This window comes from Sus scrofa, chromosome 6 (assembly GCF_000003025.6).
Source record: "Sus scrofa isolate TJ Tabasco breed Duroc chromosome 6, Sscrofa11.1, whole genome shotgun sequence".
In the NCBI taxonomy this organism is placed as follows: domain Eukaryota; kingdom Metazoa; phylum Chordata; class Mammalia; order Artiodactyla; family Suidae; genus Sus; species Sus scrofa.
Window position 1 is genome coordinate 107,161,394 of NC_010448.4, and position 115,940 is coordinate 107,277,333.

The following is a 115,940-nucleotide window of genomic DNA, read 5'->3' on the forward strand; positions in this document are numbered from 1 at the left end:
TATGGAAGCAGTGGAAAAACATAAAGAAGAACAGAAAAGGAGAGCAAATATTTGCCTAATGCTATGTGAAGAGATCTTGGGTTTCCGAGGGTCAAGGACACTATAGTTTGGGTCAATGGATCAAGGAAATGTTGGGGTCAGTATGAACATGCAGGATTCCTGTGGGTTCTCCTTTTGGTGTTTGGTGTCTCTAATTTCATTTAAAAAGTTGTAAAATTGTCATAATAGGGTCTACTACCAACTGCTTATCACAGACGTTGTAAAGATAAATAAAATGCTCATTTATATGCGTGTATGGTTCTGAACAAATTCTAGGATTGATGGTGTATAAAAAAAGCAAGGTATTATTCTGGGGGTGGGGACACCTCAGTTAGCCATCTTTTCTTTCTTCCTTTTTTTCTTTTTTCTTTTTTTTTTTTTTTTTGTCTTTTTGCCATTTCTTGGGCCGCTCCATGGCATATGGATTTTCCCAGGCTAGAGGTCCAATCAGAGTTGTAGCTGCCGGCCTATGCCAGAGTCACAGCAACGAGGGATCCAAGCCTCGTCTGAGACCTACGCCATAGCTCACAGCAATGCCGGATCCTTAACCCACTGAGCAAGGCCAGGGATCGAACCTGCAACCTCATGGTTCTTAGTTGGATTAGTTAACCACTGAGACACGATGGGAACTCCAAGCCAGCTTTTCTTTTTCAGCAAACTTAGCTACTTCAGCTATGCTTGAGGACAAAGGAGTCAGCAAAGAAAGGAAGTCCACTAACTCTCAAGGGACTTTCCAAACTGAAGAGCTTCATGGATCCTCACTCGGAGCCTAGGAACTCTTAGTTTAGAAACATTTGTAACTGACTATAAATGTCTGGTAGACCAGGCCAGAGGAGCAGTTAGGAGAGCAGAGTGGTGCACAGCATGAGTCCTGGATTCATCCAGCATAAATTTCCCTCTTGCCTCCAGCTGTGAGAAGAAGGGCAAGGTGATTTTTCTCTAAGCTTCTGTGTCTACATCTGTAAATGGAGGATAACGGTGTACCTGCTTCATACGGGAATAATTTCCTTATTTAATCCTGAGGTGCTTAAGACAGTGTCAGGTATATGGTATCTGCCTAATAAACAGCTATTAATATTAGCATTAATAATTAATATCAATATCAGCAACAAATTAAGGGCTATAAGTTGGAATGCTAAAAGCAATTTTTAAACGTTACAGCTTAGGAATTCCCTGGTGGCTCAGTGGATTAAGAATCTGGTTCAGGTCACTGCTCTAGCGCAGGTTTGATTCTAGGCCCAGGAACTTCTGCATGCTGAGGGCATGGCCAAAAAGGAAAAGTTACCCTCCTCTCTTCTCTTCTCTGCCATCCTATGTGTGGTTGAATTAGTTCCTCGCCATGTCTTCTCACAAGACTTTCAGGATCAAGCAATTCCTGGCCAAGAAGCAAAAGCAGAATCATCCCATTCCCCAGTGGATTTGAATGAAAACCAGTAATAAAATCAGGTACAACTCAAAGAGAAGACATTGGAGAGGAACCAAGCTGGGTCTCAAAGGAGCCTCCCCAAATGAGGTGGTGCACGTATTTGTGCTGTGTGGGGCCACTTGCTTGCATTTCACTACAGCACAGCCGCTGTTGAGTACATCAGGAAATGGGTTCACTTTATGTTGTTGTTTCTCAGTAATAAGTATGTGAAGGTCTTTGCTGGAAAAAAAAAAAAAGTTACAGCCTAACATTGATAGAAAGAGGCAAAAAAAATTATAAAAAGTTAAGCATTAAATTAAAAAATAATAAATGTCAGTGTCAGTGTAAAGGAAACTAGATCAATGCAGTTCTACAGCACTTGGAGGCATCATATTGTATAATTCTTATGTAATTAATAATACCCTGATTCACTCAGGTAATGTTCAGGCAGGGAAGCAGTTGCACACTGTGTTAGAAGGCATATTTTCACTGAAACAAAGTTTGTAAACCAATAATAGCAAATAAATGAAACTTCCTTATTTGAAAATTTCCAGGGATTTACTCCAATGATGACCTGAAAAATTATTTACACACGGACATAATTGTTTTTGGAAAAATGCATTTGAATACATCATAATATCCTTACATATAAGCCAATGAAGTTGTCGCTCTCTCTCTCTCTTTTTTTTTTTTTTTTTTTTTTTTTTTTTAAGGTCTTTCTAGGGCCTCACCTGTGGCATATGGAGGTTCCCAGGTTGGGGATCCAATTGGAGCTGTTGCTGCCGGCCTATGCCACAGCCACAGCAACACCAGATCTGGGCCGCGTCTGTGACCTACATCGCAGCTCACAGCAACGCCAGATCCTTAACCCACTGAGCGAGGCCAGGGATCGAACCCACATCCTCACGGATACTAGTCAGGTTCATAACCCACTGAGCCACAACTGGAACCTCCAAGTCATCTCATGTTTTAAATATGTTGAATACAGAAACCTTAAAACTTTATACAGCTTCCAATGAAATGGGCAGAATGAATGGAAGTGGGTGGTGAATAAATATCTCAGGATGTGTGTAGAGATAGAACCGGTTAGAGGCAATGGGTTTTCAAGTACATTAAAAACACACACACTCATACACACGATCACATGACATTTATCTCAAGAAAACATTTTTATCAAATCACAAATTAGGGTCTATCAGATGAGTACAGACATCTTCAAGGGGGTAATGGGATAGAATATTTACATGATAGAACTTCCTTGTACCACATCCTTGCCTGGTGTGGCTCTTTCCCATTATCTGGGTGAACCGGGCTTCCAAGGGCCAAGCGGTCCCTCCTAATTGGGCTCTTGGGCTTATTTCTTGCTCTCTGGCCAAAAATTCTCTTCTGACCCCCAGGCAGGGCCCCTGTCGGGCTCTGTCAACCAAACAACCACAGCTCAGTTCTTTTGGGGCTGGTGGGGACACATCTCTCTCCTCTTCAAATCCCAGCTCCTGCAAAGAATTCTGTCCTCACAGGCTCTCCATAAACTTTGAATGGGACTGAATCAGCAGGGCTGAGAATTAGCGGCCTTCCCTCCCTTCCTGAGCCACCTGGGTTAGGGCCTCCCAGAGAGCCCTCACCTCGACACTGGCTGGCCCTGCAGACGGCCTTATCCTGTGCCCCGAGGAGAGGGGAACTAGGCTGGCAGCCTGCTTCCCCCTGTGGACGTGGGGCCTGGCACTGGGGAGCATCCAGCCAGGCTCTGTTCGAAGGCCACAGATCCAGCTGAGCACATGTGGATTGCCCTGAAGCAGCGTTTTCCCAAGGCTCAGCTGTGCTAATTATTCCTTCCCCTTCGGGTGCTAAAACCTTGGACTAGAAAATGAAATCAGGGAAGGGGTGTGGAAGGACAGAGGGGAAAGGAGCAGTTACAAGCAGAGCAAGGTCACCCATCTGTGGATGCTGTCCCCACTGCTTATCGGTGACGCCACCAGCCCCAAGGTCCCGTCTCCTCGTTAAAACAGTTGAATCACCTAAATGATAAAATTAACTAAATTCCGGCCTTCAGCCTTAGACACAACAGAGCTCGCCTTGATATTGAGGCGGCCCTATGGCGGGTGGCTCTGCTCCTCCCTGCAGCCTGAGAAGGAGAAGCTGGTGTGACGCCCCAGAACCGGCTGCCTCCTGCACAGCAGTCCGTCTGAGGGGCAGGCGATAAATTATCCCACCTGGACCGTCAGAAGTGAGTCTGCAAGGTTCTGTTTCCTGGGCAGGTGAGAGACAGAGCTGCCGGCTCCTGCTTTCTGACAGGCTTTTGACAATGCCTCGTCATTCCACACCTCTGCAGGGGACAGGGGGAGAGCTGGCCAGGCTCCTGGAAGCCAGGAAGCCAGGAAGCCAGGGTGCCTTGAAGACTGTGATCTGTGTACCCAGAGGAGACACCGAGAAATGCAGGGGCAAACTCTGCCCTTGACAGAGGGGCAGGGCTTGGAAGGGTAAAGTCCCGAAGATTCCAGGAGTCGTGTGATCCTGGGCAAGCCACTGAGTCTTAATTTCTCCAGCGGTGAAAGAGGAAGAGTGACCACTATGTCCTAGGATTTAAAGGTTCTAGCACCTGCTTGGCATATTGTGGTGCTTGATTAATGGTGGTGGTTCAATTATTCCTAAAAAATCCATTAGATAAATATTAATGCAACCACCAAAACCAAACCAAAAAGTTAAAGCAGGGGCAAGGCTGAGGTAGAGAGCTCTTCATATTTTTAGGGGATTCCCTGGTGGCTTAGTGGGTTAAGGATCCCACGCTGTCACTGTTGTGGCTCAGGTTGCTGCTGTAGCGTGGGTTCCATCCCTGGCCTGGGAACTTCGACATGCTGCGAGGAGCATGGCCAAAAAGAAGAAGAAGAAAAAAAAAAAAAAATGCCTTCAAATTTTCAAAAAACACAGAAGCATAATAAGTGCTATTATGTACTTTCCCTTTCCCTCTGCATCTTCGTTGACATGTAACTGACATACAACATTGTATAACTTTGAAGTGTGGAATGTGATGATCTGACAAATGTATATATGGTGAAATGATCACAATAGTTAATTGACATCTCCATCACCTCACATACATCACCTGTGTGTGTATGTGTGTGTGTGAGTATCTGGGTGGTGAGAACATCTAAGATCTACACTCTTAGCAACTCAGAGTATATAACACAGTATTGTTAATTAGAATCACTGTGGGGAGTTTCCGTCGTGGCGCAGTGGTTAATGAATCCGACTAAGAACCATGAGGTTGAGGGTTCAATCCCTGCCCTTGCTCAGTGGGTTAAGGATCCGACATTGCTGTGAGCTGTGGTGTAGGTCTCAGACGTGGCTTGGATCCCGCGTTGCTGTGGTTCTGGCATAGGCTGGCAGCTACAGCTCTGATTCAACCCCTAGCCTGGGAACCTCCATATGCCACAGGAGCGGCCCAAGAAATGGCAAAAAGACAAAAAAAAAAAAAAAAAAAGAATCACTGTGTCATGATTACATCTCCAGAACTCACTCAACTTAGGTACAAAGGGAAGTTTGTACCCTTTGACCAATGCCCCCACCCCCATAACCACCACTCTACTCTGTTTCTATAACCTTTTTATTTTTATTTTTTGTCTTTTAGGGCCAGTTACCAGGCTAGAGGTAGAATTGGAGCTGTAGCTGATCCCAGCTGCATCTGCGACCTACACCACAGCTCACAGCAATGCCAGATCCTTAACACACTGGGCAAGGCCAGGAATGGAACCTGTGTCCTCATGGATATTAGTCGGGTTTGTTACCGCCGAGCCACGATGAGAACTCCCAAACTTGACTTGATTAGATTCTGCACATAATTTATCCTTCTCTGTCTGACTTACTTCACTTAGTATAATGCCTTCAAGGCCCATCCATATTATTGCAGAAGGCAAGATTTATGAAATAAATAAATAAGAAAAAAACATTTTTCAATGTAATGATACACCTTGGAGATCACGTGAAATCAGTACCTGCAGATCGGCCTCGCTTTATTTAATCTTTTTCTTTTTTTCTTAATGGCCACATCTGTTCCCTGGCCAGGGACTGAATCAGAGACACCGCTGTGACCTGAATCACGGGTACAGCAACACTGGATCCTTTAACCTACTGCACTGGGTCAGGGATTAAACCCGTGTCTCCCCAGCCACTGGAGCTGTTACAGTTGGATCCTTAACCCACTGTGCCACAGTGGGAACTCCTGCTCATTCTTTTTAAAAAACGACAGCATGATAGTCTATTACATGAACCTCTATTGAGTGATGGGTGCATGTAATTTTTGCTATGTCTGACCTTGTCGCCATATTTCTTGAGGCACATACATCAGTATACCTGTAGCCTTGTACTTTCCAATGCCTTAATTAGCAACGTGGTTGCAAATATAGAAGGCAGACTCTGCTGAAAGGGAGAAATAGCATAATTAGTGGGCAGAATTCCATGTCTGTCTCCACTAGACTAGCATCTATATAGCCATATATATATGTGATAGCTATCTTTGCTATATTGAGTACCTACTATGTGCTAGATACTGTTGCAGGTATTTAGGATCTATCAGTGTATAAAACCAACCAACGTCCCTGCCTTCATGGAGGCAATGAACCAGCTGGGGAAGATCGATACCAATAAACATGATAAATAAGGAAGTGACACCATATGTTAGAAAGAAATAGTGCTGTGGAAAATGGGGGAAGTGGTAGATCTGGGTAAGGGGGATCTAGAGTCCAGGTGTGACCTTGAGTTTCATGATGTATTTTTATGATTTGAAGCACAGCACTTCATGACCAAAGATACTTCATTTGAATTGCACAGAACTCAAATGAATGGAAAGTTCTCTACTTGGCCAGGTCTACAGACTCTCACTATCCTAGCTACCCTCTGCTGGTAAAATGCCAGGATGCCAGTATTCCACTTAAAATGTGTCACCCACAGGGCGGGACAGGGCAGCTGTAATCTTGCAGATGGTGACATCATACTGTTGTCACAGATGAGAAACTCCTAGGGCAGTTGTTTTTTAGAAATACCTGTTAAGCCAAGTTCTCCTCATTCTGTTCCCCTTAAACTCATAGTCTTCAACTTTAATCTGGGACTTTTCTGAATCTTTTCCCTAATAGTTTCCTATTTTATAGTTTCCTATAGTAGTTTTAGTCCATGTTTCTATTCTGTACAGATGCTGAATCTCAATTCTTGTTTGGTTCTGGAAGCTTATCCCTCCCCACCCTTCGGCGCCCCAAACTGATGAGTCTGGCATTTATTCTAAGAGTTATAAATAGGGATCACTGAAGGGCTTTGAGTAGGGAAGTAGGGGGCAGGTTTGCCTTCCAGAAATATCACCCAAGGAGCAAGGGGGAGGATTGCTTAGAGGGATGCACAGTGCCAGGGAGGAAGGCCAGTTTCACTGTGGAGAGGAGAGTGGGTGAAAGTGGTGAGCGGTGGGGTAGAGAGAAGAGGGTGGGCGAGGCCAGGTAGGGGATGGGAGGAAAGTGCTGGGGCACTGCCTCTCCCCAGGGACTGGATGAAGCCTTTTACCAAAATTAAGACTATGGTGGAAGCACATTTTAGGAAGAGGTGGATAGGCTGGACTTTGGGTATGATGATGGTGAGAAGTCTGGACCAGATCCAAAAGCTGCTTTCTTCTGGGTCGGGGGGATGGGTCTGGCCTGGGGACTTAGATGTGGGAGTTATCAGCTTCTTAGGGGAACCAGGAAGGGTACGTGCATTAAAGCAGCGTTCAAGGGCTGCCATGTGAAAGAGAACGTAGATGCGCCCTGTGCAGTTCCTGAGGCCAAAGCTGACCCTGAGGATGGAAGACATAGGGATGTAGCTCTTAGGTCAACAACAGAAGTTTCTTTTTTCTTTTATTTATTTATTTTTACCACGTCCAGGGCATGCAGAAGTTCCCAGGCCAGAGGTTGAACCTGAGCCACAGCAGCAACCAGAGCCGCTGCAGTGACAATCCTGGGTCCTTGAGGGGCTGAGCCACAAGAGAACTCTGGGAAGAACTTTTTTTTTTTTGTCTTTTGTCTTTTAAGGCTGCACCCTTGTCCTCATCCTCATGGATGCTAGTTGGGTTTATTAACCACTGAGTCATGACGGGAACTCCTGGGAAGAACTTTCTAATCGGACAGTCACCCTCCTATTCCAGGTCATGGCTGACAACCACTTGGCACCAAGGGGGCAATGAGGGCAAGACTGCTTCCTGCTGGCAACGAGCTCATATGCTCCTGGGAGATTCTACAAGCGAGATGACCACTGAACGGACTGTGTGTCCATAAGGTGCTCAGAAGAAGCAAAGGTCAGCGTGAACTGGAAAGGAAAAAATGATGACACTCACTTGGATGGGTGATGAAGAGGTGATCCCCTAAGATCTGTGGAGTGGGCCAGGTGGGCAAAGGCTCTGAGAAGGCCTGGAAGGCAGGGCTGGGGGGACCAGCAGGTGGTCAGCTTACAGCCCAGTTGGGGCAGGCCACTCCTCTGCCTGGACTCCTCTCAAGGCTTCTGGTCTCCAGAGGAGCAAGCTGGGGTCAGGGATTAAGAGGCACAAACTACTATGCATAAAATAAATCAGATACAAGGATATATTGTACAGCCCAGAGAATATAGCCAATATTTTATAATCCGACTAGGAACCATGAGGTTGCGGGTTTGATCTCTGGCCTTGTTCAGTGGGTTAAAGGATCCGGCATTGCGGTGAGCTGTGGTGTAGGTTGCAGACACGGCTTGAATCTGGCGTGCTCCGCATGCCAAGGGTGTGGCCCTAAGAAGCAAAAAAATAAAAATAAAAAAAATCCACCCCCAAAGTCTTTCAACATATACACAGGTGCTTTGCTGGGAGGGCAAGACCTGATGTGGGGGCTCTGCAACTGCCTGTGGGGAAGTGATGGCGTGAGGAGGTGGTGGTGTGAGGGACTCCATCAGAACGTGGATGATAGGGATCCCTTGTGGCACGGTGGATTAAGGATCTATCTGGGTTGTCACTGCAGCAGCAGAGGCTGCTTGGGTGATATGGGTTCAATCCCTGGCCCAGGGACTTCCACATGCCGAGGGCATGGCCAAAAATAAGTAAATAAATAAAATAACATGGAAGAACTTTCCCTGAGATGGAGCAGCCACAGGCCCCATGCCCCCGCCTCGTGACTCTTCGCTTTGCCACCAAGATGAGGTTGGGACAAGGGAAGGTGTCAGGATGCATCTCCCAACCTTCATTCCTGTATCTCTGACCTGTGGGTCTCCCCTATCCTTTCAGAACGGAGGAACGTGTGGGCTTCTCCTCCAGGGAGCTCTGGGACATACCTGCAAAGGGTGCCCGCAGTCTCTGCAGGTCACAGAGCAGGGGCCCATCTGGTGGCCTCGGTTAAAAACCCATGCTGTTGTGATAACCCCCTCCTCTGCCTTGTAATGGTCATATCTGCACAGTGGATTGCAAGTTTTTTTGACGATGGGCACCAGGTCTTAAACTGGGATCTTCTCCCTGGCCTCATCAGAGTTTCAGGCACATGCGAGAAGCCTACTAAATACTTGTTGAAGTGAATTCCCACCTTAGCTGCAAGAACAACAGTTTCTTGTTAACTTAGAGAAACTGAGCTTCCCCCCGCCCCAAAGGAAATGAATATACCCCAAAGGGAGAAAAGGACAGGTTTGCCACGGAAAACAACACGCCTCAGGTGGGGGCGTGCTTCTGCTCTGCCCTTCCAGATGCAGGCAACCTAGGAGGAAATATAGGGTGAAACAGATCTATGACAAGGTGATCTTTTTACATTTTTTTTTTCTTTTGCCCCAACCCTGAGCTGTGCACTTGAACAATCCTGGTTTCCGGAGAGCAGGCTACTGTAATGATAATCCAGGAAGTAAATTGCCCTTTGAAAAGCAAGGAAGAAACCAATCGACTAAGTATTTATTTATATTTAATGCTTCAGGGCTTCTGTTTTCAGCTTTGAAGAGTTCCTGGCAAATGCTCCTTGAAGTCATTAATCCTGGGGGCAAATCTAAATGTCTCCCGGGCTGCTCCCAATCCCCGGAGCCTGGCATCCTCTGTTTATAACCAGTAGGCTTTCCAGAAAGACAGGAACGTGGGGAGGGAGGGGCTCGTGGCAGAGAGGGACAGAAGAGGGAGCAGATCTACTCTGAGTCTGTGCTGGAGTCTTTGGTCGGAATGCCTTCTCCAGGACGGATTGCTATGGTCTTTTCACACGGGGCTGACCTGCCCACAGCCTTCGTTTGCCCTGAAGTGGGCCACTGGCCCTTTGACTCTCTACCCCTGTCTGCCTCTGGCTCCTGTCTGGGGATTTCTGCTGAGTGGCAGCAGCTCTGGCCCAGCTCAGGGTGACTGGCTTCAAGAGCACCCCCTCCCTTCCTTTCTTTCTTTCTTTTCTTTCTTTCTTTCTTTCTTTCTTTCTTTCTTTCTTTCTTTCTTTCTTTCTTTCTTTCTTTCTTTCTTTCTTTCTTTCTTTCTTTTTTTGGAGTGTGTAAGCAATCTTTGCTCATGATAGAAAAATTAAAAACAATGGAGTTCCCATTGTGGCTCAGCAGTAATGATCCTGACTAATACCCATGATGATGTGGGTTTAATCCCTGGCCTCGCTCAGTGGGTTAAGGATCTGGTGTTGCCGTGAGCTGTGGTGTAGGTCACAGACGCGGCTTGGATCCCGTGTTGCTGTGGCTGTGGCATAGACTGGCAGCTGCAGCTCTGATTCAACCCCTAGCCTGGGAACTTTCATATGCCACAGGTGCGGCCTTAAAAAGCAAAAAACAAAAACAAAAAACTTTCAAATGAGCAGAAAGGAAAGAAATCCTAAACATTATTCTCTCAATGATAATCATGCTTCCCACATCTTATTTATTTGTATATACACCTAGACCTATGAGCAAAAATATATTATTTATGCATAATATTTTATAGCCTGTTTCCCTTTAATAATATTTTATTATAGTTCAGTAAATATATACCGAGACCTTTTTTTTTTTTCCTGGAGTGGAACCCTCACCACAGCAGCAACCGGAGCCACTGCAGTGACAATGCCAGCACCTTAACCCACTGAGTCACAAGGGAACTCCCTGAGAGTTGTTTTTAAAGGCTGCATTGCTTATCACTGAATGGCTGTATCAAAATATATTTAACTAGTTCCCCTAGTTGGTGATTTAATGGCTACATTTGTTTGCTGGGGCTACTGTAACAAAGCAGTGGAGACTGGGGACTTTAACAGCAGGGTTTGTGTCCTCATGGTTCTGGAGGCTGGAAGTTCCAAATGAGGGTGTCAGCAGGGTTGTCTTTTACTGAGGCCTCTCCCTATGTCCTCCCACGTTCATCCCTCTGTAACTGACTGTGTCCAAATCTTCTTGTAAGGACACTAGTCCTACTGGATTAGGGCCTACTCTAAGGACCTCACTTTAACTTAACTACTTCTTTAAAAGAAACCCCTCTCCGGAGTTCCCGTCAGTGGCTCAGTTGTTAATGAATCTGACTAGGAACCATGAGGTTGCGGGTTTGATCCCTGGCCTGGCTCAGTGGGTTAGGGATCCGGCGTTGCCATGAGCTGTGGTGTAGGTCGCAGACAACGCTTGGATCCCTCATTGCTGTGGCTGTGGTGTAGGCCGGAGGCTACAGCTCCGATTAGACCCCTAGGCTGGGAACCTCCATAAGCCACAGGAAGGGCTCAAGAAAAGGCAAAAAGACAAAAAAAAAAAAAGAAACAACAAAAAAACCCTCTCCAAATACAGTCGCACTTTGAGATACTGAAGGATACAACTGCAATATATGAATTTTGAGGGACACCCTTTAGCCATTCAATAATAGCTACTACTATTATTATTATTTTTTCTTTTTAGGGCTACGTGTGCGGCCTATGGAGGTTCCCAGGCTAGGGATCAAATAAGCACTGTAGCTGCTGGCCTACGCCACAGTCATAGCAAAACAGGATCTAAGCCAAATCTGTGACCTACACCACAGCTCACAGCAATGCTGAATCCTTAACCCACTTAGCGAGGCCAGGGATTGAACCCACATTCTCATGGATACTAGTTGGGCTGGTTACCACTGAGCCTCAACAGGAATTCCTATTATTATTTTCTAATGGCTACTATTTTTAGAAGACTTACTATGGGCCAAGAGCTGTGCTGATTGCTTTACATGTGTCATCTCAATTAATCCCTTAACAACCCTAAGGTGTAGGTACTCTTGTTACCTCCATTTCGCAGATAATGAAACCGTGGCACAGAGAGGTTCAGTAACTTTCCTGAAGGTCACACAGCTAGTAAGGCATGGAGTCGCATTCAAGTCAGCCAGTTCAGTTGAGTCTGTACTTTTAGACATTGTGATACCCTGATAAATTATCATCTTATAAATTACCCTGATAAATTATCATCTTGTAAATTTACTATTACTTCCTGAACTTTTATTTGATTCCCTAGCATAACATATCAGGATGAATGTGTTGGAGAATTTTCAGCACTTTTAACACAAAATTACCCTCCTCAGATCTTGTCCTATTTACATTTCCAGCAGCAGAGCTCAAGAGGGGCTGCGAAGGCAAATCTTTGTTGTTGGGTTCAGATCACCTGTGAGGGCAGTGGGCTGGGTATGTGCTTGTGTGTGTGCATGCACGTGCTGAGCTACTGAGCCTCCTTATGAACTTTAAAAAAAAAATCATTTGTGCTTGTTTTGTCCTACCTAAGACTTTTTTGCCCAACTCAAGGTCACAAAGATTTTCTCCTGTGTTTCTTTTTTTTCTTTTAGAGCTGCAAGTGGAGCATATGGAAGTTCCCAGGCTAAGAGTTGAATTGGAACTATAGCTGCTGGCTTACACCACAGCCACAGCAATGCCAGATCCTTAACCCACGGAGCAGGGCCAGGGATCAAACCTCATGGATACTAGTCAGATTCGTTTCCACTGAGCCACGACAGGAACCCCCTCTGCTGTGTTTTCTTTTAGAGGTTTCGCAGATTTATCCTTTATGCTTAGGCTCATGATCGTTTTAGAGTTCGTTTTTTTATAAGATGCGAGGTAAGGGTTGAGGGTTTTTTTGGCTATGACTATTCAACTGTTTCAGCTCTTTTGTTGAAACATGGAAGTGTCTTGTGACTCCTGATACTTGATAAATCAATAAAGAATGTGAATTATTTCTGCTGGAGCCAAGAGGGGATGAGACCTGTAGGCAGCTGCTGAGAGGCACCAGCTCCATAGAAGTCCGCTGAGCTCAGCATCCTTCCTCTCGATAAACACTCAGGCATAACCTGAAGGATGCTGAGAGGGAGGACACCCACTTGGAATGTCTTTTGTGGCTTGCTAATGATGGCACCTGAGAGCCAGCAGCATGGGGGATCCAGTGATGGCATCAGCGCTGAGTGAGAGAGCTATATTGGCACCCTGAGTGGCATGTCCGCACCCCACCAGTGCCCTTTCCAAGCTCCCGGAGTCACATGCAAATCTGCCTCTCCCTTGTTCAGATGGAGACTCTGAGGCTGAGAGAGGCCAAGGCACTTGTTCAAGGTCACGCCACAAGTGAGTCCCATGGGCCCTGATTTGGTTTCCTGCTGATTGAACATCCAGCTGCCTCCAGGCCCTCCACCAACAGGATCTCAGCTCCTCGAATTTGCTGTGTCTTCTCCCTCCCGCCCTTCACACCCTCCCTACTTCCAGCTGCTCTTGGTCCTGAGTCACCTCCTTGGTGATGTTTTATTACCAACCACCCCACCACCCAAATAGGAAACCAGGAAGCTGCCTGACATGCCCTCTCCCCACTGCTGCCCCCTTCCTGCACCAGATCAGCACCAAGCTGAACAGCATCCTTCTTCTCGACCCCTCTTAACAGAATGCCTTCCTCTTTGTCCCCTCTTGGAGCTCCCTGGGTTCAGAAAGTCACCCTCTCTCATCTGGAGTTCCCATTGTGGCTCAGTGGTTAACAAATATGACTAGGAACCATGAGGTTGCAGGTTCGATCCCTGGCCTTGCTCAGTGGGTTAAGGATCCGGCGTTGCCGTGAGCTGTGGTGTAGGTTGCAGATGCGGCTCAGATCCCATGTTGCTGTGGCTATGGTGTAGGCTGGCGGCTACAGCTCCAATTGGACCCCTAGCCTGGGAACCTCCATATGCCTTGGGAGCGGCCCAAGAAATGGCAAAAAGACAAATAAATAAATAAATAAATAAAGTCACCCTCTCTCATCTGGACCTTTGAACTGTCCTCTCAGCTGGCCTACCTTCTCCCCAGTTTGAAACTAAACCTATTGCCTGTACCATTGCCAAAGCGATCTTTCCAGAATGTGGACGTGATGAGGTCCCTTCTCAGCTTAGAACTCTCCCATGGCTCCATGTTGCCTCCCTGATAAAGATCAGATGCTCCAGCCTGGCACCCTGGTCCTGGCATCAGCTTGGGCTACACGCCCCCTTGCCCCTTGTACTTTAGCAATAAAGGTCTCTTATTATCCGTCTGCTTCTCCTGTATGACAGCAATCTCACCGTAACAATGTGTTTACACACCTGTCTTCCTCACTGGACTGCGAAGGCCTTGAGGGCAGGGGCCGTATTTGCCTGTTGAAGCACCTCGCACGGGGCCGGCGCTAAAGTCATTACAGTCACTCACTTGATCAACATTTGTTTCATGCCCACCATCCTATGGCGGATTTATAGCAACTATTAGAATGTCTTGTTGTCCTTTTGCCAGAGTTGCCTTTTTTTTGGCCACCCAGAGACATATGGAGTTCCTGGGCCAGGGATCATATTCGAGCCGCAGTTACAACCTATGCCACAGCTGCAGCAAGCCGGATCCTTAACCCACTGTGGTGGGCTGGGGATTGAACCTGCAACCTGGTGCTGCAGAGATGATGCTGATCCTGTTGTGCCACAGCGGGAACCCCTCTCTTAATCATTTTTGAGGCATTCCTGTCGTGGCTCAGTGGAAATGAATCTGACTAGCATCCATGAGGATACAGGTTTGAGCCCTGGCCTCGCTCAGTGGGTTGAAGATCTGATATTGCAGTGGCTGTGGTGTGGGCCTGCAGCTACAGCTCCAATTCAACCCCTAGCCTGGGAACCTCCATATGCCATGTGTGTGGCCCTAAAAATACAATAATAATAATAATAGTAATAATAATAATAATAATAATTTTCAACCACAGATCAGGATGCCCATACTTTAGGAGAGTCCTGAGTCCTGACCACCCTAGGTCTATTTCCACAGTGGAGAAGGGTTGTCAATTAAAATGCCAACATCTGAACCTCTTCAGTGAGAATAATCCTCTTTCATGCTCAACTGATCATTTCACTCTCTGGAAAATGTGGTAGATTGAGTGACCAAGCTCTGGGGAGTCTTTCTGACAAAGCTTGGTTGGGTCTTTCAGGCTGCTGTGGGAGGAGGCTGAAGAGATGGATGATGAACAACTAGCCTGTCCCAAACAGAATTCCTTAATTTCCTACCATCTCTCCACCCCATCCAGGCTGCTCCTGGGTACCTGACGTCAGAAAATGGCATCATGGGGATGGCCAGTCTCCTCCCTGGCTTTCCTCCCTCACACCTGATGTTCCAAGCCTCTTGGAACTTTTTTAGTTCACCCCTAACCTTGTCATAGCTTCCTGCTTTTGCATGTGTCATGCAATGTGCCTGTGGCCTGTAATGAGCTTCCATGTTACTTCTGGCTTGGGCCGCTCTGCATATATCTTTAGGGTGTGTATGTGTTTGTGTGTGCAAGTGTTTTTACCCTCTTTTTAATTAATTAATTTTTTTTTTTAGGTCCGCGCCTGTGGCATATGGAGGTTCCCAGGCTAGGGGTCGAATCGGAGCTACAGCTGCCAGCCTACACCACAGCCACAGCAATGCAGGATCCGAGCCATGTCTGTGACCTACACCACAGCTCACGGCAATGCCAGATCCTTAACCCACCGAGCGAGGCAAGGGGTTGAACCCACATTCTCATGGATACTAGTTGGGTTCATTACTGCTGAGCCATGAAGGGAACCCCCTACATTTTTGTTTTTATTATTTCTTTCTTTCTTTAGGCTGCTCCACAGGCATATGGAATTTCCGGGCCACAGATCAGATCTGAGCCACAGTTGCAAACTAAGCTGTAAACTGGGTCAAAACCAGATCCTTAAACCACTGGACCAGGCTGGAGATCCAACCTGTGTCCCAGCACTCCCAAGAGGCCACTGATCCCATTGCGCCCCAGCAGGAACTCTGTTTTTACCCTCTTGGTCCTGCTCATATGTCTCCTCATCCATGGAATTTTCCCAGCTCCTCCTGGAAGAATCAATCCCTAGTCTCTCTTTTCTGGGACGGCTCCATGGTTGGGATTCTCTGTCTTTACGTTTCTCTGCATAAACTGTGGGTCTCCAAAGCACAGGGATTGTGTTCTTTTTTGTGATAGACAGCCCCTCCCCCCACCTCCCAGCACAGTTAGTGTTAAAGCCACTCCCTCCATCCCTCCGTTTCCTCATTCATTCACTCAATCAGCCACCACTCTGCTGGTATCTGGTTTCCAGACCAACCTCCCAGACCTCCCACCCGTTCAGGGACTTCGAAGACTACACTCCTTCCTGGGGGCTGGCCAAGGCTAAAGTCTGAGCTCCTCCCTTGTTTGCCATCAATGCCCCTGAATTCTTTTCCAAACTCCTCCTTGTCCCATTTCCTTCCTTGAAATGCCATTGTCTCTTCTTTCAGAGAATCTCCCTGATGTGCTCTGAGGGCCAGGCTTTTTTTTTTTTTTTTTTTAAGGGTCTCAGCTATGGCATATGGAGGTTTCCAGGTTAGGGGTCAAATTGGAGCTATAGCTGCCAGCGTACACCACAGCCACAGCAACACGGGATCCGAGCCGCATTTGGGACCTACACCACAATTCACGGCAACGCGGGATTCTTAACCCACTGAGCGAGGCCAGGGATTGAACCTGCATCCTCATGGATGCCAGTCAGATTTGCTTCAGCTGAGCCATGACAGGAGATCCAAGGGCCGGCCTTTTGGAGATGGATCACTGAAATTTTCACAAGTGAACTTCCCCATGGTGTCCAAGGCTGGGGTTTCCCCATCTCATGGGTGTATCTTTTTGTTTGTTTGTTTGTTTTTTCAGCAATGTCTCTCTTCTCAAAAATGGATAGGAGTTCCTGCATGGCTCAGTGGTTAATGAATTCAACTGACATCCATGAGGAGGCAGGTTCGAACCCTGGCCTTGCTCAGTGGGTTAAGGATCTGGCATTGCCATGAGCAATGGTGTAGGTCACAGACACAACTCAGATCTGGCATTGCTGTGGCTGTGGTGGAAGCCTGTGGCTACAGCTCCGATTCATATGCTGCGGGCGAGGCCCTAAAAAGACAAAAGACACACACACACAAAAAAGGATAACTAGTCATCTGAAGAGTGAGAAAGTCTATGTAGAGGTTAAGTCTGGGGTAGAATGAGGCTGATTTGAGAACCAGGAGAAAAGGAGATTCTGAGGCCAGCAGGAGGGGAGGGCAGGAGTAGGGAGAGTCCAGGGGCTGCTCCGAGGGCACAGGGGATTTGTTGCAGCAGGTCGATGCCACCCTTCCCATGTCCCCAATCCTGTTCACCGCCCAGCCCAGACCTCAGGACAAGGTCACCACCATCCCCTCCCCCCCTTGCCGCAATCTTCCACATCTGTCACCCACCTGTCACCATTCTGCCTTTGGTTCTTTGAAATATGTCTAAGATCGGTCCTTTCTTTTTGTTTTCTTCTTCTTCTTCTTTTTTTTTTTTTTTGGTCTTTTTGTCTTTTCTAGGGCCTATCCTGCGGCATATGGAGGTTCCCAGGCTAGGGGTCTAATCAGAGCTGTAGCCGCCGGCCTATGCCAGAGCCACAGCAACGTGGGAACCGAGCCATGTCTGCCACCTGCACCACAGTTCATGGCAATGCCAGATCCTTAACCCACTGAGTGAGGCCAGGGATCGAACCTGCAACCTCATGGTTCCTAGTCGGATTCGTTAACTACTGCGCCATGACGGGAACTCTGATCGGCCCTTTCTTTTCCAGCCTAATATCTTTCCAGCCCCGAGGCTGATCTCTCTCTGATTGGTTCTGCCTCTGGCCGAGTCCAGTCCTCCAAATACACCCCTCCTGGGCTAGAGAAATCTTAGCACCTCTGGGACTTTTGGGGTGTGCTTCCTTCCCACGCCACACACTGGGCACCTACGCCATCCTGGAGGAAGCCCATCACTGCAGCTTCTGGAACTGTCTCAAGCAGCCACCCCCTCAGCTGCTTCCCCTGCTGCCCAAGACCCTGCTCTTCTCCATGCACCTGCATCCTACCTCCCGCCCATGAGCCTCTCCAAGCCACCCTCCTCTCTCCTCCTTCGCTGGCATATGGAACATGCCTGCCATTGCTGTGGATTGTCGACATCCTTCTCTTGGTTAGAACTGTATTGTTTCAGGGAGTTCCTGCTGTGGCCCAGTGGGATTGGTGTCCTCTCTGAAGTGGTGGGACACAGGTTTGATCCCCAGCCCAGCACAGTGGGTTAAGGATCTGGCTTGCTGCAGTTGCGGTGTAGATCACAACTATGGCTGGGGACCTCCATATGCCATGAGGTGGCCAAAAAAGAAAAAAAAAAAAAAAAAAGAGAGAGAGAGAGAGAGAGAGAATTGTATTGTTTCAACCAAAAGCCTTTGCAAAATTCACAGTGCCGTGTGATCTGTAACATCAATTGCAAAGACCCAAATGGAACGATGTTAAAGCAAATTTAGCATGAGGTGGTTTCAGATGATTCTGCGGTGGTTAGTTTTGTGCCCCGACGTGCCTGCAGTGGCTGGAGGGGCATTGAGTCTCCCACAGTGAGACTCAGGGCCGGGCTCAGGGGGGCCACTTGCTGAACACATCTTAATTGATTTATTGATTTATTCATTCTGCCTTCAACAAATATTTATTTACTGCCTGCAGAGAACTCCCAAGTAGACTTAATTCTCTGCCCAAACTGCTCTGAAATTCAACGAAAGCCACCCAGCGCCTGCCTGAAAGGACTCTGACAAATGGCAGCAGCTGGAGAACAGGTTCGGCTGCCTCCAGCTCCCCTGGGCAGCGCCAGGACCTGCGGGCTGTGGGTGCGGAAAGCACACTAGCTGCGTGCTGTTTGCTCAGCCATAACCTTCCTGAAGCACATGTCTGTTGGTGAGAACTCGGCCTGAAAAAGTCAACAGAAGGCTTCTGGCTGCTTCTCAGGCTGCTGATCCCTTAATGCAGATCCAGAACTTCCTGTCCTCGGTGTAGCGATTTCACAGCACAGGGCGTCCTGGCTGGGCCTCCCCCACCCGCAGGCCTGCGGTCACGGCTCGTGCTGGTTGTCTGGCCTTCCTCGAGGGAGGGCTCTTGGAAACATATTTCTAGAAGGTGGCCTCCTCCAGCTCCTGCCCTTCCCCACCTGGCTGCAGCATCCTGGGGCTCAGGCCAGAAGCCACACGTGAGTGAGGAAGCGGGCAAGTGGACTCTGAGGGCCACAGGGGGGCTTCGGAGGCAAAGGAAGGGACGAGTGGGAATGTTTATTGGCAACAGAAATGAGCACGTATCTCTGGTTCACATGGAAAGGCTTGGTCAATGATTACATATTTTTATTATTTCCTTGGTAAAAATTCTCTTAAAAAAAAAAAAAAAGAAAGAAAAAAACAGAGCCAGAGAGACAGGAAGCTTGGTGTTTCCCTGGATTCTAGGCTCTGTTCAGAGTGTTTTTTGCAGCCATGTTCATCCATTTGAACTCTCTGACTTCTGAGCTGGGCTCAGGGCAGGGAAATCCGCTGGGAGGCCTGAGGCTGGCAGACCTTGGCCTGGAAGAGGGTCTGAGCCGAGCCGGAGGGAGGTGGCAGCCCAGCAAGGTAATTCTCCCAGCCTCCAGATGACAAAGGTTGCATTTACACCTGGCCAGGAGGTTTAATTATCTACCATTTCCAAACACAGCAGGCTAACAACCGGCTGGGCTGAAAATCATAAATTAAAAAAAAAAAAAAGTCACCAACAAGAGGCAGTATAAGAGGAAGAAGGGAAGAAGTGGGTCAGTGTCTTTGCTGGAGGGGCCCCTGGGTGGGGGGCCCCCCGGGGTGAGAGGCCCTGGGGGAAGGCTCTGGCTTGGGGGGGCATAGGTGGGGCCAATGGGGTGGGGCATGGGTAGGGGCTGTGGGTGGGGATCCTTGGTGAGGGCCCTGGCAGAGGGGGCATGTGGGGCGTGTGGGAGGGTGTGGGGGGGTGGTTGGGTAGGAGGGCTGAGGATGGGGGCCTTGGCTGGTAGCCCCTGGGTGAGGAGCCATGGGTGGGGGGCCCATGTGAAGGCCCAGGGCCAGAGGCTGAGCCAGTGCTCTGCAGACAAGCACGAGTGGCCAAGAGCCCCAAGGGAGAAGGGCTACCCACCCCACAGGCTTTCTCCCTGTGGCTTGAGATCTTCCTTTGGAGGCTTGCAGAGGGTGCTGGGCCGTGTCGCTGGCTCTCCCATGCCCTTGCCTTCTCATTTGAGGAAGGCCAGCTGTCTTTTGGTCACCAGATCGGGCAGGCTGTCATAAGGTTGCCCACTCCCCACCTAGTGCCAAACCTCAGTTCCACCGCTCACCCATGGCTTTGGGCAGAGAACTTCAGCTCCCCAAACCTCAGTTTCCCCAGCTGTGAAATATGGATGGTAACTGTGCCCGCCTCACAGGGTATTGCCAGGGTGAAATGAAATAATCTGGGTGGTTACTTCTTGGAACCGTGCAGTTCGGGGGACCAGGGGTCAACAGTAGCTGTCGATGGACAGTGGCTGAGCTTAATGTGTGTGAACCAAAACCAAGATGAATTTCCAGGTGGGAGGGACTTAGAGGTGGTGTGCCCGTTGGGTGTGGTGACACGTTTATCTTTCAGGCTTTGCTTCGAGCACTGCACTGAGAGTGAGTCATAGATCCTCACCGATGAATAGGATCTTCATAATAAAGTTTTTATTTCGGATGAAAGATCAACCTTTTCGGTGATCAGCAGTAAATATTACTGAATGTCTGCCCTATCCATGACACTTGGGGCCATGCAGGGGACGTGGCAGAATTGGAACCAGGCCCTCCTCCCTCAATAAATTTACCATCTTGATAGGGGACAAGACATACATGTAAATAGATAACTAACAACTCAAGATAACATATGTCAAATGCCAAAAGAGTTGTCCGGTAGACAAACGTATTTGTGTCTTATCTTCCACTTTACTCCATGAAGACAGAAACCACATCTGTCTTGTTCACCACGACATTCCCTCTGCCCACATGTGCATTATCGCTAAGATGTACTGAACATTTCCTATGGCCCAGACAACTTTCTAAGCTCTTTCTAGGCATTAACTCCACTAGGCTTACAATACAGGCTATAATGGAGATACTAGCAACAGCCCATTTTCAAGATAAATAAAATGAGGGCGTTCTCATTGTGGCTTTGGTGCCTTACGAACCCAACTAGTATTCATGAGGATGCGGGTTCGATCCCTGTCCTCGCTTAGTGGGTTAAGGATCCAGCATTGCTGTGAGCTGTGGTATAGGTCACAGATGCAGCTCTGATCTGGTGTTGCTGTGGCTGTGGCGTAGGTCAGAGCTGATTTTGCCCCTAGCCTGAGAACTTCCCTCTGCCATGGGTACGGCCCTAAAATAAAAAAGATGAAGAAAATGAGGCACAGACAAATGGAAAACTTGCTTTTGCAATGTCAGACGCAGAGGAGACTGCTGCTCTCTCCTTGAGCCTAGCCTGTGCCTGGCACAGGAGATGGGAAAATGCATTTATAGTGGGCCCCCAAACATCCAGACACTGTGCTGGGCTCTCTAGTTGAATTACCTCACTTCATCTTCACAAAACTTCCAGCAGGAGGATCTTGTGCTGTTCACGTGAGGGAGGAAGAGGGTCAGGGAAGCCAAGGTCATGCCCAAGTTAAGGACTGGCAAGAGGCAGTGCCTGAGTTATTCCTGCACCAAGGGACTGCCTTGGACCAGGACAAATGTTTGGAGTTCAGACAACGGGGGTGATGAAGAAAGTCTCCAAGAAGGAGTGTATGGATTCTCCAGAAAGAAGCAGATTCAGATCAGCAGGGAATATGAGAGAGAATGGAAATGGGGTGGCAAGGCTACACAGAGGGCTTGTCGGGGGCTTGAGCCAGCATGGGTCCTCAGGGAATGATATATGCAAGGCCTGGGACCTTGAGAAAGGTAGATCAGGGACAGACTATAAAAGGACTTGAGTGCCAGGCAAAGGAGGGGAGATCCTGAAGGACCAGACTGCAGAAATAAGCTGGCCACATTTTGAGGGCTTAATGTTTCTGGATTTTTAGCCAGGTCCAAACATTTGATAAGCCTGGCATGGTCTTCAATTTCTTCAAGCTATAGTTATATTGAGTTACACAACATCTTTAATCAAGGCCACTGGAAAATTACACAGAACATTTGTTTCATATGGCGTGGGAAAATTTTCAAGCCTGGCAGAAAAATGCCAGTGTCCTCCCTCCCTCCCTCCTCCCCTCTCTGCTTTTTGTACTTTTGTTTGTTTGTTTGTTTTTATTTACTTTTTAGGGCTGCACCTGTGGCATATGGAAATTCCCAAGCTATTGGGACACCAATGCCAGATCCTTAACCCACCTTGTGGGCTGGGGATTGAACTGGTGCCTCTGCCAGATCATTAACCCACTGAGCTACAGTGGGAACTCCTATTTGCTCTGTTTCAAAGTCAGAATCTCACTCAACATCCTGACCCTTCTCCTTGTTAGAGGGAAGCTGGGACTGGGGATGGAGGCAGGGGGAGGAGAGGGCGGTGACAGGAAATAAAGACTCCAAGGAGTTCCCATCATGGCACAGTGGAAACAAATCCAACTAGGAACCATGAAGTTGTGAGTTCGATCCCTGGCCTTGTCCAGTGGGTTCAGGATCTGGCATTGCCATGAGCTGTGGTGTAGGTCGAAGGTACAGCTCAGATCCTACATTGCTGTGGCTGTGGTGTAGGCCGATGGCTACAGCTTCGATTTGACCCCTAGCCTGGGAACCTCCATATGCCGAGGGTGTAGCCCTAAAAAGCAAAAAAAAAAAAAAAAAAAAAAAAAAGACTCCAAGACTGTTTCTTGCTCTTCTGTTGGAGTTTCTTACTTTGTTTGCAACGTTTTCTAGACCTTTGGAAAGTTTAAAAAAATACATGTAACTTTGGTGTCTGGCAGTCTATAATTTGAAGAACTGTAACTAAATTTTGCCAACATCTAGTCAGGAGGCAGAGGAGCTGGTATTTAGCTCTCTAATTTAGTATATAACTCTTTGTATTTTTTTTTTCTATTCATTTTAGGAAAACACTTTTTTTTAAGGAGCAAAGGCAAAAACAGTTCCTTAAATTACACACACACACACAAATTAAGAGGTCCTTTATAGCTATTGCAACATGCTCTCTCGCGGGTCCCAAGCCTCAGAATACTAAAGTCTGAGGTAGACACGATGTTGACTGTGGGTCATGTGAGACTTACAGCGGAGGAGCAGACGCCTCCGAAAATATGTTTGGGATTTTCCTCAAAACTCTACATCTTTTCCAAATGGATATTTGAAAACCTTTGATTGAGCAAGCCAGCCTTCTGGTTTTCCTGTCCTCTGACAGGATTCAAACTAAGTTGGCCACCCACTGATATGAATCTGTAAATAGACTAAATCCTCCCTTTGAACACCCTGGTCCCTCACTCGCTATCTTATGAAAATGTTTGGGGGATGACAACATCAGAGGCTCGGCAGAGACGAGTGTGTCTGCCCTTTGCTAAGGACACCTGGAAGGCGACGGGTCTCTTGGAGAGGCTGGGAGCGCCAGGAAACACAGATCACACACTAGGCCTGCTTGGATCTGGTTCCCTGACCCCTTCCTATCACTGCTCGTGCACAAGTGTGTGTCTGGGTGTGTGGCGGGGGCGGGGGGGGGGGAGGGTAGAGGAAAATGCTGATTCCGGAGAGATCTATATTTCCATGTAGACTTATGACTTGCAGTGGGATAGGAGAAACGTGGAAAATAGAATTTTTAGAAATATTATTTTTAGCAGTTCCCGTCGTGGCGCAGTGGTTAACGAATCCGACTAGGAACCATGAGGTTGTGGGTTTGATCCCTGGCCTTGCTCAGTGGGTTAGGGATCTAGCATTGCTGTGAGCTGCAGTGTAGGTCGCAAAGGCAGCTCGGATCCCGTATTGCTGTGGCTCTGGCGTAGGCCGGTGGCTACAGCTCCGATTCGACCCCTAGCCTGGGAACCTCCATATGCCGTGGGAAGTGGCCCTAGAAAAGGCAAAAAAAAAAAAAAAAAAAAAAGAAATATTATTTTTATTGAGCTGTAATTGACATATTATGTTCGTTTCAGGTGTACAACAAACATAATCATTTGATATTTTGTGTATACTGCGAAATGATCACTACATCCATCACCACACACAGTAACAATTTTTACTGTGCCTGAGGCATGGGAAAATTCCTGGGCCAAGGATCGAACCTGTGCCACAGCAGTGAATTGAACCACTGCAGTGAAAATGTCAAGTTTTTCTTTCTTTTTTTTTTTTTAGGGCTGCACTTGTGGCATATGGAGGCCCCCAGGCTAGCGGTCTAGTCAGAGCTGTAGCTGCTGGCCTACACCACAGCCACAGCAATACGGGATCCGAGCCACGTCTGCAACCCATACCACATCTCATGACAATGCCAGATCTTTAAACCACTGGGCGAGGCCAGGGATCGAACCTGCATCTTTATGGATGCTAGTCAGGTTTGTTTCTGCGGAGCCACGTCGGGAACTCCTCTACTTTTGTTCTGAATCCTGAATTGACCTTGGGATTCTAAAAGCTGCAAATCCAATGGAGGTGGCTGTCTTTCTAGCTTGTGGTGAGCTGTCGTGGAGCAAAAACAGCACAAGGGTGACAAGGAGTTGGTGAGATAGTTGTGTTGGAGCCAATTCAGGCTGACTTGCTTTCTCTTTACCTGATGATTACAATAGGGCTCCCCAGAGTTTATGAATTTGAGGCAAAGATTGAGAAGTAATTTGCAAAAGATGTCATGGCTGCAGAAAAGTGGGGAAATAATCAAGTTGGTGGTATGGGAGTCTGGAGAAAAGAGGCCACCTAAGCTAGGAGCTCTCTGAAAGTTTTCTCCATATTCAATCTTTAGCATTTCTCAAGCCCCCACCAATCGCTATTTCCTATCTGCGTCTACATTTGCGTCCTTGTGCCAGCAAAGTTGGGCTTCAGCACAATACTTAAGGCTCTAGGGTGAGATGAGGTTTGAATTCCAGCAAAATAACCTCTCTAAGGCTCGGTTACCTCAATTGCAAGTAGGTACAATAGGACCCGTTGTTAAAGTAGGTGATCCAAGCAAAACGCTTCGTGCTGTGTTGACACTAATAGGTGTTCAGGGCTGTAATCATTATCATTACCCACTATTGAGGAAGTCCTAAGTCTCAAAGGGAGTTAATGTTCCTCGCTCTTCCAGGGAGAGTCAGAGAAATTCAAACTACACCCCAGCACACAGGGACTGTCCTGCTGCCCAGGCCTGAGCCCCTCATAACTCTGCCCACATCATAGTGAGCCAGGAACTATGAAGGAAGGTGAAAAAAAGTCTTTGACTGTTGAGGTAGACTCTCCCCCCTTTTATCTGTTATCTATTACTGTGTAACATGTCAACCCCAAATGGCCTAAAACAATAACCATTTTTTGGTTTTTATGTTTTTATTTATTTATTTATTTATTTATTTGTCTTTTGCCTTTCCTAGGGCTGCTTCCCGCAGCATATGGAGGTTCCCAGGCTAGGGGTCTAATCGGAGCTACAGCTGCCGGCCTACACCACAGCTCACAGCAGCACTGGATCCTTAACCCACTGAGTAAGGCCAGGGATCGAACCTGCAACCTCATGGTTCCTAGTTGGATTCGTTAACCCCTGCACCACAATGGGAACTCCCATATTTTATGTTTTTATTTTTTGAATTATCTTTTATCAAAAAAATTTTGTTTTGTAAATTTATTTATTTAGTCTTCTTAGGGCTGCACCTGTGGCATAAAGAAGTTCCCAGGCTAGGGGCTGAATTGGAGCTGTAGCTGCCGGCCTATACCACAGCCACAGCAATGCCAAGTCTGAGTCACATCCTCAACCTATGTATGCCCCAGCTTGTGCAAGGCCAGATTGTTAACTCACTGAGCGAGGCCAGGGATCAAACCTGCATCCTCATGGATACTTGTCAGATTCTTAACCCACTGAGCCACAATGGGAACTCCAATAACCATTTTTGTTTACTTATGATTCTGTGGGTTAGCAATTTGGGTTGGGCTCAGCTGGATGGTTCTGCTGGTCTCTCCTGGGTCTGTTGGTGGGTCGGTGGGGTGAGGGGTCTCTTCATGGGGTCTGTCCATCCTCGAGAAGGCAAACCTGGGCTCTTCACAAGAGAGCAGTCTTCCAAGGAGGCAAGAGCAGAAGCTGCAAGCCCTTTTGGAGCCTCCAGTTGTACATGGTGCTTCTGCCGCCATCTATCGAAGGCCTCTTCCGATTCTGATTGTGGGTAAATAGGCTCTCTTATTGGGGAAACACAGTCAAGTCCTCTTACAAAGCGATGTACATATAGGGGTGGGAGAAATTTTCATGCCCATTTTTGCAAATCATATACCGAAGTCCACCTCTGACCGTAATCAGTCACATCCTTCTTCCACAAAAAACACGTCTCCCTACAGGAGTCATTCCGATATGGCATTAGGTTTGACATTCAGGATCTAGTCATTAAAATTAAGTCCAGGAATTTCCGTTGTCATGCCTCAGGGGTAGCAAACCTGACAAGTATCCATGAAGACATGGGTTCGATCCCTGGCCTCACTCAGTGGGTTAAGGCTCTGGCCTTGCCTCAAGCTGTGGAGAGGGTCACAGACACAGCTCAGATTCCATGTTGCTATGGCTGTGGTATAGGCCGACAGCTGCAGCTCCAATTTGACCCCTAGTCTGGGAACTTCCATATGCCATGGATGCGGCCCTAAAAAGACAAAAAAGAAAAATTAGGCCCAGATCTGAATGAGCCTCTTCTGGTGCCTCCTAAAACACATCACAGTATGTGTATGGGGCAGAACAATGCAGAGAACTTGTATTTGTTTTTTCTTTATTTGGTCACACCCACATGTGTGGACGTTCCTAGGCCAGGGGTTGAACCTGTGCTGCAGCTGCAACCTGGACTACAGTGCAGCAACACTGGATCCTTAACTCACTATGCCACAGTGGGAACGCTGGAAACTTGTATTTTTAGTTTATAGGAATCTGGACCATTCTGTCCCTAAACATAAAATGATGAGAGAGAAACCAGACCACCACTGCAGGCACTTCCATTCAGAAAAGGAAAGAACTGGAGACACATAGCCATCACTGGTACAGGACAATGCTAAAACCCAGCTGGGTAAGTGTTTTCAGGTCCCTCTACTCTAAGGCAGGGAATTTTCCTGATTAGAACCCAGTTCTGGGAGTTCCCGTCGTGGCGCAGTGGTTAACGAATCTGACTAGGAACCATGAGGTTGCGGGTTCGGTCCCTGCGCTTGCTCAGTGGGTTAACCATCCGGCATTGCCGTGAGCTGTAGTGTAGGATGCAGACGAGGCTCGTATCCCGAGTTGCTGTGGCTCTGGTGTAGGCCGGTGGCTACAGCTCCGATTCGACCCCTAGCCTGGGAACCTCCATATGCCGCGGGAGCGGCCCAAGAAATAGCAAAAAAAAAAAAAAAAAAAAAAAAAAAAAGAACCCAGTTCTGCTCCTTGGAAGTGGTTCCCTAGTCCATTGTGGTCTTTGACTCATGGTTCTGCCCTCTGGGCTCTTGGCTCCCCACCTCCAAGACGTTATTTCTTTTTCCTTAAAAATGGCCCAGGTTTGGGGTTCCTGTCATGGTGCAGTGGAAACAAATCCCACTAGGAACCACGAGGTTGTGGATTCGATCCCTGGCCTCGCTCAGTGGGTTAAGTATCTGGCGTTGCCGTGAGCTGTGGTGTAGGGTTGCAGATTCGGCTTGGATCTGGTGTTGCTGTGGCTCTGGTGTAGGCCAGCAGCGACAGCTCCAATTGGACCCCTAGCCTGGGAATCTCCATATGCCACAGGTGTGGCCCTAAAAGAACAAAAAGACCAAAAAAAAAAAAAAAAATTGCCCAGGTTTTCACCTGAAAAAACTTCTCTGCCGGCTTCCTGCCCATAGAAAGTTGGGGATGCAGAAGCCTATTTTCATTTTGAAGACTTTGTCCCTTTTCGTCTAACATTGTATGATTCCTTTAAAATCTGTGGATTTCCGCTATGTCAGATTGCAGTCCACTCCAATAGATAAGATCTCTCTTACTTTAGGCAGCAAGTCAAGAAGCTCTAGGAAAATACCTTTAAGATGTGCAGAGCTCTTTTGTCCAAATGAGAGGGTCTCCTAGGTTTTCGGAGGTATCGACAGAAGGTTTTTAAGCCACAGCTTTTGTTTTATCTTTTCTGGAAGCCATTGCTTACTCTGAGAAACTTTTGCAACTGAAGAGATGTGGGGATGAAAAATTATTTTCTTTTTCAATCAAGTACAGAGTAGGCCTTCCACATGCATTCCCTCTAAGTTCTACTTGCAGACTGAGTACTCCTTTAGCTTCTCTCTCTGTCTCTAAGACAGAATCTCTTTACTCAGATCCATAGTTCATTAGGCATATTTTCTATCTTCCATGTTACGGCAGGCAACATGTGGCCAATTGTTCCCTTGCTACAAAACACAGATTACCTTTTCCCAGCCTCCTACAACAGTTTTTCCCTTTTTTTTTTTTTTTTTTTTTTTTTTTTTTTTTTAGGGCTGCCCCTGCAGCATAAGGAAGTTCCTGGGCTAGCAGGTGAATCAGAGTTACAGCTGCCGGCCTATTCCACAGCCACAGCAATGCCAGATCCCAGCTGCATCTGCAACCTACACCACAGCTCATGGCAATGACAGATCCTTAACCCACTGAGCAAGGCCCAGGATTGATTGAACCTGTAACCTCATGGATACTAGTCGAGTTCCTAACCTGCTGAGCTACAATGAGAACTCCCTACAGAAGTTTTCTCCCTGCTTTTCTAGTGCAGTTAGTCCACTAGCAGTTTCTTTATGACTTTTCCAGTCTCTACACTCCATCTGGTCCTAAAGCAAATACCACATATTTTAGGTTAATTATGGCAGCACCCCCATTTCTTTCTTTCTTTTTTTTTTTTTTGTCTTTTTGCCATTTCTTGGACCGCTCCTGCGGCATATGGAGGTTCCCAGGCTAGGGGTTGAATTGGAGCTGTAGCCACCAGCCGACATCAGAGCCACAGCAACGCCAGATCCGAGCTGCATCTGCGACCCACACCCCAGCTCACGGCAACATCGGATCCTTAACCCAATGAGCAAGGCCAGGGATCGAACCCACAACCTCATGGTTCCTAGTTGGATTCGCTAACCACTGAGCCACGATGGGAACTCCACACATATACATTCTTTTTCTTCTATTACCTTCCATCATGTTCCATCACAAGTGATTGGATATAGTTCCCTGTGCTGAACAGCAGGACTTCATTGCTTATCCACTCCAGATGCAATAGTTTGCATCTAATAACCCCAAACCCCAGTCCATTCCACTCCCTCCCCCTTACCAGCACCCCACTTCTAATACCAAGTTCTCTATCACTCTATCAGTTGTTTATGAATACATAACATGCCTGCCCCAAATGTAGTCACTTTAAACGATAACCATTTATTTGCTCACGATACTGTAGGCCAGTAATTTGGGCTCAGCTGGGAGGTTCTTCTGTGGGTGTCACCTGAGGTCACTCAGGACAGCAGCCAGATGGCAGGTGGGCTGGGATTGGCTGCTCTGTGACCTCATTCACATGCCTAGAACCGGTGTTGGCTCCAGCCGGGCCTCTCTCTCCCCATGGTCTTTCCTCCTCAAAGAGACTGGCCTGAATTTCTTCCAAGGGCAGAATCAAAGAGGCCCAGAGAAGAAGCTGCAAGGCATCTTGAGGCCCAGGACCAGAAGTCATATATGTCGCTTCTACTATATTCTATTGGTCAAAGCAGGTCACAAGGCTGGCCCAGATTCAAGGGCTGGGGAAAGGCACCTCACTTCTCAGTGGGAGAAGTGGCAAAGGCACATTACAAAGGGGGTAAAACAGGAATGGAGGAATCATCTCAGCCTTTTTTTTTTTGGTTTTTAGGGCTGTATCCACGCTGTAAGGACGTTCCCAGGCTAGGGGTAGAATTGGAGCTGCAGTTGCTGGCCTGTCACAGCCACAGCAACGTGGGATCTGAGCTGTGTCTGTGACCTACACCACAGCTCATGGCAACACCAGATCCTTAACCCACTGAGTGAGGCCAGGGATTGAACGTGCATCCTCATGGATCCTAGGTGGGTTGGCTAACTGCTAGCTGTGATTGGACCCCTCACCTGGGAACTTCTATATACTGCAAGGGCTGCCCTAAAAAGAAAAGAAAATGAAATAATATTCACCTTTCCCTCACAATTCTACGTATCACATAAAACATAATTCCTCCTCATATTTATTAACCTGCACACCAAGCTCTGAGCTTCTTCCACTGTTTGGTTCCCCACCCGCTGCCTCAGCTAAAATGTTCAGGCTTGTACTCATAGTCAAAACCTCTCTGTGTGGCTCCCTACTCCACACCTTTCTCATGAAAAGCCAATAAAAAGGTGAAGCCTGCCTCTAGTAAATTCTCTCTCAGGTGTTCCTGTCTATTTTTCATAAGAGTTCTACACACACAAGTCACTGTTTAACTCCCCAGGTATTTTACTGTCTGCTGTCTTAGTCACTTCCAGCATCCTGGGAATAAAGTTGGGGGTAGGTAAGAATGACATCCCTCCCATTCTGCCCAGTGTCTGGCTCAGTTTGAAAGAAAACCAGCCATTTCTGATTCCACATCGGCTCTCCTATTGGAGTTAGAATGTGGATAAAATATTATATTCAAATGCTACTTCAAAGTTTCATAGATACTCTGATCATCATAAAGTTTTTCAGTCTACCAACTGTTGGTAAGGCCAGCTTACACGGTGAAGCTATTTTCTTAAGGGGTAAAAATAAATTAGCTGTGATGATTAAAACTATTTATAAGAGTTTTTGCCTGGCTCAGGAGCTTAAGTACCCAGCATTGTCACTGCAGTGGCTTGGGCTGCTTCCGTGGCATGGTTTTCATCTTTGGCCTGGGAACTTCTACACCTTGGGGGTGTGGCCAAAAAAATATGTATATATTTATAAGAAAATCCTCTTCCATAAAACTTAAGTGACTTCAAACCTTTAAAAGTGACCAGAGGGAGTTCCTGTTGTGGCGCAGTGGAAACAAATCCAGCTGTTATCCATGAGGATGCTGGTTTGATCCCTGGCCTTGCTTAGTAGGTTAAGGGTTGGGTGTTGCTGTGAGCTGTGGTGTAGGTTGCAGACGCAGCTCAGATCCTGCATTGCTATGGCTGTGGTGTAGGCTGGCAGCTGTAGCTCCAATTCAACCCCTTGCCTGGGAACATCTATATGCCATGGGTGCGGCCCTAAAAACCAAAAGAAAAAAAAAAAAAAACCCCACAAAGAACCAGTGACCAGAAATCAAGTGGGAAATTTGAAACAGTATAAGGGAACAAGGGAAAAAGCCCGTTTGACTGTATATTAGCTATTTTGCAATGTTTCTCCAAAAAAGGAAGAAAACCCCTGAGCACTTTCTATCCCAAACAGCCTCAACGATGCTGTTTTTCTATGCATCCTGACTGTCCTTGGTCCCCATTCCCAGCTGCTTTTGGTGACCCAAATATCTGTTTACTTCCAGAAGAAACATGTAAAAGGAAACACTCAAGGGCACCCCTTTCAACATTGACCTTCACAAACATTGAGGCTCATGCAACTCCGCTTCTCTCTGCTAAGAACAGACCAGACGCCCAAACTCTGTAAGGGGCCACAGAGGAGGCAACCGGAGTGAGAATGATTTGAAAGTAACCCTTGTGCCCTGTTACACCTCTACACAGCTCTACACAGCTCTAAAAAGCAAAGAATTTGATTCCCTGTAGGTTTGAATTCGTTTCTAACATTTCCCAGGCAGCTGTACTGTGTGGATGAGGTGATAAGGGACAGTCTGGAATCAGAAGCCTGGCTACCTGGCTTAGAATCCGGGGTCACAGGACTTCCCATCATGGCTCAGTGGTTAATGAATCTGACTAGGAACGATGAGGTTGCAGGTTCGATCCCTGGCCTTGCTCAGTGGGTTGAGGATCCGGCGTTGCCGGGAGCTGTGGTGTGAGTCGCAGACTTGGCTCAGATCGCACGTTGCTGTGGCTCTGGTGTAGGCCAGCAGCTACAGCTCTCATTAGACCCCTAGCATGGGAATCTCCATGCTGTAGGAGCAGCCCTAGAAAAAGGCAAAAAGACCAAAAACAAAACAAAACAAAACAAAACAAAACCACCCTTTGATGGATCTGCGCCTGCAAAGGGAACATTACTGTGTTAAAATATCCAGTCAACTTTAAGGAGTGTTATGGAGAGAGGTTTTGTTTCCAGTAAGTGTCCTTGCTGAGAAAAACTCCCATTTCCTGGGGTATAAGATGAGACTGTATCATCATTAGAATAACCATAAAATGGTGTGTATAATATGTAATACTTTAGGGCCCTCCTTGAGGAAAGAGCCCACATGACTCCATTTTCTTAGGCCTCCACCCGCCCACACACACCTATTCTTCTATGAGCGATTGTTATTGCTTATGTGCAAGGGCTTTCGAGTGAGATACAAGTTTGTCATCACTCAAGCTCTGTGACTTTTAGCTGGTCTCAGTTTCCTATCTTTTTTTTTTTAGGGACACACCTGCAGCATATGGAAGTTCCCAGGCTAGGGGTTGAATCGGAGTTGTAGCTGCTGGCCTACACCACCGCCACAGTAGTGCGAGATCTGAACTGTTTCTGTGAACTACACTGCAGTTTGCAGCAATGCTGGATTCTTAATCCACTGAGTGGGTTCAGAGATCGAACCCACATCCTCATGGATACCAGACCAGCTCTTAAACCACTGAGCCTCAGCAAGGAAACTCCCTCAGTTTCCTCATCTGTAAAATGGGTATGGAGTTGAATGTGCGCATGATAAGAGACAAGTAAAATGCTTAAGAGTTGGCTCAATAAAATTTATTATTATTATTATTATAAATGTTTCTCCTAATCTCAGATCATATTTTCCGGACTGAAGCTCTGTGAAAGTGGGAACTTATCTCCCTCCTACAAAGGTCTTTTATGATAATCAGTAAGTGGCCGTTGATAATATAATGATGACAGATGCTAGAAATTCTGGAATTTTTTTCGGAAGGCAGAACAAGAAAAATCCTGGCCTGGAATGGCCCAGAAGATCCATTCTGAGGCCAAAAGGGAAGTGGAGATGTGGAGGAAGCCTGTGTTTTCCATTTCCAAAAAAAAATCCCTTTGTCAAGAGCCCCATTCTTGATCAAAGGGAGCGGTTTATTACCTGATTCCTGTTACTGTTGAAATTCAGCTCTATGATATCATATTTAAATTTAATTTTTTTCAAGATCCCATTTTCTATGTGGTCAATAATTAATGTTAATAAATGAGCTCATTAAAAAAAAAAAAAAAGAAAAGAGGAGTTCCCCTAGTAGCTCAGAGATTAACGAACCCAACTAGCATCCATGAGGATGTGGGTTCGATCCCTGGCCTCCCTCAGTGGCTTAAGGATCCGATGTTGCCGTGAGCTGTGGTATAGGTCACAGATGTGGCTCAGATCCTGCGTTGCTGTGGCTGTGGTGTAGGCCAGAGGCTGCAGCTCTGATTAGACCCCTAGCCTGGGAACCTCCCATGCTGCGGATGAGGCCCTAAAAAGAAAAAGAAAAGAAAAGAGCCCCATTCTTGGCTTTGCCCCCAAGTTGCTGGGAAAACCATCTGCCTTCTTCCTGGGTCCTGGTTTCCTCGTTTAAAGATTGTGAGGTTCTTGTGAAGGTCTTTCCTTCTGAAATGCCTGCGGAAGGTCCCAGATGGAGCTGGTTGCAGCCAGGTCATCCACTAGGCAATACTGGAAAGGAAACCAAATAGCCCAGATGAGGAATTTCCTTTCAACAAATATCTTGTAATTATGCTGATTTTTAAGCCACATAATCAGTCTAAAAGCAAATCCCATCTCAATGGAATTTATAAAAGGATTAGGAAATGGAGAATAGAGGGGCATGTTAGCAAGCCCATTTGGTTTAATTTCCCTTCCTCCTTGACTATTTTTTAGCTGAATGGGGTGGAGAGCACAACCCATTCGCTGGCTTCCACGCCTGTATTTAATTTTCTCTATTCCTGGCTGGCGAGGATCTGACCTACTTTTAAGAGGCTCATCCCTTCGGTCATGATTCTGAAGGAATATGACTAAAGAATGTCTTAGAAGTGGTTTATGCTGATCTCTGAACAACAAGAAAGACGTAGGTGACAGAAAGGCTAGGACTCTTAGACTCAATCCAGAAAAAGGTTGTTCCTCCCGCTGACTCATGTTCTAGCTGTGGGCTTGGAATTGAAACCCATTTACTGCTTTGCTCTCTTATTTTTGTAGACGACTGGACATTCCAAAGAATCGAAGCGGTGCCAGATGAAATCCTGCTCAATCTGAGCAGCACTGAGACAAATTCATACTTTTGTCATAGTGGGTTGTGGAGATAATTAAATGTATAAACCAGCGCTGCTGTCGATTTAGTCAATGTCGGCCACATCCAAACCCCCTCCCTGAGATTTGATCAAACTCTGGGTCATGTTGTCCTATACAAAAATAAGACAGTTTAAAGGGGACAATATCCAGCTTCTCAACTTTGACCTTTGGCTTTAACCTTGCAAAAGTGAGAAGATCAGAGGTCAATTAATTTTAAAATGGTGCAGACATTTGTGTAGCTTTTCAAGGTGTTTCAGCACCTTCACAGATGAGAAATAAATGTATTCTGATGGCCCTTCTCCGAGATAGGGCCTCTTGGCATACTGCTTTTTCATGTAACTTTTTCGTGTACGCTTTATAATGTTCAAACTGCAACTTAAATTATCTCAGTAAATTATAACTTTGATGTTGTCTTCACAATTTTTTTTTCTTTTCGTTTAAGGCATATGGAGGTTCCCAGGCTAGGCGTAGAATTGGAGCTGCAGCTGCCAGCCAACACCACAGCCACAGTAATGCCAGATCTGAGCCACGTCTGCAACCTACACCACAGCTCAGAGCAAAGCCAGATCCTTAACCCACTGAGTGAGGCCAGGGATTGAACCCACATCCTCATGGATTCTAGTCGGATTCTGAACCCCCTAAGCCACAAGAGGAACTCCTCACTTTATAATATCTTAATTGCTGGCCTTCCAGTCTCTACTCTGTTGGTGAGTTTAGGGCAGGAAATGTCTCTGTCTTTGTTTCTCTGATGGCCTGGAATTGGTGCCTGACATATATGGAAACTTGATAAATGTCTGTCATTTATCAGGAAACAAATAAGCATTGGATTGATCTCATTAGGCAGATCCCAAAACTTACAAAATATTTTATAGATACCGCAATTTTTGCTTTTCAATATTTTGGTGTAGATTAGAATTTTGACTACTCCTGATAAGGAGAATTAAGAGATTGTGTATATCAAACCATTCAGTTCTCCTTAGACAATTGTTGTCAATTCACTCTGATCTGAGTCTTGGAATCTTATCAATCAACAAATATTTGAGTATCTATCATGTACCAGACACTGTGCTAGGCACTGTAGGGGGATCAAAGAAATACAAGAGCCCAGCCCTTCTTGCAAGGAATTTATAACTTTGTGGGAGGATTGGCTTCTCTTTGTCTACTCAAAGGTCTTTCCATGGAGTTTATACAGATAATAGTCATCAGGGTGGGAAGGATCATGGCTTTTTTTTTTTTTTTTTTCAGAAAGTTGTCCAATTGTCCATTGAGGGTCTTATATATCAAGGCCCTCAGCTATGGCTGGTTAGGAAGATGAGCATATCCTTTAGAAGTTAATTCTCCAGATAAATAAGAGGGATACTGCAGAAGCCTACATCCCACAAAATGCAGGAGATGGGCAAGTGTGAAGAATAGTAACCCTTTCATCTTCAAGGCAGGAAAAAATATTGCATGGGTCCAGGACAAACAAGCCATAAATTTCAGGCTTGAGCCCCACCAGAGCCCCCTCCTAAATACGGCCTGAATCAAGGCTGTTAGGACTGAGTCACTCTGGAGTCACAGGACATGAAAGAGAAGCTCTCTCCACAGCCAGTGTCAGCCTTCAAGCTCCCTGGCGGCTGGCGCTGTCTCTTCTGAATCCAGCTTAGACCCTAAGGGGTCCAGCATGGGAAAGTGACAAAGAAGCTGAAAAACCAATAGTGACCCCCAGTAACATCTCATACACTGGGGGGACCAGCGGCCCCCTGGAGCCAGAACTTGCTAGCTGTAAACCCCTCAGGGCCAGATCGAGAGAAAGGAGCTGATTTCTTTGGGGTTCTGTTGTTTATGGCTAAGTGTTTGGTCTTTTGGTCTTAGGTCTATGGGCCTGTAAAGCTCTGGCCCTTAGAGATTACAAAGAGAATTCCTTTGGTGTGGCCAGACGCATCCTCTGTTTCTCTTTATTTTCTTTTCAACGTCTTAGCTTTTCTATGCTGACGGTGTCAGAAGTTATGTAAATGGTTTTGTAGGTTCTGAACCTGTATGTATTTTAAACAATGACAGCCAACATTTATTAAGTGCTTGGCAGGAGTACTGCCAAGCACTGTTGTAAATGTGACAGCCTGAGTGGTAGATACGATTGTTATTGCTATGCCCATTTTACAGAGGAGAAAAAAATGAGACACAGAAATTGAGTCTGGCTGGTAAATTGTAAAATTGGAATTTGAACCTAGGTTGTATGTCTCCAGTATCTGCCCACAAAACTAATAGTTGTAATGCTTTTTATTTTTATTTTAAAACATTTTTTAAAAATTATAGTTGATTTATAGTGTTGGTGCTTTTTAAGAGTATATTGGCCAGGTTTATATGCAGAAGAAAGGAAAAAAGGAGTTCCCGTCATGGCGCAGCAGAAACAAATCCGACTAGGAACCATAAGGTTGTGGGTTCAATCCCAGGTCTCGCTCAGTGGGTTAAGGATCTGGCATTGCCATGAGTTCAGGTGTAGGTCGAAGACCTGGCTCGGATCCGATGTTGCTATGGCTGTGATGTAGGCTTGCAGTTGTAGCTCTGATGGACCCCTGGGCTGGGACCCTCCACATGCCTCGGGTGTGGCCCTAGAAAGCAAAATAAATAATAAAGAAAGAAAGAAAAGAAAAGAAAAAAATTAAAAAAAGAAAGAAAGAAAGGGGAAAAAATCAAAATGGTTTGAAACTTCTTTCTGAAGGTATCCTTGGAGACTCAAATTCTGAATGTACAAATCCCAAAGGGTCTGATAGGTCACTTCTTATGTTCCTGTCCTTATGTCCCAGCCTCATATCCCCAGATGCAACCCAGTAGACATGCTCACAGAAACATAGAGCCCACCTCCACTGAGACTGAAAGTGCATTGGTGTGTGTGTGTGTGTGTGTGTGTGTGTGTGGTGGCGGGGAAGCAAATGAGATGTCACACACTAGGGGACAGGATAAGTCAACGTTGGTGGATGTAAACAATGACATTCTGTCTTTTTTAGATTAAGGAATTTGATATAGACACACCAGCATGTATTTAAAAAGCATACTGTTGGTTAAAAGAGTAAGATATAGAACAAAGTCTCCAATCCTTCCATCATTAAAATAAATTAAAAATAGGAGTTCCCGTCGTAGCTCAGTGGTTAACGAATCCGACTAGGAACCATGAGGTTGCGGGTTCGGTCCCTGCTCTTGCTCAGTGTGTTAAGCATCCGGCGTTGCCGTGAGCTGTGGTGTAGGTTGCAGATGCGGCTCGGATCCCGCGTTGCTGTGGCTCTGGTGTAGGCCGGCGGCTACAGCTCCAATTCGACCCCTAGCCTGGGAACCTCCATACGCCGCGGGAGCGGCCCAAGAAATGGCAAAAAAAGACAAAAAAAAAAAAAAGTACAAAAAAAAAAAATATATATATATATACACAGGGGAGTTTCCATCGTGGTGCAGCAGAAACAAATCCGACTAGGAACCATGCGGTTCCAGGTTGGATCCCTGGCCTTGCTCAGTGGGTTAAGGATCCAGCATTGCCCTGAGCTGTGGTGTAGGTCAAAGACGTGGCTTGGATCCCGTGTTGCTGTGGCTGTGGCGTAGGCCGGTGGCTACAGCTCCAATTAGACCCCTAGCCTGGGAACCTCCATGTGCCGCCGGTGTGGCCCTAAAAGAAAAAAAAAGTACACTGGGAGTCTGTGTGGTGTGGCGGGTTAAGGATCTGGCGTTGTCACTCTAGCGGCTGGGGATCGCTGCTGTGGTTTGGGCTTGGCTCCCTGGCTCAGGAACTTTCACAGGCCATGATGTGTTCTCCCCCCACCCCCACCCCCACCCCCGCCCCGGACGTATCCTGGGGGCTCACTACTAGGACTTTAGAGATGTTAAGATATTGAATAATTGGAGTTCCCTAATGGCTCAGCAGGTTAAGGATCCGGCATAGTCGCTGCTGTGGCTCCGGTTGAATCCTTGCCTGGAACTTCCGCATGCCTCAGACACTGCCAAAAAAAAAAAAAAAAAAAAAAAAAAAAAGAGAGAGAGAGAGAGAGAGATTGAGTAATTTAGCAGTCAAATTGAGAATATTCATGAACACCTCCGTCACAGTGTCCTGGCCTGGGAGTGATGACACCAGGAGGCGAGGGAACGTGGAGGGCGGCTGGGCCGGCCCACACGGTGTTCAGAGGAGGGTAGAGGCCTCGGAGGCCGGTGGGCTAGTAGGAGGGGTGGAGGGCTGGAAGAATGAGAACGCAGGGTGTGAGCAGAGACTGGGCATAGACCCCATGGCCAGAGAAAGTGGCTTGTTCAATGGCAGCCCTTTTCGGATAAACAGAGAACGCGCACACTTGCCCCCCGCCCCCGCTGCCCCCTCTCCCCCCAATACCCCCCACTCCTAAGACACACATTCACTTCTCTAAAGTGGGTGGGCTCTTAGTTATCTTACTTGGATCTCCATTAGCTAAGATTTTATCAAGCTTTTCTTTCTGTAGTTATTATTGGGACAGCAATAGGCATTTGCTTCCATTCCCCCCCACCCCACCCCTATATAAAATTATCATACAAACTATGCTTTTCAAGTTTCATCCACCCCTCCTCGGAAGTTCAGAAACTGCCTCCAGCTGCAGCCATCTACCCCAGACCATTGATTGCAAAATAAGTGGTGTGGGTGGGGGAGAGATAAGCTCTCCTGGAAAGCAGGTTAGAGCCAGATAAGAGGGCCTTAAATGTTGCTAATGTACCTGCTACTGTAACTACCCCCACCCGAGGCACAAATTCTTCTTAAAAGAGGTGGGCAGAGAGGGCCATTTAAGGGCACACGGGAGTCCGGAGCCCACCTCTGTGGGCCCCCTTTAGCTCTTGGTCCTTGTTGGATGGGGAGGAGGGATCCAGATATATAAAAGAATTTGGTTTGGTCAACCTTGAGCCTGAAGAGTTGGGAAGCTGGTTTTCTTGCCTCTGCCCACTGGATTTTCTTATTCTGGAAAGCCAGAAGCAAAGAATTCTTCCCATTCTGCAAGCTCCGGAATCCCTTTCCTTAAAGAGGAGCAAAACTTAATGTCTTTGGTTCTAAATTGGGTCTCTAAGTTGTACCTCTAAGTAGGATAGTGGAGAGAGAGGGAGTTCTCCTAGTCACTTTAATATTGCAAATGGCAGAATATAAAAATATACAATTACTAAAATTTTGCTTTACAAAATTTGCCTAAAAATTAATGCATTGAGCCGGGATAAGATACATACGACTAAGAAGCTCAAGTCTTTTTTGCTTTGTGCTAGAATTGTAACTACCCAATGTAGTGACATTGGTCACTGATGCTGATTGCAAAGAAGTATTTTTTCTTTCTTTCTTTCTCTCTCTCTTTTTTTTTTTTTTTTTTTTTTTTTTTTGCTTTTTAGGGCTGCACCCTTGGCAAATGGAAGTTTCCAGGCTAGGAGTCTAATTGCAGCTGCAGCTGCTGGCCTACACCACAGCCACAGCAACACGGGATCTGAGCTGTGTCTGTGATATAACACATATCACAGCAACGCCAGATCCTTAATCCACTGAGCAAGGCCAGGGATCGAACCCGCATCCTCATGGATACTAGTTGGGTTCATAACCTGCTGACGCACAATGGAAACACTAAGAAGCATTTAAAAAAATTTTTTTTTTTTTTACTTTTCTTGGTCCTTTCTGTTTCTATATGCATTTTATTTTATTTTATTTTATTTTTTTTAGGGCTGCACTAGAGGCATATGGAGGTTCCCAGGCTAGGGGCTGAATCAGAGCTATAGCTGCTGGCCTACGCCAGAGCAATGCCAGATCCGAGCCACTTCTGCGCCCTACACCACAGCTCACGGCAATGCCGGATCCTTAACGCACTTGGTGAGGACAGGGATTGAACCTGCATCCTCATGATGCTAGTCAGATTCATTTCTGCTGAGCCATGATGGGAACTCCTAAGAGGTATTTCTTAATAAATGCAGTTTGTTTGGTAGACAGGATCTTTAGTACATGGAATCCATGGAATAACAACAACAATAGTAATAATAGTACAAAGTAGTGGATGAGCAAAGATTAGGATCCCTTATTTTTAAAAGTTTGAGTAATTAAAAGGAGAATCAAATTTTGCCAAGCAAGAGGGAATAAGAATATAGGAGAGTGGCAAAAGCCCGGCAGAGTGCCTTCTATCCAAAAAAGAGCTGTAGTCAAGACCACATCAACTGGGAGAAAGGAAGGCAAGGCAGAGGTGTTCTGCCACTCATTTCTGATTCTCTTTGAGTGAAGGTCAGCTTTTGCAGCCATCCTTAGGAAGAGTTCTGAGTCTCCATTAGGCTTCCTATCCAAATTTGCTGTTAGTTGGTACCTGCCCATTGATGCACATGTTTCCAAGATCAAGCTAAGCAGCTGAAACCTCCCTCCCCATTCCTGCCCCCACTCTACCCTCAGCCCAGAGAAGCCGAATTCAGGTTGGCTCTGTCCAAAGTTTGATATTTATTCTCACTCAAAAAAAATTTTTTCCCCTTTGATCTTTTGCCTTTTTAGGGCCGCACCCAGTGGCATATGGAGGTTCCCAGGCTAGGGGTCGAAATGGAGCTATTGTTGCCGGCCTATGCCAGAGCCACAGCAATGCCAGATCCGAGCTGCATCTGTGACCTACACCACAGCTCACGGCTACACCGGATCCTTAACCCACTGAGCGAGGCCAGGGATCGAACGCACAACCTCATGGTTCCTAGTTAGATTCATTTCTGCTGCGCCACAACGGGAACTCCTCAATTTTTTTTTTCTTTTTCCTTTTTTTTTTTACTTTTTGCACTGCACCTGAAGCTTATGGAAGTTTCTGGCCAGGGATCAAATCTGAGACACATCTGCGACCTATCCCACAGCTGTGGCAACACCAGATCCTGAACCCAGGGCACCAGGCCAGGGATCAAACCTGAAGCTCTGCAGTGATCCAAGCCAAGTATAGAGGTTCCCAGGCCTGGAGATCCCATCGTGGCTCAGTGGTTAATGAACCCCACTAGGATCCTTGAGGATGCGTGTTCGATTCCTGGCCTCCCTCGGTGGGTTAAGGATCCAGTGTTGCCATGGGCTGTGGTACAGCTCAGATCCCTCGTTGCTGTGGCTGTTGTGTAGGCTGGCAGCTGTAGCTCTGATTCAAACCCTAGCCTGGGAGTTCCCTTCATGGCTCAGTGGTTAACGAATCCGACTAGGAACCATGAGGTTGCAGGTTCGATCCCTGGCCTTGCTCAGTGAGTTAAGGATCCGGCGTTGCCGTGAGCTGTGGTGTAGGTTGCAGATGCGGCTCGATCCCACGTTGCTATGGCTGTGGTGTCGGCTGGCAGCTACAGCTCCAATTCGACCCCTAGTCTGGGAACCTCCATATGCCGCGGGTGAGGCCCCAAAAGGCGAAAAAAAAAAAAAGCAGCAGCAGCAGTCTGGACAGGGTCACCCTGAAACAATGGTCTCTCCCAAAGGTGCACCTCCTCACAGCTTTTGCTCACACCCTTGGATATGGGCTCCTCCCCTCCTACTCCAGGAAGCATCCTAGTGGGTAGTACTCAGGAGACCAGAGATCCAAGGGTCCTTTGACATCTTGCCTTTGTCCCCTTAAGTCCCCACAGTCTAGATAACTGAGCTCCTGACAGGAGTCACCTGCCAAGAGAGCAATTGCCTGTGCTGCTGGGAGGCTCAGAGCGGGCTTCCTGGTGTCAGCTAATCCCAGTGCTTCCCAGAAGGCAGTGAGTGAACGTCGATGCACTTGACCGAGAACAAATCCCCGTCAGCTCTCAGCCATAGCCAATGGGCCGGCCCGCCCGGAGGCTGGAAGAAACGTGCTGCTCAAGGGTGAGGAGGAAGGAAAACAGGGGCCCCATTGAGGACAGACCTAGCTAGCTCCCCCTTTGGCACCTAAAATGGTCAATTTTAGCTGATCAGCTTCATTTCGCAACTTGGTTATGTGATTCCCCAGCATTACCTCTTATCTCTAAACCGAGGTGTGAAAACAGAACCGGCTTGGCAGAGTCGGGCTGCCTAAAGGAGGGTCTTTGTGTGAGGCTCAAGGCTTGTGGGGTGGAAAAGGACAACCCCCATCTCCCCTGCCTCCACTCTTCTATTTGTGCTTCCTTTCATTCAAGGGGGACCAGAGGCATGTCCACCTGCATAAAAAAAGGAGCCCCTGTCCAGAGGAGAGAGAACCCGCGTGCCACAGGGCGAGGGCTTTGGCCTCTGCCTGGGTGAACCTCCAGCCCCAAGTGAATTACTCAAATAGCTCGTGGAGGTTTCCAAATGTGCAGTAAGGCTTGGGCACAAGTACGCAGCCCGCGCTGGTCACCACCTCTTGGGAGGGAGAAGCAGGGTGGCGCCATGCCAGCAGGCTCACAAAGCAGTGTTGTTAATGCTCCCTCCGATGCTCCTGTGTGGCTTCATCCGAGCAGAGGAGGATCTGTTTACGCCGACTGGCTCCTATTGATTCTTCTGGGGGAGGGGAATTACAATGCTGGCCTCTGTTAGTCTCTGGAGTGTGATGGGAGCCCTTGGCCAAGGCTTGAGGGTGTCCTGTGATTCTGCTTGGTTGGGGTGATACTGAATTACACCCCTGGAGGGTGAGCTCATGCCTGGGCCTCAGAAAACAAGTTTCTGACTAGATTTGGGGCTGAGGAGAAACTTCAGGCATTGGATTCCTTGAGAAGCCCACTGTCTCCTTGTGATGACTTGAGGGCGGCGTTTCTCTAAGTTGAGTCCCTGGAAAACTGGGGGTCCGAGAGTTTATCAAAAATATCCATGACGGGGAGACCAAAACACCTTTCTCCCAAATCGCTTTAATCGTAGCCATGGTCTGTTGTGCTGACAAACTCCTCCAGTTGTTCTGCTAAAGTTTGGTTTTAGCCCCCGCCCCCCCACCTCCATCTCACCCCCGAAATGCCCGTGAGCATTTCAGCTCTTTGTCCTGTTAAAGGGATTACAAACTGAGAAGCTAGGTCAGGAAGTAGGGCCGCAGGTCAGAGAGGACCCCAGGCCAGCCTACCCAGGCCTTCTGGAATCTCCACCCACTTTCTGGCAGGGGCTGTCCTCCGCCTGGGGCCCTGCCCTAAGTTGTACTCCTTCTCACATTCTCAAAGGACTTTCTTCCAGCAGACTGAGGGGTCTGGTACAGCTAGTCCTGATTGTCCTCCATCAAGGGCAATTCACAAGCTTAGTAAAGTCAGTATCTCCCCCTGTGACCTAAAATGAACCCTTTCCAGAAACTCACGTCTCTCTCCCTTGGCCCCTTCCTCACAGCCCAGTAAGGTCCAGCACCACATTTCTGTCTTGCAAGTTCTCCAGTTTGGCCAGAGGGTCCCTCGATGAGTCCCTGTAGGCAGAGCTGTGGGACCTCTCAGCTTGCCTTCCCAGCCGAAAAGTTTTTAAATAGTTTCTGGGAGTTCCCATCGTGGCGCAGTGGTTAACGAATCCGACTAGGAACCATGAGGTTTCGGGTTCGGTCCCTGGCCTTGTTTAGTGGGTTAAACAATCCGGCGTTGCCATGAGCTGTGGTGTAGGTTGCAGACGCGGCTCGGATCCCGCGTTGCTGTGGCTCTGGCGTAGGCTGGTGGCTACAGCTCCGATTAGACCCCTAGCCTGGGAACCTCCATGTGCCTCGGGAGTGGCCCAAGAAATAGCAAAAAAAAAAAAATAAATAAATAAAATAAATAAATAAATAAATAAAATAAATAATAGTTTCTGATCGTTTTTGAGAAAAGCCCTTTCATGCCCTTCAGAGTCTTAAGGGTCTGGCACCCACTTCTCTCCTTCTCTCCTTGTCCCATGGAGCTCACAGGCTGAATTTCTCCAGGTAATTTCTGCTCCAAGTCTCTGGCTGTCTTATGCAATCCTGCAGCCCTGCATGACTGTTCTCCTGAGACCAGATCTGCCTTTTCTTCCAGTCTGAGTCCATAAGGATGGGCATGACGCCTTATTTGTCTTTCTATCCCAGCACCTTACAAAGGAGGCAAAATACTGGTGACCAGGACTTGTTTGCTCAGTCATTTTATTTTGTTTTATCAAAAAAGTATTTTTGGAGTTCCCGTCGTGGTGCAGTGGTTAACGAATCCGACTGGGAACAATGAGGTTGCGGTTCGATCCCTGGCCTCGCTCAGTGGGTTAAGGATCTGGCGTTGCTGTGAGCTGTGGTGTAGGTTGCAGACTCGGCTTGTACCCTGAGTTGCTGTGGCTCTGGCGTAGGCTGGTGGCTACAGCTCCGATTAGACTCCTAGCCTGGGAACTTCCATATGCCTCGGGAGCAGCTCAAGAAATGGCAAAAAATAAAAAAGACAAAAAGACAAAAAAAAAAAATTTTTTTTTTTTGAGGAGTTCCCATTATGGCTCAGTGCTTAATGAATCTGACGAGGAACCATGAGGTTGCAGGTTCGATCCCTGGCCTTGCTCAGTGGGTTAAGGATCTGACGTTGCTGTGAGCTGTGGTGTAGGTCGCGGACAGCTGGGATCCTACGTTGCTGTGGCTCTGGCGTAGGCCAGCAGCTACAGCTCCAATTCGACCCCTAGCCTGGGAACCTCCATATGCCACGGGAGCAGGCCTAGAAAAGGCAAAAAGACCAAAAAAAGAAAAAAAACTGATAACGTTCTGTCAGTGTCTGCTGTACAGCAAAGTGACCCAGTCATACAGATATCTATATTCTTTTTCTCATATTATCTTCCATCATGTTTCATCACAAGTGATTAGATATAGTTCCCTAGTCATTGTAAATAGAAATCTTCCCCATATGCATTAGATAGACCTTTTTTTTTTTCTCTTTTTTCTTTTTAAGGCCTCACCTCCAGCATATGGATGTTCCCAGGCTGGGGGTTGAGTTGGAGCTACAGCTGCCGGCCTACACCACAGCCACAGCAACACAGGATCCAAACCACATCTGTGACCTACACCGCAGCTTGCAGCAACACCGAATACTTAACTCACTGAGCAAGGGATCAAACCCACATCCTGACAGACACTAATGGCAGGTTCTAAACCTCCTGAGCCACAATGAGAACTCCCTAGATGGAGCTTCTTTAACAAAGCATTCTTAGCAACATGTAACCGGTTTTGGTTGGCTCCACTGTTTTTCTGACACCTTGGTTGAAAGTGCAAAGTCTGGAGTCCTTGTGCTCCAGACTTGGAAAGAAAAGCATTTTCGGAGGGCATTCTTGTGTTAACTAACAGCTTTTTAAAATGAATTTGATCGGAGTTCCCGTTGTGGCGCATCGGAAATGAATCTGACTAGGAACGATGAGGTTGGGGCTCGATCCCTGGCTTTGCTCAGTGGGTTAAGGATCTGGCGTTGCCGTGAGCTGTGGTGTAGGTCACAGATGTGGCTTGGATCTGGCGTTGCTGTGGCTGTGGTATAGGCAGGCAGCAACAGCTCCGATTAGACCCCTAGCCTGGGAAACTCCATATGCCAAGGGTGAGGCCCTAAAAAGACAAAAGACAAAAGACAAAAAAAAAAAAAAAAAGAATTTGATCAAAAAATTCTATTTCTAGGATTCTATCCCAAGTGTAGTTCTTGAGAACAACATATTGGGAGTTATGGTCAAAGGACCCAGGGAAATTTATGTCACAGAAAACGACGTAAATTTTCATAAGAATGTGGACTTGTATTTCTGATGTGGCAGGATATCCATGGCATTAGATGAGAAAGTGAGTTGGAGAAAAATTTAATCATCCTCTAATATCTGCATGTAATCTTTGTGTCTATAGGAAGGGGTCAGGAAGGATACACATCCAATGGAAGACTGTTCATACCTGGGAATGGGATACAGAAAGGGTGGAAGGAATTGTCATTTTTCTATGCTATTTCTTGGAGTGGCTTGAGTGCTGAATTACCCCAGCCCAGCGGGGGCGGTGTGGAGTAATGGAGCTTAAAGCGATATAATGTGATTAGCACTTCTACTACTGATTTTTCTCTACCTCCTGTCTACTTTGTCAGAGGTCACTGACCTGCCTGCACTGCATTTATTTTTATTTTATTTTATTTTTGTCTTTTTGCCGTTTCGTGGGCCGCTCTGGCGGCATATGGAGGTTCCCAGGCTAGGGGTCGAATTGGAGCTGTAGCTGCCGGCCTATGCCAGAGCCAAAGCAACGTGGGATCTGAGCCACATCTGCCATCTACACCACAGCTCATGGCAACGCCGGATCCTTAACCCACTGAGCGAGGCCAGGGATCGAACCCGCAACCTCATGGTTCCTAGTTGGATTCGTTAACCACTGAGCCACGACAGGAACTATCCTGCACTGCATTTAAAGAGGGTTTTTTTTTAAATGGAGGTTTCCTAAGAAGTAAAGTCATAGCCCACCCATGGGCAAAGTGATGGTGAATTCCCTGCCATGACCCAGGAGTGGCCGGGGTGGGTCTGAAGCTGAACAGCTTGTGTTTGAGGTGTGGTGGGCTCTGCAGCAGCACACTGTTCTTGGCACGTGCACTGTCAGAGAGAAAGTCGTAATCTGGGCTCATGTGCAGGCATGTGCTGGGGGAGGAACCAGAGAAACACCAATCATTGTGCTTATTGTGTTGGCCCTGGGCAAGCCCTTCAGACAAAAGTCTCCATCAAAGTCCACGATTGTATTCTCTCTATGAAGCCTATGGATTAGAAAAAAATGAATTTGGAATTCCCGTCATGGCTCAGTAGAAGTAAATCTGACTAGCATCCATGAGGTCTCAGGTTCAATCCTAGGCCTTGCTCGGTGGGTTAGGGATCCAGTGTTCCCGTGAGCTGTGGTGTGGGTTGTAGATGCCGCTGCGATCTGGTATGGCTGTGGCTGTGGAGTAGACGGGCAGGTATAGCTCTGATTCGATCCCTGGCCTGGGAATCTCCATGTGCCGAGGGTTTGCGACTAAAAAGACAAAAAAAAAACAAAAACAAAAACAAAACAAAACAAAACAAAAAAAACTCTCAGAAGTTCTGACTGAAGTTCAGGTCACTATAGAAGAAGAAGTTTCAATCCCTGGCCCTACACAGTGAGTTAAAGGATCCGGTGTTTCCACAGCTGGGTCATAGTTTGCAGCTGTGACTGGGATTCAGTCCCTGGCCTGGGAATTTATATATGCCAAGGGTGTGGCCATAAAGATAAATAAATAAATAAAATAAGAATAAATAAAACAAACAAAAAAACCCCAACCTAAACCAAGACAAAAACTCTCCCTTTTCTTCCCCTGTGACGTGAAAATTAAAGCTCACAGGAGTTCCTGTCGTGGCTTAGCAGAAACGAATCTGACTAGCAACCATGAGGACACAGGTTCGATCCCTGGCCTCATTCAATGGGTTAAAGATCTGGCATTGCTGTGAGCTGTGGTGTAGGTTGCAGACTCGGCTCAGATCTGGCATTGCTATGGTTGTGATGTAGACCAGCGGCTATAGCTGCGATTCGACCCCTAGCCTGGGAACCTCCATATGCCTCCTAAAAAGACAAAAAAAAAAAAAAGCTCACAGATAATAAGTGATAAAAACAGGTCTAGCTGTATCCAAATTTCACGCACATTATCACTCCACCGCCTAACCCCATGGACCTTGGCTGACTGACAGTGAGAAACAGAGCTAGTTACTGCAGCCACAATCACATGTGGATTCAGGGGAATTTAAGGGTCTTCAGGAGACGTCTGTTTGCAGGTGCTTCCATAAGGCAGAGGCAGTGTGGTAAGAGCACAGACCTTGCAGGCTGAAGAGCTGGGTTGAATCCTGTCTCTAACTCAACAACGTGCGGGCAAGTTCCTCCCTGAGCCTCAGTGTTGTCATCTATGAAGTGGGACAACAGCCCCTATCTTGCAGGGCTGGCCTATTACAGCACAAGACAGCAGTGGGGGATTGGATTCAGACACCACTTTGTGCCCTATAATAATGAGCTATTTTGTTACAGAGCGGCAGAGCTGGCCCACCCTTTCATGTGCATTCGCTCCTCTGAGCCCTCGAGCTCTGTCCCTCCTCCCTTTAATTGCTCTGCTTCAGGCAAGAATTGTTTACCCTCAAGACTCTGCTTTGTCACTTCCATTTGCACCTGCAACCTCAGGAATCTGATTTGGACCCACCACTAAGCGGGAATTGCTCTGGCCAAGGTCACCTAAGACCTGCTTGGGGCAAAATCGAGCAGATGCTTTTCTGTCCCCGAGTTACCCGAGTTACCCGAGTCCACAGTGACAATTCTTCCCTGGGCGTCTGGTCTCCCTCTCACCTGGTTTTCTTCCTGCCGCTCCAGCCACTGCCTCACCCACCGTCCCCTTCACAGGCTTCTCTTCCCCTACGTTCCCTTCCGTGCAGTTGTTTTTTGGTGTCTGTCCCAGACCCTCCTCTCAAGTCCCTTAATATCTCCAAACCCCACCAACCTCTCTGCACCCAGCAGGCAAAGTCACCCCAGAGCTGACCCAGTCGTCCTCTCCTCCAGCAAACCCACCCTTTGCTCTTAGGTTACAGACCACTGTCCCCTCAACACAGCCAGCAGCTCCTGCCACCTGGCTCCTGAACACCTTGCAGACCTCATCTTGTCCCAAACCACCTTCCAGTCCCAGTTACAGATCATTTCCTCAGGAAGCCATTTCTGATACCCCAGGTGGGGTCCCTCTGGTTAGATATCTTTCTCTGAGCATCATACATCTCCTTCCCAGCACTGATCAAGATTGTAATTAACCACCTGCACAATCATTTGATTAACACTTTTTTCCTCTTTCTTTTTTTTGGCCACCCTGTGGCATAGGGATTTCCTGGGCCAGGGATCAGATCCTAAGCTGCAGCTGAGGCAATGCTGGATCCTTAACCTACTGTGCTGTACTGGGGATCAAACCCGTGTCTCTGCACTCCCAAGACGATGCTAATCCTGTTTTAATATTTTATTTTATTTTATTTTTTTGCTTTTTAGGGCCACACCTGTGGAACATGGAAGTTCCAGGCTAGGGGTTGAATCGGAGCTATAGCTGCTGGCCTACACTACAGCCACAGCAACACAGGATCTGAGCTGCATCTGTGACCTATACCAAAGCTCATGGCAACCACAGATCCTTAACCCACTGAGCAAGACCAGGGGTCCTCATGGAGACTAGCTGGGTTTGTAACCGCTGAGCCACAGTGGGAACTCCTCCAGCTGGATCTAATGTGCAGCCAGGTCTGGGAATCACCACCGAGGCCTTTGCTGCTCCTTCTGATGGAAGGTCCTCTCTGTCCGACCCAGCACCTGCCTCAAAGATGCCACTTTGGAACTTCTTTCTCAAGGCACCCAAATCCAGATGATCCTTTGTGTGATCCTAGGTGACGCTCTGTTTGGACCACTCTTATGATAGCTCACGATGGTTATTTGGGATGGACATCTCTTACCAGATCATCAGCTTCTGGACGCCCTTTGGTAGCATGGATCAGAATGCCCAGAACATTTTGGGCCTCAATTAAGTAGATTGAATCCATTGAGAATCTCAGCTGCCTTTGAATTCCTGTGGGTTGTCAGAGACTTAGATTTTTTTCCCTCATCTATGCTGGGCTAAGAGGCTGCACCCTTATCTCTCCTGCCCTAATTCATCCTTCATGGCATGGACCACACTGACTGAAGGAAGTCCAATTGGGCACAACCATTGATTATAGGATTGTTCTGAGGGCCTTAGAATGCACATAGGATGGTTCAGGCCAAAAAATATGCAGATCCTAAAGCAGTAAAGTGAAAATTATCTTGCAGATAGGTTGATCAATTGATGAATTTCATAGACTTCACCCTAAAAAAAAGTTTCTGCAAGTCACCATTGCTTTGGCATCTAAATCTTCCTTTTTCAAACTCGGAACTGCCTGTCTTACCCCTAACCAGTTTCCACTGCTCCTCTTTCAATATTCCATCTCAACAGACCTCTAGCTATGACCTATGTACATTTTTGTGCCTACTGTTTCCTCACACCCTTCCCTGACCTGGATTGGATTTTGAGCTATCACTGAGCAAATCCTACTTACCATTCAAGGTCAAATTCAAATGTCAGCTCCTGGAAGTCCTCAGTCAGAGGTGACCTCCTTCTCATGCGTGCTTCTGAAATACTTACTCTCCAACCATTTAATCACTCATTCATTCAGTAAATGTTTATTAAGCATAAAATACATGCCAGATTCACTTCTCTATGGTCTCATTCTATATCATATATATATATTTTTCTTTTTAAGGCTGCACCCTAGGCATATGGAAATTCCCAGGCTAGGGGTTGAATTGGTGGCCTACGCCACAGCCACAGCAGTGTGGGATCTGAGCTCTGTTTGCAACCTATACCACAGCTCATGGCCACTGCGGATCCTCAACCCACTGAGGGAGGCCAGGGATTGAACCTGCATACTCAAGGATCCTGTTAGCCTTCCTTAACTGCTGCGCCACCCAGGGAACTCTGATATATCATAATTATTTTTGTTTTATCTTCTTGAGGGCAGTGGCTGAATCTTGTCCCTTTCCCTCTCTCTCCTCTGCCCTCCATTCTAAGAACAGTGCTTTCCAAAGGGTCACAAGCAATAAGAATGCATTTGACCAAATGGGGTCTTATTAATGTTAAATGGTCTCAATCGTGTGAACTAGGCATGGATTTTCTTCTGGATAAAAGTATCTATTTTGATCGATCAAGGCTCTGTAAGTAAGTATGTCTATGGAAAGTTGGGAAATGACTTCAGAATGAGAGGAAGCCTCCAGTTAGAGCTTGTCACATGGTGTCCCCCTCCAAATTCTTCCAATTGATTTTTCTTTTTCTTTTTCAGCCACCCTAGGCATAAGGAGTTCCTGGGCCAAGGGTCAGATCTAAGCCAAGGTTGAGACCTATGGTGCAGCTGCAGCAACACTGGATGCTTTAACCCACTGTGCAGGGACGGGGATGGAACCTGCATCCTGGCACTGCAGAGATGCCGCTAATCCCGTTGCACCACAGGGAGAACTCCCCAACTGATTTTATAATGGGTGAAAAAAAAAAGACTTCTCCCGAGTTGCTTCCTCGGCAGCTAGGAAGTGAATAATTTGGCAAGTGATCTTCATTTGCAACCCTGCTTTTTCCTGCCAGGTGGATGTTCCGCGTGGACACACGGGTGCAGATGCTCTGATTGAAGTGGCTAGGGCACTCCCGCTTTGAGCAAGTGTATGAATGGAGGGTAAGTGCCGACCTTCGTGGATCTATCCCTGGGGCAGCCGAAATTCCCCTGAGCTCTCTCGCCAAACATCTCCCTTGAACTTCCTCTGCTGGTCTTTCACGACACTTTTCGTTGGCCAGCAAAGGCAACTCCAGTAAGGTGTCTGCTTCTCTGGTAAGGTGTCTGCTTTACTGGTGACCAGGTGCGATGTGCTGTTGCGGTGCTTGAGAACTAGCTTGGGATTTTTCTTTCTTTTTTTTTTTTGTCTTTTGTTGTTGTTGCTATTTCTTGGGCCGCTCCCGCGGCATATGGAGGTTCCCAGGCTAGGGGCTGAATCGGAGCTGTAGCCACGGACTTACGCCAGACCCACAGCAACGCAGGATCTGAGCTGCGTCTGCAACCTACACCACAGCTCACGGCAACGCCGGATCCTTAACCCACTGAGCAAGAGCAGGGACCGAACCCTCAACCTCATGGCTCCTAGTCGGATTCGTTAACCACTGCGCCACGACGGGAACTCCGGGATTTTTCTAATTCTTAGGAAGGACTCCCAAACCCATTTCCCTAAGCACTAGTTGCAGATTTAGAACACCACAAACCCAAGCCCCACATCCCATGCAAGGTCTGTTTCAGGTTTACAAGGTCAATTTCCCAAAGTGGAGAGTGCTTTCCACTCTCAGGGACATGTCAAGGACAAGAGAAGGAAAGATCGAGAGACACACATAGCAAACCTATGACCAAAGCTGGGAGAAATGAAGGTGGCTCTACAGAAGGGCGGCCTTCAGGTGACTTTGAACACAAAATGTAATTTCTGTGGGAAACAGTTTTTACAAAGTCAAGATGAATTGGTGTGTTAGTACAAAGATCTTTTTTTTCCTTCCTTCTACAAATGATCAAGGAAAATGGATTTTTAAAATGTAAACATTCTCTTGTAGTATTTACAGCTTCTCTAATGTAGGGGGACAAAGGTCCCGGAGTTTAAAGTAAAAAAGCAGGCTCAGGGAGATAAGAGTTCTTTTACAGTTTGATTGTAATCTAAATATAACAGGAAAATCACTCTCTACATAAAGCACTGTGAAGGATAAATATCTGGGTGCGATTATTACGTCTTTCCCCCTTTTTCCTTCCTTTTTCTTTCCTAGAAGTTTTCTTTGTCTTGGAGAAAAGCCTTTCGTGATGAAGACAAATGGTTAAATGAAAAGCCCGTGTTGGGCTTTGCTGATAGAAGGTTTGAGGAAATGATTTGTTGGGGCCGAGAAGTGAATAGATGAAATGGGAGCCCTCAGCGATCACCTGCTTCAATCCTTCATGTTACACGCAAGGTACGGAGCGCAAAGCCTCATCTCGAGATAGTTCGGGGCTCACCTGTGTCTGGAGACGTGAGGAACACACTTAATTCTCCAGCGACATGATGCTCTAGGAAAAGCCCCTTAGGAAAGAAATCCTTTGGTTACCTCCTCATGACCTCTCTTGTCTGTCTCTATTGTCTTTGCTGATGAAAAGTCTGTCCTTGGGGGAAGGTTGCCATTCCCCCCAGGCTGTGCAGTTTAACCTCGAGTGAACTTGGGCTGTGCTGAGTCTCCCTCTATGGTTGAGCCCTCAGAGGTGTCCTATCTTTCGATTTCGTCCCTCGTCGCCCAAAGTGTCACCCCAGAGGAGAGTGTTGGGTGAGCGTGTGGGGGCTTCCGGCTCACGAACTCAGTGAGGCAGGCAGATGTCTGCTCCACTTGGCTTTGGGGCTGCTGATGGCCCTTGGCTGTGTCCGCTGGCACCAGCTGCCGCCCTCAGCCTCCGTTAGTGCTGTCAGTGGGGCTCCTCTGAGAAGGATGAGCCCCCTTGAGCCAGGAACGCAGTGGTGAGTTTGGCCATGGGCTCCCTCAGGGATGGGGGGAGGGATGCGGGGGCCCAGGCTTTGCCTGGACTTCCTGCAGCCATTCTTCCATAGCTGCTCCTCATCCTGCCTGCCCCCGTGGGGCTCTTGGGTGACAGTCACCGTGTCCCATTTATCTCTCCATCTTCATCTGTAACGCAGGGTGAGTATTTCACAGATATTTGTGCAAGAAGTGATGTTAACTGGACGTTCAAGTCTGGAGCAATGAAACAAAGCCAAACCATATCTTCCATTTCAATCACCTAGTAAGAAGCAGTCACTGAGTCCTCCTTTGGGGGGTGGGGGGTGCAGCCTCTGTTCTCAAAGGGTGTCCAATTAACAAATAGGACACATGGAGTTGAGTCAGTCAGTCCAAATGTGCTCACCAGTGGCCTTGTGATGGGGACTAAACCCTCATCTTTGCCGGAAGGGCACTGGGAGAAAGTCAATGAACTCAAAGTCATCTTGGGTATTGTTGTTGCCTCAGGTAATGTCCAGCTGGTGCAAGGAAATGTGTAGGTGAGAAGTAATGGTTGGTGCAGTCATTCTTGGTTTAACCACACACTCATGTATAAACTTTCAGCATATGTCAAAGAATGTCTCTCCTTGTTTTCCAATCAAATCGCTTGGTGTCTCAGATGCTCTTTTCCAAATTCTTCTATTGGTCATGAAGACACCGTCTTGTCTCCTCCTATGAATAATCTTCAAGAAATTGTCTGGGAGTTCTCATCGTGGCACAGTGGTTAATGAATCTGACTAGGAACCATGAGGTTGCAGGTTCGATCCCTGGCCTTGCTCAGTGGGTTAAGGATCCGGCTGTGAGCTGTGGTGTAGGTCGCAGATGCGGCTCAGATCCTGCGTTGCTGTGGCTCTGACATAGGCCGGTGGCTACGGCTCCAATTAGACCCCTAGCCTGGGAACCTCCATATGCCACAGGAGTGGCCCTAGAAAAGGCAAAAAGACCAAAAAAAAAAAAAAAAAAAATGTCTGGACAAGAGTTTATGTTGTCCTGGAGAAACTACTCTTTACAAGAGATATGTTGTGTGACACCAGCAGCCAGGCTCACACAGCAAGTCTGGAGCCCCAAAGTATAATGTTTTCCCTAAGAAAATAAATAATGGGTGTAAAATATGTTTTAGAAAATGCACCCCACTGCCCCTGCAAAATATGACTGGGCAGAGAGCAACGTCTGTCCTTGCCCTCCGGCTCTCAAGGAGGGAGAATCAGGCCAGGGGAGGGGGGAGGCTTGGCTTTATTTGCTCAACATCCAAGGCCAGACTGTGCTCATGACGGTCCCAAATGCGGCCGTGAATAGCAAGTGTATCACAAGGGTTCTCAAATATGAAAGTGGGGTTGGAACAAAGAGCAGGCACCAGACAGACTTCCTCTGTTAAAGATTATCCAATGTGTCACCTGGGTGCCAACATTCCCATAAACCCCAGCAGCTCTATCTCACCGAGGGTAACTGAATGGCTTTGAAACCCTGCCCAGGACCTAGTAGCATTCCATCAAACGACCTCATCCCAGGGGAATGAACTTTATCTCTAAGACTGTAAGTGTGTTTATTTGAAAGATGATTTACCACGCTCAACAATGACCATTTCCTAAATTAAACCTGATCATTTGTTGTAATTATACATTTCACAATTTCATCAGGAGAAATATATGAACTCAGGGTAAATCTCTCTGGATTGGCTTTTTTTTTTTTGGTCTTTTTAGGGCCACACCCATGGCATATGGAGGTTCCCAGGCTAGGGTTGAATCAGAGCTGCATCTGCTGGCCTACACCCCAGCCACAGCAATGTGGGATCCAAGCCACTTCTGTGACCTACACCACAGCTCATGGCAACACTGGATCCTTAACCCACTGAGCGAGGCTAGGGGTTGAACCCACATCCTCACAGATATACTCAGGTTTGTTACCACTAAGCCATGACAGGAACTCCTGGGTTGGCTTTTTAAATGAGTCTTCAGACTGATTCCCAGTTCAGGAGCACAGAGAGGAAGGAAGAAACCAGAACCAATTCCCTGGTCAGAAAGGCAAGTTAGAAGAACCTTCCTCCCAACCTCAGCCTCATCTTCCTCCTTCCAGATCCTAATTCCTTGTCTCTCTGTCTCTCTCTCCTTTTTTTTTTTTTTAGAAAATTGAGGCTGTCAAGGTCCATGATTTATGAGAACACTTGTCTCCATTTTTCCTTTGCTTAAACACGTAGAAGAAGCCAGTCACTGGTAGTGACTGCACCGAAATCTCAGGAGGGCCAGACCCCTCACCAGTCACTCTCTTGTCCCTTGAGTGGTAACTCCAGTGGTTTCCAACCAGAAAGTCTGCTTCTGGGAAGAGAATGACCCACAATTCTTGCTGAATTTTGTTCCCTTTGCTCCACTTGCTGTAAGGTTCTTACAATCCCATGAAAGGATCTGGACTAAACCACGAATACCATTAGAGAGTAAATATAAGACAGTAGAATTCCAAATGAGAGTGGAGACTTGATGGATGTGGACGTGCGCTGAAAGGCTTTGTGGAGAGAGTTGATCCTTGAGCTCGGCCTTCGAGAGTAAGTAGGGCTGGGGGAGTTCCTGTCATGGCTCAGTGGTTAATGTGCCCGACTAGTATCCATGAGGATGCTGGTTCGATCCCTGGTCTTGCTCAGTGGGTTAAGGATCTGGTGCTGCTGTAGCTGTGGTGTAGGCCAGCAGCTGCAGCTCTGATTTGATCCCTAGCCTGGGAAATTCCGTATGCTGTGGATGCAGCCCTAATAAAGACAAAAAAACCAAAACCAACTAACCAACCAAACATGAGTGAGTAGGGTTTAGACGAGCGAGGAGGGGTGTTCTAGATGAGGGCAATGGCACACCATCCGTAGATGGCAGGCACATATAGCTCCATTGTGACACTTTGTAGAAACATGGCAGAGTTGGGTGCTTTCAAAAGTAAAACTGAGGCGTCCCATCATGGCTCAGCAGAAATGAATCTGACTAGCATCCATGAGGATGTAGGTTCAATCCCTGGCCTCACTCTGTGCCTAAAGGATCCAGCATTGCTGCGGCTGTGATGTAGGCTGGCAGCTGCAGCTCTGATTCCACCCCTAGCCTGGGAACCTCCATATACTGCAGGTGTGGCCCTAAAAAAAAAAAAAGTAAGGAAAACTGAAATGCTGTACTTTTGGAATTGGGCATCGGGTCTTGGTTAAGAGCTGGATTGGTGAACCATGGAGGCTCTTTCCAGCTCTAAAATACATGGTACCTTCCAGACATATAGATGCGAGTGGGCACTGAATGTCCAATGGACATCATGCTGACCTGAGGTCACTTACTTTTCTTTAATTGAGGTCACTTATTACAGATGGCAGCGAGGACCGAAGGGTCAGACGCAGCCAGGAAAAGATGCTGGCTCTACTCTTACAAGCTTGGGTTCGTGACTTAACACCCTTTATAAAATGGGAATAATGATGCCCTCTTTCCAGAGTTAATCTGCAGGAAAATATGAGGTAATGCATACAATGCCAGGGGCTCCATAAATGCTAGTTTCCTTTTCTCCTTCCTGTTTCGCTCTTCTGATGGGGTCTCTCTCCTCTTGTCTTTTATTTTGCCTGGCTGGAACTTCCTCTCTCTCCTCCCCCACCCACCCCACATTGTCCCTGGGCTCCGTTTGAAGGGCCCAAGTGTGTGTACGGAAAGATTAAGCTGTCCTTCTTATAAAGGAGAGACGTATTCAAAATGGGGCACATCAAAAGTGAACGTAGGTGACAAATGTTTATATTTGGAAAGTGCTTCTGCTTTGATCCTGGCTTCTATTTTTTGAGAGCTTGACAAATGTGCCCTCTGGGCCTTGGCTTCAAACCCCCTCCGTCAGCAGAGCACTTTAGAGGAGGAGGAACTCATTTGATCCTGCACTTGCTGTTCCTCCTGGGCCAGGAGAGCTGCATCGGGAGAAGAGGCCTCTTCTTGTCTCTGCAGCGCAGCGCCCTGCCTGGCATGGCCGAGGGCCGCCTGCTCCCCTCAGGCCTGGCTCCCAGGGCTGCAAAGCCAGGGGCGGTGGAGGCGACCCCAGCTTCCTGTTCCAGAAACTCTGGAGTGGACCTGCCCTCATGAATGGGTTCCCGACTCTTCTGCTTCCCTCCTCTGTTAGGTCACCCGAACCTCTGCTGGACAACCTCTGACCCATCACTGGGGGAGGTGCCAGAGGTGACTCCCCAAGGGGAAATTCCTCAGGGGCAGCCTGAGGGGCGCTGGAATTCAGGGGAGAGTCTCCATTGGAACCCGAGTTCCATGACTTTTGGGTGTTCTTGTTGCGGCTCAGTAGGTTCAGAGCCCATCTAGGATCCATGAGGATGTGGGTTTGATCCCTGGCCTCACTCAGTGGGGTAAGGATCCGGCGTTGATGTGAACTGTGGTGTAGCTCACAGACATAGCTCAGATCTGGTGTTACTGTGGCTGTGCTGTACGCTGGTGGCTGCCGCTCCTATTCAACCCCTAGACTGTAACCTCCATATACTGCAGGTACAGCCCTAAAAAGAAAAGAAAAGAAAGAAAAAAGGACTGACTTTGCCAGGGTTTTTTAGACGTTTTACAAGAAAGTCTTGTGTGTATGTGGTTTTTGTTTGTTTGTTTGTTTGTTTTTTGGCCACCCCCAGGCACATGGATTTCCAGGCCCAGGGGTCAGATCCGACTTGTTGTGACCTATGCCACAGCTGTGGCAACACCCTGAACCCACTGTGCTGGACCAGGAATTGAACCTGCATCCCAGGACAGCAGAGGTGCAGCTGATCTTTTGCTTCACAGCAGAAACTCCAAAACGTCTTGACAGGATTTAAAGAACGTGTTCAGGCCCCATGTCTCGCCCAGTTCCTGCAGGAGGTTACAAAATGACTGAGTGTGTGAGAAGGTTCAGCAGAACAGAGGTGCCCAACTCTGGTGCCGGTATTCAGGGCCCCAGTCATGGGGAAGCCACTGCCAGCTGGGTGGAGGATTTTCACTGGAAGGTCTCCTTGTCCGTAACGTGGTTTCTTTCAGTCCAGACCAATTTCTTCCTACTTTTGGATCTTTGAACTAAAAATGGGACAGAAGTTCACTGAGATGGTATTTGCTACTCCTGCCAGAGTGAGTGTCCAACCAGCAAATGGGACCTGCCCTGGCATTTCCTATAGCAGGAATCCTTATGTAGGTGAAGGTACAGCTCAGAAGCTGAACAGGGGACATTGAGGCAACCAAGATGTCAGCTTCGACAGGCACCCCCCAGTGCTTCAGGCTGAAGGGGTAGAAGGAGGTGGCATTACTTGAATGTGGGATGGTCACCTAGCAGAAGTGGGACCACGGCGAGCCCATCTTGCAGGAGCCCGAGCTGGAGGCGATGCATCCTTTACGGGCAGAGGGCAGGGAGTGGAGAAAGGCTCATCTCCCTCCCCATCTCCCACTGGAACCTCTCACTGGCTGATGCTGAACCCAGACAGAATGCAGTGAGATCCTGGGGAGCACAGTCCGCAGGGGTCAGCCACTGTCTCCACTCTCAAGATTCAGGGCAGAGCAGGGGGACAGTGAGAAGGCACTTTGGCTCCAGTGTTCAGAAGCCTGCTTTGGGACTTCCTCCTTCCTGGAAAACCAGAAAGCCAGAGGACATGGGAAAAGGCCAGGGTCCTGGAAAGAGATTCTGCCAAGCCTGTGCTAAGTGCAGATAAAGCAACACCCCTGTGAGGAGTGCCCACCAGGCACCACTGTTCCCACAGAAACACTTATCCCTAAATAACTGCTGCAGCTCCCTCACCCATCACCACCATCCATGCCCCTGTTCTCAGAATGGTTGGCTTCGGCAGGTGACATTTCCAAGAATGCTCTGGCTGGGATTAGCAGGTTATGAATTCCCCCAGGGGGTCACTGAGAAATGTGACTCTTGTGTGCCTTGATAACTAAGAGGCATAATTGTTTGGCTTCCTATGGCAAATCCTGGGTTGTGGTGATATTTGGGGGATGAGGACATGGTCAGTTCTGGGAATCTGCAGCCTATTCCACGTCTCTTATTTGATTACTCTTATGCAGCTCTACAGAAACCGCCTGCTTTCTTATCTCGATGCATCCTGTGTGTGAGGTGTGAGAATATATTTATTGAGAGGTTGGGCGGGGGCATGGGTTGCTAAGCAACACTCTGGACTTGCAGAGCTGCAGAGTTTACACTCCTGGGTCACCTTGGGAAGATTTCTTGCTGCCCTGGACCTCTGGTCCCTCTCTTTGGCCAATGGGAGTTATAGATACTTCCTAATAATCCTGCCAGCCTCAAACATGCCCTCAAAAACACACTCCCCCACCCAGGATTGTGGAAGTTCCGGGGTCGGGGTCAAACCCTCACCACAGAAGCAGTCTGAGCCACAGCAGTGACAACTCCGGATCCTTAACCCACTGTGCCACCAGAGAACATCCAGAAATACTTTAAATAGAAATTGCCTATGGGAGTTCCCGTTGTGGCTTCGAGGTTAGAGAACCTGACCAGCATCCACAAGGACGTGGATTTTATCCCTGGTCTCGCTCAGTGGGTTAAGGATCCAGTGTTGCGGTGAGCTGTGGTGTAGGTTGCAGATTCGGCTTGCATCCCTCGTTGCTGTGGTTCTAGCATAGGGCACCAGCTACAGCTCTGATTTGACCCCTAGCCTGGAAACCGCCATATGCCATGGGTGCAGCCCAAAAAAGACCAAAAAAGGAGTTCCCATCGTGGCGCAGTGGTTAACGACTCCGACTAGGAACCATGAGTTTGCAGGTTCGGTCCCTGCCCTTGCTCAGTGGGTTAACGATCCGGCGTTGCCGTGAGCTGTGGTGTAGGTCACAGATGCGGCTCGGATCCCGTGTTGCTGTGGCTCTGGCGTAGGCCAGTGGCTACAGCTCCGATTCAACCCCTAGCCTTGGAACCTCCATATGCCGTGGGAGCGGCCCAAGAAATAGCAAAAAGACAAAAAAAAAAAAAAAGAAAGAAATTGCCTATAGAGTCCCTGTCATGGTTCAGCGGTTAACAAACCCGACTAATACCCATGAGGACGAGGGATCCATCCCTGGCCTCGATCAGTGGGTTAAGGATCCGGCATTGCCATGAGCTGTGGTGTAGGTCACAGACACGACTCAGATCTGACGTTGCTGTGGCATAGGCAGGCGGCTACAGCTCTGATTCAAACCCTAGACTGGGAACCTCCATATGCCACAGGTGCAGCCCTAAAAAGCAAAAAAACAAAGAGAGAGACACACACAAATTAAGGCCACAATATGATCTTATTTTTGATACCTATAAGGTTGGCGAAGATAAATGCAAAACGAAACCCAGAAAATGTAATGCCGGTCATGGTAATAATACCGATGAGAGAGATAGCAGGCTATAATACTCCTCATGAAAAAGTAAATTGATATGCCCTTTTTGTTCTAAAGATATTTTATTTATTCTTTTATTAGTCAGTAATTATCAAGTTCCTACTATATCCAGACATATTTTTAGGTGCTGGGAGTCATACAAAATATGTGGGATATGCCCTTTACAGAGGTTACGATTTTTTTTTTTTTTTTTTTTTTTGTCTTTTCATCTTTTCTAGGGCTGCTTCAGCGGCATATGGAGGTTCCCAGGCTAGGGGTCCAATTGGAGCCGCAGCTGCTCGCCTACGCCGCAGCCACAGCAACAGAAAATCTGGGCTGTGTTTGTAACCTACACCACAGCTCACGGCAACAATGGATCCTTAACCCACTGAGTGAGGCCAGGGATCAAACTCGCATGCTCAGGGATCCTAGTCGGGTTTGTTAATCGCTGAGCCATGACAGGAACTCCCCAGGATAAGAGAATTTTAGGACCTTGTGAGTAAAAGCCATCTGGCTGAGGCATGAGAGACTTGGGGAGAGTTGAGATAAGTCCCAAGAAGGCTGGATGGGGAGCTAATTATAAGAGAGCCCTGATACGAAGCCAAAGAGTCTGGGCTTCATTCTGCAAATAATCAGAACAATGGAGATTCATAAGCAGAGGAGTTATTAAGAGCTAAGACTGATGTCTAGAGTAAGAAAAAAGTGGTAGATGAACCCCCCCACACACAGATCCTGGTTTCTAAGACCATCAATGTCCAGGAAAAGGAACTCCAGTCCCTTGGAGAAAAGGCTGATGCTAAGGCTGGGGCAGGGAAATACAGCCTGAAGCATCCTGCAGTGCTGGAAAAGGAAATGCTAAAATAAAAAACCAAACACAGAACAATAAGGTACATCATAGGGACATGAGACCCAACCTGAGAGAGCTCCCAATGGCCAAAGCTGGAAGAGTTTGAGCAAGAAAATAAATAATGCAGTACTGGATTATAACCCAAAGTCTAAAATAAATATCCATGAGTCCCTACTGATAAAAGTAAATGAGGAGTGGAGTTCCTGTTGTGGCTCAGCAGAAACAAATCCATGAGGATGCAGGTTCACTCCCTGGCCTCGCTCAGTGGGTTAAGGATCTGGCATTGTCGAGAGCTGTGCTGTAGGTCACAGATGTGGCTTGGATTCTGCGTTGCTGTGGCTGTGGCGTAGGCCAGTGGCTATAGCTGTGATTCAACCCCTAGCCTGGGAACCTCCTTAGGCCGTGGGTGCAGCCCTAAAAAGACAAAAAAAAAAAAAAAAAGGAAATGAGGAGAGAAGAGGCAAATCTCTGTAGGAGATTTCTAAATAATTTACATAGATACTTCTGCCAGGAGGTGGAGCTAAGGTCCCCTCGGGGCCTCTCCCCACCTTGAGCGGGGGGCTGTGGTTAGTGACTTGCTTCCAAAGGGCAGAAGAGGGAGGGGCAGTAACTTCCTCAGAGGCGGAATCTAGCAAACACTACCTTGGCTTGGTGACCAAGGTCAATATCATCAGCGATAAGTCGTGTTTAGCTTGCACCTTTGATGTGATGCGATGAGAAGGGCACTTCACATTCACGGTGGTCCTACCCATAACTGCATAATTGTCAGGAAATGATCAGATAGACCCAAATTGAGAGACATTCAATAAGATACCTGACTCGGTCTCCTCAAAATTGTCAAGGTCATCAACAAACAAGAAAAGCCTGATAACCTGTCGCAGACCAGAGGAGACCGAAGAGCCTTGAGGACAAAATGCAGTATGCTATCCTGGACCCAGTCCGTGTCTTCTCAGCCCCATGCCAGGCAACTCATCTCACACACACACACACGTTGGGTCCACGTGAAACGCTGACTGAACAAGTAGATGAACGATCCTCCTTTCTTTCTTGCAAGCAGCTTTGCACTCTTCTTTTAATCTTGCCATGGCCCTGAGTTGTGGGGAGACAGAAAGTCCATTTTGCATGAAGACATGGAGACCCAGTGATCTCAGTGAATCATCCAGAGTGACACAGCTCCAACTGAGGCAGGGCCAGTGCTGCCCACAGCCTCCTGCTTCTTCGTCAGGGCTCTGGCCTGCAGACAGGAGCCACTTTCTGTGTGAAATAACCAAATTACAGTTAAAGTAACAAATGTTGGCTAAAACTCTCCTGAGACAATTGATTAATTATGGAATTTCCTAAGACAAGTTAGTTATGGAACTTGCTACCTAAGAGTAGCATCAAAAGTATTTGACAATTGTCTGTAAACTTCCCCTGAAAACACATTTTCAGAAATGATGTTAAACCCTCCGTAAGACAGAGAAGGAGTGAAACTCAGCCCATGTTTAGGTGTTAAACTTCTCTTGCTATCTGCTCCTTTTCCATCTTCCTTCCTTCCTTCCTTCCTTCCTTCCTTCCTTCCTTCCTTCCTTCCTTCCTTCCTTCCTTCCTTCCTTCTTTCTTTCTTTCTTTCTTTCTTTCTTTCTTTCTTTCTTTCTTTCTTTCTTTCTTTCTTTCTTTCTTTCTTTCTTTCTTTCTTTCTTGTAATCAACACATAGATACCAGAAACAGTATGTCTAGGATGAGGAACACAATTGTCTTTGATTTAAGAAGTATTAAAAAAAAAAAAAAAGCCCCAGGAGTTTCCATCATGGCGCAGTGGAAGCAATCCGACTAGGAACCATGAGCTTTAGGGTTCGACCCCTGGCCTCACTCAGTGGGTTAAGGATCCAGCATCGCTGTGAGCTGTGGAGTAGGCCGAAGACATGGCTCAGATCTTGCATTGCAGTGGCTCTGGCGTAGGCCAGCAGCTGTATCTCTGATTGGACCCCTAGCCTGGGAAGCTCCATATGCCAAAGATTAGGCCATAAAAAGCAAAACAAAACAAAACAAAAAACAAATGAAACAAACAACAAACAAAAAACAAAGAAAAAGCCCCAAACCTGGAAGATAGTTTGAGGAAATAAAAGTGTTAAGCTCGTGTTGAGAGGTCATCAGTGGTTCTAGGTGTCTACAAAAGGGGAACTAATACATCCTTGTTATAAGGAAATGCAAAAGGAGAACCATGCTGTGGCCATGCCCTGGAGGGCAGTAGAAGGGCCAGCACTTATAAAATAGAAGTGTAAACAAAATCAGTCAGTCACCGTGGAAAAGTGTGTAGTATAAAGGAGGTGGAAAAGAAAAGAATGAAAAAATTTTTTTTCTTTTTAGTGCTGCACTTGTGGCATATGGGAGTTCCCAAGCTAGGGGTCAAATCAGAGCTGTAGCTGCCAGCCTACACCACAGCCACAGACATAGCAACTCAAGATTTGAGCCACATCGTCGACCTAAACCACAGCTTACGGCAATAGCAGATCCTTAACCCACTGAGCGAGGCCGGGGATGGAACCTGAAACCTCATGGATACTACTGAGACACAATGGGAGTAACATTTTAATGCTTAATTTTTTTCTGAAATGAAGTTTTTAAGTAATATTACTTTATATATATGAAACTTTTTTCCTTGATTGTGGAAACCTGATGTGGTGGTAGAAAATTAAATTTATATGACTGACCCAGAATTTGGGGACAGTCAGGGCTGCAAAATGAACACTCAGCCAAGGATGGAAATATAGAAAGGCTGATACACTATGCTGTGTTCTGGAAGGTGATGCTTTCCCTCTGCCCTTCTGTTGGCTCTTTCTCTTCTCACTTAGAGAAGGAGATCTGAGGAGAACCCCCTCCCCCCCCGGGTCAGGAGGGTCACTTCCTTACCCTCTGGGCAGGACAGAGGCTTACTGATGGGTTCATTTGTGGTTGTTTAAAGGAGAGGGGGCCTGAATGGAAGCTATGGAGGAAATGTTAAGTGTAAACGCTATTAGAAAAGATGGAGTTCCCATCGTGGCTCAGCAGAAATGAACCTAACTGGCATCCGTGAGGATGCAGGTTCGATCCCTGATCCTCACATAAGGATCTAGCGTTGCTGCGAGATGTGGTGTAAGCTGGCAGCTATAGCTCTGATTCGACCCCTAGCCTGGGAACCTCCATATGCCTTGGGTACGGCCCTAAAAAGATTTTAAAAAAAGAAAAGAAAAGACAGTTAAGGTGATTTAGCGAAATGCTGACTCAATTCAAGACTCAGATCAAGACCCTGGAGCCCCCCTTCTCTCCCTGCATTCTGGAGCTGTGTCTGGGTGCATGTGAACACTTTGCTCAATGGGGTTGGGTTGAGGGGGATTAGTACCCCTGGGTCCATTCTGAGTTTGCTCAACAGGCAACATCATTCTCCTGATATCAGGTTCCACTCTGAGCCTGTATATATAGGCATTCTCATGGATCCTAGTCAGGTTCATTAACCACTGAGCCACAAAGGGAACTCCGACTCACAAAGCTTTTGAAAAAGTCTCTTTGGACCAAAACACACACTGGGCTCATACACAGCTAGATGCCACTGCTATCATCCTGGGCAGCTTAGGATATAATTTTGGGTTCCAGAACTAAAATTTTAAAATGGTGGTTCATCATATTCTTCCAGCCAAATGGAGGAAACAGGCTTCTTTCCATGAGTTAGATTTTATTTTCTTGTATCTTTTTTTTTTTTTTTTTTTTTTTAAACTCTGGATGTTTGAAGTGTCCTGTGTGAAATTCACCTCTGATGAAAGTGCTCTCAATTGAAAAAGTGGGGAGTTCCCATCTTGGCTCAGCAATAATGAACCTGACTAGTATCCATGAGGATCAGGTTTGATCCCTGGCTTCATTCAGTGGGTTAAGGATCCAGCGTTGCCATGAGCTGTGGTGTAGATCGCAGATGCGGCTTACGTCCCGTGTTGCTGTGGCTCTGGTGTAGGCTGGCAGCTGTAGCGCCAATCTGACCCCTAGGTGTGGCCCTAAAAAGACAAAAAAAAAAAAAAAAAGAAAGAAAGAAAAAAGAAAAAGTGGAAGATAATGTTAGGAACTCCTCTACTTCACTGAAGTCTTCCTGAGCTTTCCAGGCTTCCGCAACCACCAAACAGCACAAGAAGAAAACACCTCCATATCCTCGTTTCTTGACATTTAAACCCGAGTCCCTCTGGGATGATTTAGGTCTGGTTTAACAGTCTGATTCAGAGACCTGGTCTTCCTGGAGGTCTCAGAACTTGCCAGAAACGAGGCTATTGAAATACTCGTGCCAAAGCACTGTCAAGTTGGGTTAGAGATCGGTTATCTTGAGCAGAAAATCCTGATAAAAATTCTCGAGATTTCAATCCTCTAGACTTTACTGCAGAACGGAGTGGGTGGGGTGGGAGGGGTGGGTGGGGAAGGGGTAAAATGTTGTGAGAGGGGGTAAAAGAGAAATCTCCCCAGTAAGTTAATTTAACCTTCCAGAATTTATTAACCTCCTCTTGGTTGAAGTTCTAACCTGAGAGCTGCATCTTCCTCAGGAATATGCAGGATGTAGGAGTGGGCGGGGTGGGTGGGGCGTTAGTCATGGGCTCCTTATCACGGAAGCTCAGCATTGGGGTGGGGTGGGGTGGGGGGCTCTGTATGCAAGCTTCTTCGGATATCTGTCTGCTTGATGTTTGGACTTTGCATTGTTCTCCATGGAGATTGCCCCTTCTGCCCAGCTCCCCTTTTGAGTTTCTGTTTTCAAATTCTTCTGGAAATAAGACCCCCAGAGGTGGCAGGCAGCTGCAACATCTTGACAGCTTGCTTCCACTTCCTCTCAGCCAGAAGACCATGGGGGCAAGACCGGTGGTCACCTGCCCAGCCCTGCCCCGTGTGGCTTTGTTGGCTGAGGCGTCTGACCAGGGCACCTCGGAGGGGCCACAGAGGTGAGTCAATGTGGCCCATGTAAGCAGGACCCTTTGCGGGTTACTCAGCATTTCCCATCTTCCACTACACAGGACAAAAATGTCAGGGCTTCATGACAGAATTCTCTGTGTGTCCACACCCCTGAACTCCCCTCACTGCAGCTGTGAAAGTCTCAGGAAAGGACTCTGGTTCAGGAATTCTGTGACTCTTGTGGGGACTGTGGCACAGCTCCCTTGCTGACTAGTTTAATGTCCATGCTGTGTGGAAGTGAGGGGTCAAGACAACAGGGCCAGGGAGAGTGTTTGAGATCTGGGGACCCGGCACCGGCCAGCTGGGCCAAGGAGAAAGGCGCTGGGCAAAGGCAGGGACTGTCCCCTCTGGAGCCCGGGGAGGGGCCTGGGCAGGACGCAAGGTGCCAAGTTGAAAGGGGTTTTCATCTTCAAGCAGAAAGCACTTAGCAGCCATCTGAAGGATCATTAGGAGGAGGGGGAGAGATTATGCCAATTAAATCGAGACAATAGCATCTTGTTTCCCCTGCAGTGAACCCTGATAAAATTGCCTGTCCAGGGGAAGGAAAGTATTTCATTATTGTACCTTTGAAAAAGGATAATCCTTTCTGTATTTCCTCCCTGGGGGAGGGTGTCCTTTGTTCTTGTGCCTCTGACCCACAGCTACTCCTCACCTTTAGTTTCGGGGGAGAGAACTTGGTAGTTTAAAAAAAAGAATGGCTGTGGTATCTGCTGGCAGCTACAGCTTGCTTCGACCCCTAGCCTGGGAACCTCCATATGCCGTGGGTGTGGCCCTAAAAAGACAAAAGACAAAAATAAATAAATAAATACAATTTAAAAAATTTTTTTTAAAAAAGAGTGTGATTAAATGTTCTGTGAGACAAGGCAGGACCCGTCCCGGGGACTCTGATCCATCAATCAGGGCAGACACCGTGGTGATCTCACAGGCCTCCCCTTTCGGGTGGGGGTCCCTGCCCAAGGACTTCCTGGTGGGCCCTGCAGAGCTGACTAGGGGTGGGTGGCAGGTATCCTGAGCACGGTGGACACGAGTTTCTGGAGATGACATTTTAGATTCCAGGGCTACTGGTTACCACTCTGATGACCTTACTCTAGGACAGAAAGCATAACGCAGGGAGTCACTGCTTGCAACAGAATCACAAAACTGTGAAGGGGGAAGGATAGCCAAGCTCACGAGCCCAGTGTCTCCGTTCTGCAACAGACGACACTGAGGCACGAGGCTCTACTGATTGAGTGACTTTCTGGAGCTGGAATTACACACTGGCTGATGGAGTCCTAGGTGCTTGGTAGCCCATGGCGCTGTGGCCAGATGGTGCAGGCTCCAGGAGTGTTTGAGAACAACAGGGGAGATTAGAAACCCCGCCTGTCTCAGTTCCCCAGGTCACTGTGTGCTCAGCACAGTCAGGAAATTTCAAGTATCCTTTTCTCAGCCTTAAAAGTTGTCTTAGGGAGTTCTCGTCATGGCTCAGTGGTTAATGAATCCGACTAGGAACTATGAGGTTGGGGGTTCGATCCCTGGCCTTGCTCAGTGGGTTAAGGATCTGGCGTTGCCGTGAGCTGTGGTGTAGGTTGCAGATGTGGCTCAGATCCTGCATTGCTATGGCTGTGGCATAGGCTGGTGGCTACAGCTCCAATTAAACCCCTAACCTGGAAACCTCCATATGCCACTGGATAGGCCCTAGAAAAGGCAAAAAGACAAAAAAAAAAAAAAAAAAAAAAAAAAAAGGTGTCTTAAGAGTTCGCACAGCTTGATAAAGGTCCAGCATGGTCTCTGCAGCAGCTCACTTCACGGCTGAGGTTTGGGTTCAATCCCTGGCTGGGAACCTCCATATACTGCCAGAGCGGCCAAAAAAACCCCAAAGTTGTGTCCCTCACTGAGGACGAGAGCCTTCCCAGCCTTGAGTGAGGAATGTCTATTTCTCGGTGTCCTCTATCCCCAGGATGATCCTTTCTTTCAGATGAAATGCAAAGCCCTTACCTTATCTTAGACAGGGAAGTGGCTGAGACCATCTTTTCCAGAGTCTGGTCATCAACTTAGCGTGGTCCTAACTCCAAAGGAGTGGTGGCAATCAGGTTTCAGACCAGAAAGCTGATCCTCACTCCGCTGGAGAGGACATCCTGTTACTGCGTTGGGGGCGGTGGCTTTCCTGGGGGACCTGATCACAGTATCTGTGCCAGTCTTCACTGGGGTGTGAATGGCCAGAAACTTTGATTTTAGGATGAGCAGTAGGCTGGGGAGTTTTGATAATACTAGCAGGGATGGGTTGGGAGGAGAGGCATGGGGAGGGAAGGGGGATACTGGCCTGGTCCTGGACTAAGTCTTTTGGGAAGAAAATGTACTGGAAATGGTAAATGGTAGTGAGATGGGAGCAGAGCTCAAAGAAATGAGCATCTAACAGCAGATGTTCTTGGAACAAGACAGACATCTCCAGTACTTTAGACATGCTGTGCATATTAGAATTTGGAGAGTATTTTGAGCCTTCCTAGGGCATTTATTCTTGAGCCTTTCTTACCAAAACTCCCACCAATTTGTCTTTAAAAAAAAAAAAAAAGGTAGGAGTTCCCATTCCTTAGTGGTTTATGAACCTGACTAGTATTCATGAGGATTAGGGTTCAATCCCTGGCCTCGCTCAGTGGGTTGTGGTATAGGTCGCAGACAAGTCTCAGATCCTGCGTTGCTGTGGCTGTGGAGTAGGCCAGCAGCTGTAGTTCTGGTTAGACCTCTAGCCTGGGACCCTACATATGCTGCAGGTGTGGCCCTAAAAAGGAAAAAAAAAAAAAAGTTAAAAAAAAGATAAAATACCTGAAATCTAGGTTTATTTGGAGTTAAGAATAATTATGATATTTTCGATGTTAAGAGGACAGTAAACGATAAAAGATTGAGAAATCTATACTGCCAGCAACTTTCTGATCCCCCTATCAGTGCAGAGGTAGAGCAGAGGGACCCAATACAAGGGAATGCAGGAGAGCGTAGGAGCACTGCAGACAGGGTTGCAGAGCTGGGGAGGAACAGGTGCACAGTCGCCTTGCCTTGTCCTAGCTGTGACCTCTGTGCTCCTTGGACTTCTCCAGGAGAGAGGCCAGCAGGACCAAGAGGGAAGGGGAGAGGGCAGGGTGCAGCTGGAGAAGGGCTCTTAGAGTCATTTCTCAGCCCCTCCTGGCACAGGAAGCAGCAGAGGACCAAGCTGCTCTGAAATATGGATGGTGTGGTCACCCCACATTAGAAACCTGAGCAAGGGCCAACAGCCTAATCAGACCTGATTGTTTCTCCAAGCAGATAGAACTTTTTTTTTTTTTTTTGTCTTTTCTAGGGCTGCACCTGCTGCTTGTAGAGGTTCCCAGGCTAGGGGTCTAATTGGAGCCGTAGCCGCCAGCCTACACCATAGCCACAGCAACTCCGTATCCGAGCCATGTCTGTGACCTACACCACAGCTCATGGCAATGCCAGATCCTTAACCCACTGAGCAAGGTCAGGGATTGAACCCGCAACCTCACAGTTCTGAGTCAGATTCGTTAACCACCGTGCCACAATGGGAAATCCTAGAACCTATTTTTTGAATTGCACAGAATTCCAGGGTGCCTTAAATCACCAGATAAAAAAAGCTGTTTTAAAACCCCAAAACAAGAGTTCCTGCTGTGGCACAGAGGGATGGGCAGTGTCTCTGCAGCAGAGACACAGGTTTGATCCCCTGCCCCGCACAGTGGGTTAAAGGATCCTGCGTTGCCCCAGCTGTGGTGTAGATTACGACTTCGATTCAGATTTGATCTCTGGCCTGGGAATGTCCATATGCCTGGGGCGGCCAAAAAAAGAAAAGAAAATAAAACAAAACAAAAAGGAAACAAACCCCAACAACACATCAATGCAGTGCGCCACCACCAGAACCATCTTTAACCCTCTGCGCTCTGGCATGCAACTAGTCTGCAGGAGGTGAAAAACCAGCCTTTTCTTATTTGTGAAAGCACTCAGCAATCCAGAAATAAACATGGCAGCCGATGTGGATTTGAGAACTAAAGGATATCTTTCAAGTCTAATAAATGTGATAAAAATAAACAACGCCCTTTCATAAATTTAATGGAGCATGGCTCTCTGTTTATCTTGTGTCATGTACTCGAGATTACCCCACTGGAAGAAGAAAACACTTGATTAATGTGGGGAGTCTCTTCTGTGATCTGCTGTGGTTGCAAAATATTTTTCTACTTCCTGCCATGCCCTTTTTTGCTTCTCTAAGGAAGTTGTTAGTGGTATACTTTATAATAATGAAAATGTGGCAATTTTGAGTGAGAAAATTCAACACATTCCTGAGTCACGGCCATTCTCCCATGTGGTAGTTAGTTTTAAAAGTTTAATGTGTTCTTTCTGTTCTTTTCTTCCATCCTGTGGCAGATGAGTTTTACTTTGGGTGTTCATGACACCTGAGAATAATGACAGCAACAATAAATACACCTACTACTTATTGAAGTTCCAGACAAAGCACTCTCTAGAAATTATTTAGCCACACAGTCCTGTGAAATGAGTCCTGTTATGATTCCCTCTTTGCTGATGGGAACCTAAGTTTTTGAAGTGAGGTCTTTTGCTCAAGGTCATACAGCAATTAAATGGTGGGCAATGGGGTTTAAGACCAGTTCTCTCTAACTCCTATTCTTACTGGAATGACTATGTCCGTGTCCCATAGGACTGAGGCGTTGAATGAAGCCTCTTATTGAGCCCGAATATGATAAGAGCATTGTTCAGGTATCAGACAATGTTCTAGGCACTGGAGATAGGGGACAAAAGCAGACAAAACCCCTGCCCTTCTGGAGGTTATATTCTAGTGAGGCCAGTGAGATGAGCTATCAAATCAACAAAATAAATGATGGATTATACACTAGGTAAGTGCTAAATATGATGAGGGGAAAAATAAATCAGGACATGAATATAGAAAGCATGAACACAGGGAGTGCTGTTTTATTTTATTTTATTTTATTTTATTATTATTTATTTTCCTTTTAGGGCTGCACCCGCAGCATATGAAAGTTCCCAAGCTAGCTGCAGCTACTGGTCTGTGCCACAGCCACACTGGGTCCTTAACCCACTAAGCCAGGCCAGGGCTTGAACCTGCGTCCTCATGCATACTAGTTGGGTTCATTACTGCTGAGCAGTAATGTGAACTCCAAGGGGGTGCTATTTTATTTTTATTTTTGCTTTTTAGGGCTGTACCCACGGCATATAGAGGTTCCCAGGCTAGGGGTCGAATTGGAGCTACAGCTGCCAGCCAACACAGCAACACCAGATCCGAGCCGTGTCTATGACCTACACCACAGCTCAAGGCAATGCCAGATCCTTAACCCACTGAGCGAGGCCAGGGATCGAACCCACCGCCTCACGGTTCCTAGTCAGATTTGTTCCTGCTGTGCCACGATGGGACCTCTCAAGGGGGGGGCAATTTTTTTTTTTCCCACTGTACAGCAAGGGGGTCAGGTTATCCTTACATGTATACATTACAATTACAGTTTTTGGGGGGGGGCAATTTTAGATAGAAGAGTCAGGGAAATCTTGGTTAAGGTGGTGAGATTTGAAGAAAGAGCTTGAGGAGGTGAGGACATGTGTTGCAAAGGCCCTAAAGTATGGCTGTGCTTGGCATGTTTCAGGAGCCAAAAGAAGACTAGGGTGGGGGCAGAAGTAGCTGAGCGAGAGGCAGGCAGTAGATGAGATGAGAAAGGCCCGTGGAGGCTGGGCGGCGTACGGCTTTGTAGGTCCTACACTCGTTCATCATCATCCTTGGAGGATACGTTCCAAGACACTCCCCGCCCCCCTCGCCCCTGTGGACACCTCTAACAGTGGAGAGTGTCGAACTCTATATATGCCACTTTTTTCCTGTGTACATACAGCTTTGATACAGTTCAATTTATAACTTAGGCACAGTAAGAGAGCATCCGAATTGCCAGTATCCCTACTTTTGTGCTTGGACGCCATTATTAAGTAAAATCAGTCACCTGAATACAAGCACTGTGGTAGTGTGACAGTCATCCGATAACTCAGAGACGAATAGGTGGGACAGAGTGGGATTTCGCCCATCACACGGTCAGAATAGTGGGCAATTGAAAACTTATGAATTGTTTATGTCTTATGAATTTAATAGTTAGTATGTTCAGACCACAATGACCTTGGGTAACTGAAACCACTGAAAGTGAAGGGCAGATGAGGGGTGCTGACCGTATGGGAACATCACTATTTACACAGAATGTGATGTGGACTCTATAGAGGGTTTTGAGCAGAAAAGTGACCTGCTCTGACTTATTAATTAATCAATTAAGGTTTTTTTTTTTTTTTTTTTTTTTTTTTTAGGAGTGCAACTACAGCATAAGGAAGTTCCCAGGCTAGGGGTGGAATCGGAGGTGCAACTGCCGGCCTACACCACAGCAACACCAGATCTGAGCCACATCTGCGACCTATACCACAGCTCACAGCAATGCCAGATCCTTAACCCACTGAGTGAGGCCAGAAATGGAACCCACATCCTCATGGATACTGGTCAGGCTCCTTTCGGTTGAGCCACAATGGGAACCCCTGACTTAAATTTTTAAAAGGATTCCTCTGGCTGCTGTGTGAGGTGGACTCAGGAGGGACAGGGTGGAGCCAGGGAGCCTGGCTAGGACATGCTGGCAGTAAACTCGGCATGGACGATGGTGGCTTGTCCCAGGGCAGGAACAAAAGCGGGGATGGCTAGCGGACCAGTTCTCAGCATAAATGGAGGTGGATGAGAACTTGCTGATGGGTTGTGGGATGTGAGATAAAGATAAGTGTTAGGCTGTTTCCGGTGAGACCCTGTGAGGAGTTAAAACACAGTGACTTAAAATCAAAATGGAGATGCATTTTCTGTGGAAGACACCACAGAGAGATGAGGAAATAGGTGATTTATAAAATGGGCTCCTGTGAATAACTTTTACTCCACGAAGTGAGTTTATTGCCAAACAAGAGACACTGAGAGGGGGCTTCTAAGAGTATATGGTGGATGCAGATTGACTGGAGGTTCTCCTATGTGATAGAAAAGTCTACAAAGATAAGATCTTTTCCTGTCTCTTCTAGAAAGTATCTTGTCTAGCCCAGCCTTGAAGGAAGAACATTTGTCACAAACCCTCATCATGCAGGAACCTACAATGGTGCCTGAATGGGCCAGGGCAGTTAGTGGCTCCCGGAGAATATTCTGAGGGTGAGGGTAGGTTCTGAGATATGCAAAGCCCGCCTGTGAACGGAGATAGGCTTATCAGGCCAGAATCGTGTTGGTTCTCAGAGGAAGTAGGGAACAAGGAATGGGGAAGGTTTACGGGTGGCAGGAATGGGGTAGAAGGACCTTTATCTATGTTGGGAAGTCTAATCCAGAAGCCATTCAATGCTCTAAAGGCCAAGGCATGGAGGTCATTTCCATGGATCAAGGTAGTTTGGGGATTGGGAAATTAATCAGGCTAGAATTTCCGGGAAAACCTCTTCTGTCCCCACCCCCACCTCAACTACCAGAGTGTTGTAGACTCCGACATAGATTTTATTTTATTTTATTTTATTTTGTTTCGTTTCATTTCATTTCGTTTTGTTTTGTTTTTTGTCTCACCCATAGCACATGCAAGTTTCTGGGCCAGCGATCAAAACCCACGTTGGATCCATAACCTACTTCACCATGAGGGAACTCCTAAGGCAGATCTTTAAAAGCAATCTATTTCTTTGAGGGCCTGGGGAGAATTTCCTGAACTTCGTGGGGATAATTGCCAAACTCTCATGTCCCAAGAGTAGAAAACTCTGGGGAAAACCAGTGGTCTGGGGTATAAGGATAATCATAGCTCACTTTTACAGAACACTTGCTAAATGCTGGGGGCAACTAAAGGGCATTTTCTCATCTAACCCTCACACCATCTGAGGGCACAGGTACCCTTATTATCCACATTTTGCACGTAAAGAAAGGGAGTCTTGGAGAACCAGGTAAACTGCCCAATCTCATCCAGCCAGTTAGAAGCAGATCTGAGAGCCGAGCCTCCTTAAAACCCGTCCGCAGGCAGGGGACACACCAAAAGGAGGCTGGAGGGCTTTGCAGGGGGAATTGCTTTTCCCGATGTTCCTAGAAATGGGTCACAAAAGGCTGAAAGCCAGTTAACCTTGATTTCAAATTTAGGAGTAGTTAGTTTTCTCAACATTTGACTCAGAAAGAAACACCGCCCCTCTTCCTCCTTGAAGTAATTTAATTTTCACATTATATTTGAAAGGAAGTCCTCTATTTACCTAATGCTTTCCTGTTCAGTCCTTTCAGGCTATGAATCTTGCATATTTTATACACACAAAGGTGACTTTTCCTTCCTTGAGTGACCAACGCTTATCAGCCCAAGCAACTGATACTGAGCTCATAAATATGTCAGTCCCAGCTCAGTCTCGGCCCTTCTCCGCTCTGAGCGTAATTCTCCTATGACAGTTCTCCTCCTCCTCTCTTTTCCTAACCCCGTGGAGATTGCACTTGTGTCTCCCAAGCACCCTCGAAGTCTGTTTTGGTTTCACTCCCCATCGGCAAGTATAAAAATGACTGACTGTTGCTTACACACCAAAGCCATTTCAGCAGAAGCCTGCAGACAATATAAAACAAGGCCCGTGGAGCCAGCGCCTTCCGATTCCAATTAAATATTTCCTGTGAGTCGTGCCAATTGTGCATCTTGGAAGAACATTTGAAAGCAGAAGTTTGAACTCACGGGGACCCCATTGCCTTAAAAACCTGTTTCCTGTTTGACAAGATTTTACTAGCAGGAGCAAAGTAGCACATTCAGCAACAAAAGACATTGTCAATGGTTCAGAGATGCAAAGGCAATGATTTCCTCTCACAGTGCCCACCAGCACGGCCCCGATGAGTTGCAAATTTCCCTCTTCCAGATAAATCTCTCTGAACATTAGACCCCTATTGCCAGGGACCCTAATGACATTTCCAGGATTACAGGAAATATTTGCTTATCTCACTTCTGTCCATCCTACCCTACGCTGTCTTATAAAGTTTGAAAAGTTTTCAAGACAACCTCACAGTGGTCATTGTTTCCCTTGTACAGGTGAGAAAAATAAGGCTCAGGGTTGATCCATTACTAAGGTTTGTATGTGGTTGTCTAGGCTGCCAGGGACTCAGTGTTCCAGGTGTCACACGTGTCCTGACTTTGCACAAGTTACTAACACGCTTGCCGTCTCTTCTTCCCAATCCCTAAGACAGGGGTAAATGGCAGCAGGAATTTGACATTATGGATTGGAAAGACCTTTAAGTTGATTGTAAGAAAGGAACCATGATAATCACAAAGTATTGTTATTATTACTTTAAACATCATCACTAGAGTTCCCTGGTAGCTCAGCAGGTCAAGGATCTGGTGTTGTCATTTTTGTGGCTCAAGTTGCTTCTGTTACCCAGGTTGGATCCCTGGCTGAGGAACTCTTGCATGCCACAAGTGCAGCCTATATATGTATATATATAAATTATATGTATTTTATAATTTTATTATATAGTATATAATTATAAACTATAATAATATAAATAAATTATATATAATTATATGTTTTATATGTATATTATGGAGGTACCTCAGAAAACTAAATATAGAACTATCATATGACCCAGCAATCCCACTCCTGGGCATATATCCGGACAAAAATTTCATTGAAGAAAATACATGCAGGAGTTCCCAACGTGGCTCAGTGGTTAACAAACCCAACTAGTATCCGTGAGGGAGTGGGTTCAATCCCTGGCCTTGCTCAGTGGGTTAAGGATCTGGCGTTGCTGTCAGCTATGGTGTAAGTCGCAGACGTGACTCAGATCCCATGTTGCTGTGGTAGTAGCTGGCCGGCAGCTACTGCTTGGATTCAAGCCCTAGCCTGGGAACCTGCATATGTCATGGGTGCAGCCCTAAAAATGACCAAAAAAAAGATAGAAAAAGAAAAAGAAAAAGATACATGCATCCTTATGTTCATAGCTGCACTATTCACATAGTCAAGACATGGAAACAATCTAAATGTCCATTGACAGATGAATGAATTAAGATGTGGTATATTTACACAATGGAATACTACTCAGCCATAAAAAAGAAAAATAATGTCATTTGCAGCACTCTCAAGCTATGTGAAGTATGTCAGAAAGAGAAAGACATATATCATATGATATCACTTATATCTGGAATCAGTGTATGTCACAGATGAACCTATCTACAGAAAAGAAACAAACTCATGGACATGGAGAACAGACTTGTGGTTGCCAAGGGGGAGGGTGTGGAATGAACTGGGAGTTTGGGGTTAGTAGATGCAAACTGTTGCATTTGGAGTGGATAAGCAATGAGATCCTGCTGTATAGCACTGGGAATTATACCTAGTCACTTGTGATAATATGAGAAAAAGAATGTATACATGGTGTGTGTGTATATGCTTGTATATATGTGTGTGTGTGTGTGTGTGTGTGTGTATATATATATATATATATATATATATATATATATATGACTGGGTCACTTTGCTGTAGAGCAGAAGTTAATAGAACATTGTAAGTCAACTATAATAAAAATGAAAATCTTTTAAAAATAAATTTAAAAATATGTAAAAATATATATATCATTATTTTTTAAATTACCTTAGTTCTGGAACTCAAAGCACCCATGATCTGATCTGGTCCCAGTCTACTAGTATACCAGTCTTTTGTCTAGTTATGACTCACTCCTCCTACTCCCCCATCTCTCTCTCTCTCTCTCATGTGCACACACGTGCGCACACACACACACACAGAGGCTACTCCCTTGGTAAATTTTGCCCTCTGGCTCTTTGTCCACATGGTCTTTCTACCTGGGGCACTCAATCGTCCCTCCCATGGTCCCCCTATCTTCAGGAGGCTGTCTCACCCTGCTTGGGGATCAGGCTGGTGAACTACAGAGGTTAGTATCACAACTTGAAGCTTTGCATGTGTCGTCATTGTGGCTTCGGCAAGTTATTTAGCCTCTCCAAGCTCATCTTTAAGTTGGGCTAAGACCCTTTACCTCACCATAATGTGACAACTAAATGAAACCCATGTGACCCCCCAGGGCCCAGGATAAGCACAGAATACACTAGAGCCCCCACCTCCCATCCCCTGGGCTAAAATTCTGTCCCTCCCTTATGCCACAAAGGGGCTTTGCATGTACCTGTCTGACAACAGTCACCAAATTCTAGCTTGTGTTGTTGACCCTCCTGTATGTCTTTGCTGCCTGAATGAGATTGTAGGCTCTTGGAGAGCCAGGAAAATGTTGACTTATTTTTGTGTCCACCACTGTCCTTGGCTCCCAGGAAGTTCTCAGTGCTATTGATAGAACTCCAGGAATGTTAGGGACTGGCTCTCCTGGAACTGCTTCCCTTGTAGGGTGGGTTTGACTAACACTCCTGCCTACCTTGCAGGGCACAGCTCAGCCCTAACGGGGGTGGGGGGTGGGGGGCAGTGAGCAAGCATTCCAGCGCTTCTTCCAAGGCTCAGCCTCCAAACTGCCTGCTCTAACCCCGTCTGCTTTGCACAGATGTAACCGTGAACTTTCTGCGTGACCATGTGAGTAAATTTGTTAAAGTGAGATTCAAGCATTCATTTAATAAACTTACAATATTGATACTTTTAATGGATAGGTCTATTGATACTTTCAATCGATAGGTCTACATTCTTTTGACCTCTTACTCATGTGATTTTAATCTCATGAAAATCATGAGAGGTGGCCTCCCCCCACCCCCATTTTGCAGCACTGTGAAGCTTAGATAATACTTGTGATATCCTGTGCTAGGTTCTAGAGGTATCCATTAGTGACAGACACCACGTTCTTGTTTGGTAAAATCACACAGTAGTGGCAGAGATAGGCAAATGAATCAATAAACGCATTGTGAGGCGCATATACTAAGTTATCAAGTGGGGACACAGAGAGGAGAATGACATTTTTGGGAATGAGAAATTATGAGAAAACAGACCCTATTTGAACAGAATCCTGAAGGATGAGAATTCAGGGGACAGATAAAGGGGAAAAGGTAATTCTAGGAATAGGGAACAGTGTGTTCAAGATCAAGGAGGAAGGAACAGAGCCGATTGCAGCTGCAGTAGAATGAGGAGGTGGAACAGGCTAGGACAGTACTCTGTGCCACGCCAAAGAGCTTGGTCTTTTTTCTGTAGGCAATGGGGAGCCATCAAGAGCTGAACATAGGGGAAATTACTCTGGTATTTTCTTTTTTCTTCTCCTTTTTTTTTTTCTTTTTTGCCACACCCATGGCATGCTGATGTTCCAGGGTTAGAGATCAAACCTGCACTACAGCAGTGATGATGCCATGTCCTTAACTACTAGGCCACCAGGGAACTCCACTCTAGTGTTGTCTGATGATTCACTTTGGAGGTCATGGAGCAGGAGGAGATCATGAAGATGCTCTGAGTAGGAGTTCCTGTCATGGCTCAGGGGGTTAAGAACCCAACTAGTATCCATGAGGATTCGGGTTCCATCCCTGGTCTTGCTCATTGGGTTAAGGATCCAGTGTTGCCATGAGTTGTGGTATAGGTCGCAGATGCGGCTCGGATCCTGTGTGGCTCTGGCTGTGGTGTAGGCTGGAAGCTACAGCTTTGATTTGACCCCTGGTCTGGGAACCTCCACATGCCATGGGTGTGGCAGTAAAAAAAAAAAAAAAAAAAAAAAAAAAAAAAAAAAAAAGCCCTGAGCCCTAAAGTTCTATTAGCATTGAACGCTATTCTAATACAAATATAAATTATCATCATCATCATCATCATCACTTCTGGATATTAGCAAAATTAAGCTTCTCCCATTTCTTCTTTTTTTCCCCCCTGCTTTTTAGGGCTGCACCCACGGCATATTGAAGTTCTCAGGCTAAGGGTCAAATCAGCTATAGCTGCCGGCCTCCGGCACAGCCACAGCAAAGTGGGATGCGAGCCGTGTCTGTGACCTACACCACAGCTCACGGCAATGCCGGATCCTTAACCCACTGATGGAGGCCAGGGATTGAACTCGAGTCCTCACGGACACTAGTCGGATTCGTTTCTGCTGAGCCACAAAGGGAACTCCTAAGCTTCTTCCATTTCAATGCTTATTTCTTCTTTGGATAAAATTGAGAGGAAATATGCTGTGTAGCCAAAACACTTCCTGATAGGGGCAAAAGATCTCAAAAAACATTCCTTTTGTGGAATGTTTTGGCCCACAGTATGGTCATTGTTAATCATTTGCTTGACTCTATTTCGCTCGTTAGTGGAAATACAGTGTGTCTGAGGGGATCTCTTAGGACAGTTTCCCGGCATGCTTTTTCCCGAGAGTCCTTCCCTAGACCCTGCTGCAGGCAGAGCCCTTTGTAGCATCCAGCCAGCCTGGCCCAGCCCCATGAGCCCCAAACAAGTATATATTCAGACACATACTACGCAGGCGTGTGTATTTTGTGCATATGTATATTTTAAAATAGGGATGGAGAAGAATACGGAATTTGGGGGAAAAGATAATTGAGCATCATTGAGCCCAAAGTTTCCAGAGCCTTCCCTTGACTAGAACAGCCCAGTTCCTGCCCAAGCAGAGTCCTGGCTGCAGGGCCCATGTGTAACCAGCCTGCGCAGCCCAGGGAGGGCCTGGGGCTCCTGCCCCTATTGGTCCCCTGCGGCTGCCTCATGTGACCAACCCTGCGTAGGAAGTGTCCTTGAACAGCTTTTTTCTTTCTTTCTTTGTTTTTTTAAACAGCACCTGACTGATTCCATGTGAAATGTCCTTAACGTAGTGAGCTCACCAACAGATGGTGCTGCTGGGGCCGGTCCCTGTACAAACAATCTTCTCATCCTCGGCAGGGCTGGCTTCTCTGGCTTTCCAAGCCAGGCTTTTCACGTTCTTTCCATTTTCAAGGATTGAGGTCTTGCTCTTTTGCACCTTCTTGCAGGGCCCTCCGAGGGAGGTCATTGTGTGCAGTAGAGCAGGCGCTCCCTGGGAATGGGATCTCCCCAAGGTCACCCAGGTGGGCTCGCTCTTCCTTTGTGGCCCCCACCTCCAGAGCCCACCTTCCCTTTGTGTGGCCTGAATAGATCTGAAGAGTCAGAGAATTCTAGAGGCTTCTTCCAAGGACACCAGGCATTGGCTCTGGATCAGTGGAGCTTCCAGAATCTTGGAGTTCTGCCCCCAGCCAGATGTCATTTCATGGTGGTAGGAAGGTCTGACGCAGGCCCTGTGATGTCTTCACGTGGGGAAGAAGGCCTCGGGTGACTGAGCCCTGGGCTGGATGATGCCCCAGGTGTGGTGCCCGTGGAGGTGGTAAGTCCTGACCCTGATCTGCTCCTTTGTACATCTGCCTGGGTCTGCAGGGTCTCGCTTCCTCCTGAAATGGAGAGAGGAGGGCCCAGGGTGCTGGAGAGTCTCCCAGAGAAGTGGGGAGGGCAGCAGTGGAGAAGTGCAAGAGAGCATCACATCAGGCATGGGGGCCGCTCCCCCAAGAGTTCTGAGATGCTTCTGAGAAGCTGTAAGAGGCCTGAGCTGGGTTCTCTCCTTCAGTGCAGGCAACTGGGTGTGGATGCTGGCGCCAGGAAGTACATTGGAAACCTTGCTTTTCTACTAATGGGCCTCAGTTTCCTCTTCTGTAAAGTGAAATGTGCAGTATCTTCCCCGCAGCTGGCACAGGCGTGTGCACTCCCATCCCTGGGCCTGGCTCCCAGCCTTTGGAGATACGGACAAGACTGTCGGGTGAGCTCCAACCACCGCTGCTCTGTCCCGCAGCTTTACGAGGTCGAAAGGACTGGAAGGTCATCTGGTCAGCTTCCCGCACTTGGTAAGCACTTGGCTAACCTGTGAAGGAAAGTCAGCATCCTGTCTGAAATGGGTACCAAAGACGAGTGTGGAGGGAGAGGGCTGAGCAGGCCTGGGTGATGGAGAGCGTCTGTGTGACACTGATGTTCCCGCTGATACCCATCTGCTCTCCACCCTCTCTGGGACCACACTTGTCAGAAAAATTACCCTCACCCTCCTTCAGGCTTCTTTCCCATTCCTCAGAGTCCTTTTCCTCAACCGCAGGGCCTTCTTTTTTGGGGTATACTCATTTAATTCATTTTATGTGAGGCTGTGATCATCATCAAAACAGAGTGAATTAAAAGTTCTTGAACTTGGAGTTCCTGTTGTGGCTCAGTGATAATGAACTGACTAGTATCCAAGAGGACCTGGATTCAATCCCTGGCCTTGCCCGTGGGTTAAGGATCCGGCGTTGCTGTGACTGTGGTATAGGCTGGCAGCTGCAGCTCCGATTTGACCCCTAGCCTGGGAACCTCCATATGCTGCAGGTAAGGCCCTAAAAAGAAAAAAAAAGTCCTTGAACTTGAAAGGAAAATATTCTTAGTAGCTATGCACAAAATATCCTCTGAACTGTAGTTTCTCACTGTATGTTGATAAGCTTTGAGAAAACAGTCTCTCTTTAGTATTAAAAACATATTGATTGCTGAAATTCTCATGTATTAATCATTAACTTACCTTATTAAAAACTTTCAGGAGTTCCCGTCGTGGCGCAGTGGTTAACGAATCCGACTAGGAACCATGAGGTTGCGGGTTCGGTCCCTGCTCTTTCTCAGTGGGTTAACGATCCGGCGTTGCCGTGAGCTGTGGTGTAGGTTGCAGACGCGGCTCGGATCCCGCGTTGCTGTGGCTCTGGCGTAGGCCAGTGGCTACAGCTCCAATTCGACCCCTAGCCTGGGAACCTCCATATGCCGCGGGAGCGGCCCAAGAAATAGCAACAACAACAACAAAAAGACAAAAAAAAAAAAACAAAACAAAAAAAAACCTTTCAATTATAAGAGTTCCTGTCATGGATCAGTGGTTAAGGAATCCAACTAGGAACCATGAGGTTGCAGGTTCGATCCCTGGCCTTGCTCAGTGGGTTAAGGATCCGGTGTTGCCGTGAGCTGTGGTGTAGGTCGCAGACATGGCTCAGAGCCTGTGTTGCTGTGGCTCTGGTGTAGGCCAGCAGCTACAGCTCTGATTAGACCCCTAGCCTGGGAACCTCCATATGCCACAGGAGTGGCCCTAGAAAAGGCAAAAAGACAAAAAAAAAAAAAAAAACAGGAGTTCCCGTCGTGGCGCAGTGGTTAACGAATCCGACTAGGAACCATGAAGTTGCGGGTTCGATCCCTGCCCTTGCTCAGTGGGTTAACGATCCGGCGTTGCTGTGAGCTGTGGTGTAGGTTGCAGACGCGGCTCAGATCCCGCGTTGCTGTGGCTCTGGCGTAGGCTGGTGGCTACAGCTCCAATTCGACCCCTGGCCTGGGAACCTCCATATGCCGAGGGAGCGGCCCAAGAAATAGCAAAAAAAAAAAAAAAAAAGACCAAAAAAATAAAACAAACAAACAAAAAACAATTTTTGATTATGGTTGATTTACAATGTTCTGTCAATTTCTGCTGTAGAGCTAAGTGATTTCATCATATGTACATACATATACATACATTTCTTTCTCATTATTTTCCATCATGTTCTATCACAAGTGATTGGATATAGTTCCCTGTACTGTCAAGCACTTTAAATGATCTTACTTAAGCCTCATAATAACCCTGAAATGCAGGGTTTCCTATCTCCATTTTACAGGTGAGGGAGTCCAAGGCGCAGACAGGTTAAGTAATTTGCATGACAGTGGTGAAACTTAGTGGAGATTTGAACTCAGGCCTGTCCAGTTCAGAGGCCCTGCTCTTCCTTCGTGTCACCCCCTAACCAGGCTGAACACAGCAAAACCCTGGTCAGGTGATGTTTTTATGGGGACATGTGGACACAGGTATTTCTCTGGCCCTCAATATCCTCAAATGGGGCTAAATTAGATTCTTCTTAAACCATTTGCAAGACTTAAAAAAGTATTATCTATGTAGTCTTCCATCAGTGTTGATTGAAACACATTGTATATATCCAAAATGATAAACAGACATTAATTGGGATGGGCATGGCCCAGATAGGAAAGGGAATAATATAATGTTGTGACTACAGTAAGCTGCATTTAAAGTGTTCACTCCTGTAGACTTTAGCCATACATCTGTTGTCAATTTTAATATATATTTGGTCACGTTAAAAATACATTTTTGCAAAAGTAGAATTTGGAAGTTCCCTGGTGGCCTAATGGTTATTGATCTGGCACTGTCACGGCTGTGGTGCAGGTTCCATCCCTAGCCTGGGAACTTCTGCATGCTGTGGGTGTGGCCAAGTAAATAAATACATAATAAGCCAGATGGAAATGTTCTAAAATTAGGTTGTGATGATGGCAGTACAACTATAAATATAACAAAATTCATTGACTTTTTTTTTTTTTTTTTTTTTTTGCTTTTTAGGGCTGTACCTGCGGCATGTGGAAGTTCCCAGGCTAGGTGTCGAATTGGAGCTCCACCTCAACGTAGGATCTGAGATGTGTCTGGGAACTACACCATAGCTAACGGCAACAGTGGATCCTTGACCCACGGATTGGGGCCAGGGATCGAAACTGCATTTCTCATGCACACTCGTCAGGTTTGTTTTGGCTGAGCCACAATGGGGACTCCCGAATTATTTTCTAAAAATTAAAAAAAAAAAAAATTCGACTTTTCCTCAGGTGTGTATTTTCAAGGGTTTCAGTTTACTTGGAGGATTACAGGGTCCCCAGGCTGGTATTGAACAGATGTTTAGCAGTATATTTGCACAGGCATCTGCTTTATACATGTGTTGGGCATTTCCCCAGATGTCTGAGATGCACAGTGTTCTGTGCATTTCCTACACGACGCTATGACGTGCTTTGTATGAATTGCTGCCACACTTGTTTTATCTACAGTTATCTGGAACATTTGGGGCCCCTTGATTTTTATGAGCAAATGAAAGAAAACCATTGCTGTATCTAAACCATAAAAAGATAGCAGGTGAGACAGCCCAGCCCAGTAGTGAGGAAATTCCTGCAGAGTTTTCTGCCTGTCACAGACACACTGGAGGTGGCCCTGTGCCTGGAATAGCTGGCATCCCCCAGAGGGGCATCCAGTCTGAAGTGTGGGGACCTGCTTTCCCCAGAGAAGCACTAAGAGGATCTCAGAGTTAGTGGACTTCTGTCATTAAGCTCGGGGGAAAACCACACAGACACACACACACACAGACACACACACACACAGTATTAACACACTTGGAGTGCCAAAGAAAATGGGAGTGAAATCCTGACGTTTCTCTCTCTGCATTTGAATTCCTACCCACAAGGCAGCCTGGAAAGTGAAAATTATGGGGTTCCAATATTTTACTTAATAAATGATGGGGCACCCAACTATTACGGAATGGTCCTGTGTATATAGATTGTAGGGCTTTATATTCCATAATGATGGGCATGCTGGTCCAGGAGGCAAATGTCCTGTGCTCCTCCAACCCCCTCTGACTTAGTGTTTTCTTCTGAGGCATCTTTCCTCCTTTTGGTTCAGAGTTCCCTTGCAGCAGAACTCAGCTGTAAGAATATTTACTTAAAAAAAATAACATTTTCTTTTTCTCTTTTTACAGCCTCACCTGCAGCATATGGAAGTGCCCAGGCTAGGGGCAGAATCAGAGCTGCAGCTGCTGGCCTACGCCACAGCCATGGCGATCCCGGATCTGAGTCACCTTTGAGACTTACGCCTCAGCTCAGAGCAATTCTTAACCAACTGAGCAAGGCCAGGGATTGAACCCGCATCCTCACGGACATTATGTTGGGTTCTTAACCTGCTGAGCCACAAGGGGAAATCCCAAGAACATTTTCGTAGGAGGGAGGAAGGTGGCAGGTGCCCTGCACCCTGCCAGGGATGGCTGCTTCTCTAACATACTGGCTCCAGGATCAGGAGGGAGTTTCCAGAAGGTACTTACTTGAACACACAAAGTGTATGGACTTCCTTGCTGCTCTTTGATCAAGTATCTTTAAAAGCCTTATTCATAAATAGAATGATTTAATAAATAGAACGGTAGGTTTGGACCAGTGGTTCTCTGGCTGCCAGAATCATCTGGAGGACTCAGAATCTCAGGGCTTTCATAGTTCCTCCGAAAAATTGAAAACAGAGGAAACAGTGATCCTAGCAGGCTCTTTCTTTCTGAGACCACCCTCTAGTATTTCACTTGCTCTTAATTAATGTTATAGGAGCGACCCAAATAGAAACGTGTCCCATCTCTCTCATTCCCACCCGCACCTGCCACTCACTGATCGTGTTAGGAGACAGAACTTGGCACTGTGTGTGCCTGATGACACACAGCCAGTGTGCGCTGCTCTGAGGCATCAGGTGTAGCACTTCCCTCAGCTGACGCTTCTTCCTGCAGGCTCTGGGGCAGGGCCATTTCTAACCCAGCCCTTCTCCCAATCTGCACACCTGCTTCCAGTCTTTTCCATGGTAAGGAAGGTCAAGAGCAGGAAAACGACTCCTTTCCCTTGCACAAGCCATCTCAGGGATGGAAGTGGGATTGCCTAAGTGTCATTCTGTACTTTGCCACAAAAGAAAATAGAAGCCAGGAGGATTCCAGCAGAGAAGGGGACATTTCTGTGATGGTAATGACCATCACTGCCTCCTGGCTGAGAAGGAATTTCCAGGGACGATGACTGGAGAATCAGAAGTAGGGAAAGCTGGGGTCTTACTTGTTGTTGTTGTTGTTGTTGTTCTTCTTCTTCTGTGGCCACACCTGTGGCATATGGAGGTTCCCAGGCTAGGGGTTGAATTGAAGCTTCCGCTGCCAGCCTACACTACAGGTACAGCAACACCAGATCCGAGCTGCATCTGTGACCTAGGCTGCAGCATGTAGCAATGCTGGATCCTTAACCCACTGAGCGAGGCCAGGGATGGAACTCGAATTCTCATAGACACTATGTCAGGTTCTTAAACTCCTGAGCCACAGTAAGAACACCTACTTGTTCTTCTTGACTGTGGATTTTTAGGTGTGTCTGACTTGTGTTTCTGCAGAATAAGACATAAGTAAAAAGAAGGGGACGGAAGGGAGTTCCCGTTGTGGTGCAGCAGAAATGAATCTGACTAGTATCCGTGAGGATGTGTGTTCGATCCCTGGCCTTGCTCAGTGGGTTAAGGATCCGGCGTTGCCATGGACTGTGGTGTAGGTCACAGATGTGGCTCAGATCCCGTGATGCTGTGGCTGGGGTGTAGGCTGGCAGCCATAGCTCTGATTCTACCCTTAGCCTGGGAACTTCCATATGATGCCAGTGCAGCCCTAAAAAACACAAAACAAAAGGAAAGGAAGTAAATTAGGTCTTGAGAGAACTAGAGACTCAAGTGATTTTATTTGTTTTACAATTAGTCCATCAAAGAAGACAGTAAGGGGAATTTAACCCTGTACACCACGGGCTTTCTGACCAGCCTTGTTTGAGTGGCGTTTTAGCTGCCTAGGAAGGTAGAGCATCTGGAATACATGGGGAAACACTCTTTCAGATGGGTTTAGGAATCCAGTGTGGGTGTTTTTTTTCACTCCAAAACATATTTGTTGTCATCCCTCTAGGTAGCTGTAGTGTGACAAATGTCTTGGTGGTAATGTGGTAGAGGAAAGCCTGAGATACAGACTGCTTAGCTGACAGCATTCACATCACTTTGTTTTTGTTTTTTGTTTTTTGGGTTTTTTTTGGGTCTTTTTGTCTTTTTAGGGCCACACCCACGGCACATGGAGGTTCCCAGGATAGGGGTCTAATCAGAGCTGTTGCTGACAGCCTACACCACAGCCACAACCACGCCAGATTTCAACCGCGTCTGTGACCTACACCACAACTCAGAGAAATGCTGGATTCTTCACCCACTGAGCAAGGCCAGGGATCGAACCTGCAACCTCATAGTTCCTAGTTGGATTCATTTCTGCTGTACCACAATGGGAACTCCAGTCATTCACATCACTTTGTAAGTGTAGGTCCAACAACAGAGGGAAGGATAAAAGAGGTGTGATACAGGAGTTCCCATCGTGGCTTAGCAGTAACTATCCCTACTAATATCCATGAGGACACAGGACCATGAGCTGTGGTGTAGGTTACAGATGTGGCTGGGATCCTGGGTTGCTATGGCTGTGGCATAGGCCAGCAGCTGCAGATCTGATTTGACCCCTAGCCTGGGAAGTTCCATATGCCAAGGGTGCAGTTCCCCCCCCCCAAAAGATGTGGTACATATATACAATGGAATACTACTCAGCCATAAAAAGAACCCAATAATGCCATTCGCAGCACCTTGAATGCAACTAGAGATCGTCATACAAAGTGAAGTAAGTCAGAAAGAGAAAGATACAACATCAAATGCTATCACTTGCACGTGGAATCTAAAAAAAGGACACAATGAACTTCTTTGCAGACCAGATACTGACTCACAGACTTTGAAAAACTTATGGTTTCCAAATGAGACAGGTTGGGAGGTGTGGGGACGTGTTGGGGGTTTGGGATGGAAATGCTATAAAATTTGGTTGTGATGATTGTTGTATAACTATAAACGTAATAAAATTCATTGAGTAATTTAAAAAAAGAAAGAGAAAGACAAATATGATATGATATCACTTATATGTGGAATCTAAAATATGGCAAAGAGAACCTGTCTACAAACAGAAGCAGAGTCACCGACAGAGAACAGACTTGTGGTTGCCAAGTGGGAGGTGGGAGGGAGGGGAATGTACTGGGGGTTTGGGGTGAGAAGACGCAAACTATTACATCTAGAAGGAAGAGACAACAAGGTCCTACTATATAGCATGGGGAACTATATCCAGTCTTCTGGGAGAGACCATGATGGAAAATAATATTTAAAAAAAAGAATGTGTGTGTGTGTGTGTGTGTGTGTGTGTATGACTGAGACACTCTGTTGTACAGCAGAAACTGGCACTGTGTTGTAAATCAACTATACTTTAGTAACAAAAAATTTTGAAAAAGAAAGTGTAGGGCCTTTAGGAGGATCTAGTTTAAGTCTCACAGAGGACAGTGTCACACCCTGGCTGAGCCAGGTCATTGACAAGTTTCGGTCTTGTCACACTTACAGAGATCGCGAAAAAAAAATTTTAGTTCAAAACAAATGAAAACAAACTTCAGCATGGCTTCAGCAAGGAATGCAAAAGGGCGGCAAAGGCACAGGGGTCACGTGACTTTCCAGCTTCCGAAGTCTGCGCTGGTGCTTTGTGAATATTTAGGTAGGAAGGAAGGGTTTGGTCTGGCTGGAGGGGAGACCAGAGGAAAGAGGGGAGGAGCTGCCCGTTGCCCTGGGAACGAGGGAGGGGAGTGCAGCACCTCCTAGGCTGGGGTGGGGGGCCCATGACAAGATCCAGGTATGGGCATAGGTTGGGTATTCCTGAAACACCTTACAAGCTCCAGGGAGGGCGTTCGTCCTACCTGAGCCAGACAGGGTGCTTGTGGATGTGGGTAACCACCTCCAGGCTGCCCAGCACACAGCATCTTCCTCAGACACTTTCCAGATTCAAAAAAATGAATGTTTCAGAGAGGAATTAACACATCTGGGGTTCAAAATCAAACTTTGCTCTAACCTTTTTTTTTTTTTTTGTCCTTTCTAGGGCTGCACTCATGGCATATGGAGGTTCCCAGGCTGGGGGTCGAATCGGAACAGTAGCCACCGGCCTTCGCCAGAGCCACAGCAACTCGGGATCCAAGCCGCATCTGTGACCTACACCACAGCTCACAGCAACGCCGAATCCTTACCCCACTGATCGAGGCCAGGGATCAAACCCGCAACCTCATGGTTCCTAGTTGGATTGGTTAACCACTGAGCCATGACGGGAACTTCTGCTTTAATCTTTTAAACATGGAAATTTAAAGAACTGTATCCTTGTGATCATGGATGCAGGAGGAAGGTAGACTTGAGACTCTCCACGGGAGTTCCCATAAGGGCTCAGTGGGTTAAGAACCTGACTAGTATCCATGAGATTGAAGGTTCAATCCCTGGCCATGCTCAGTGGGTTAAGGATCCAGTGTTGCCGTGAGCTATGGTGTAGTTCGAAGACCTTGCTTGGATCTGACGTTGCTGTAGCTGTGGTGTAGGCTGGCAGCTGCAGCTCTGATTCAACCCCTAGCCTGGGAACCTCCATATGCCACGGGTGCGGCCCTAAAAAGGAAAAAAAAAAAAAAAGAAAAAAGCCAGTATGTATACAAATGTAATCATTCCAGCTGAATTAATCCATCAGTGTAGTTCTTTAAAAAAAATAAAATAAAAGAATCTCCATGGATGGTCCCATGTTCTCACTCCCTATTTATGGTTGGAAACTGTAGATTTAGATGCTTGGGAAATAGTGTAAGGAAACCTGTGAGGCTCTCTGAAGGTTTAAGGGAGGGGGAAATAGAACAAAACAGAATGACTGTGTTTCCTAGCTGTTTCCAAACACCCTCCATGTTGTGTTAAAAACACACACACACACAACTTTCCAGGTCAAGGATATTTCCCAGAGTTATGAAGTAATGTTGGAAAGTAATTGTGTCCTTGTAAAACAACTCCATTCAAAAGAAGAAATAAAAATACCATAGAGGAACGGCAAAGGAAGGAAGCTGGGCCTTGTGTCCAAGCACAAATGGGCGAGATTAGCATGATTAAAAACCACTTCTAATGGAACAGCGTCTCACCACACATCCAAATACTTCATTTCCACTGGTTTCCTCCTCAAATATTGGATCCTCTAAGTCATTTCTGGAAGGAAAACTTGGAGTAGATGAATCTAAATTCTTGTAAGGTCCTGGTCTCATGTTCAGCTGAAAGCTCTAATGTGTCAAGATCGGTAAGAACCATGAGATTGTGGGTTCGATCCCTGGCCTTGCTCAGTGTGTTAAGGATCTGGCATTGCCATGAGCTGTGGTGTAGGTGGCAGACACGGCTCCGATCCCGAGATGCTGTGGCTGTGGTGTAGGATGGCAGCTGTAGCTCTGATTTGACCCCTAGCCTGGAACCTCCATATACCGTGGATGTAGCCCTAAATAGCAAAAAAAAAAAAAAAAAAAAAAAAAAAAAAAATCAATAGGAGGTTCATGCAGGGTCCTGACTGGCTGTTTCACGTTTGACCAGCGGGGATCTCACCCAGCAGCCTGCCTCTCTATCTGCTATTTGCTTTAGTCCCTCTGGCTCCCAACAGTCCCAAACAGTGACTCTGGGCTTGCTGAAGCATCTGAATGTCATGGCAGGTGGGTGACAACCCAAGGAAAATGGAGAAAGCCAAGAAGCACACAGTTCCCTGTGACAAGTGTCCTTTTGCTTTTGAGAGTCTCTCTTCCATTCACAGTATTACCTCCTGAGGGCTTTCCAATGGAAATATATTTTTATTTAAAAATTTTAAAAAATTCTTTGGCCATGCGCATAGCATGTGGAAATACCCAGGCCAGAGATCAAATCTACACCATCCCAGTGACAACAATGGATTCTTAATCTGCTGCTCCACCAGGGAACTCCTCCAGTGAGAACTATGTCTAGATACTCATGTTGCAACAGAAGAAAGGGTGGGGGGAAAAACTGTAATTGCAATGTATACATGTAAGGATAACCTGACCCCCTTGCTGTACAGTGGGAAAATAAAAAAATAAATAAATAAAAAACAGTGAAATAATCCAAAAAAAAGAAGCTATTAAAATTTTTGTTTTCCAATAATAAGAATAGAAACTCCTTCTTCATTTCAAATGGAAAAAAAATCAAATTTTTTCCCTGGATATTTTTCCTTCTACTTTTTATATTTTGTTATTTCATCATTGGAGTCTAATATAATTAGTTTTTAAATATAGATTTTATTACTGCATTATTTTATTATTTATTTCTCATTATTTTAATGAGAAATAAAAGTTTAGAAAAATAGCAGTTCCCACTGTGGCTCAGTAGGTTAAGAAGCCTATATAGTATCCATGAGGATGTGGTTTGATCCCTGGCTTTGCCCAGTGGATTAAGAACTTGGTGTTGCCTCAAGCCATGCCGTAGATTGAAGATTTGGCTTGGATCCAGTGTTGCTGTGGCTATGGTGTAGGCTGGCAGCAGCAGCTCTGATTTGACCCCTAGCCCGGAATCTTCCATATGCCAAAGATGCATCGGTAAAAAGGAAAAAAAAAAAGAAAAGAAAAGGAAAAAAAAGATAGGACAGTATTAAGAAGGAAACATAAGAAGAAAAATGTCACAGATATTTCCACCAATCCAAAGATCTAAAACAGTATTTTGAGGCCAGCTTCAAATTCTGGTTCTACCACTTATTGGCTTTCCTATGTCTCAGATTTTGAGGGGGCGGGGGTTGGCCACATCAATGGCATATGAAGTTCCCAGCACCAGGGATCAAACCCATGCCACAAAAGTGACAACGCTGTATCCTTAATTGCTAGGCCACCAGGGAATGCCTCAGTTTCCTTATGTGTAGGATAGAAATAACACTCACCAGAAAGAATCTCTCTATGTTAAGACTTGATGAGAAAATTAAGGTATCACTATAGTTCCTGGCACATAGTAAATGCTCAGTAAATACCTAATACTATTCTCATTAGTGTTTAGCAGAATGTGAGGCTAAAAGGGGACAGGTGGGGGAAGGGAGAGATACACTGGGGTTTGGGACTGGCATATGCACACTGAGGTTTGTGGAATGACTGGCCAACGGAGACCTGCACAGAGAACTCTACCCAATATTCTGCGATAATCTATATGGGAAAAGAATCTGAGAGTGGATGTGTGCACATGTACAACTGAGTCATTTTGTAGCACAGCCTTGTCAATCAACTATACTTCAATAAAACTGAAAAATGGTGGGGAAAATAAAAGAAAGAAAGCGCGGCTGAGTTCAATAGAACAAAGCTCAAAATTTCACTAGGTGAAATTTGAAGCAGTTTGATTTCTCAGCTATTCTTCTGTGGCTACTACAGAGACCAACCAGAGACAGTTCACTACTTGGAGACAGGAATTGTATTAGGAAGGGCTTGGGGATACGGTGAGGGCCAGGTCAGCTGGCCATCACCATTTGACAGTAAGTAAAAGAGAAGAGATAGGGTTCCCTGGAGGCCTGGTGGGTTAAGGATCTGGTGTTGTCATGAGGTCATTGCTGTGGCGTAGGTTGATTTCCCCGGCCTGGGAACTTCCACGTGCCACAGGACAGCCAAAAAAAGAAAAAGAAAAAGAAAAGAGAGCGAGAGAAGAGGAGGTTGAGTCCTGGGGCTGAGGATTTCTGAGATGTGAGCAAATATGTACTGTAAATTCTTAACTTCTCAAGAGACGAACATTTCCAGTGCTCCCAGTCTCCAAAGTGGGGGTTCAGGGGTGTGGTGGTGCTGGGATGGCCAGATCCAGGCTGTTGGTGGCCTTGACTTACTCAGATTAGCAGCTACAGCCTGGTAGCTGATGGCTCTGAACCTGAGAAAGCGATCCCTGGTGTGGAGGGCTGGGGAGCGGGACAAGGTGGCCACTTGCCAGGGTGGGATTTGCCGCACCCGTGGCCGTGTGCAGAGCAAGGCTTCTCGGGGTGGTAGGTGGAGCTCTGCATCTCAGATTTTCACTCCATTTACAATGTCCTCATTTAAGCCTTCCTTGGAGAGACCCCAGGCTGGGGAGGGACCCATCCCCTGACGGAAGCTGGGATATTTTACTGAATAGTCATGGCCCATCCCTCTCCCGCCCCCTCCAAGCCACACTCATGCCAAACACTTCTAAACACTTCAAAGCCTTTTAGGACTGTTGTTCTTTAGAAAGGACTAAATGCATCAAACTTAACACCCTAGGTGCTGTGACTCAGAAATTTAGTGACCCCTTTTCTTTCTTTCTTTTTTTTTTTTTTTTTTTTTTTTTTTTTGCCTTTCCTAGGGCTGCTCTTGTGGCATATGGAGGTCCCCAGGCTAGGTCCCCAGCCCCAATCGGAGCTGTTGCTGCCGGCCTATGCCAGAGCCACAGCAATATGGGAACTGAGCCGTGTCTGTGACCTACACCATGGCTCATGGCAACGCCGGATCCTTAACCCACTGAACAAGGCCAGGGATCAAACCTGCAACCTCATGGTTCCTGGTCAGATTCGTTAACCACTGAGCCACAACGGGAACTCCTAGTGACCCCTTTTCAATTCACTTTTTTTCCTCTTCTTTTTAAAAGTCTTTTTCTTTTTTTTCTTTTTAGGGCCACACCCACAGCATATGGAAGTTCCCAGGCTGGGGGTCAAATTGAAACTGTTACTGCCAGCCTACCACAGATTTGTGGCAATGCCAGATCTTGAACCCACTGCGTGAGGCCAGGAATCGAACTGGCATCCTCACAGAGATGATGTCAGGTTCTTAATCTGCTGAGCCACAACAAGAATGCCTCCTCAACCTTTTTTTCTGGAAAAATGTCAGGCTTGTATAAAAGTTGAAAGGACAGTACAGGGGACAGTGTGGTGTTCTTCCCCTGGGCTCACTGACTGGTCCTGTTCACGTTTACTGAACATCCGGTCTGTGCTTGGCAATGGCAGGCTTTGGATGAACAAATATGAGTGAGTTCCACTTCCTGAGCTCAAGCTGCTGAGGGCTTATGAGAAAAGCATAAAACAAAAAACTATACTATGGCCCAGTCATGGTGACATCCAGGGAAGTATGTTCCGGGCAAAGAAAACACATGGATAAGGCATGGGACAAGGCCTAGAAGATTTGGGGACCTGCCACTCAGTGATGGAGTAAGCGCAAGATCTGTCCACAGCTTTGGGACATACTGAAGCTGACCAGCCTAAAAGTTTTTTTTTTTTTTTTGGTCTTTTTGCCATTTCTTGGGCCACTCTCGTGGCATATGGAGGTTCCCAGGCTAGGGGTCTAATCGGAGCTATAGCTGCCAGCCCATGCCAGAGCCACAGTAACTCGGGATCCGAGCCATGTCTGTGACCTACACCACAGCTCATGGCAATGCCAGATCCTCAACCCACTAAGCAAGGCCAGGGATCGAACCTGCAACCTCATGGTTCCTAGTCAGATTCGTTAACCACTGAGCCACGACAGGAACTCCCAGCCTAAAAGTTTTAAACCTAAAATGTTTTCTGAGAATTCCTGTCTTCAGCTCAGTGGTAATGAACACTACTAGTCTCAACGAGGATGTGGGTTCGATCCCTGACCTCACTCAGTGGGTTAAGGATTTGGCATTGCCATGAACTTCAGTGTAGGTTGCAGATGCAGTTCAGATCCTGAGTTGCTGTGGCCGTGGTATAGACCGGCAGCTGTAGCTCCAATTTGACCCCTAGCTTGGGAATTTCCATATGCTGCAAACGTGGCCTTAAAAAGAAAATAAATAAACATTTTCTGAAATTCATAAAGAAGTTTCCTATGCTTTGCGGGAGAAATAAAAGGAAAATGGTTCCCAGGGCTGGTGTCTGTCAGAGATCCTGCCTGAAGTTTCTTGGAGTTGCTCTGTTGATGAGTCAGATCTGAAGGCACCTGTCTGGGGACCCCTGCCTTGGTGAGATCTTTGGGGCCTATCTTATGGCAATACCTTGCTTCCCATTTCCTCAAATCCATCAGAAGTGAGCCTTGTAGTATATAATTCCCCTAAATTGTTACAATTAAATTTTGACTGAAAAGAGATGAAGCCCTCATTACTTATTTGAAAAGAACTGAAAGATGACACCTGTATCCTTCAAGTATCCAAATGTAAGAAGACTTCTTTTTTTTTTTTTTTTTGTCATTTTTTTGCCTTTTCTAGGGCCATTCCTGCAGCATACGGAGGTTCCCAGGCTAGGGGTCTAATCAGAGCTGTAGCCACCGGCCTACGCCAGAGCCACAGCAACCCTAGATCCAAGCCGAGTCTGTGACCCACACCACGGCTCACGATAATGCTGATCCTTAATCAACTGAGCGAGGCCAGGGATCGAACCCAAAACCTCATGGTTCCTAGTCGGATTCATTAACCACTGCGCCACGATGGGAACTCCCAAATATAAGAAGACTTTTAAAAGGAGGCAGGACTCATTTCTCCTTCAAAGGAGAATAGCATCTCCTCATTTTTCCAAATGGCTCTAAAGGGATTGATGGCACAGGATACTTGTGGCTGCAACGTCTCATCTCTGGGGAAGATTCAACTGCTTTTCTTATATTGCAATCAAGGGGACTGAATCCTTGCATGCAGATCCCTATTTGCTTTAACTTTTTCATTTAACACCTAGGAAAACAACGCATCAGGGCTGAAATCTGTGACCTCCATCCCCTTGTCTCTGATATCTAAGTTTTTATTTTTATTTTTTTGCTTTTTAGAGCTGCACCTGTGGCATATGGAGGTTCCCAGGCTAGGGGTCAAATCAGAGCTGCAGCTGCCAGCCTGAACCACAGCCACAGCAACGCAGGGTCCGAGCCATGTCTTCAACCTACACCACAGCTGACGGCAACGCGAGATCCTTAACCCTCTGAGTGAGATCAGGGATCAAACCTGCGTCCTCATGGATACTTGATAACTAAATTTTATATTGTAGGAAGAGCTGGTTAACTAGCTTGATTTGTGTAAATAAACAATAGACTTTTTCTTGGTGTCTTTCAGGTAGGAGGGTGTTGGTTGTCTCACTTTAGGAGGGGCTGTGGCAGACAGCAGGACTGGGGTTGCTGGGAGAAACTCCATTCTTTCTGCTTCCGGGGCCATAAAGAAATTCAGTGGCACTGGACTTGCTGGATAGGACCTTTTCTTTACAAAGTGGAGTCCACTTTGTCTGTCAGGCCCAGTGTCTTGCTGGGCACAGCAGAGTCGAGTCACTGGGCAGATGGCAGCTTCACATCCACACATTTCTTAGCATGAGAGTCTCTGCTGAAGGCTCCCTCTCACGTGATGTGGCTCCAGGCAGCAGAGTGACTCCAGGCAGGAAGAGATAGAAGCCTTCCCTAACGAAAGATATGCTAATGAATCCAGACCCGGCACTGTTTCCTCGTCCTTTACTCCCTGACTGAAGACTGCAGCACCCCGAGGAAAGGGGAAGTTGCCCTTTACATTCAAAATAAAGGAGGAGTTCCCCTGTGGCTCAGCTGGTTAGGAATCCACTATTGTCCGTGCAGTGGCTTGGGCTGCTGCTGTGGCATGGGTTTGATACCTGTCCCCGAAACTTCCACATGCGCTGGGTGTGACTGAGATAAAAAATAACAAATAAAAGAAAAAACCCCAAAAGGGCTTCTTGTTTGCATACCTTCATATCGAATGCTATTCAGACAGCAGCTGGATGATTCCTAGCAGTTTTGGGATCAAAGACTTAAACAATTGACATGTTTGAGGGTTTGTTCTTTTTATTCTGTTTTAATTTTTTCCTAGCTGTCCGGAGATGTAATTTGGCATATAACAGTGTATACATTTAAGGTGTTCAATGTGATGACTTGATACACGTATGTATTGCGAAATGATTACTGCAATAAGGTTAACACCAGCATCTCAAATAACTGCGTTTTTTGTGTGCTGAAAACACTTAAGATCTACTCTCTTAGCAACTTTCACGTACACAGTGCAGTATTGATCATTGTACTCACCAAGCTGTGCATTAGATCCCTAGAGCTTTTTCATTTTAATGAGGGTAGTCTGTGTTTCCAGCAGCAAATACAGACATTAAATGATAACTTTCTCCAAATAACTTAAAATCTTACTAACACAAGGCCCACAGAAGTTAGAAGTGATGTAGTGGGTGCTGGAGGAGGTCAGAGGAAAGTCACAATAGTGACGGCAGGAACAGTCTGAGGAAGCTTCCTGGATGACAGGCAATGAGCCAGCAGGCTTAAAACCAGCAAACGTTACAACACATAAAACGTGTAGGAAAGGGTCTGGAAGATATGTACCAAAATGTTTAGTTCTGGGGAGGGTATTGGAATTGAGTATGGGTGGCACTAAAGTGGACATTTGATTTTGATTGTCTTTAGGTACTGCTGGTATAATCAGTGGCATGATGGTAAATATTTAAGAAGCAACTCTGTTTCTCTCTCTCTCTCTCTGAAAAAAAAAAAAAAAAAAAAAAAAAAAAAAGCTGTTATAGTGTCCCATGCAGTGCTTTCCATGCTATAAATGTTTCCACTATGGCTAATTTCAAGCAACCGAAGTAAGATCAACTAGCTCACAGATTCTTGGAAATTTAACAATTCAAGCAATTATTATGTGCCAGGTTCTGAGTCAAGTGCCAGGGCAGATGGAGAAGTGATTATGATGCAAACCTTGTCTGCAAGACAACAGAAATACAGAGGGGGAGCTAAGTGAGGAACTAGAGGAAGAAGAGATTAACTTTGGCAAAGTGTGGGAAGGAGGAGAATCAGAGAAGCTTCCCTGAATGAGCTTTGAAAGATGGAATAACAGTTAAGTAACTAGAGGATGGGAAAAGGCCCCAAAGCATGGAAGCACGTGATACAGATTGCTCACTTTGCACAAGATGATTGTCACAAAATGTACGATGAGGCCAGAAAAGAGCTTTGGGACCATACTGTCAAAGATGATGAATTTCACTGTGAGGTAACGTGAGCTGACAGATTTTCTCTTTTTGGCATTAAAAATTTAATTAATTTATTTATTTAAAAATTTTTGTTATAGTTGATTTACAGTGTTCTGTCAATTTCTGCTGTACAGCAAAGTGACCCAATCATACACACATACACATTCTTTTTTTCATATTATCCTCCACCACATCATGTTCCATCACAAGGGATTAGATATAATTCCCCACGCTAGAGCTGACAGTTTTTGAGAGGCATCAGGCAGTAAATCTGATGGCAGTGTGGAGACTGAACTATAAGATGAGCTATTTCAAACAGGATAGAATGAGGGCTGCAATTAAGGTGATACAGTAGGGATAGAAATGGGATTGACCCAGGAACCACTGATGAGGAAGAATTAACAGGGCAATGGATTGGCTGAAATAAGTGGCAGAGATGGGTTGCTTGAAGGTATTACCCAGGACTTGAAAAATGATCTTGCTGCCTCCTGTGGGAATGAATGACTTCATCAGTAAAGGAAGGAAGTATTTTTGAGAAACTATAAAGATTAGGACTTGGGAGTCCAAATGGCCATCTATTTTGTATCTTACTAGTGACATTTAAGTTCGAAGTTCTGAGACTTGAGTGACAAGCGATGAAGATGGTTTTATTTTACCGTATTTGGATTTATGGATCTGGAATCTGGATAGTTACATTATGAAAGTGACGCACTTTTGATTTAGGATAGAGGACATCTCACCAAATTGGGAACTTAATAATTAACCCAGGAGTTTGCTGGATAAATAATAATTAGTCCACAGAGCTTGAAAAGGGGATAAGGAAGGCGGTGGGGAGGAAAGCACCCAGGTTAACCTGTGAATCAGTTACTCTCAAGAGTAATAGGCATCATGTAGAAAAAAATAAGGAAGCAAGAGGTGTTTGGTGATTCACGTGAGAAACCAGGTGGGAAGGAGACCAGAAAACTATACGCAGGGCCTGAGCTGTCTATGTACAAACACACAGGGCATAGGTAACAAGCAAAGTGAGCTTGAGATGGTAACACCAGGAGTAAACAGAGGATCTCACCGAAACCTTGTAGATGGGACTAAAGATTGATTTTTTGTTTCTTGTGTGTGTGTGTGTGTGTGTGTGTGTGTGAGAGAGAGAGAGAGAGAGAGAGAGAGAGAGAGAGAGAGAGAGAGAGAGAGAAAATCAGATCTATGCCCATTCAAAAGAAGCATAGTTAAGAGATGGGAAGGTGTGTATGGTAGAGGAACTAAGTGGAAGCCTATTGAAGAGCATGAAGATGAATATTTAGGAGGAAAGGATCAGAGCATTCAACAATTACTATACACCATTTGGCCAGAAAGTAACAGGGAAACTACTAAACATCAAATTTGTGTAAGACATTAAGATAAAATCCTTTTAGAGAGTTCCCATTGTGGCACAGTGGAAACGAATCTGACTAGGAACCATAAGTTTGAGGTCCGATCCCCTGGCCTCACTCAGTGGGTTAAGGATTTGGCATTGCCATGAGCTGTGGTGTAGGCTGCAGACGAGGCTCGAATCTTGCATTGCTGTGGCTGTGGTGTAGGCTGGCAGCTACAGCTGATTCGACCCCTATCCTGGGAACCTCCATATGCCAAGGGTGTGACCCTAAAAAGCTAAAAAACAAACAAACAAAAAAAAACCCCAAAAAGATAAAATCCTTTCAAAATTTTTAATGGAAAAATCTTTTTTATTTTTATTTTTTGGACACACCTATGGCATGTAGAAGTTCCTGGGGCTGGGGATTGAGCACCAGCCACAGCAGTGACCTGAGCCATTGCAGTGAAAATGCCAGATCCTAAACCCACTATACCACAAGGGAATTCCTTTAACGGAAAATCTGACCTGATTTCATGAACATAACTTTTTTATGTCCATTTTTATGTTTGAAATAGCTACATGTCATTCCCAACAAAGACTTAAAAAAAAGTTCTCTTGAAATTCTCAATAATCTCCATCAAGACAAAAATTCTTTGTAAAAGTGGATTAAAAGAAACTAAAATGTTTTTTTTTTTTTTTTTTTTTTTTTGTCTTTTTGATATTTCTTTGGGCCGCTCCTGCGGCATATGGAGGTTCCCAGGCTAGGGGTCCAATCGGAGCTGTAGCTGCCAGCCTACACCGGAGCCACAGCAACGTGGGATCCGAGCCGCGTCTGCAACCTACACCACAGCTCACGGCAACGCCGGATCATTAACCCACTGAGCAAGCGCAGGGATCGAACCCGCAACCTCATGGTTCCTAGTCGGATTCGTTAACCACTGCGCCACGACGGGAACTCCTAAAATGTTTTAATAAAGATGTTTAAATATATAATAATTGAGACTAGCAAAATCAAACAGTACTTTTTTTTCATTGACAAATATAATGTTGCAATTCATGTGGTGAGGCACACAGATTCTTTATGGTAGGAAGATACACTTATTTGCTCACCCATGGGGCTAACCACCTAGCTAGGTTAACAACCCCCTATAGCCAAGGATCATGAATCTCCAGAAAAGGGGTCTGATAAAAAATTCAATATCAGTCTCTAGAGAGTGTCAGGCCAAAGGCATGTTGATGCTTTCAGGTGGTCTAATCTCTTTTGGAGCCATCCCCCTCAGTGCCTGGGGATGTTTTGGGTTGAATTGTAACACCCACTGCCATCCCCACCTTAAATTCCTAAGTAGAGGTCTAACCCTTAGGATGAGACCTTATTTGGAAATAAGGTCTTTGCAGACATAATCAAGTTAAAATGAGGGCGTATTGGATTAGGCTGGGTCCTAATCCAATGACTAGTGTCTTTTTTTTTTTTTTTTTTTTCTTTTTCCTTTTTTGGCCACACACTTTTGGTGACCTGGAATAGAATCTGAGCCCAAGCTGCAGCAATGCCAGATCCTTAAGCTACTGGGCCACAGTGGGGACTCCAATAATGTCTTTTTAAGAAGAGGGAAATTTGGGAGTTCCCCCCATGGCGCAGTGGAGACGAATCCGACTAGGAACCATGAGGTTTTGGGTTTGATCCCTGGCCTTGCTCAGTGGGTTAAGGATCCGGTGTTGCTGTGAGCTGTGGTGTAAGTTGCAGACACGGCTGGAATCTGGCGTTGCTGTGGCCGTGGTGTAGGCTGGAGGCTGTTGCTCCGATTCAACCTTTAGCCTGGAAACCTCCATATGCTGCAGGCGTGGCCCTAAAAAAATGACAAAAGACAAGAGGGAAATCTGGACACAGAGAAACTTATAGAGGGATGGCAATGTGAAGGACATAAAGAAAAGGCTGATAGTTGTGCCGAGGAGAGAGGCCTGGACCAGAGCCCTCCCTCCTGGTCCTCAGGAGGAACCAGTCCTGCCCACACCTTGATCTTGGACTTCGGGCCTCCAGACTGTGAGACAATATATTTCTGTTCTTTAAGTCACTCAGCCCATGGGGTTTTCTTTCTTTTTCTTTTCCCTTTTTTTTTTTTTTTTTAGGGCCGCACCCATGGCATATGGAAGTTCCCAGGCTGGGGTCAAATTAGAGCTACAGCTGCCGGTCTACACCACAGCCACAGCAATGCAGGATCCTAGCTGTGTCTTCAACCTACACCTCAGCTCATGGCAACACCAGATCCTCAACTCACCGAGAGGGGCCAGGGATCGAACCCGAATCCTCAGGGATGCTAGTCAGATTTGTTTCTGCTGCGCCACAATGGGAACTCCTGGTGGAGCTTTCTTATAGCAGCCCTAGTAAACCAGAATAGAGCTTTGTTCCCAGAGGAGGGGGAGCTGGCGAGGACCAGGCAGCAGCTTAGAGTAACAGCCAAGCAGCAAGCGAAACTTCAGCCTTACGGAAGGAATGACAGTGGAAAAGAGGAATAGAGGCAATTGCCCTAGTGATTCTGGGGCAAACTCAGGGAAGTTAAAGCTGCACTCAGGGGCTTTTCTAGGACTCACCTCCTAAACGTAAAAGATCTGACATCAGGAGTTCCAATTGTGCCTCAGCGGTAATGAATCCAACTAGCATCCCTGAGGACATGGGTTTGATCCCTGGCCTGGCTCAGTGAGTTAAGGATCTGGTGTTGCTATGAACTGTGATGTAGGTCTCAGTTGCAGCTCAGGTCTGGTGTTGCTGTGGCTGTGGTGTAGGCTGGCAAGCTGCAGCTAGGATTTGACCCTTATCCTGGGAACTTCCATATGACACATGTGTGACCCTAAAGAGACAAAAAACCAAACAAAAATTGCATATAGGAGGAAGAAATTTTGTATTAGGTGGATTTTCTGGTGATTGGTATTTTGCATTTGAAAGTGTTGCTAATATAGCTGTGGTCATACCAGCTTCCTTTCCTTAAGGGGCTGGTATTCAGAGTTAGTTGACCAATGGGACAAGCATCCACATTGGTTCACACAATCACGATGTCTTGTGAACTCTAAGGGCCTCAGCCCAGCCACTCCTCCTGACTGGCATTATGTTTTATTTTTTAAGTCATTTTGTGTCCCTGGTGTTCATCCCCATGCCTGGCACAAATAACTGAGTAAATATTGCTTCCTGATTTGCTGACCCACAGACCTCACACCCAGGGTCAACCTAGGCCTTCCTGAATTCCAGGAATTTTTTTCTTTCTTTCTTTCTTTTTTTGTTTTTTATTTTTTTGCTTTTTTAGGGCCACACCTTCAGCATATGGAGGTTCCCAGGCTAGGGGTCTAATCGGAGTTGCAGCCACCAGCTGATACCACAGTCACAGCCAACACAGGATCCAAGCTGCGTCTGTGACCTACACCACAGCTCACAGCAATGTCAGATCCTCAACCCACTGAGCAAGGCCAGGGATCAAAGCTGCATCCTCTTGGATGCTGGTCAGATTCGTTAACCACTGAGCCACAACAGGAACTCCAGGATTTTTTTTTTCTTATTTCAAAAATAATGTACACTCATTTCAGTCATTTGCAAAATAGAGAAACCCATGCCCACACAGAAGAGAATATACAGCTCTTCCTATCTCACCAGCCTTAGAGATGATGATACCATAATCATAAACATTTCTCCATTTATTAAATATTCTCGGATATCCCGCTGTGGTGCAGCAGAAATGAATCCAACTAGTAACCATGAGGTTGTGGGGTTGATCCCTGACTTATCCCAGTGGGTTAAGGACCTGGCATTGCTGTAAGCTGCAGTGTAGGTCACAGATGTGGCTCAGATCCTGTGTTGCTGTGGCTGTGGTGTAGGCCAGCAGCTGCAGATTTGATTTGACCCCTAGCCTGGGAACTTCCGTATGCTGTGAGTGTGGCCCTAAAAAGCAAAAGAAAGGAGTTCCTGTCATGGCGCAATGGTTAACGAATCTGACTAGGAATCTTGAGGTTGCGGGTTCGATCCCTGGCCTTGCTCAGTGGATTAAGAATCTGGCATTGCAGTGAGCTGTGGTGTAGGATTGGATCCCACTTTGCTGTGGCTCTGGTGTAGGCTGGCAGCTACAGCTCCAATATGACCCCTAGCCTGGGAACCTCCATATGCCGCCGGATCGGCTCAAGAGAAGGCAAAAAGACAAAAAAAAAAAAAAAAAAAAAAAAAAAACCTCTAAAAACATGCTTTTTTTAATTTTAAAATTTTAATTAAAATTTTTATTTATTTATTTATTCAGTTATTGCTTTTTAGGGCTGCACCCTCAGCATATGGAAGTTCCTAGGCTAGGGGGTCAAATCGGAGTTGCAGCTGCTGGCCTACGCCACAGACACAGCAATGAGATCTGAACCGTGTCTGCGACAGCTCATGGCAACACTGGATCCTTAACCCACTGAGTGGGGTCAGGGACTGAATTAGCATCCTCATGGATACTAGTCATGTTTGTTACTGCTGAGCCACAGTGGGAACTCCCCAAAACATGTTTTTAGTGGCAATAGAATGGTCCATTGTATGGATGTGCCATGTTTAACCATTGCCTCGTTGTGGGTCATATAAATTCTTTACAGCTTGCCACCATTGGAGATGAAGTTGTAATGTTGCACAATACACTCTCTGGCTATTAAAGCTGATTATCCAGTTACTTTCCAAAAGATTATATCCATTTAAGTCCATTTGTGACTGCTTCATATATTTTAAATGCTGACAGTTGAGAAATGAGAGTTTCGAAACAGCTTCTTTCTATTTAAACAGCCTCCAGTGAGATGAGAGTGAACTAACCTTTTCCTCCAGAGTTAATGCTGGGCCTCTGAGAAGGATAGGGTAAATCACGGGGGAGTGGATAATTTGGAAAACATTCCTGGAAACCACAAACTGAATTGAGGAGAGAAAGTTTGCCTTAAAAAAAAAAAAAAAAAAAAACTGTATGCAATAGATCGACGGGGCAATGATACCCCAAATTGAGCGATAATAAAACAAAATAACTAAAGACGTTAGGCTGATTTGTGTCCTTGGATTCATGACCTCCAAATAAAAATGAGTTTCTTTTTACAAAAGATAATATCATGCTAATGTAAAGGAGAAACTATTTGGGGGAGGAATCAGTCAAAAAGAGAATACTTTAAAAAAAATTAACTTTTCTGGGAGTTCCTGTCATGGCTCAGCAGTTAACGAACTTGACTAGCATCCATGAGAACTCAGGTTCAGTCCCTAGCCTTGCTCAGTGGGTTAAGGATCCGACATTGCCATGAGCTATGGTGAAGTTTGCAGATAAGGCACGGATCCTGTGTTGCTGTGGCTGGGGTGTAGGTTGGCAGCTTCAGCTCTGATTGGACCCCTAGCCTGGGAACCTCCATATGCCTCATGTGTGGCCCTAAAAAAAAGAAAAAAAAAATCACTTTTTTGAAGATTTTATTTTGAAAATAAGTAATTTCAGAAAATATTTCATAAAGAATAAATTTGGAAATGTCCACCATGGCACAGTGGGTTAAGAACTTGACCACAGGAGTTCCTGTGGTGGCACAGCAGAAATGAATCTGACTAGTATCCATGAGGATGTCGGTTCAATCCCTGGCCTCGCTCAGAGGGTCGGGGATCTGACATTGCCGTGAGCTATGGTGTAGGTCGAAGACACGGCTCTGAGCCGGTGTTCCTGTGGCTGTGGGGTAGGCCAGCAGTTGCAGCTTTGATTTGACCCTTAGCTTGGGAACTTCCTTATGCTTCAGGTGCAGCCTTAAAAGGTAAAAGTAAAGTAAAATAAAAAATTAAATTAAAAAATAATAAAATAAAGAAAAAAAAAAGCCAGAAAGAAAGAATATGTTTGTTTAACTCAGAAAAAAAGCCTTTATTTTTTCAAAAGTAATACATAATGAAAGCCAAAAATGTCAAAAATGATTTGCCATTATGTGAAAGAGAATTCCATTCTGGTGCTTGTCTTTTTCTAAGAATGGATATTCCACCTCTGATACTGCAGACTTCCTTGCTCAGTATCAGGTGTCTTCCTTGCTCAGTATCTGCTGCAGCTGAGTTCCTAAATATAGCATGCATACATCTCTCTTTTTTTTGTCTTTTTAGGGCCTCACCCGCAGCATATGGAGGTTCCCAGGCTAGGGGTCGAATCGGAGCTGCATGCCAGATCTGAGCTGCATCTGTAACCTACACCATAGCTCACAGCTATGTGGAGTTTTAACCCGCTGAGCAAGGCCAGGGATCAAACCTGCGTCTTCATGGATAGTAGTCAGACTCACTTCCGCTGAGCCATGACGGGAATTCCACATCTCTTTATTAAGTGAGTGTTACAAATGACTGTGAGCCATTACAAGCATCTAAACCATTAGTATCACAATACAATAGCTTCACTCTTTTAAATTTAACACTTACTAGGACAGTTTATTTCCAGCCCTCCACTTCCAGTCAAGCAAAGTCTACATGACTTGGAACTCTGTGGAAAGCTCTAGAGAATGAGGCCTGGGCTCCAAGCCAGGCTTGCAGTGGGAAACCAGCATTTTAGGAGCGGGGTTTTGGAGTACAGTGGGAGCAAGACAGAAATCAATCTTTATGTGGGACAATTTTGCTGAGAGGCCTGAGTAATCGACCCTTTTTTATTCTACCTTTGTGTTTTCATTGAATTTGGTGAATTCAATTTTAGCTTATTTTCCAATCACAAGCCTATTCATTATATTTTATAACTTCGTGGCTGAGATGAACACTGTAACCACTGTTAGTTAAAAAGAGGGTATTCTGTAAAGAGCTGGGTTTATATAATTTTATTAATATGAGAGCAGTTGGGAAAGCAGTAATAATCCTACTTTCTTAGTACATTTCTTTAGACAGCCTCATGGTTAACCTTGAAATTTTTAGTGCATGGAGTTCCCATCATGGCGCAGCAAAACCAAATCTGAGTAGGAACCATGAGGTTGTGGGTTCAATCCCTGGCCTTGCTCAGTGGGTTAAGGATCTAGCTTTGCCGTGAGCTGTGGTGTAGGTTACAGAACATGGCTCAGATCTGGCCATGGTATAGGTCATGAGCTGTGGTATAGGTCAGAGATGCGCCTCAGATCCCGAGTTGCTGTGGCTGTGGTGTAGGCCAGCAGTTGTAGCTCTGTTTTGACCTCTAGCCTGGGAACTTCCACATGCTGCACCTGCAGCACTAAAAAGCAGAAAGAAAAAAAGAAAGAAAGAAAGAAAAGTGGATTCAAAGCCATGAGAGTTTCATCCCAATGCATGCTGGGAAGTCAGTGGGTACCAAAGACACTTTGTTAGAGGGCAAAACGTGAGTCATATTCCTAGAGCCCTTGAGTTGCCCTCAGACAAGGAAGTGGAATGAAGAAGATGGAGGACATGTAGCCACTTCTAAATGATGTGGGGAAAGTTATAGCTTTCTATTGATACTTCATTTTCTAGTTGTGGTGGTAGGTCCTAAAGATCTAAGGTGAAGTGAGGGTCTAGTAGCTGGGATTTGAGACAGAGTGGCAATCTATGGCTTGGGGCCTTTAGAGGATGGGTAGAGTGCAATCTAGGATGACAGAGTCGAACATTTCAATTTCCTACTTCTGATCCGCACACTTGTGTGCCTGACCCTGCTAATCTAGCTTCCTTAGCTCCACCGTGACACGTACTACCTTCCTCCAGTGGCTGGGGCTGGGGTCAATGGATAAAGATGGTTTAGTGGATATTGTTGGTTGTCTATGCATTTCTCCCCTTTACCCATCTCAATGGGCCCACATTTCTTTTTTTTGTTTTTAGTTTTTTTCCAGGGCTGCACCCTCGGCATATGGGAGTTCCCAGAGTAAGGGTTGAATTGGAGCTGTACCTGCCGGACTACGCCACAGCCAGCACAATGTGGGATCCGAGCTGCCTCTGTGACCTGCACCACAGCTCACAGCAATGCCGGATCCTTAAACCACTGAGCAAAGCCAGGGATTGAACCCACAACCTCATGGTTACTAGTCGGATTTGTTAACCACTGCACCATGATGGGAACTCCCACCCATGTACTTTGAAGGGAGATGACCTCAATCTTAACTCTTGGTTGGTTTACCCCAATCAACTCATTCCATCCCCAAGGAAGGTCATTAGTTCAGGGTGGGCATAGACTTACAGGGTCCAAATAAGGTGAATTTCAGGACTCCTGCTTGGAATCCAGTTATGGGGGTTTTCTCTCTCTTCCTCTGGATGCCAGAATTCTTTTGCCACCTGAGAGAAGTGATCTGAAGATGGGAGAGATACATGCAAGGGCATGGCAGAGAAATGGAGCAGGAGACCCTGGATTAAACTGACTCTGAAATTCCAGTTACATCAATACACGAATGTTCTCATTGCTCAATCCAGTTAGAGAAGAGTTTCTGTGTCTTATATCTAGGCATCAAATTGCCCATCTCTAGGGGCTGTGTCTTCCTTCTGATATGTAATGAATGGTGGCCAATTGCTACTATTAAGCAGGAATGTGGATTAAATGGTATACACTTGCAGTGAACAGTACTAGGAAACAGGAGTTGCCCCGGTGGCTCAGTGGGTTTCAAACCTGACTAGTATCCGTGAGGATGCAGGTTTCACCCTTGGAACTCAGTGAGTTAAGGACCTAGTGTTGCTGTGAGCTGTGCTGTAGGCCAGCAGCTATAGCTCCAATTCGACTCCTAGCCTGGGAACTTCCATATGCCGTGGGTATGGCCCTAAAAACAAAACAAAAAGCAGTACTAGAAAACAATACTGTTCAAGTATACAATTTTTTTTTTTGTCTTTTTTGTCTTTTTAGGGCCATATCTGTGGCATATGGAGGTTTCCAGGCTAGGGGTCTAATTGGAGCTGTAGCCACTGGCCTATGCCGCAGCCACCCCAATGTCAGATCTGAGTCACGTCTGTGACCTACATCACAGCTCATGGCAACGCCAGATCCTTAACCCACTGAGTGAGGCCAGGGATCACACCTGCAACCTCATGGTCCCTAGTCGGATTCATTTCCACTGTGCCATGATGGGAACTCCCTACAATATTTTTTCATAGTGAGGTGAGAGCTCTAGCCATCTTTTATTCCATTATTTCTATGAGAAAATCTGCTCCCAGTTCCAAATAAGCAAGATACAGGAAAACTTTGGGGGGGATTTCCTGGTGGTCTAGCACATTAAAGATCCAGTTTGTCTTTGTGGATTAGATTATTGCTGTGGGGTAGGTTGAATCCCTGGCCTGGGAACCGCATGCTGTGGGCATGACCCCCCCCACCACCACCACAAAAAAGGCTAAACTTTTGAGGACCCTCTGGGTCTCAGGTTTCTCACAAAGGTGTAATATTAGATGAGGTTTAAGACATCTTCTTGCTTTAACATTAATTTTTTAAGTTTTTATTATTTATTTTTGTCCTTTTTTTGCCTTTTCTAGGGGTCTAATCAAAGGAGCTGTAGCCGCTGGCCTACGCCACAGCCACAGCATCACCAGATCCAAGCCGCGTCTGCGACCTATACCACAGCTCACGCAACGTCGGATCCTTAACCCACTGAGCAAGGCCAGGGATCGAACCCAAGACCTCATAGTTCCTAGTCGGATTCATTAACCATTGAGCCATGACAGCAACTCCAAGATTTTTTAAAATTATAGTTGATTTATAATTGCTTTATCGTTCTTGATTGTTACTGGTTCATTTGAGTAAATTAAAGTGAGTCCCTGTAACAGGGTGGCATTTTTATATAATATGGCATCTGACAGTGTGTATTTGCCATTCTGAAAATTGTATCTTGTTTGTTTTCATGGCAGTTGAGGGTTTGCCATCATTATTTGAACTATTTTTTCGTTGTCTTTTTAGGGCAGTACCCATGGCATATGGAAGTTCCTAGGCTAGGGGTCCAACTGGAGCCACAGCTGCCAGCCTACACCACAGCCACAGCAATGTGGGATTTGAGCTGAGTCTTCGATCTACAACACAGCTCATGGCAACACTGGATCCTTAACCCACTGAACGAGGCCAGGGATTGAGCCCACGTCCTCATGGATACTAGTCAGGTTCTTTACCGCTGAGCCACAACAGGAACTCCTATTTGAACCATTTTTGAAATTCCAGCATAGTGCTCACATCTTACCTCTAAAATTTATACACGGAATATCTTATTTACTATAGTGAACTCATTTTTTTTTGATTTGTCAGTTACATGGGAACCTGAGAGATCCAAACAGGCTTTATTTCTAAGAAAAGCAAGTAGTAATTATCTCCTTCCTCATCCATGTAAGTAAGTCAAGGCAGGGACTTTTTCTAAGAGTAGAGATATTTGTCATCTTAGATGGTTTCAACACAAAAATGTAATGGGTTCATAATACTTTATTGTTTTTATTTTTATTTTTTAGGGCTACACCTGTGGCATATGGAGGTTCACAGGCTAGGGGCCAAATCGGAGCTACAGCTGCTGGTCCCTGCCACAGTCTGATCCGAGCCACCTCTGCAACCTATACCACAGCTCAGGGCAACATCAGATCCTTGACCCAATGAGAGAGGCCAGGGATCGACCGTGCGTCCTCATGGATGCTAGTCAGGTTTGTTTCTGCTGCACCATGACGGGAACGCCCATAATACTTTAGATTCAACATTTAAGTTATAGATTGAAGTACAAGTGATTAAAAAAACACAAATCAGGAGTTCCCGTTGTAGTTCAGTGGAAATGAATCTGACTAGTATCCATGAGGACAAAGGTTTGATCCCTGGCCTCCCTCAATGGGTTAAGGACCCGATGCTGCCGTGAACTATAGTGTAGGTTGCAGAGGGGGCTTGGATCTGGCGTTGCTGTGGCTGTGGTGTAGGCCAGTGGCTACAGCTCCCATTTCGCCTCTAGCCTGGGGACCTCCATATGCTGCAGGTTTGGCCTTTAAAAGAGAACAAACAAACAAAACAAAACAAAAACAAACAAACAAAAAAACCCACAAGTGATCAAGTAGGTGCAGAGAGTGCCTTGAAATGAAAAGATCCATTCTTGGAATCATGATTAGGTAAAACCTACTCTCTATATAGAGAGAGGCGGCAGGTGATGGCCTACCTGAATGAAATGTTACTAAGACTCCACCCCCAAATCTCTGTGCTCCAGTGTCTCCATGGAAACAACCTCTTATGGGCCAATTAGCTCATTTGCTCCCAGCAGCACCTGACGTAGATGAGCCAGTGGCCACCTGTTTGGGTTGTCGGGAAAGGGAGGAAGGGAAAGACTGAATGTGGCGTAACTGCTGGTTACACACTGGGAGTAGAAATGAGACTGAAGACACCTGACCTATCTCATAGCTTTGCTTTGGGCTTTCCCTATGTATCTCAACTCAAAAGACGTCAATCGATGTCATTTCCTCTCTCGAGTTTCAGAGGGTATAGATTGGAAGAGGCCTTCCCACCACATCATTCCAGTTCTTTGCCCTGTTGTCCTTCACATATGGTCACCTACGAAGAAGTCTTACCAGGATCCCTGCATGTGGTTGGGCGGTGGCTCTGTGGGCAAACGAACCGCTGTTTGGATGCTGCTTCGCTCCCTTGAATGAATTAGGGTTAAGTGTAGAACTAACACCAATTCCATGAAGCCCTGGTTTGGTACTTAAAGGGAGGAAGTGAGAGACAAACCTTTTTTCACCTCTTCCTCATGGCCAGCCCACATCCCTGTATCAGCGTGAGAGATGAGGCAAATAAGAGAAAACAGGGCACTGATGTTTGCCCTTGATGTTGTTTTACAGAAGAGGTATAGTTGAACAGGTGTGGGTCTGAGACAGTGCCATGCATCTATTTGGGGTGTTTCTAATTAGGTAGGATGTTTTACAGTGACTTTTTTTAATTTTTTTATTTTTTTTTGCTTTTTTAGGGCTACACCCACGGCATATGGAGTTTCCCAGGCTAGGGGTCCAATCGGAGCTATAGCTGCCAGCCTACACTACAGCCACAGCAATGCAGGATCCAAGCCTCCTTCTGCAATCAATACCACAGCTCATGGCAACAACAGATCCTTAACCCACTGAATCAGGCTAGGGATCAAACCTGCAACCTCATGGTTACTAGTTAGATTTGTTTCCGCTGTGCCACACCAGGAACTCCTATAGTGACAATTAAAAAAAAAAAAAAAAAGGATTCTGTAGGGCAGGAGTAAAGTTCTACAGTATTCTTGAAAGGTGCTCCCACTTTTGTGGTAATGGGTGAGAATGTTTGAACTTCATCTCTTTGGCACACCTTGCCCTGTTTTCCATATACCAGGGAGGAAGGACCATGGGGCGGATGATAGATGGTTTTCTTCAGATAGGGCACCAGCTCTCACACCACTGAACAGGCATGTCCCCACCACTGAAGAGAAATCTACACTACCCTGAATTACACAATGGAAATGTAAGTGGCTAGGGGTCGAATCAAGCTGTAGCCACCAGCCTGTGCCACAGCCACAGCAACGCCGGATCCGAGCCATGTGTGCGACCTACATCACAGCTCATGGCAATGCTGGATCCTTAACCCACTGAGTAAGGCCAGGGATTGAACCTGCCACCTCCTGTTTCCTAGTCGGATTCATTAACCACTGAGCCACGACAGGAAATCCTGATTTTAAATAATCCTCAATGGGAAATGTCTGACCTTCTTAAAGGCTTTTTTTCATCTCTTTTCTTTATGTCTTTGATCTCCTTCCCACCTTTTTTTTGAGGTCTTGTATGTCCTCCCTTCCCCTGGAAAGGTGGTCTGAAGTGGAAGTTTGTGTGTTTTTTTATTTATCAAATGGTTCAAACAGTCTTCATGTTGAGCCAGACACTCTTCTAAGTATTAGATAAATATTAACTCATTTAGTCTTCTCTAACATTCTTTGAGGGAGTTACTGTTCCTGGAACCCCCTTTTTACAGATGCAGAAAGTGACAAGTAGAGATGTTAAGGAACTTGCATAAGGACACACACACACACACACACACACACACACAAAGTGTGTGAGCTGCAGAGCAGAGCTGGGATTCGAACCCAGACCTCCAGCTCTCAACCTCCATGCTAGCCACAGAGCTGAGGTGTAGGCAGATTCCACGCCTTCCCACCAGCTCAACCACTGGGCAGACACTTTCCCATTCACCAAGCCTTATTCACTTTTGACCAGAGCAAGCTGAGCGCTCTACAGAAAGGTGCCTTTGAAATGCAAAGGCTGACAGCTTTGTTGATCCACACTGTGGTTTTTGGCCAGAGCTGGCTGGGTCCAGCTATGTGGTAGTCCGTCTTTCAAAATGGTGTAATATTCACACTGTTTGTGTTGGATAATTGCATGTCTTTAATTTGTGGTACTATAAACATAACAGTAACCTAGATCAGGAGTAGCCAAAAAAAGTTATTTGATATCTATTAAGTTAAGCTTCTATTTTTATTCATCGCTATAGAAGTGGTTATCATTATGGTCAGGGAAAAAGCAACATTGTAATATACACGACTTGGTGTTTCCCGACTAAACAGGTAACAAAAAATGCCTTCTGAAGAACATAGGCAATAATTCGGCTTTTCCCCTAACAGGTGAATACAGTTTCCTCTTGGATATTATCAGTTTAGCTTTATTTATTTATTTATTCTGTCTTTTTGCTATTTCTTGGGCCGCTCCTGCGGCATATGGAGGTTCCCAGGCTAGGGGTCCAATCGGAGCTGTAGCCACCGGCCTACGCCAGAGCCACAGCAACGCAGGATCCAAGCCGCGTCTGCAACCTACACCACAGCTCACGGCAACGCCGGATCGTTAACCCACTGAGCAAGGGCAGGGACCGAACCTGCAACCTCATGGTTCCTAGTCGGATTTGATAACCACTGCGCCATGACAGGAACTCCCAGTTTAGCTTTCTTTAGAATGTGAATTATATTTTATTTTTTGCTTTTTAGGGCCACACTTAGAGCATATGGAAGTTCCCAGGCTAGAAGTCGAATCAGAGCTGCAGCTGCCAACCTACACCACAGCTCACGGCAACGCCAGATCCTTAACCAAGGCCAGGGATCAAATCTGCATCCTCAAAGATACGAGCAGATTCGTTTCCACTGTGCCACAATGGGAACTCTAGAATACGAATTTTAAAGGGGAAATTCTTTTTTTCTTTCTTTCTTTTTTTTGCTGCAGAAGTTCCAGGGCCAGGGATTGAACCTGTGCCACAGCAGTGACCCATGCCACAATGGCGACAACTTATCCTTAACCTACTGAGCCACCAGGGAACTCCAAAAGGGGAAAAAATTGTAAAAACCTTTTTTAGTTCATAAAATTGGAATAGTGATATATATACATATATATATGACCCACTTGGAGTTCCTTGGTGGTGTAGCAGGTTAAGGATTTGGTCTTGTCACTGCAGCAGCTGGGTCACTGCTGTGGTGTGAGTTTGATTCCTGGCCTGGGAACCTCCACATGCCTTGGCTTGCCACTGCACTGCCCCCCCACCTCCCGCCAAAAAAGACTTACTTTAAGTGCTGCTTACCTTAGAAAATTCTGATAGTTCAAGACAAATGAAAACATCAATTCATGTAAGAACAATTACTTGTGTAATTGAGTTACATGCATTAAATATGAAGTTCTTGTGTCATCACAATATTGGAAATAAGGGCATTCATGTTCAGTGGTTGCTTTTCGTCACTGTTCCGTCTTTTAGTTGACTTATGACATATTTATAGGCAAAGAATAGATTATTTAGATAGTATCTTCCTTCAGAAATTTCAGTGGTTTTAAAACTTGAGCCTAATTTAACAGCTCAGTCTTGAGAGATGAATCATTCCTTTTGTTTAGCCCATTGGTATAGTATTTAGATTAACATATAGGTTTGTATTTAACCTGATGGAATCCAAACAGCCAGAGCAGACATATGTTAATGGTCTTTCTGGGGCCCTGACAGAGCTACAGAGGGAGGGAGGACTTGAGCCATTAGTTTGTGATTAATGTTGGCAGGCAGTAATATTTCTACCATTTTATGGATGGAGCAACTGAGGCACTGAGAGGTTAAGTGGCTTGCTCTGGATCGACAGGAAATTCATGGAAGACGACCATGATTTTTTATGCAATTGTCGCCAGTTGTAACACTTGCAAGTTACCATTCCTGTCCCTGCCCACAGGCAGGTTACAAACTGGAAGTTGGAACTAAGCTCAGGGGATGTTTGACATCATTTTCTAGGGAAAGAAAGCTACTAAGTTTCCCTTTGACTAAGAGAGCTGACCTGGGGGCTGACATTCCCTAGTGATCCACCGGTCCTGACCCTGCTGGCTCTCTGCTGATTCCCCATGGCTTCTGTCCATGAGGATTCAATCAGCCTGGGGACCCCTGACCAGGGTGGGGGGCAGCAGGACTGTAAATCTGGGAAGGCTGCAAATATTCAGGGTCTTGAACTTTATCAGGTTTGAATGTGTGATTGTGAAAGTAAAGAGCAGAGAAATGACAGCACTCAGTAAATTAAACGTAGAGAAGATCAGGACTGTCAAAAAGAGAGAAAAACAGACTCTGGGCACAAATCTGGCTGGAACCCTGCACGGAGAGGTAGACTTTTATGTCTGCTTCCTGAAAACCAAACCTCTTTCCCTGTCGTTTTATCTAGAGAACAGTATTCTTTGCTTGCATTTTGCTTCTTAGTTTTTATTGCTGAGGTTTAGATCTTGCTTTAGAAGACAAGATACTGTAAAAACAAAAAAAACAAAACAACAACAACAAAAAAAAAAACAGAAAGAAAGAAAATCAGTTGGAAGAAAGTCTGGAATGGTCTATCAATAACGGGTCCCCTAGCTTTTCACACATCTTTTTTTTTTTTTTTTCTATTCTGTAACAAAATGTGATTACTGTTGAATAGGTCTCCTGTATAAAGAGCAATACCAAATTGAAAGGTAAAAAGTACAAGAGTAATTAGATGACCAGGTCAACTTAATTCGTTCTTGCCCCCCTTATATCGAACGCCAGTCCTCAAGGTTGCTTTCCTTCCTGGCCCCACTTGTTAATTCATTTCTCTCCGGCCAGAAGGACATTCCTAGGGAAGGGTGCTGCTGAGGACTGGGGTTCTCTTCTAGGAGCGGAGGACCATCCTCAAGATTATTATCTCTGTCCTGCAGTCTGCATTTGCAAAAGGAACAACAAGGAATTCTTCCTTTTCGAAGGAACCCAAACCAATAGAAAGATCTATGCTTGTCTTGCTCACCGCCCTTTCCTACCATAATACGATAAATAAAATCTTCACGGCTTGTACAGAGAAAAAGCTCGAGACATTTGGTGAAAGGTGAGACTCAAAGTTGAATGAGTGCTCAGAGAAGTTCTTCCCTGGGAATTAATTAGCTCTGGGGACACCCAAGAAATTGATATTTGACACAGTGGGTGTGAGTCTATTACAGTAGGTATTGGTAATAGCTGTTCACACATGGTGCTTGCTATAGTCAGGGTACTCTTAGTCCTTCACACCTAAGAAATCTTTGAATCCTCTCAACAATCCTGATTGTTATCAACCCCATTTTACAGATGAGGAAATTGAGGCAGAGAAGTTAGGCAACTCATCTTGGTCACCCAGCTGGGAAGGGATGGGGTGACAATTCAAACCCAGGAAAGCTGGGCTCCTCAGAATGCCATCCTTGTATGAGCTAGAGTAACCCCCCTAGCTCATTTGAAACCTAGAGGAAAATCTCAGCGTGGGTACTTTTCTAGAGAAGGAAAAAAGGGCTCAGACAGCTCCCTCCATCTTGGAAGTTGTCCGTGGTACTTTGCCTAACTGGCTCTACAGAAGTGCCAACCTTCTAGACTGTAAACACTTCAAAGCTACTAGCTAACTCTCCTAGTTCTTTGTGCGGTACATACTCAGTACTCTTGGGCAAGTGCAGGAAACTGGAGGACGGCATATGGGTAGGCACCTTTTGGTCTTAATTCTCTGCATATTTGCAACATAGCTGAATGGAGAGGTCATATTTCTGGGTGGCGAATGCAGTAATTTTTAAATTTCTAGGGCATTTTTTTTTCTTTAACTGATTCAAGGGGTTGGGGGGGGGGAGCATTAGGTACTTAGCAAATCTCCAAAAGCCTGTTATCTCCTTTTTGTCTGCTTCTCCAATGCTCTTGCCCCACCAGAAAAAGAAAACCAGTAACCAGTCTCTGAGCTGAGACAGCTTTGGGGCAGTGGTGTGTGAACCCTAACTCTAGAACTGGCAGTGCTGAAACACCTAGTGATAACTGCCAAACCCAAAGAAAGCTCAGCTTTTGTCTGTCTAATGGGATGGAAATTTCTGCACCTCTCTCACCTTCTTAAGAACATAAATGGTC

General features: G+C 46.2%; 1 long non-coding RNA gene and 1 pseudogene across 3 annotated transcripts; both read left to right on the forward strand.

Annotated features, from left to right (window-relative positions):
* On the forward strand, positions 1,365-3,899 carry LOC110261395 (annotated as a pseudogene).
* On the forward strand, positions 18,390-81,198 carry LOC102162217. 3 transcript variants are annotated; one of them, XR_298643.3, is made up of 4 exons: positions 18,390-18,847; positions 50,997-51,084; positions 52,206-52,385; positions 80,657-81,198. It is a non-coding gene; the product is annotated as an uncharacterized LOC102162217 (long non-coding RNA). The 3 variants fall into 3 exon arrangements; XR_002345060.1 differs by lacking the exon at positions 80,657-81,198 and adding an exon at positions 73,630-75,499; XR_001303759.2 differs by lacking the exon at positions 80,657-81,198 and adding an exon at positions 55,075-55,972.